The sequence below is a fragment of the Chlamydotis macqueenii genome, chromosome 4 (assembly GCF_036417535.1).
Source record: "Chlamydotis macqueenii isolate bChlMac1 chromosome 4, bChlMac1.mat, whole genome shotgun sequence".
NCBI lineage: Eukaryota > Metazoa > Chordata > Aves > Otidiformes > Otididae > Chlamydotis > Chlamydotis macqueenii.
Window position 1 is genome coordinate 27,109,515 of NC_141559.1, and position 144,179 is coordinate 27,253,693.

Sequence of the window (144,179 nt, forward strand, 5' to 3'; positions counted from 1 at the left end):
TTTCTTTTTTCCCCTTGCAGCTGGCCAGTATTTGATGTGGTATGATTAGAATCAGAAATCATTTTGTGTAGACTTTTACTGGAGGAAAAAAAAAAAAAGCAGTCAGCAGATCTGCATCTTTAGGGGTTTTGGTTTTTTTTTTTAATTTTTTTTTTTTTTTCCAGACATGACAGCATCTTTCCCATCTCTTGATGATGCAAATACCATTTTATGGGTCATGATGAAACATTTTATTGATCATCTTATGAAAAATCAATAAAAAAAATTGGCCCTGGCTGTCAATTCTGTGCTACCTACTGTATATGCAGTGACAGGTTTGACTGCTCACCGTTGTGGCTGAGAAGAGAATACCTTGGGGTGCCTAATTATAGCAGCAGTGAGAGGAAATTCAGAAGAGTAATTTTGGCTTCCTTCATTGCCTTTATGTTGGCCTCTGAACGAGCGGCCATTCCACTCCTTTCAGATTTCAGAGCAGCAAAAGCTGCTCTCTGCAATTTTGACTTCTCATGTCCATGAGATTGAATCAATGCTTTTCCTTCCACATTGAGTAAAACAATTTTCCACGCACACTGAGCAGCTTATTCTTGTCTATACCTGCTTTGAGATGGGCTAGATGAACTGGAAGATTTTATAGAAAGCTGTCTCTTTCATTCTTTCTAACCTGCCCCCCCCCCCTTTTTTTTTTTTTTTAAATAAACTGCAGGTTGACAATGGAACAATTCTCTAAAAGAGGTATTTTTAAGGCAAATATGTGGAAAAGCCAAGTGTTTTAATAGGGCTTATCCTATAAGGGGAGGAAGTTTAAAGCAGGAAAGAAGAAAGTTAACCTAAACAGAAAAAAACCAAACAGCTGAGCTCTCCCAGTTCAAGGATACATAGTTCAGGTGCTGTTACCACAGTATCTGACCACTTGAACTGCTAATGTATTTATTGCTATAACATTCCTATGTGGTTTGGACCAGACCCTTTTGCAAGGGAACTGGGACCCAGAAACCCAGTTAAGGGGCTGGGATACCTGAAGCAGGCTCAGAGCAGAGCTGAGGTGCTGAAATCCGTACCTGCGGTGGTATATCCCCTGTTTGGTCACTGCTTACCGCCGGAGGCAATGCATCTCCTGACATCTGTGAGCAGCTGGATTTTGCATTCAGACTTGCACAGGACCTCTCAGAGTGGGAGTCCCACAGCATAGCTCATAGGGAAGCGTGACCTGACCCCAAAACAAAGTGTTCTCTGCCTAAGTTCTGATCAAAGGGGATTCATTGCTCAGGGGAACCGAGCTCCCAACAAGCATCAAGCCTCTGTTTTGGCTACTTTTAAAGCGTAGCTGGGGAAGGAGAGAGCCTACTGGGGAAAGTGCTTGCCTGTGAAGAGGAAGGCAGGGGTCAAGTGCTGTCTCTGAGCACTGCCTTTTAATGTGCTGTTTAGTATTAAGATCGCATCCCTAAGCAGAAATGAGAACAGGCAGTGGGGCTCTCCATTGCCTTACTAGAAAGTCACGCTTCCCCTCAGGCATAGTTCTCTCCCTCTGGCCCAGCAGATACATTATTGTAATTTGGGTTGAGTGGCAAGAAGAATCCCCTTCCTCAAGGAGGGGCATATCTTGGACTAACGCTCTCACGCACTCCCCTGCACTGATGGTTTGAATCTCTTCTGGCAGCCGTTTAAAAATGGTGACCACGCTTCCTAACAGGAACCCAGCTGCATTTTTGGAAAATGTTTGTATGCATGGTAGGCAAGAGATATTTCCAGCCTCTGTGGCAAGAGGTCATGTGTAACGTATAATCTCTCTTCTTAACTGTAATTGATTGATCAGAGTTAACTGAACAAGCAAGAACTTTGTTTGCGCTTTACCAGGAGCTGTTTGGGAATTCTCACGAGCAGCAGGGCCCTCCATGGATCAAACAGCATCTGCTCACCGCGTTGTCTGTGCTCTAGAGGCAAGCAGGCAGACATCAAACACGCAGCAAATCTCTTTGGCTTGTTTTTATCAGCACAAGTATTATGCATAACCCCCCTGAAAGAGGGCAGTGGCTTTCCTAGTGCGATAGCCCATAAATTACGCTGTGAAGATCTACCTACAGAGAACTCTGACAGCCGTGTATAACTGCTGACTATCAACTGGCAGCACACTGCTTTCTTAGGAAGAGGAAGGAAACGGCTGCTGAGGTTCCCAGCTGGTCAAATGTCAGCTGTACCTGGCTGGATGTATCCTTAGCTGTGTAGTGGGGTAGTTCTATAGCGTTGTGTTACAAATGCATGAAAAGAGCACATAGGAATCCTTTTTGGCTCACAAACTTGTCAGGTTTTCTTCAGACTTTGTGAAGTTTTCTTCACTTAAAATGTGGGGGGGGGGTTGTGGGTCTAAGTATGTGTGAGTGAGCTGCTTGCCTGCCTTTCCCAAGGAAGCAGCTGCTGCTCTGCAGCAATAGTGAATGTGGAGGAGGAGGAGGCAGCACTGCTTTCTTCACATAACAGGCACAGCTGCAGGAGCTCTGAGACCTCATGCTACACTTGACCTGGTTTCCTTGACAAAAGCACATCTGGTTTTCAATTTGATTTAACCTGGAAACCATGCCTCTGCCTGCGCCAGGGCTAGGAATCTGAGTTGCAAATCCTTCTGTGAAACGCCTGTGTATTGCCACTGGGAAAATTACTGATGTGAAATGTTCCCCATGTCCTCTTGGTAGTCCCGTGAGAGAGGCACCTTTGTCTTGTCACCTTATGAGTTTGGGATTTGCACCTAGCAATTTGAGTGCTGTGGGAATTGTCAGACCCCCCTTTTTCTCCTTGTACTGCTTTGGTTTGGCCGGTATCGCCCCGCGGCTGGTATTTGTTGCCTGGGGTTTGGGACAGGAGGAGCCCAGGGTGCCCTCAGCGAGGCTGGTGTGTGTTGTGCCATGGCCTTGGTCCCCATCTTCCCTGGAGCGGCTCAGCTGAGGAGTGTCTGTGGCTCACCCGAGGGTGCCGCAGGAGCCTGGGCCAGGGTGGAAGCAGGCTGCTCGCTTGTTTGCATCCTGTGCCAGGGACGCAGGAGCGCTTTGGTGCAAACGAGCATTTGTTTTCATCTTAAGAGCTGGGAGAATAAATGCCTGCGAACTGCAGCCCTCTGACGAAAGGCATACTTGCTTCTGGTACGGAGAGGGTTAACAGCAGAGAGACAGGCAGAGGGGAGATTTGCCAGGGTTACTGATTAGAAGGCTGTATAAATTCTTGCAGAGCAGGCAAGCCTGAGCTTTTAAAATTCTGCCTTATACGGTCCCTTCCAATATCCTGTCCCCCTGCCTTGGGAAGGCTGTGTGGATGCTACAAAGGTGGAAATACAGATCCGATGCAGAGTCTGGATGTTTTAAACCAGGGCCAGAACTGAAGGGTGGTCATGCAAAACAAATGTGCTGAGGGTGGTGGTGGAGGAGGGAACAGCTAATAGATGTTTTCCCCTTGCTTGACATCTGTCACCTCCCCCCATGCCAACCCTTCCTCTGTTTATAGCAAACCATTTGCTCCCATTAATTAGAACTGGATTCCTGCCATCTGACCAGCTTTCTGTCTCTACAAATGTCAACAGAGCCAGGACTACACAGGTGGGGAGAAGGGCTAGGCGGAGGAGATCTGTTGCATCTGTTTGGGGAGGGATAGATGGGGGGAAAATGCCACCCCCCCCTCCTTCCAAATCAGGCACGTTGGCTACAACAGTAATTGAAATGCAGACTGGGAGCCCCAGGACGCCACTTTCCCCATCCCTTTTCAGAGCAGACTGCACTTTAAGCCATCCCCTCCAGTTAAATCTCTTTACCAAAGTGGTCTGTATGAAGGCTTACATACAAGAAGATAATAGTGCTGTCATTTTTACAAATAATCACAACAGGAGCAGAAAAATAAGAGGAAGATGATTACGCCTGAAAATCCAGTGAGGTTCCAGTTGCTAATGCGGTGGAAGCTACAAGGAAGCTGAACCTCAATCCCAAGCTGTTCCTGCCAGGCACTGGGCTGGCTTTTCTGCCGTGATTTAGGAGCGTACAGCTGTGTTGCCATGACATTAGAAAGAAATGTGCTTACCCTGGGATGGTTTTCCTTCTGTAAAATACTACAAAGGCAAAGTATTTAATGTGCTAGTTGAAGCAAATCCTGAGTGGGAGAAACAGGTTAACCTTGATTAGCTTGACTGGGTTGTAGAAGAAGAGAAAAAAAAAAAACAAAACCAAAAACAAACAAACAAAAAAACCTGCAAACCCTCTTGTGGCCTCCTCCAGCAGCCGGTGCTGTGTTTCTGCTGGGATTATGAATCAAGAAAGTGGCGCTGTTTTTATACTGAGGATTACACCCCATCTTAAAAGGAAGTGGAACAGCAGGCTCTCCCTCCCCCCACTCCTTCATATAATGAAGTGGTTTTTTGGTTGTGGTTTTTTTTTTGGTTGTTGTTTTTTTTTTTTTTTTGTGACATGGGAAGGAGGGGGGTGATGTGCCTGTGTACTCAGGGTACACCCCTGAGTATTTTAAGCCTTTTATGTCCTGTAAGATGGTGCTCTGCCTCTGTTCAGGCAAGGAGGACCTGAAGGTCACAGATGTGAGTACTCAGACCACTCAACTAATGGCAAAATGGTGAGCGGGAGAGAGTGATGCCTCCCCTGCACCTGAAAGAAACAGGTGCAGGCTCCAAACCTCGAAGGAAGGCGATTCTTTGAAGGCACGAATAAGGAGATTTTGAAAGTCTTGGTTATGTTTTTATACCATGTTGCAGGAAGTAGGTAATTCCCTTCCCTGGGGTCTGGGGATCCCTCCTTTGTGTTCCCCGGGGAGGAAAGGGGCCACCGGCACCTCGCTCTGCTGCAAGGCAGCTGCAGTGAGCATGGTGTTTGGGGTTCCAGTGCCTCATATTGCAATGTGCAAGTCAAGGACACAGCTTCAAGCCCCAGTTTTCTCTGTTGATAGGAAAGAATAGAAAAAAAGGTAGCAGTAGACCTTTAACAGACCTTTTCCTTCTTCTTTCTCACTTTCTTACCCCAGTGCAACATAAGATTGCACAGAAGGATTTTTTTTTTAAATTTTCTTTAAATCAGCAACGCTTTCTGTGCTAACTTTGTGCACATCAGTTATTCTCTTTGCTGCTCAGAAGTGAGGCAAGTAAAACATGGAGCTGACTGACTTATTTGTAAGTTTTGCAAGAATCTCTCCTAGGACAATATTTGCCCTTAACTTAAGGAATCATTTACAGGTCGAAGTAAAGGAGCCCACTTAATAAGTAAACTTTAGTTGAAAAATGAGATGTCTTACACAGAGTGATGAAGGGAGAGCTGTCACTGTAGCTCATGGGGTGGTGGGGGTGAAACCGTCAGTCCGCTGAGACAAAATGGTCATTTGCAGAGTGCCTCAGAATTACTAGTTGAGTCTGCGTTAGGTAAAGGTAGTTGAGTGTAACAGAAACCTGGCAGAGGCATGTTTTTCAGAAAAAAAAAAAGTTACTGTGTCAGTTAAATAGCAGAGTATTAATTTACTGCTGAGATGATGATATCTACCAATTCTAATCTCGGTGCTCCTGAACTATCAGCAAGCTTCACTGAGTTTGGCGTGACGCTAGTCACTCAAGTGTAGAAGTAACGGAGAGCCCTGCCCGGCAGCTCTGCAGGCGCGGTGCTGGGCTCTTCTGAACAGCCTACAGGGAAGAGAACCTGCACATCTGTAAGCTCTCTTTTACAGCACGGGTTCACACACGGTTCATGTTTAAATCCAAGGTCTTGTGCCCTTGCCCGTGCTTCGAGATTTACTTGAGTGAAAAGATTTGAGTGTGTTTAAATATTTCCTAATTTGTATTTGAAAGCAGTGGCAAAAACGTGCATGCGGAGAAAACACCATTACTCACCACTTCTTAATCCCTGCTACCTTCTGTAAGGTGTTTTACCTCTCCAAAAGAAATCCTTTTGTTTAAGTGGGTGTTTTTTACCCTTTTCCCCACTGTTCCATACTGGATGCTTTTCTGTGTCTTTGAGCACTTGTTGCTCTGAAACTTTCCTTGGGGTTTGTTCACCCTGGCTTGGCTTGTCATCACAGGCTTTTCAGTCATTCCCATAAAAAAGCTGTACTGTCCTCTGTGAGATGTCCAGAGGCAGAAAACGACAGAACAGATGGGCAAGAGGAAAGGCAAGGCAGAAGCTACCTCTGGGAGCTGGATGCTCAGCTGGGCACCCCAAGTTGTAGCTGGCTGATGAGGGCTAGCAGCCTGTTGCTTGGGTAGTGAAGCGAAGTGGTGCCTTGGTCACATCCGCCTGAGGCAGAGGAGGAAGCTGTCCTGTCTCCAGGAGAGCGTGCTTGTGGGAGGAGCGTGGTGGGCCGGGATGGTTTGACTCCCCAGTGGCCTTGGCTGGGAGCACGTTGTGCCAACGTTGGCAGCGCCTCTGAAGCGAGATCTGTCGAAGTGCACTGAAGAGAGCCACTCACATTAAAAGGCAGCTGGTGGGCATGTTCGCTAATGGCAGGTTTTTTTCCCAGGGGAGGCTGAAGGGGTGACAGACCTTTGTTGAAGCAAGCACATCTGTCGGTCCCAGCTGCCTAATGCGTTAAAGTGCACCTGCGCACAGAAAAGAGCAACAATTGGCTGCTGCAGTGTGTTAGACTGCCCCAAGTCATTCCCACTGGGGGAATATGCCGAGAGGCAGGGCTGAACATCACAGATTTTTTTGAGTTTTAAATCCCTGCTTCCTCAAGGCACTTGGCCATAGGAATGCACGGAGTAGGGGGGCTTTCCCAAGGTGTGTGGCATTGATGGATGGCGTAGCCAGGGCTGATAACCAATGACCAACTCAGGGTCTTTAAAAAGAAAGCTTGAAAAGCTTTCAAGCACCAAATGTGGCAGAAACATTTTGCAGCTGTGGAGAGAGCAATTTCTGCCTCTTTCTACAGAAGAGAATATTCCAGGATTCAGTCCTGATATCCCTTGACGTTAAAAGAAGGGACCATGAAAACAAGTTTTGTCTTGGTGCCTGCAAGAATGTATGTCCTAGGATTGATCCAGACATTCTTATTGCTTCTGCTTTTCTCTAGGTTATGTGTGATTTAGATTGTACATGAGGTTTTAGGCTTTTATAATTTTGTGGTTTTTCCTAATCATAGAATCATTTAGGTTGGAAAAGACTCTTAAGGTCATAGAGTCCAACCGTAAACCTAACACTGCCAAGTCCACCACTAAACCATCTCCCTGAGTGCCACACATCTTTTTCAATACCTCCAGGCAGGGTACTCAACCGCTTCCCCGGGCAGCCTGTTCCAGGGCTTGATAACCCTTCAGGTGAACAAATTTTTCCTAATATCCAATTTAAACCTCCTCTGGTGCAATAATACTGTCTATTGGAGCATCCCACCATTTGGAAGTAATGTGAAATCAACTGAGAAATGCATGAACAGGTAGAGATAAATACCCCAAACCAACCAGTGAACCCCTAGCGTCTCCCCCTTGCCCTGCCTCTGCCAGGTGTGCATTTGCAGCTGTTACTCGAGCAGTGAGGAAATTCCAGCAGTGAATATACCATGTTCATCTGTGTCCACAAACGCCGGTAGGAAACCAGCAGTGATGCTCTGCACCCTCTTCCCGCCCATAAAAATGCCTCCCTCCTTCACTGTAACACAGATTTTACTGAGCAGCAGCCTGGGCTAGGTAGCCAGCATCCCAGCCCGCTGGAGGCAAGAGTCAAAGCAGAACTAGGAATAAATGTGATCTCTAGATCTCCTGTTTTGAAGTCCCCAGTTATGCGTTTCATTTGAGTGTGATGCTTGAGTCAGGAAAGATGGAGGGGGGCTAAACCTGTGTGGGCGGCTGCTTCACTGAAAAGTGTGGGTTGTCCTCGTATGTCAGTCAATGCATTCAGTTTCTAAGCTGCTGAAGTATGTAACTTCCTCCGTTTGTCATAACAGAGTTTTAGATTTAATTTTTCCAGGCTAGCAGTTTCCCCAGCCTTATAACCGTTGTCCAGTTCCCCTGGGGCTCTTGACCCGTGGCTGGTACTAGGGCCTGCATTTCATTGTGCTGGTGGTGTTAGCTGACAAAAACGACGGGGAAAGACAAGTTTCTGCAAGACAGACTTAGAGTGCATTAAATAAATATAAATTTTATTAAAAACACCCACATCTCAGCGTTATCAGGAATGATATAATAATAAACAGCTTTCAAATAACCTGCATTACATTACAATACTTACAGTATTTATAACCATCCTCAGATTCTTTTTATAGACATACCAAACATTTCATGAAAATGAATGAAACTGAAGTAAAAAAAAAAAAAAAGTAGAACATAAGCATAGAAAATGCACACAGAAGTTCATTACCTTAGTGTCAAACTGCTAAAGTTTCCTACACAAGTTAACCACTAGCTTTAGAAGTGAACTTTATACCACTGTGCGTCAATCAAGATGAAAAATTCATTCAAGTAAAGTTGACACCACTCAGAAGCATCTTCAAGTATGGCTATAGTCAACCTGATAATCCTATACAAGCAATTTCATGTCTGCTTTGTCATTCGTTCCAACTGAGGCAGGGTTCTGTACACCAAAGGTATTTACAATACAAAACTGATTCACCAGCTAAGCTTCCTGCTGCCAGCAGTTTGGCAAATGACGGTGCACGGTATTAACCAAACATCTACTGTGGATTACATGATTAATACAGGACTTTAGAAAAAAAATAAAATCACCGAAAGATGAAGATTTATAATGATTTAATTAATCTGACATATAACCATCATTAATTTTTTTTTTTCAAAGGTGAAACTTTTGTTTCAATGGAGTGGGTAAAGTCACAGACTGAGAATTAAAAAAAAATAAAATTGCCTAATAAATATTTGACCATTAAACCCAAAGGCCTCCTTTGATTAACTTGGGTTAGGTTGTGATTCTGTTAAATAAAATTTCTTTTGACCAAAATTAATCTTACAGTATATTGCACAAGATATATCTGGGACATGGAGGTCTGCATGTTTAGGGAAGCCCTTGTACAGACTGTACCTTTTTATATTTTATTTTATTCATTACAGTATCCAAGAAGCCTTGTTTAGAGAGTGACTTGAACAACTCTAGCAAACAGTCACTTGCCAAACCCCTGCCTTACATTTTTCCCTTTAATCAGCTCAGTGCATTCTACTTTCTTTTTGTTTATTCATTTGAAACAGGCAAAACATTCTAAATCTCTTAAACACTTTCATTACAATAAAAAGAGCTAACAAATTTACAAAATTAGTTTTAGTTACATCAATACATGTACAAGAAAAATTAGAGAAGGGATTCAAAAGAAAAGCATTAAATCCCTGAAGAAAAAAAAAAAACAAACAAAACCAAAACAAAACCCCCAAGAATAATATACTTAACCTACAACAGCTTTACATACACACAGGTGACACGTTGGCATAGGAGAACATGAGCTGAAATATCCCTGAATTTTTAGAACCAAAAAAAAAAGTTGAAGTTCAAGTTATACTTGCTAAAATGTCAAGTATTGAGAGAGTTTTTTTTTTTGTTTTATTTTTTTGTTTGTTTTTTTCAAAGGCTATTGGGGGGAAAAGATGGTATACAATATATAAACTTTCACACTCAGTTCAATATCCTATTGCCAAACTAGTGTTGAGGTATATGACAAGTAGGAACATCACTCAAACCTTTTAATGTATTTTTAGCTCACATTATGATATATTTGTAGCAGGCTGAGTAGCACCATGATGTGAATTCAGCTCAAAACCCAAATATATATAGATTTAATATTTTTACAGTACTAAAATACTAAAGCATTGCGTTAAAAAAAGTTTTGTTTACAATTTAATTTACTATACAACTCTCCTGCTTTTTTCAATAGAAATTAATGATTTAAAACCACCACAGCAAGCCAGCTGCCTATTTTTTTTTTCTATTTAATCAACGGAATCACACAGAACTAACCCTGTTTCACTCATCTTGTGTAGGCATCGGTCTGCTCAATCTTCCTGGAAAAGAGGACGCTTGCACCGAGAAATGACTTACACCACAATGTACATAATTATCAACACAAAAGCGATCTGCCATTCAATATTTGAAGAGCATACAGATCTTTAAAAACAGCAGAAGCCCAAGCTAACTAGTTGTAGTCTGTCGCATGCTGCTAATTATTACCTGTGGTTAATATAAAATTCTTTCCTTAAAACTGTACATATTTGAGCAATGAACTTGTCATAATAATTGTAGAAAACAGTTTACAGTATAGCTGTGTGAGATGAGCACCAGAAAAACATGTGTTTTGTGTACTAAAGTATTCCCTTATATCCAGTAAGCCCCATTTTTACCATAACTGACTGTATTAAAAATGGATATGTAGCCCACTAGCAGATGCATGGCTAAAAAAAAAGTATTTAAAAGCTTTTTTAGTTTAAAAAAATTATCTTTGCATTTTAAAATCAAAGTAAACTCTTTTTTTTTTTTTAATGTCTTAGTACCTTAGCATTGTTCAAGTTGCCAAGCTTAGGTAGACAAAGTGCTTTTGAAACACTATTTAAAAAAAAATATCTCTCTCTATATTTTATTGTCCTTTTCTAGGACTTGACTGGATGAGCAAAATCCAGAGGTCTTTGTAATTCCCATATGTTAAAAAGTAAGCTTATTTTAACACCAGGTAAATTCAATACATACACGAATGAAAAGGTCCTCCCTGTTGTTGAAGAACATCTGACTACATCATTGACATTTTGTTATAAAGGCATTAACTGTTTGACTGTTAAAATAAAGACACCATTCTCTTAGATAGCACCATGGTTTTAGAATATCCAAACAAATTCAGTGTTTTGCTGTCTATTCATTGTTTTATACTTATCTACTTTGTTAAATAAAATCAAGAGACTACAGTAAAAACTGCATGTTAAAAAGCCGTAATTCCAGTATTTCAGTACATTGTAGATTCAGCACCAGATGTTATTTTAAGATTCCTGCAGTTGTAATACTACAGTATTATTTTTTTTTAGGGTTTTTTTTTTTTGCTCCTGTTCCATGACTATGCAAACTTGATGACATTAGAAGTGGCCACAGATGTGCAAAACTGTAAGAAAAAAAATATCCATTTGCAGATTATCTCTTTCAGTAAATGGAGCCAGTGTTTTCAAATGTAAATTGTGAAACACTTTTTTGTTTTGTTTTTGTTTTTGCATAGGATGCTTTGGTCTTGTTTCCTACGTGCCATCCGTGACCACTTAAAAATCAGTGGAAAATAAGTGCGCTAGTGAGATTACCTCTTTTTGCTGGTGTGCTGAGGCTTTTTCCACTGACGAGTTTTGTAAAAACACTGTTTTCTTGTCCACCTTTGCCTTCCCCAAAACCTAAAGAATTACCCTACTGACAAGGTGTTTTTTCAAATGAGGTAACCAACAAAGGTGTGAAGTTAGATATATCGGTTGTAAGGCCCTGTAACCCGTGTAAAGGCATATGGAGATGTAGTTACTGTGGAGTCTGTGGTGACCGACAGTGTCCTTTGTGCAAGAGACTTGATGAAGCGCAGGTACGTTGGCTCTGAGGGTTCATGTGGCTCAGCAGGCTCCCGCTTTGCTTTTTTGCCGTGAGATTTCTGAGGCACGTAGTCTGGACCGTACTTTTCACATTCTTCTTCTTTCTCTCTTGCCTTCTCAGCCATCTTTGCCTCCCACAGAGCCAGACCATGTTTTGGCTCATTCATACTCTTGTGCTGGTAAAAGACCAGGGATATTCTGGTGGGATGGTTCCTGTTGGGATTTTTTAAGGGGGTTGTTGCGTGGAGCTCACGTTTTGCACACTCTATGAGAATTGACCCATGAGATGGAGCAACTGCCACTCCTCCAATTTCTGGATCCAGAAAGCTCTGCTCACTATCTGACCAGACTTCATCGGGATCCTCTGCTTTTTCTGGATTCAGCGCATCAGTTTTATCTAAGCCACCCTGGGGAGTAGTCCTATCATGGTTTTGACCTGGAAGCATGTTAGACAAACCATTAACTGCATGTGAAATCATTTCACTATCCTTAGTTTGAAGATGCAGTGAATTAGGAGGACCACTAAACATGCCTGGAGCAGAATGGTAGTCGTGTGCTAAATGTGGAGGGGGTTGCACGTGATGATGTTCACTGGTTTTACTCATGGAGACATAATCCATGCTCAGATTACTGAGATTAGATTTTAACCTCGAGGCAACCTCCGTAAAATGGCTGTCAGCCTCATGGGTGGAGTAAGAGGAAAAAGAGCCTATGTGGTGGACATTTGGTCTAATGGTGCAATTACTGAAGGAGTCTACCTGCATATTTTGGTTTCCATAATTCAGGTACCTGGGACCAAAACTCTGGTTATTCTCAAACCTATGCTGGTATAATGTTTGAATGGGTGGTAGACTTAGTTTAGACATATGGTCTTGGCTCTGGCAACTATACAAGTCCATGTGCTGATGCTGGGAAGCGTAGGAGCCCAAGTAGGAGGGGCAGTTGTCCATAGGTATGTTTCCATTGCATTGGTAGGGTGGATATTGGTTATTTTGACTTAATGATCCTGAATAAGGGTTAATGGGACTGGAAGAATTCAAATAAGACCCCGCAGGCTGTGATGAGGTTGTATAGAGGTTCATGGGACTGGACCCTCCATAGAGATCTGAAGTGTATGAAGAGCTTGGATAAGCATTGGCTGGATTAGGTAACCTTACACAGAGATTTGCAGAACCTGAACCCGAGTAAGAGTTAATAGCATTTGACTGAGGGTTGTTAGGGAGAGTGCGCTGTGGATGTTGCTGCTGCTGTTGTTGTGTGGCTGGTCCTGAAAGACGTAAAAGATCTGTAGATGTGAAAAGAAAAAAAAACCAACACAAAACCAAGCTTTTTTTTTAAAAAAAAACCAAAACAACCACCAAACCATATACTTTATAGACTTCTTGTGATACATATCTATGAAATTTCTAAGAAAAGTATATCATATGATACATTAAGAGAGTTTCCCTTTCTTATCTCTCAAATACCATCCTTTAAGAAGCTGAATAAATACTAAGGCTACTCATCCTTTTTGGCATGTATCCAGTGAGATCAGATGCTAGTGGCAATGGGGAAAAGAGGACAGTGCAATCTGTTCAGAATCACATGCACAAAATCCAGAGAGCTGAATCATCATTTAAGTAGCTCATGAAATGGAGCATCAAAGTACTCCCAAACAGCCATGCACAAGGTGACCTTCTTCTCTCCCAGAATAAATAACTCCTCTCATCTATATTTATAGAACTGTCTCAAAAAAATGTCCCTAGCTTTATGTAAAAAATCTAACAATGACATTTACTGATAGAGAACAGTTCAGTAACAAGTGAGATTAACCAAAGACATAAGAGCAAAAACATCATTCATTAAAGTGAAATGGCATCGTTCAATGGTTACAACCCCAGGGTCATGGGGCAGCTGACTTCTATTGATAGGTATTTCAGTGACCTTCTGGGTGGCCTTGGATGTATGGCTTTTTTCCTCTCTGAGAAAGTTGCTGTAATAGTAAAATGGTCTTGATGAACTCCCTTGCTCAGGACTCTCAAATCTACTGATGAAACTGCCAGGGATTGTTAAGTGGATTTTCAAACTCTTACTCCGCTGTGGAGAAACCTGCTCTGCTTTTGGTCTTGAAGCAGAGTATAAATACTGGCAAAGAGGTTAGGCTTGAATCCCCTCAAATTAGGAGGTTCTCTGAAACAGTGGCAGACAGTGAGTGATGTGTAGGTCATTCTTTCTTTGGCAGCAGCATCACACACTTCTCTTCATGGCTTCTAACACTACAAGTCTTTTAAAGGTACTTTACAATACACTGGATGGCAAGCAGAGTTTGGAAAAGCACCAGATTTCTACAAGTGTTAACTATCCAACAATAAAGAATTTCTGAAACAACTTTTTTTTTTTTTGCCTCTCCAGAGTTGACCACAATTTTGTATTCTAGTATTTATAAATATACAATATTGATATTTACTATCGAGATTTCTCTTTCCTTTTTACTTTAAAATGTTCTTGGGCTGAGAATAATGGTTTTCTTGAGACTCATTATAAATGGCCTTAATTTCTAGGAAGCTTACCCCTGTTGATAAAGATCCCAATCAGATTCTTATGTTTACCTGCTAGCTGCTTTGCATGACCTGCTGCCTCAGAGTTGCCTTGCTTGTTGCGTGCTGCAGCAGACTTATCTCTTTCAGCTTTGCTAGACCCATTCTCCAAGGAGGAAAGCTTTTCTGCAGCTGCTTTCTTTGCTTCTAGCTTCCTCTGTCGGCACGTCTTAACAGGCTCTGCTAACATCCTTACTTTCCGACGAAAGGAGGTAAGGACCTGGATGCTGCCATTCCTCTTCTTCTCCTCCTGGCCCTCAGTGCTTCCGAACTCATCCACATCAGAGACTTTGTATAATGGGAGCACATGGAGCTGCTCGTCTTCTGGTGTTTGGCCAATTTCACGATTGTCTTCTCTAGTTAGTGTGCAAACCTATCAGAAAGGTGCGTTAGAGTAACTCTCTCAAACCAGTCCGAGACGAAGAGATCTGAAATACTAGCCTGTGCATTTTACCTTGCTCTGCCACTGTCAGCGCTTGCATCTGGCAAGCTATTTGTGAACTGTAATTTTATGTGCAATTTATGCATATCATTTATGCAATTTCATTTCTTCCATTTCTCTGTTGGATAGTGTTAATAGAAACAGAAGGTATTTATTTCTTGTAGTTGTGCTGAAATAAACAGTATAGTTAGGGATTACCCTAATGTGAAATAAACTGTGTGATCCATTGTACCATGCCCAGAGAGCTAAAACAGTGGAACCTGGCCTTTTACTCACCTGAAGACTTTTTCCCTATAATACATTAGCTAGCTACCTACCTATTAGAAATAGTGTGTGACATGTCGTAGTTCATACTGCGTACAACATACTGCTGTTGTATTTCACATCCCCTTACAATGGCAACTTCCAGGACTTTGCAAAGGAGTAAGTCACTGTAATGTTAATAATAAGATTTAAGGAAGTTACTGTTGTGTCACGCAGCATGCTCATTGTGTTAGCTCCAGCTAAGACAGGTATTAGGAGGATCTCAGTGGAAAAAAAAGATGCTGATACAGACATATTGTGTAGCAAAGTCATTGCACCAGCCAGTTTTAGGAAGAAAGCTAAGCTAGAAATATATATTGTAGTGTTGACTTGTCAACTAAGACTCTGGAAACAAGAAAAATTTAGTTGGTATTAAAAAAGTAGATATTCTCTTTGGTCATAATAAGAGCTGATGATGATTACTCAGAATTGAAGATTGTTCTTTTTCAGTTTACCTGTATTGTCAGAGAGAGAGTAGGCAGGGAACAGCAATAACCCAATACACATTGAAAACCAGCTTGCTTTTCTGGTATAGTCTACAGAACCTTTGCCTTGCTGTACATGCTAGAGATCAGAACTGAAGAGAGTAAAGGGCGCATGTACAATACAAAGGATGGCAAGGCTTGCACACTTTCTGCTCATCCCAAGCAGGAATGAAATCCGCAACTTCCAAAACTTTCCTGGAAAGAAGTTATTTGTTTCCATTTTATTTTATTAGACGATATAATCCAAAGTTCTTAGAAAAACAGTGCTTCAAGAGGAGAAATATAAGCCATTTTGTGCTGGGAATGCTGAAACAGGCGTTTCAGCCCTGCTGGGACCTTCTTTCCATTGTCTCTGTGGTTTCTCTTTTACCAGTTCTATATTAAGCCTTTCTTTAATACACCACAAGTCTCATTCATTTGAATGAAAATTGTGTAGGGGGTAATAAGTTAGTTCAGTTACCACTTAATGTTTCTTTTTTTAGAAGTCTGCGTTACACAAGTACAGATTTAAACAGGCAGGAGATAATTAATTAAATACATGAAATCAGTGCTGGAGTAAGGAGGCTCCATGCATCACGGACTTACCAGTGTACTCCCGTTCTGCATATTGTGCAAGTCTCTGTGAGCATGAGCACAGAAATCCAGGCAGGCAGTGACCCCTGAGAATGGGCGACCTTCTTTTAAACCCAGGCGACACTCGGGTGCTCTGTGTTCATACTCGATCTGGAAAGAGATGACAGGTATCACTGCAACCAAGCTGGATGCTCCAGTACACGGAATTACCCTGAATGCTCTGCTGTGACAACGTGCAAGTCTCCTAACATCTTGGAGGTGGCAGGCAGATCTTGAAGGCAAATAAAATCAAGCAATTTGATGGCAATTTTGTATCTGTACTTCATTCCTTGCTGTTTTGTTCCCTGTTGCCTTCCGTCTCTGGCGTGATTATGAAACTGGCCAATAATACTTCTCCTTGTGTATTACTTTTGATTCTCTGCCAGTGGTTGGTGTTTTTACATGAGAAATGCAGCGCATGGCTTCAGTGTCTGGCACTGTAAGAGTGATATGTTTGTGTAGACTGGAAATATACCAAGCTATTAAGGGAAAATGGCTTTAGAAAACTGACTTCAGAATGACTTCATGAAAAATAATAATTTGCTTTTTGATTTGTAATATTTTGGCATGCTAAATGTATTTCATTAGTTTTAATACAACTCTAACCCCTGACCAAAATGAGAGATAATTCCGTCAAGATAGTACTTTCCACCCATGCACTCATTATTAAGGAGCTTTACAAAGAGTTGATAATGCAACAATAAACCTCACACAAAAATAAAGGATTTTATAATGGAAGACTGAGCCTTCGACAAATGATGGTTTCATATTTTATTTAGAAAATTTAAAATGAAACCACATTTGTAAAATGCTTTGCTTAAATTCCTGAACCTTTGAGGTGAATGCAAAAAAAATCTACGCTTAATAGAACTTAATGGATCTCACTTTAAGTTAAGGTGAAATTACAAGTTTTGACAAGTCTTCATCTAAGATCATGAAAAAGATGTCTAGTTTGCTCATCGACCTTTATTTTTAAAATCTGGAATATTTACTTCCCTGGAATCCGAAAATAAGAGCAGAACACAACTTGAAACATGTAAACTTCTTTGGAATTACATGAGAGTGGTCTGACATGTCAGCCAGACTGTAATTGTCCGATTACAGTACACTGGTGCAACTGTTCTCTAAGATGTTCTGCTGGATCCAGTTAGAAAAACAGACCCTTTCCAACTCTAGATTTTAATCCAGCAGCAGTCCAGATTTGGATGATAATAAATCTGGGAATTTGGAATTTCTTTTCAGGATTCAAAAGGGAATTGGTTTTAGGGCTTTTTGGTTTTGGAACCCTTTACAATACTATACAAACTAGGCCACAATCATTTCTCTTTAAAGCCACTGACAGTAGCTTGATCACAGTCTCCCCACAAACACAAGGTCTGCATGAAACTCCTGAAATATGCCAAGCTATACACATGCCTTATTACACAAGGTAACTTGTAAAAGCATGTATTTTCAACAAGTGTCAGGCAGGACCATGGCTCATCTAGAGAAAAATTCTTTTGTGAATTTTTGTGGGAAAAGCAGCCCAAGCAAAGAGCCATTTTATTGTTCACCACCCCCTCATTTTTTTTTTCTTCCTCTTCCTTTCTTCTCTTGCAGAATGTCTCTCAGATATTTGGACAGATAACCGCAGCTAGTGGGCATGCGGCCAGTTTCCTCCATAATGGGTCTCCAAACATTACCTGATCAGTTAAGTGAAATTGGGTGAGTTCATACTGAATCTGCTTACCTTGTCTAGTTGCTACTAAATATGCAGTAAAGGAGGGAGTTTTACGGCAAATAAAAATGGACAGTTTTTTGTTAGTTTACTATTTCTGTACAGTTGAAAATCTGTCTTGCGCGGGTTGCTTGCTAAAGCATAAAGCTGTCATTAGGAAAGAAAGGAGATGTCATAGTTTGCAGTGATGCTGATAGTTTGGAAAACTGCTGTTTCGGTGAAAATTAAATTCATCTGCCACTTGAGAGAGCAAAACTGAAACTGTGGCTTCAGGACTCTAGTGCAATATGATACACTGCCTTCTGACACTGTTGCCAATCTCACACCACCTTCATGGATGTTTTGCTATTTTGGAATCCAGAAATCTGTGTCGTAGAGCTGAAGAGTTCTGCTCAAGTGTGAAAGTTATTGTGTTGATGTAGGTGAAAAGGTTAGTTCTATTTAGTAGACCAAATTCTGCTAGTTGTACTTTTGAAAGCATTTTAAGTGGCATTCTTCATTTCCATTCATCTTTGCCCTCATGTTAAAGGAATGGTAGGACAAAATGTACATAATGGTTTGGTGCAAGGTTGAAGCATTGGGAAATGTGGTAAAGATCAGGTTACTTGTATGACTGCTCTGATACTTCTTTTCCCCAGCATACCTGGTTGTTATATGCATCAGGTGCAAGCTTCTTGTAGGTAGGTGCCATCAGGGTTGACAGATTCTGCAAATTGGATTCTAGTTTTTCTTCCTGTTAGGAGATGAAATAGAGTTCACTGGCATTTCCATGCTGTACGTATGGGATCTAAGAAGTTAGAGTCTTTACACAGTTATGTTTACACTGATAGTTGTGTAAAGGCCCAGACCACTGTCATTCTTGTCTAGACAATAACTGCTGTGAATCTCCTTTTAATTTTATTGTTTCACAGCCTTTAAAGTAATGAAGTAGTAAAGTAGTGGAGTGCGATCCTTGCAAGAGAACTTCACATACTATAATCTTAATTTGGTTTATATTAAGAAGAATAAAATCCCTTAACATGGAGGTGTTTTGGATCCAAGTGTGATGACCCTCATTATTTTCCCTTTTGGAGTTTTGGGAAAATAAGACTCTTCAGAAAGCCTGAGAATGTCAGAATGGTCTATCAAGTAAATCTAGCTAATTTAAGGGTTTTGCACATTTCAATGACTGCACTTCAACACAGTGAAATATCTATTCATGCAGCAATTTAAAATTAATAAAATACTTCAGACTTCAAAAAGTTCCCAGTTCTTAAGCAATGAAAAATTGTGGACATGTCTAGTAGTTGGTGATATGGAGGTAGAAATGATCACACTTCTTTTTTGCTATAAGGAGAGGTACAGACTCTTAAAATGAAAGGCTCTTTAAAAATGAAGTACTTTAATAACATACTGCAAAATTGTTCCCCATCCTCTCAGGATGAGAATACCAAATTCAAAACCTCACTTATATGAGGCCTTTATTTTTAAATTCAAGTGCATAAAGAACACTGGCATACTGGAGTAGTATACTTGTTTTTAGGAGTTTGTGTACTTTAGGCATGTGTGAAAAACCTATGGGTTTTAGAGACATGCATTCAGTGCATCAAAAGTTTGTATCTCCTACTATGGGACTATATCCTAGTTTGGAACATCAAAATGACATTATGAAATTGTCAAAAATATCTTGCTGTGACCTTGTGGCTGCTGCCAGAACTTGAGAGCTTTTGTATGGCCCATAGGTTGCCATTTGAAAGCGTTACTTCTGGTTTTTATTGGCGAGGATCCTATTTGTGTTGTCTATAGACTGTGTCTATGCTATGGGACCCAGCCCCTAGATGCATGCCTTGGCTGCCCCTGACTTTGTGTGGGAACAAGACTGGAGGGTAAAACCATCTTCCCTGCCCAGCTCTGGCTTTCATGGGAAGTACAACCAGGAATTCAAGTTGGAAGAGTGCCCTGGTGGGCTCTGGCCAGGTATCCAGCTTAGAAAATTTAGGGGGTTTAGGATTGCAGGCTATGATAAAGAAGGCTTTGTGCCACAGCATGATTGAAGGAGAGCTATTCTGCAGTTCTTGGGGCTGTAGAAGAGCAGTAGGGAGGAAAAACTGTAAGTTAATTATGATGATATTCTAAATAGTGTGCTATTCTCAGCACAGGCCATAAGATGCAGAAGTGCCTGGCTCTCTGATCATGTGAAAGAAATGCTTGGAGTTGTGTAAGTCACCAGAATACAGTAAAAGCTATGTACCTATGTGTCAGTACACAAGCAAGGGACTAAATTTGCCCATGCCTGCCAGAAAACAGACTGGGCCATTGGAGCCTCCTAGACACATGACTAGCTGGAGGTGTGCATGAGTCACTGCAATCATAACTTTAAATGTACCTCATGCCCAAGCTAAGGTCAATGTTTTGTTTTTTTTTTTTTTAATTACTCTGAATCGATTTAAACAGTTGCCAGTTTGCTGTAACACAGAATCCAGTCTGGAAACATTCAGTGGGGCAGGACTGTATGTAGCATGAGTCTTCTTAGCCTCTTCTTTCTATTGTCATCTCTGAGTTTCATCATATTTGTCTCCAGGCAGTCTGCTCTGGTTCCCAGTTGCAATGTTACGTGCCTTCAGTTGGTAAATCTTCTACTCTGCCATTGGGGAATGCCCGACTGCAGGCCTAATAACAGCCACAATTATTCAGGCCATGCCCTCTTCCCTAATTGTGAAAGCCTGCAAACATGGTTTCAAGTCTCAGGGCTTTTACCAGCTGTCAGAATTTGGACAGTCAATTCAGCTGGCTCAGTGACTGGAATCAATCAGTTTTGACTGGCAGTTATTTCATTACCCTACATGTATGCCATTCAGGCAAGGCTCTGGCCCCAGGTCTCTTGTACTATATCGCTATTTGCAGAGTGACAGAAAACATTTCCTTGTGAATGAGGCCCATTTTAGAAATGGACACCAACCTCTTTTGGGTCATCCCCCATCAGCTTAAACTTTCTTGGAATCTTGCTTCTGGCGAACTTACAACCATTGTAGTACATGCTCCAGGAGCAACCAAAGGAAAATGAAGCACCACAAGTTTCAGGGTCCAGCCCTTGACATGCGCAAGTCCGTCTGAAAAATAAGAGAATACGGCTGTTAGTAGCAGGCAGGTCACCCTGAGGTGCTCCTGCAGCGGGCACTGGCATTCTGCTAGCGCTCCGTGGGATCACTGGTCTTGGATCATCTTCCATTAATAAATAATGAAGAAGGGAGGCAAACACATTATAACAGAAGAATTTATTGGCATGAATAATTTCATGGTTACAAAGCAAAGACTATGGAGTTTCTACACTTCTGTGAGAAACCTTGCTTTGCTCGAAAGAGGGTATGTTTCTGAGGTGCCTTGCTAGGTAGTGACACTCATGGTACCTGAAAGGGGCATATGCTGATGGCACTGCAAGAACGTAGGAGCCTTCTGACAAGGACTAGGCAGTAATTCCTGAACTACAACTCTACCCATGAAGCCAAAGTAACATGAGGCCCTGCTGAGATCTCTTCTTTTAAATATACTGTGATGCTTCACAGCTTTGGGAAGATATTTTTTCCCTGATTTATCAGACTGTTTACTTTGCTCTTCTCAGAAGGTTTGTGGGTTTTCAAACTGCCTGAAATAGTTAGGAAGGTTATGCATATTCCAGGGTAAAAGCATGAGCAGAGGTGCTAGGTCTGAGGCTGAAGGTGGGGTTGCAAGTTTGGTGAGCATACCCTTCGTTCCACTTACTCTTCGTTCAGAGCACACCGCCGGTTCGTGAGCGTGCCGTACTTCCTCAGGGTGTCGGTGAGTTCTGAGTAGAGCTTGTCGGCCAGGCTTGTTGGGATTCCCTCCCAAACCAGGATGAGAATCACGATCACGGCCGCCTCACACGTGTGGCCTGCTCGCTCACGTACCAAGCAGAGTAGCTTTTCCTCCTGACTGCTTCTGCGGACTACCTGCATGCACAGCAACACACACCCCCAGAGCCCCAACACAAACAATGCATTTCTTAACGTAAAGAGCAAGAGAATAGGACCTCAGCATTAGGGCGCGTGTAGGGAGGTTACTTCTACTTCTGTCTTCCTCCAACTTGGATTATTTTTCTCATTTAGTGATGCAGGCCAGGGCTACCCTTTCTGTTCAGTGAAGCAGAATCTAAGAGGCTAAGCTTGACTGAGGGCACGGAAAGCCATGGTGGTGGAAACCAGCTTTGTAGAGGTGTCCCCCCACCTCTGATTCAGCAGAATTATCCTCCTGAACCTGTGCTATGGTACAAGTGGCCCAGTTTGATTAGTGGGCAAAAGGAAGTGAGCCGTGAGATGCCTCCTTGCACAGAGCTTAGGGTAGGAGCCATATGGGGAAAGACAGGCAGCTAAGGAAGATTCTAAATAACTGGACATGGGAACTCTCTCCCTTTCCTTCCCAAACTTAAGCAGCTAAACTTGTAATCAGGCAGTCAGTTTTGTGACCTGCCCTTACATACAAACATTACAGTAATGGGAGGAAAGCAGCAAATGTTGTTCAAATTTTTAAGAGTGTCCTCATTTCTCACTGCTTGTGCTACTGTGGGTATTTCTGAATAAAAGGTGCATTCTGGCATGCATAAAGACTATAATAATGTATCAGTTTTTCCTCATCCTGTGTTTCCCCAGCCTACCCAAACCACTTGGTAATTTGTGCCAAAGTACGAAGGTGTTTGCCAAGAGGGTGTCCTAACGCTTCTCTTGAACTGGGAGTGCAGTTTAAAAACATCTCAGTGGTGCACTTACTGGGCTTATTTGTAAGTTAAAATTGAACAGCAATGAAAATGCCTAGTGTGAATCTTACGTGTAAGCAAAACTGCCTTCATTCTCAGGTTTTCATACCTTTAAGCCAAATTTTATTCTTGCTGTTCTCCATGCAGCAAGTAAATGGAGTATGACAGACAGAGGTGGGAGCAGGCTACAGGCATCCTGTGGTACTGCTGCTGTTGAGTTATTTTAAGTTTCATAGTGTCAGCTAACAGGACGTGTCACTGCCGTCTGCTTACATGAACCATCCTACTGAAGTAGCTTAGTCTTAACATTTGTATACATCACTTACCCATTTCGCAATTGGACATCCTTGAGAACTTTTGCCTTCCTTCCCAGTGTAGACAACCCTCTCAATCCTTATAGCTTTACCCTTCTGTCCAAATCTTAAACAAACAAAAATATGTACAATAAGCAGATTCATTTGGTTCTGCGTGAACACTGAAAAGATGGAGCACATTTGCCAGTCTTAACTTAAAAAATAAACACTATGAATTACAGGGAGGAATGTGCAATAAGGTTTATCTTGCTGATTTTATTACAGTGGTGAATTGATAGGTTGAGAGAGGCAAATGTCTTTAGTATCTCATGGATGAATAAAAATTATCTATATAACATTAATATTCCCAAACCCTTTAATTGTTTCCGGACAGAATTTGTTATAGATGACATTTTGAAAAGTGGACTTGAAGTATCTCTATTTTGGGGAGGAATTTTACGTTTTTCTTTAATTTCTGGGTTAAACTTGAAGTTATTACTCTGAAATTTACATTAATTAAGTTGTCATGGAACAGCTGGCATGCAGTAGTCACTATTAATTTTCTGTGCTTGTTTCTGGCTCAGATACAGTGTGAATCAGTTAAGTCATGATTAATTTGCATCCCATCTATTTCCTTTACTTTATCATCTGCTCATAAATTGTTACCTATTTACTTCTGCCTGACTTCTATACTGAATCAGGATCACAAGGTGTCCTCAAATGATGCTGTTTGTGTATGTCTTTTTCTGACTGAGGCAGGCAAGCTCGGCTGTTACTGAAGCATTTAATCAAGGTGATTATGCCATTGAGGCAGAATCTAGCCCCACATGCAAGTAGTGCTGTTACCCAGAGCAAATGGGATCCACCTTCCACATCCTCTGATGGACCAGGCAGAAATATGTGGCAAATGCTAAGTGAAGCAAATCTTGAATCAATAAAAAGCACCAGACCTATTAGGCCATCTCCAGGCATGTTCTCTGGCCAGGCCTCTCCCTGGGCTGTTGCAGCTGGGGGGTGCTCACTTGCGGAGCCCCAGAACACAGCAGATCTCAGGTGAGGCTGTGCATTAGAAACCTCAATGTCTGCAACATTACAGGTGCAGCTACCACGTTGACTCAGCTGCATTTCAGGGACTGGGCAAATGGCTCTTCCATCAATGTTTCTTGAATTCTGCCTCTCTCACTGGCATTACCTTTTTAAAAAATTTTTGTTTGTTTGTTTTAATAAAAAAATGTGTGGGGACTAAATCACTATCTCCTTGTTTTCTGCCTGTTACCTACAGAGCAGTCAAGATCACTCCTTCCTGTTACGCAGCCATTTAATGATGCCTTGAGAACTTTTGACCTTTCGTCCCTCATTTTGGCACTAAAATCTTGGTGACATATTTAAGAGCAAATATTTGTAATTAAAACTTCTGTCCTATAAAGGAAATGAAAAATGCTGATTTTCAGACGTGATCTCATTGTGAAATTTCAGTGTCACAGAAAATCATACAAATAAAATCAAGTTGTGTACTACACATGTTCTGCAGGCAACTGTTAGGTCACTTCTTCCTACTTAGGCTTGGATGTTAGTATACATTTGTTTCTTTAATTAAACACATTAAAAAAAAAACATTTTTACATCTTAACGTTTTCTATGAATTTGCTAATCTGGATTGCAGGACAATTATGCGGATGCCGCTATAGAAATATGTTGTACATTACACACTGGAAATGAAATGGACTTTGTCTCAAATCTTTTCAACTGTCACAAAGGAATTTGTGCCTGATGTTTGTTATGCTTGCTTTCAGGCCAAAGCTGATTGGCTTTAAAACTGTAGCAAAACTCACTGAGCATGAAGTAGATATTGGGAGAAGAAAGAGGTAAAATGTGTGTATTCACCATGGATTCTGCAATAAATTTGTTTCGGTATAGCTAAAATATTAACTGCAAGTCTAAATCCAAATCCTGGTTTGTTTGACAGTGCTGATACCTTGAAAGTCAATCCATGTTCATGGGAAGCCAGCTTAAAAGTGCTTCAGTTGTGATTAGTGTCACAAACTGCACACATGTGCTTGAGAGTATCTTTATAGTTAAGTGCTTTTTTACTGAGGGATACAAAATTGACTAATGGGGAGGAGTTCTGGAGTTCTTCAGTCAGGGAATCGCACAGTTCATACCATATGAACAGTTGAAAACTAGCCATTGTTCAAGTGTCTGCTGCTATACTCTGCTGAACCTGGCTGAGTAGATGCATGTTATCTATAATCTCTCAGGATTTCCTTCTGCCAACATGAAACAAAATCAAATGCAAAAAAAAAAAGAAAAAAAAAAAAAAGAAGAAAGGTGACGTCAATATTAAGGATGAAAAATTACATTCCAAAGTAAAGAAATGAAAAAAGTTTAATTTCCATTAATTGACATCATGACATGAATGACTTCCTCTTTTATTTATTATTTGTAAATACCAAAGAATTAACCAGTCAATGAGAGCTCTCAAGATAATAAATTGTAAGAAGCTTCTCAGAAGGGTCAGTGTTCACTCCCCCTTCACAGGAAGAAGCTGATTCATGTAGCTTACATGCATTTGAGCTGCTCACAAAGCTGAAAACAAGTATTGGGGCAAGCCCTGCACAAGAGTCACAGGGAAGGAGGTGCTAAGAAAGAGTAAAGACCTTACGACTTAATGATAATCCAAAGGGTTTAATATGCCCTAAGTGGCCCACGGATGTGCAGTGATGAACACAAGCTAGCAGACCTTGCTAAGAAACAGCGCTCCTTAGCTCAGATACAGCACTGCAATAATGCCCATTTGCTTCTGGTTCTGCAACTAGCTGCAGCTTCTTTGTAGTTCGGGGGTCCAGATTTTTAAGGTATTAACAAATCAAATTCCCATCCATCTCGGACTTACTAGGGAGCTTTCTGTTTGCTTGTTTGTTCAGGGGGGAACTAAATTCCCAGATACCTCTCAAAATCTGGCCATTAATGTCTATGCACGCCAAAAGCTAAAAGTAATGCAGAACTCACAGTGTAGAAGTCACTTTTGTGACAGTTTTTAATTTAAATACTTTAGAAAGGCTGGTGGGGTTTGTGCTTACACGTTTTTAAATAGCACAGATCATGTATCCATTCTGAGCTGTTCAAAATGCCTGGTTTGGTTGGCTTTGATGTAACAAATACATCATGGTATGCAACATGACAACAGAGATTGTCCACAGTCAAGATAAGGCTGATTTTGTGCAATACTCTGAGGAAGGGGGATATTTTTTCACAAAGCTACTTATCAATTCTTGGCCTGAAATCCTATCCAACAACTTTATGGTACTCCTTTGAACGTGACCGAGTTGGATTTAGTCCCTTTAGGGTTGCACTATATCCTTAGTAATTTGGGGCTGGGGGGAAGCTAATTTTGGAGTCTGGTATTCTGCTCCTCATCTTCCTTCTACCTTGGCATTCTCCTACCCAGAGGGAACACCGGGTCCATGCCTGCTTTTGCAGCCATTGCCAACCATCTTGCTTGGCAGGCTGGTGACTACTTGTTCTTGCTTGGGTTTCCTGGCATCTGTCTGAAAGTGTTCAGCCTGTGCCAGCCAGCAGACTATTAGCCCTGTCAAATATTGTGACTCTCTGGTGAATAGCACAGTGCGTAATGTTGGCAACACTGGAGTAGCTAAGCCTACAAGTAATTACTTGATTTGCAATTGTTTATTTCTTTATGTGCAAAAGCTGGAAAAATTCTGACATCCACAAAAGGATAAATGTTAATCTGCCCTGTGCCTTTGCACTAATTACCTTTCTTCCATGATTTCTCTAATAGCTGCCACATTAGGACCGGCTCCTAGATGGGTATAGAAAGGACCTTCATCTTTTTCAATAATTTGCTCTGTTTAAAACAAAATAAAGGTTATTACTTTGAAGCTTAATTCTATAATGTAAAAAGTCACATTGCAAAGCTTAGATCTAGCTCATTAGAATACTGCTGTATGGGTCTGGGGTCAGAGTTTTCAAACACACGTCTAAAGTATGCCCACACAATTTGTACAAAACATGCAAAGCATGTGGCTAATCCTGCAAATAGCCGTGATACAGACTGTGTGCGTTTTGCTAGCACAAACAGTTGTTTCACATCTCAGGCTCTACACTGAAATTCAAAAGGCATTTTCCTGTTATCACCAAACAATTGTTTCTCCTTCTCCCACTTCCTCCTTTCCCAGTATCTAGAAAGGAGGATAAATGGGATAACAATGGTAAATATTGACACTGAGCTGTACAGTACTTGTTTTTCAGCAGACATGTTACAGTGTAGGAACCTACAGCTTGAGAAAGCGGCCAGTAAAGTTACATAGAGAATTTCTGCCACCCACAGAAAGACTCTGTGAAATGAAAAAAAGCAAGTTTGCTGAAAGAAATCCTGCACAAGGCTTAGTCAAAATGCTTGTATGACAAGAATGTGGCTTCAGTTTTCTGTGTAGGTAGGACCATGTCAGCATCACAATATATGCTACATGTTCGGTTTGATACCAGGAGGCAGGCTTCAAGAGTGAGAAAGAAATGGCCAGGCTCTGCTTGGGTTCAGGAAGAGATGGTGGAGCTGTGCTGACTTGTCTGGGGGCTGACTTTATGCTTTCTGCCATGCTAACTCCAAAGGCTGGATGAGGTGAAGCTGCCTCTGGAAGCATGATGAAGGCATGCCATAAACCTGAACATGTCAATGGGAGAATGGCTTAATTTAATCCTCCTAAGGACAAGTATTGGCAGGAAAGAGCAATAAACTCTATTGATTTTGCTGTGGCACTGGGTTCTTCAAAGAGGACAGGAACTAAGTTTCATCTAGTTGAAGATGTCCCTGCTCCTTGCAGGGTGGTTGGACTAGATGACCTTTAAAGGTCCCTTCCAACCCAAACTATTCTATGCTCCTTTATTTCCTAGAGGGTCTGTTAAGACTGAAGAATTAAAATACAAATGGGGAATAAGCTGTTTTTCTTAGTTAGCAATACTGGCTAAAAAATAGTGAGAATAATTACATGATTGCCAGAAAAACTTACGCCAACTATATTGGAGAAACTGTCTTGAGAATAAAATTAAAAAAAAACAACAAAACTTCAATGTTTTCAAAAAACCTACGTTTTATAGGTTATTTCTTCTAAAACAACACGGAATAGCAAGGAACTGGCTTTGGAAATCCACTACCTCCTCTTTTTGTTCCCATGGATCATCTCTGAGAAATAGCCCCAAACATTCAGAAAGGCAGAAAGATCTATTTTGCAGTTTCAGAGGAGCATTGGTTCAACTTCCCTCTTTTATCGTTGGTACAAAATCCTAGTAAGTAAACCTATGACAAGGATTTTTTTTCTTTTTTTTTTCATTTTGATGCTGAACCTTTTGTCTCAGCCTGAATAGTTTATGCAGTAGAGTCTGAAAGTGCCTGTTAGGCCTGGCTATATGCAGTGTCAGTGCTGTATGGAGGCTCAGGCTACTGGGCTATGCCTGTCACTCTACTTTGCTTCCACCTGCTCTATTGTTCCGGCTTCTGGAGATTGGGTATGCCATGACGAAACACTGAGGGTCCCCCTTGCTGCTTTTTTGGTGCTGCTTGCGTAGCCTGTCTAAGAAACTGATCTCTTTAGCCTTGCAGGAGACAAATGTGTGAAAGGGAGGATAAACTCTTGCAGCAAATGAGGAATAATGTGTCATCCCTTTTTTGCTTAAGCTTTACTGAGGGAAACTGCAGCAATTTCAGCATTAGCGCAAAAAATGGTGTAAGGATCTCAAGTTTTGGACTCAGGACATATTCTATAAATGCTGTATCTAACCTTGATGAATAAATTAGATTATAAAGTTATGACATACTTTTTATCAGCATGTTGTCATTACATGTCTGCTGCTCAAGGAGAATGGATGTGAGGGGATACATTACTGGCCATAAGTACTCTGACTGAAAAAGCAAATAGGTGATTGCTTTACGAAATACTGAGAAAAAGCCCGTTTGTAGAATTGGATAAGTGGAGTAGGCATAAGTGTATAAAATTGCAATTTTATAAGTCTTTACTAATTACTGTTCTAAAAAAAAAAACCAACCTCAAAATTCTCATACAAAAACATCCAACTAACCCTGCGATCCCAACTTAAGGCTATTTCCTTCCTGTGAACTAGTATGTTTTTAGTACATCTCAGCACTTACCAACACAGCTGCAAGACGGGAAATCATACTGGGTTTTGGCAGGTGTGTCCAATAAATTTTTTACAGGAGTATCCAATAACTTGGAAGGTGAGTCTAAAAAATTATTGAGAACAGTTCCAGCTGTTCTTTTGGTCGGGGTTTTCTCAGCAGATGAGTTTGCTTGCTGATCTAAGATTGGGGTCTGAGTGTCAAAATCTGCAGCACCAGTATTTCTTGATAGGATGGTAATAGGGCCTGCTGTTTCAACCTTCACATGTTTAGGTGATTTGATAGTAAACGTCTTGTGATCAAACAGTGATTTGACCTGTATCTGTTTTAGCTGCTGTTCCATTGTCTCGATGATGCTCTTTTGTTGCATGTTCTCGCAGCCAAAGTGCTGATTCTCTTGTTTAATTGTTTTTTTCCACATTTTGTTTTCCAGCTGTCCAGCTGATGGACGCATACAGACATTAGACTTTGTGCCAGCCTCAATTTTTATAGGCTTGCGCACTGCACTGGGACCAATCTCGGTTTTGGGTTGCTGGTATGCTTGTTGCTCCTGTTTTTGCAAGAGATGCCACCTTAGAGCAGCATGCTTTTGAAAATCCTTAGGGGTCTGGGACTGCAAATGACAGCCTCTCTGATCTTGGGAGTGTGGGGCAGTTTGCTGGCTGTACGGTAAGTACCGCTGAGGAATCTGCGTAGCTTGTTGGCTTGGGAGATCTTGGTTCAGGCTACCACCATAGCATTGTGTTTGCTGGAGTGGTGGCAGCTGTGTAACTGAAGCTTGTTGTGTCTGTTGCTCTTGTTCTTGAAAACAGTGATTCACATCTTGCTTTGCAGTCAAGTTACTTGAAAAATACTGCGCTCGTTGCGAGTTCTGCATTTTATTGGCTCCAAAGCGTTCAGTATTTGCGGCATTTTCTTTCTTCTCAGAAATCAAGTGCACATTGTTTGGGCAGGGATGCTGCAGACTAGCGTTTGCTTTCTGAGCGTAAAGAGGAGCCTTGTGGTTCATGCTGTGTACGTGCTCTAGGCCTAGCTGAGGGTTATGCAGTGGGAATGCAGTTGATTTCATGTATTTATTCCCAGTTTGAAAACATTCATCTACTTTAAGCTGATTGAAGGATGTCCTGTCTAGCAGCTGGTCAGCATTGCTTTGGGAATGGGAAACTGTTTGGGGCAGGTCTTTACTTTTCATTTGCAAAGCCTGTTGCTGGTTTGAGGTTAGCTGTGAACTACACGGCAGTTGCACCTGCTGTGCCTGTTTTTGGAGCACCTGTTGCAAAATGTGTGAATGCAAGAATTGCTTGTTTTCCCCTGGCTGGGGATTCAAGTGCTGCTGTTTCAGCGGAGCCCCTAAAGGCTGTTCGGCTTCTTGTTCTGGTCTTTGCTGGAAATGGAGCTGCTGCGGAGGGTGTGGCTGCACTTGGGACTTGAGTAGGGAATCCATCTTCTGGAGCTGTGGCTGCGGTGAGTGTTTCTGGAACGGCAGCTGCTGGTCAGCTGTGGGAGGTGGCTGCAGCTGAGAGGTCTCACTTTTGTACAGCGAAGGAATTTGTTCCTGTTGCATTATCTTCTGGCTCTGGGGCTGTCCTGAAGGCCCCTTTAATGCATCAGGACTTCCAGCATACTGCTTTGTATAGGCTGTTTCGGCTGTGTTTGCGTGGAACTGAAGAATTGATCGTAGTAATGCTTCTCTGGGCTTTTGGGGAGGCTCTCCCTGGCGGAACTGGGTGGAAACCAGTTCTATCCAGGCTGGTTTTGAATAATGTTGAGCCTGTTGCACAGGCTCTTTCACTTGGTCCTTTTCTTTGTCGGGAGGAATCTCAGGTTCTCTCAGTCCTGGGAAATGCTGATAGTGTTGCTGCAACTCACCCTCACTTCCGCGCGCTTGTAGGTTTTGGAGGGGAGGCTTCGACGGCAGCGTCATTTCTTCTGGGTGCTGCTGAATTGAGGCGGCCATAGCAGCTTGCGGGTTGCTTTCACTGACATCTTGTTGTGATGTTTGTGCCTGCTGCGGAAGTCTCTGCTGAGGGTGAAGCTGTTGGCGGCTGAGGCTGGGACTTTCTGACATTGGTCCCTGCTGTTGCCCTTCGTTCTTTATCTCCCCAGGAAGAGTTTCATCACATCTGTGGTCACAGGAATGGTGTCCTTCTCGCACCACGGCAGACAGTGCACTGTTCATTTCTGGAGCAGGAGGAGTGGAGGAATCTTTGTGAAACGTTGAGTTCTGTTTAAAGAAAGCACCATTTTTTTCTGCTTGCTCAGAAAACCTTTCCAGTGTGGCGCTCTGAGCTTGCAGGTTACTGTTGGAACTTAGAGAGAGGTCTTGGTCGGGAACCTGCCCTACACTTCCAGGAACAGTACTGTTTCCTATAGGTAACTGGTGTGGATCATAGCCTGGAATCTGTTGCTGTAGCTGTAGTTCTGGTTTCTGAAGTGTACAGCTACCTGGCAATACAGGTGGTTTACTGGAGTCTTCTGCGTTGTAGACCTTAGTAACCACTACAGCTGGCACTTGAGGCAGCTCAGAGTTTGAGGTCTGTGGGGAAGTGATCTGCCCTGAGGTATGGGATGCATGCGTTGTCTCATAGGACAACTCATTAGTAGCCTGACTGGTAATGGCATTGATATGAGATGTGTTCTTCTGCATTGCTATGGAAACATGTTCTGGATAATATTGAGAGAGTGTTTTCTCCAGGAGTTCACCATGCATGCTTTCCATGGAAGAGGCAGAAACTGTAGCACCATTAGGCATTGGCACTGCCTTGTTCTTAAGTAGTAAGACAATGTCCCTGTTGTGGCAACGAACATTTTCCTGCTCCTGCTCATCCTGAATCAGGAGGTCATGAGGGTTTTCTGAACCACCACTGTTGTATCTTGTAGACTGTATCAAATCTGAAACTTCATTTTCTTGTCCTGTAAAACTCTCAGGTTTCTTCTCACTGTAACACTCGGAGACGCTTGGTTTTTCATTATTATCCTCTGGCTCAGCTTTTTCTCCATTTACCTCTTTGTCTTGTTTCACTTTCTTGCTCTCATGAAGTCCATACAGAGAGGGCTCACTAAAAGTGCGTTTTATCCCACCATTTTGCATATATTTGGAATATACTTTCTTTTCTTGTAAAAGGTCGGGGCTAACACGGTTGTTTGGACTTCCCTTCAGGTGGGGCACTCCATAGTTGCTTTTAACGAATAGCCGCTTGTGGTCTCCATTTACTTCAACTTCAGGCCTCTCTGTTGCTGGACTTCCATTCTGTAGCTTTACCGCAGAAGGCTCAGCCTGGCAAATGTGAGAAGATTGCGGTATTAGAAATGGACTCAATCTATTGCCGTCAACATGGTTGGTTCTGTCCTGTTCCATCTGGCCTGCTCCGGGGCCATCCACAAGGCTACCCTCTGAACGTATCTGAAAGAGAAAAGAAATGGGAGAGAATCAAAGTCAATTTTAGTTTCCAATTACCGACAATTTCTGCAGCATTCAAGCACCCATTGTCCTGACCAGCTCCCATATACAATGTGAGCTCACAGGTGCACCTGAGGGGTGTTTCACTATTCTATCACATTTTGCAGCTCCATGTCTCCCTTTTTCTTGAAGGTTTGTTCTTCAAGATGAAAAGAGAGTGAAAATACACAGTGGCTCCTTACCCCCATTTAACACACAAGCAGGTATTTAAAAAAAAAAAAAAAATCTCTCCTAATGGTGCAAAAAAAATTTCTTTGCTTTTGAATGATTTCCATAGATGACTATGTCATCACTTTTTCTCCTTGGTAAGGCAGAAAGTCATGCCAAAACCACGGTTCCCAGACTTGGTGCTAATCTCATTATTTTGTTAAGTGTGCCAAACCTCTTTTGTGTGACTTGAAGGATTATTGCCACCAAGCTTGCCAATTAGAGGGGAAAACCTCCTTTTTTCTGTCTTCAGCTGTCTGACAAGATCTTTTAAAACTGGCATTCCTAAAGACCACGCAAGTGGCACAATATACATGTGAGACAAAGCCATGCTTGACTGCTGTGCACAGGAGCTCTTACAGTTCATCAGCATCTTGGTAATGTTGACAGAAACAAACTGAGAGATTTCTGAAAGGTTTGATGGAAGTGGTATTTTTTCAGGTATTAATATCCTTTCAAATTTACTTATAAACATCAAGCATGGCTTAAACTATGCATTTGGGTTTTGAGCTGAGCCTCACAGCTGTGGAGATAAGGATTTTTTTTTTCTTAGATGGAAAATCCCATTTTCTCATATACTCTTTATATCTTATTTATAAAATGAAGTTTTTCATTGGATAAAAGTACTGACAATGTACAGTGAAAAAATTCCATATAATGACAGGCTAATCCTGTTCACATGGATCTTCCCAGGATTCAGAATCCCAGTTAACATAGATAAAGCCCTTGTTTGACCCTACTTGTAATTTATTCTTTGTTGCCTTTATGGTTCTCAACCAGTCACAAATTACAGAAGACAGACTGACAGGATCTTACAGATGTGAGATTGCACAGAGGAAATTTGGACTCATGTGTGTCTTTGTCCTGAAGCTTTTAATTTTAGTTTGCATAAAGGGGAATCTGAAGGGTCCTCCATTACCAGATCATCCTTGGTTGGACTGCAAAGTCAGGAGAAGCATTACATGTGGCTGGCATTGCCACTGCACAGGAAAAACTACTATACTGAAAGATTTCACCCATCATCGTTGCTCTGCTTACGTATTTATCCTACACTATTGTTTTTTTTTTAATGCTAAGGAACTTCTAATTTGTACAATTTTCAGTGCAGCATTGCCTTACTCAGTTGAGTAACATGATTCTAAAATGCTTTTAAAAGTAATACTAATTCATGAGATTCATTATATCCAGCAGAATCCCCTCTGCTTGCAGCTTTGTCTTGTCTCAGTATCAGGACAATTCAAACATACATTTTGACTGGCAAGCACCTATATGATGACTGGTATCCACTCCCTCCTTATACCAAACTTGGTTTTACATTTACTTTTGACCTCTTGAAGTTTTTTTTCTTTTCTTTCTGTACTCAATTTATGTTTTGTATGACAGAAGTTACTTGCAGAGAGAACAGTACTTTAAAGAGGTTTTGAAGGGAAAGTAAGAATAGGGAGATGGAAAAGAATGTTTGTCCATCTTACCTATTTTCTTGACAAGCTAAAGTAGGCTTCTTCCCTCTAGATATATTTCAGTGTATTTCCCAACCTAGCCTTAAAGTACCACAAGACACAAGCCTTTGCAGCTTTCACAGGGAGACGATATTCTACACTTAACAGAAAGCAGCGTGAAAAGGATTCCTCTGATGTGTCATTCTACAGCGGGCAGCAGAATGATGCTCCCAGAGTGTCTCAAAAATAAAATGTCAGCCTAATTTGGAAACCATTCTTTGCCTTCACACCTTTCATACCTAGAAATTGCAGCTGAACCACAACTCAGACATGAGTGTGTAGGCTGCTGTATTTTGCAAGTATGAAATTAAATAAAAGGCACCATAGTAATTAACACTGTACTTTCAAGCTGCTTCTAAAATATTTTTTTTCTTTAAAAAAAGTTTTAGTCTGTGTGACTGAGCTGTGAGAAATTTCCTCTGGCCCTCAAAGTCTGCCTTGCTGCTTGTGTTCTGGGGTACCATGTGAGTTGGAACTAAATTCCTTCTGAGAGTTCCCAGACAATCTTTTTTTTTTCTCAACTTCTTACTGACAGGTAAAAACACTGTTTTGTTTAGCAGTCAGGGCTGCCTGACTTCTCTAAACTTCGCTTGCAAAACCCTTGAAGAAGCACATCTGTGCTTTAGAAAAAAGTCTTAGGTTCATGCTGTCCTCAAAAATCGCGAGGTTATCTTCACTGTGTGACATGGATTATTCTTCACAGTATGGTCAAAGATGTCATGGTATGAGTCAACCAGTTCCCCCAAATTCTGATTACCTCCAGTGTAGAAGACACTGGTATTAGACACTGCAAAGGACACTGGAAGCGTTTGATTCTTTAAAATACAAAGTTAATTCATCAATTAAAAGTGGTAGATTTGCATTCTATGAAATGCATCTAGCATTGTGGTGATTTTGCATTATACTTTTTCTCTGTCTACACTCAGTTATTTGCAATCCTCAAGTCACACCTGAGCACAAGTCTTGCTCAGGCAGCTACAAGCCACAGCAATTATTTGTAATTTAAAACTAGCAAAGACAAATGGCAGTGATACCTTTATTACTGGTTTTAACTGGGACACCATGAAGATATTCTTGATGATACTACTAAGCAGACCTCGTTGTGCCTTACAAAGTCTCTGTGCTTTTCTTTATCATTGTTGTGGGGTGAACTGTCTACCTCTCAAAGTACATCTACCTTTCCCTAAGCATAGCAGTTAGCATTTTTTCTCTTTCCCATAACTGTATTTTATCCAGACCATTTAGTAGCTCCACACATTTTTCTTCAGCTATAATTTATTAGAAATTCAAGTCACATCAGCAGCATCTGTGAAACAATTACTGCATCTAGGACTGACTCTGCAGTCTAATCCATCATAATTATGACTGGCCTCTTTGAAGACACCACGATGCGTGACTTAAATATAGCACATTACTGTGCAAAATGGATCAGCATCTCATCCCACCAATATGCATTCAAGTTATAATTCAGCCCACCACCGTTTGACTTTTTCAGATGCAAGCAATGTATGTACATTTATTTCTTGCCACATATGGGGCATAAATTGGAAACCTGCTTGTGAAAGGGAGTTTGAGATTTTTGTTTTGTTTTACAGACAAGTTTGGCATATTCCTGCCACCTCAACCAATATGGGAATACTGAAAGACTATGGAAGGCATTGTTATGAGCACGACAAACGTTACTGCGGCAACAAAAGTACTCTTAGTTATGTAATTTTCTTTCATGGAAAATCTGTCTTTACTTTTAGCCAGCTCTAGAGGTTCATACCTTATTTTATATAGCACCCATATCTGGGGAGTTTGTGAATGCAAAGCAACTCAGATGAATGAATGAATGGACAAATGCACCCACTGCAGAGGAGTACAATCTTCTGCAAAGCTGCACAAGATTCCAACTAGAAAAAGTAGGGGGGTGGGGTGGGGATGCTGTGTTTAGACTACTCATAGCCCTAAAAGGACTGAAAGGTGAGATGACAGATGGGTTGTTTCCCCTTCTGGCGTTAGCTAGGATAGAAATATATCTCCTCAGGTTTTTTCTCTCTGGCAGAAATACACCTCCTCAGATCACAACCTCAGCTGACTTGTGCTCCAGTGATTATTAGGATGAGACTCAAGAAAGCAGAAGTTGGATACCCAGGAGCTTGCTGATGGCTCGCTGGATTTTTCCTGGAGTGCGGCCACAGCCTCCATCCTGCTGGCGCCCTTCTGCCACTGCCAGATGACACAGAGGTCTAAATTGCTCCCAGAAAAGAAACTCCTGTAGCACTTTCTAGACAGGAAATGAGTTTACCTCTAAGTCTTGCCAAACTCCAGTTTGGTAAGTTGTACTCTCTGCTTACACTCTCCTGCTCCTATCACCTGGGTACAATAGTTGGCTTCACTTCTGGCTTAATTTGCTATGTATTATTATGTACTGTTGTGCAGTTGCTCCTCTCCTCTGAAGCTTGTGCTGCTGGCAAGGAGGTCCAAATCCTGAACTTCCAGCAAGTGAAAAAGCTCCTGAAGTGAAGGAATTTTTTTTTTCCTATTTCAAGAATGAATGAAAATTTGAGAAAAGGCATGAGTAGAGTTATTCCTAGGTAAGGACACTCAAACATGGCATTATCAGAGAGCTCAATTTCTGCACTAAAATCTTAAATCTTCTGGACTTGCATAAATGCGAAATCGCTTTTTATTAACTCCGTGTCAAAGTTTTCTCTTTTTAAACTTTGGAACAAGACATGTAAGAGGTTCTAATGATGGTCAACACCATGATTTATAGCCATGTGGTTATCATGGGATGTCATTTTTCTCTGGCCTATCTAAGTAGCAGTTGTTTCAGTTCTGCCTTGGGATAACACCTGTAAGCAAGTTGCAAACGTCAGTAGAGGAGAAAAGATGTGCAGTTAACTCAGATGGCTAATGGGCAATGTAACGTATCAAAACTCCTTATTAGACAGACATTTCCGTTATTGCTGGGCTAAGATGTTGCACACGTGAAAACTGTGGTACAGTATAAGGATTTCCTATATGTTTTGCACTTAAGGCGCACTGTGTTTATACACTGAGAAACAAAGCAAACTTCCATGTATAGTGGGAGAGGCAAGACCAGGACTGTGCCTGCCCAGACTCTGGGTAGCTTGCCATTTGCAGAACAGCTTCTTCCCAAGCCAGAGATGCTGGTATTTTGTAATAAATACAATACCATCAGAAACCAAACTCTGTGTGGGCCTGCTGTTTAACTACAGGTTTAATGTGCTTTTCTGAAGCCAATGCACCCATGAGAGAGGATTTTAACCCTGTGGTCTGAAGCATATTTAAAAGAAAGATTGCATTCATGCCCAAGGTGCATTGAGGCTCTCTACCCCACAACATGCCCTAAGGATTTGCTCTGCTCCCTACCAGCATCACTGCTGCCCCACTGCAAGCATGGTGTCTGAGCAAAACACAGTGAAACTTCAAGGCAGATGTAAAGGAGGCCCCAGAAGGACAAGGACACTCCGTTGTTAGCTGGGCTCTATGGCTTACAATGGGGTCCTTTTGCACTGCATTCAGCTGTCTCTTCGTTTCGATAGTGTATTTATTCAGTGCATTAGCAATGCTTTGGAAAAAACTCACATAAGGACGCTGTGCTGTCTCTGTCCCTTGAAGTTTTTAAGTTAATGCTGTATTCCTTTCTAAAATATATGTATTCCTTACTCATTGTAGCTTTAAACAGCAGTTAAGGGGTTAATCAAGAAACTACTGGATGAGACTGTGACTGTATTCTGTAGGAGGTCATATTACATGAATATAATTGTCTTCTGTGGCATTTAGATCTAAGAATAATCTGTATCAAACAGAAAAGAAACTGTGGAATGGCTAGAATTTGTTACCTAGTTTATAGCTAATTTATCCTTAATTTACAGGGAAAATGGTGACTAGTGAATATAGATATAAGCAGACATAAGGGAATGAAAAGCATGGGATTTGTGAAATATATAGATTAATAATTAAATCTTATCCAAGCCAGAAGCCTCCTAATTCATGCATTTTTAAATCAGCTAGTGCTAAACCTCCCCAATTTATTGACACCAGTTCTTGCATTTCAGTGGTGCAATGATCTAGTTGCAAAAGCACTTGAATCAGTTTGATTTTTGACCTTAATACGGAGGGCAAGAGAGTAAAGCTAAACTGGTCTGCACAATGATTTCTGCTTGCTACATTATATAACCATCAACAAGACTGGGTAATGCATAATATCTACCCAGACATGGAAAATTGCACTATTTTAACAATTGCATAAAATCAAGGGGAGTAAAAATTAAATGCCTCTACAATACAAGTGGAAAAAAACAATTATGTGAAGGAAACGAATTCAGGAATATAAAATGCAAGTAATAGGAATTATAATGTCGCATCACACAGCTCTCCAGTTCCTAATTTTTTTGTGATTTATGTCCTATATAAACTTTGCATCTAATTGTGCCATGTAGCACTTCTAACAGAAGAAAAGAACTCTTCAAGTCGCTTGTAATGCCACCATAGTATGATGAGATTAGAAATGTCTCCTGAAAGGTCAAACTTTAGAACAAGGTTGGATTTAAGAGACAAAAGGACCTTCCCGCTGTAACAACCAGAACATTCAAGAAGAGGCTGGCTCCTATGCTTGTTCTTGCTGGTTGTAAGCTTGTTTCTGTGGTTTAGATTTGGAGTATGATGGATCCAAGTGGCTTATACTGAGGGGCCATCACACAGAGCTGAATTACTTCCCACGTTAGCCCGTTTGACACTATCTTGGGTGTTGGTATGCTGACATACTCTAAGACCAGTATTGCTCAATTTCTTGAGTACCACCTTAACTATTAATACATCTTTCACAAATATAGGGAAGCTGAACTAAAACACTTTTCGCCTTTGCTGTTTTTGAGAGTCACTGTAGTTGATAATTGTAATCAGAAGGCTGTGGGGATGGGAGTTATGGTCTTAAATGCTGGGGATGCTCAAATAAGCGTGCGCTGAGTGAGGTGGTTCTATGCCTGGGTATAATGAGAAACTTCTCTTGTGTGCCTGTGAAGTTTGGACCAGGAAAATTGTTTCAAATTGTGACCCACAAGGACATCATTTGCGTTATTCACCAGTGCCTGTGGATTCAATGTCGGGAAACATGCTGGGGTAGGAAAACAGAACCAAGCCTCTTTTTTTCTTCATCTCAGCCAATTATCATGCTAGGTTAGGTACTGAGCAAAGGCTGGCAAGGTAGGGTGGGCAGTGTTATCAGGTGCACAACTGGTGCTCTGAACTGTTTTTGATTTCTGGATAAATGGTATAATTTGATGAATGATTTTCCTCTCAGTACTTCAGCTACCCCATGTGTTAAATGGTAACGATGATACTGGCTGCTGATCAAAATCAGTCATCTGAGAGCAACAGCTAACTGCTCATGCTATTCTGACCAAGCTCTGTAGCGCAGTATGCCTCTGTGTGAGTACAGCAGAATAAGCAAGTGTTGGTGGCTGAACAGTTCTTCAAGACACACTTGATGTTATCAACTTGCCATTTAGGGAATGTTACCAAGAGGTCAGTGTCATCATTATCTTCCAGTTTCTGTGATCTTTGTCCATCTGGCTTCAGACCTGGATATAACATGCATTTCTTGGGTTGATGACTTCCTGACACCAGCTGAAGGTCGGTTATCCGTGATGATTTCATCACAGCTGTTGGCAGAGTTAAATAATTCACTATGAAGTAGTACACCCTCCTTGAGAACTACAAGCAGTGGAAGAGATTCTCTTGGCTCTCTTCACCCTGTACTACAAAGAAGAAAGGGAGGACCCAAAGGAAAAAACATTAGCAAGCTAAAAATTTCAGGGTTTCATCACGTTGGGAAGCAACGTTAGAAAAGAGGAACAAAAATGATCCTGCTTGGCATGTGGGTGGAAGAACCGATACAAGAGACTAAAACATTGTGGGCTGCAGCATCCTCAGAAAGCCTATTTTACACAGCTTTGTTTTCCATTATCCTTTGAAATTCAGATAGGAAATCCTGTTGGCCTCCCAGTTCTGGTGAAAACAGAATTTTGGATTAAATGCAGTTTTCTTAAATTTCTTCTCCAAAAATTGAAGGTGAAGGTCGTACTGAGAGGAGAGTGGGGAGAATGCAGAGACAAGGGTTGATGACTCCGAGGATTTCTCTGACTGTTGCTCCCACAAGTCCAGATGATAAAGCACAGCTTTCAGCCCCTTCACTGGCCTCACTATTGGTAGCCCTTACACCCCTATAGAGCTTCCTCCTCCATTTTTCTCAGGCCTCTGCCACATCTAGGTTGAGATGCTGTAGTGGAGTCAATTTTTGGCGACTATTCTTGGCCATTGAGAAATGAGAGGCAGCACAGAGAGACAGCTCCCACGCTACACCGTATGCACTGTGCGTGCTGGCACACCCGAGGGGCAGGTGCTGGGGATCCCTGCTGGGGGCGGTGAGCCATGAGATACCCATGTGTTCCTATCTGAGACGCTGCGTGCCACTGCAGCTTCTGTGTGGTTTCCTACATCCTTCTGGGGATTTACTTCCAGATGGTGAAGTTGGAGCAGTTGAGCCAAAACAAGAGTACTTGCTTTGGAAAGATCTTGTGCTGTTTTAATTGCTGTGTGATTTGATTTTAAAATGTGTTTTCATGCCCACTTGTGATTTTTTTTTTTCTTCTTTCCAATTTGTGCCTTGCACAACTTGCAAACCAAACCAATCACTCATAAACATATGGGAAAAATAGGTTTGTCAGGTGCCTGAGGTGATGAATGCCCTGTTCCTCGGCTCCAGGACAGCACCAGCCAGACCTGTACCAGTCCACTCCAACCTGTTTTCAATGGTCTCTAATGATGAGGGTTGCATAACAACCCACAGTTACATACCGTGCTTCATTAACCTTATGTATTAGAAAGCTTCTGCCATTTGAAACATAACCCTAGATTGTCTCTTCCCATCTACCACAGACTCGCAGAGCTATTTTTTTCTTCTGGGCTATGGCTTCTTTCTCTTCGTGTAACTGAAGACTGTTATTAATGCTCCCCTCTTAGAATAAACAACCCCGTTTGTGACATCCGATCTCCTCCCCGGGTGGATCTATATCCATACTATTTGTTCCCTGACCAAATGCACAGAGGTCACAAAGCAAATCAACAGTCTGTACTTTGGAGACCTTATGCACATGCCACATTCTGCTAGATTTTCCCCGAGTTAGAATGTTTGATATACAGGCAGCTATAATATGTGCCTATATAATATTTCAAATACCTCTATGAATTAACTTGGCTTTCCCCCTGGTAACTAAAATCAGTTCTATTCCCTCAGCCTGAGAAGGACTGTATAAATTGCATTGAAATCAACAGACTCATTACTTCTAGCAGAGCTTTATAGAGGAGGTTGTTTCCTTAAAACCTCTGACTTGAGTATGTTTAAGTCTGTGAGCTACTGGCACAAACATCTCTTCTGACTTCCACTGTTGCTGAGGCACCACAGAAGATAAGAATCTAATGCATTTTTAGAGGTTTATTAGAAGATGCTCCCTGAAGCCATGGTTGCCATTCAGCTTCTTTCTGCATTCGTGTGTGGTCTTCAGGAGCAGTTTTCATGTGGGTTACTGCAATCTACATGCAACAATGGCATGGATTATCATGCTGAAATCTACATCTGAGAAAATAGGTACAATTGCCTCTCCAGATGTACAAGAGGTGAAACACAAGGTGTTTTTGATGACCAGAGCCAGCTGACAACCTAACAGCAGTCGAGATACAACCTTGATAAAAGCATAACTCTGGGAGAGAAACAAAACATGGGAGCTGGCTGCCTTGCCACGGTTCTGAGCACACAACAGAGCTTGGCACGGTACTGTTGCCATCCCCTTCAGTTTTAGGTTGGAGACGAAGATGTAGGGCTACATTTTCATTTTGAGTTCTCAACATATGAGCTTGGAAAAAACTTGGTCATTGACTAATCTTAGATAAAATGGCCCAGGACCCAAACAATTTCTAAGTCAAGAGACACCCACTTCACATCATGCCAGCATTTATCAAGGAGTTACAGCCTAGCTTCTTAAGGCTGGCTTGAAAAACAGATTTTCTGTAGTTACCTGGCTACAGTCATTTCCCCGACTTTTTAATTTTTTATTTTTACTACTTGTCAAGAGAGTTTTTAGCTTTTTCTTTAGAAGGCCAGTATTAATCCTGTTCTGAGAATCAAGTGATGGGCTCCAGTTCATGCTTCCATGCAACTGAGGCCATTTCTGAGTTACTTATCTTGTTACATCCTTGCTTACATGGAATGCAGTTTTTATCTATAGCCATTTAAAACTTCTTAACATTTAAGCATAAATGGGCAGTTTATGGAGAGCCTTATGTATTTTGTGTCAAGAAATGTTTAGTTAGAGAGCTACTAGAGAAAAAAAGCTTATTATAGCTAGACAGGCATTTGCCTTTCTGTGGAATCTCCCTTTGGTGTTTCAGGAAAACTAGAAACCAATAAAAGGTCTAGGTTTTGTGAACAGGATGTTTTTTAAAAACACAGCTCTAACGTGAAGGTTTCTCCCTTTAACCAAATTACAAGACTGGATAAAACCTTGGGACTGCTGTGCTGAGAAAGGGTTGGGATCCCAGAATGAGCTGGCATTCCTGCTTTCCTTTAACTTCCAGTAATTCAAAGCACATTCTTTCTCCTGTTTAACTTTTCCTCTTTACAGCGAGATGCAACATGAAGAGACAGCAAATTCGCTGCCACCAAGCTAAAAGAGGTGGAGAAAAAACTGGCAGATTGTGTTTTAACTCTCACGAAGACTTTCAGACTCCCGCAGCTGACACTTGGAAGAGCCGTATTTGAGCAGTCCTGAAGGGAACTGCAACACTCCTCTCTCTATACTTCCTTTTCAAATATTTTCAAAGCTTTGAAAACAGTCGGTTGTTCTTCATTGTGGCAACTTGCCATTTGCTGCCAGCACACATCATAGTCTTCCGAGGGATCCAGTGGCCTGCATGGACTTGAGAGAGTTTGAAGCTCTAATGAAAGACCTTTGGTATTTTTGGATATTTAAGAGACATACAGAAATGGGTGAGTCAAAAAGAGCTGTTGTCAGTTCCTGCAAAGCCTGCTTCATATTCTCAGTCATGAGATACTGTTTCACTAATTGATTATTGTCTGTCCGTAACACAGTCACGCTCTTAGTGCACAAAGAAGCAGTGTGGATGAAAAACTCACCATTGTAAAGTACACACTCAACTGGATTTAGAAAGCTGGGAACGATAGACAAATGTGAGATACAGGACTACTTTGAATGAATCTCATAAATCACAGCTGAGATTTTTTTCAGCTTACGTAAACATCTTTACTACAGATGGTGAAAACTAATGGAAGCTGTTTAAATGCCTCTCTTCACTCTTCCTTGGAAGTGTGGCAGGTGAGCTCTCCTTGAAAGGGTCAGGTGACTTTTCATTATTTAAATCCACACCTCCAGCAACAAGGACCTGATCCCACAGGTCCTGCAGAACTGCTCCTAGCTGGCAAGGTTACGTGAAGTGTTTGCCAGGCTAGTTGTTCAGCCAGAAGTCTAATAGCTGCGGTGGTCTGGAGCTCAGGAATGCAGGTGAAGAGATGAGCACCTTGCATTGTGCTGGTCAAGTTCCTGTAAGCTTGTGTGTGTCCTTGTACACAAAGTGTGATGTGCAGCACAGTTGCCGCTTTCCTTGCCAACATAAACCTTCGCTCCCTCTTCCACCCGTCCTCCCCCAAAACACATCAGGGAGAGAGCAGGGTTGGGGGTAAAGCAAGGATGATAGGCATTAAGTTCTGACATATGCAACTGGTTTGGCTCAGAAGAAAATGCAATGCAGTCTGTGGTTGGTAGTATTCCCTCTATATAGCCTTTGGGGGCAATCAACAGCTGTTTTTCCTTTTAAAAAAAGAGGAGGCGGGGGTGAGTTGGGAGAAAAGAGGAGACAGCTATCAGGATACCAAATGTCTAATACAGTCATTTAAGCTAACATGCATGCCACTGTTGAATAAATACAAGGACAGTTTATTTTTGGTTTGTTAACAATTTTGAGGGTCAGCCAGGTTGATTATGAGAAAATGAGCTAATAATTTTACTGTGGGAAAGGTGGGGGGACAATGATGAATGGCAAAGTTTATCTGCTCATTACACTCCCCAGCAAACAACTCTTCCTAACAGCCTCATCTAGCTCATAAAAGCTTGCATGTAATTGATGTGTAATAAATCAGAAGCATGCCCTAGCTCTCCAAACCAAAATGATCTTAAAAGTTTATGGTAGGTATCAATGATTAGGCAAATGTTCTGAGAAGTTAGTTGCACCTAAAATTAGAACTAAAAATGAGATGGGCAGAAAAAAATATTCTGGAGTATCTGCGGTTAATCTTTAAAAAAAATGTGGAAGACTAAAGCAAATCAGTGAGCACTAGAGACTGGATATGTGTTCCCATACTGCTGTGCATCAGCTCTGCAGCATGCCACGTCCTTCGAAGAAATTATGGCATTAAGCTGTTTAGAGTCTATGCTGACACTTCCAGTCCATCCTGTTTCTGACCTTCTCCTTTCGGCACCGTGAAGGTCCTTTCACTGGCTGGTCCCAACAAAACCATGCTCCTTTCTTCAAGCCTGGCATGTGGGCTCGAGGCATGTGAGCAATACAGGGTGTGTGTCAGCACTGCCCCGCAGGGCCCCAGTTCCATCCTGGAAACGGATGGAGATCCCAGAAGCTTCCGACCTCCCCCTGCCTGAAACCCCCATCTCAGCCCTTGTTGCCAGAGGTGTGGAGGCAGCGATATCTTCAGAGCTGTCAGAAGCTTATGATCAGTACGCTGGCTACTGTGATGTTACATATTTGTTTGCTCTTCTTCCTCCTGTCCCACTTCCTCATACATCGCAACATAATCAGGCAGCATAAAGTCTTAGTTTATGTTTTCGTTTTTCTGGCTTCATTGAAAAAAATTCAATGTCTTAAAAACAGCTGCTACTACTTAATGATCTTTTGGTAACTAAGGCTGAATTCTTTTGTTATACTCTCTGAAGATTAAATTTTGCTCTGGACTCTCTTGCCTGAAGGAGACTATTGTAAAACAAGATACTCAGAAATCAGCAAAAAGATGTTAAAGCTAAAACAGAAAACCAAAACACTTTAACACTAGTGCTGCTGCTGCTGCCAATGAGTTGAAGAAAAGAACTTGAGATTATTCTAAAACCAGTCTGGTATCATGGGCTGATGACTGAGAAACTGCTTTCTAACAATGTACACAGCCTTGCAAAAGAATAAAACTTCCGTGATATGAGAGATGTTTCTTTGATGTTAGGTTTTAAATCCTGATTTGATCAAACAGGCTATCTTGCAAATAACTAGCTGCTATTAAACATTGCTATTGCTTTATATAGTGAGGAGGGAAATACAGAGCTCAAGGATTTGCAGTCCCTTTTTCAAGAGACCCGTTGGGGACAGCCTGCATCTACGGACTACTGAAAAGCTCGATCAGGGTTACAAAGGAAATTGCTACAAAAGATTAAAATATGCCGTCAGCAGTAACAACTCTCCCTCTGTTGTCTCAGATTGCATTTGTGTTCAAGGAAAGATTGGTGTACTTCAGAGAGCAGCAAGTAAGACAGAGGGAGGCTTCAACAGAGGTTTTCCATGACACGGTTAACAACAGGAAGTGGATGGGGACAGGGGAATGCGCTCCACAGAGCTGCAGGAAGTTGAAGTTCGAGGAAAGCAAATAGAGGCTAGAGCAGAAGACTTTGATGAGTACAAACACTGACAGTAGTTTTTGGAGATGAAATTACCAAGGATTGGCAACTGACCCAGTCTTCAAGTCTCCCCTTGTTGGAATGCTCCTGCAGCACCCACCGGGGTTAGCCTGTCCCCAGTAACCTTCATTACAGAAGGCTTCCCCCTTGCTCAGGTCAACTAGGAGCTTACTGCATAGTTTGCACTGACTGTGGAACTAAAATTAGCACTATTTTTATTGGTTATAAAAGGCTTTTGTCTAAAAAACCAGCAAAAGGGTACATATAGAATACCTGTGTGTGCAAAGGAGTCAGAGGAGGACTGTAATGGTTAAATACTGGCTGAAATGATTGCAGAATTTTATCTTCTGTGCTGTCTGTTTGTCTGTTGCTTAGAATTATAATGGTGATTCAAGAGCCCAAAAAGGCAGGAGAATCAAGCTAATTCCTCCAGATATGGCTGATGAGAAAAGCCTTCCTTCTTAATTGGAAGTCTAAGCTCTTGCTTTACAGCTAGAGCACTTGTTTCCAACTAACTGAAAAAAAATAATTTAATTCAAATCAGTCTTTATAGGAACTTGCCTACGTGACCCTCTCTCTCCCAGTGCAGAGCAACTCTGTATGTTTCCCTGATCCTGCCAACTTGCACTGAAATCCTCTCCTCTGATCTAGCCTGGTACCACGAGACACGCTCATTTGACCTGAGATACCAGCTGTAGGATTTATGAAGCCACTTCTTTGAGGCTAACTGTCTCTGGGGAGCCCTCCTACTCCCCGCAGCGAGCAGTGGGTTACTGAATTATACTGGGGCCTGCACATTATACCACTTAGCCTTCATTTTACATTCCAGCTGAAATAGGGCATCTTGACCAGTTATTTTTCTCATACAGGTCACCACCACAGATAGATACAGATTCACAGGGAATTACAGTAACCAGTAAATAACAACGTGCAAAGTTTAGCAAACACATTTTGTAAGCACTTTAATTACTCTCTGTTACCTCTTTCTGTTAAAGGTACAGATACATATTTATAAGATACAGAACCAGATTAATTAATGCAAGTACTGCCAACATTATCTTTTAAGACCAGATTTGCATTTCACACATGAAGACACGAAGATGGTAACTAGTGCACGTGTTATGCTGAACAGTAACTCTCCTTGAAGGATTCAGGATTGCCAGACTGACAGACATCCCAGACTGACATGACTGGGAAACCCCAGCACCTTTTCCATCCCTGGGGAATGCAGCTTGCAAAATGCTATTCCCACCTTTGCCTCCCCTTTTAGCACCTGGTAGGCACTGTGTCTGTATCTCTAAAGTGGAGAGAGATGGATTTGATAGGTGGACTGAGGAACTGGTTGGATTGTCACATCCAGAGGGTAGTGGTCAATGGCTCGATGTCTGGATGGAGAGTGGTGACAAGTGGTGGCCCTCAGGGGTCTGTATTGGGCCCAGTACTGTTTAATATCTTCATCAGTGGCATAGACAGCAGGATCAAGTTTGCAGATGACACCAAGCTGAGTGGTGCAGATGACATGCCTGAAGGATGAGATGCTATGCAGAGGGACCTTGACAAGCTCGAGAAGTGGGCCCATGTGAACCTCATGAGGTTCAACAAGGCCAAGTGCAAGGTCCTGCACCTCCATCAGGACAAGCCCCAGTTTCAATACAGGCTGGGGGATGAAGGGATTGAGAGCAGCCCTGCAGAGACTTTGGGGTACTGGTGGATGAAAAATAGGACATGAGCCATCAATGCTCGCAGCCCAGAAAGTCAACTGTATTCTCGGTTGCACAAGAAGAACTGTGGCCAGCAGGCTGAGGGAGGCGATTCTGCCTCTCTGCTCGCAACAGGCCCTGCTAAAAAGTTTGTCCCCATCTTTCTTAGAAGCCCCCTTTAGGTACTGGAATGCTGCTATAAAGTCTCCCCAGAGCCTGCTCTTCTCCAGGCGGAACAGCCCCAACTATCTCAGCCTGTGCTCCAGCCCTCTGATCATCTCCTCCGGACTTGCTCCAACTGGTCCATGTCCTTCTTATGTTGGGGGCTCCAGAACTGGATGCAGTACTTCAGGTAGGGTCTCACAAGAGTCGAGTAGAGGGGTGGAATCACCTCCCTCGACCTGCTGGCCAGGCTTCTTTTGATGCATCCCAGGATGCAACTGGCTTTCCTAGGCTGCAAGCACACATTGCCAGTTCATGTTGAGTTTCTCATCAACCATTTTATCATCATTTAGATTTAGTTTTAGGTATAACTACTTAAATAAGTACAAAGTTATTTGTTACTTTATTTACACTTTCATTTACATGTACTATACATGTAAAATAGGATCACAAACCTTGGCATCCATTGCAGTGGGCAGGAAAACTGGCATTGACTAGACCAGAGGCCAGATTTTACATAGAAATATTAGAGACTAGTAAGTTAGAAATGCTACTTTCAGTAACAGGAAAAGTAGTCAGCAGTGATATTTTTTTTTATATTGGTCATGCCCCAGTAACTCCCACAGTGCTTGTCTTTTGTAATACTGAGTCTTTCATTGCTTGACAATGTTTATTTGCATTCTTTGTATTTTTTTTTGCTCAAAGGGAAACTCTTCTGTGAGCCTTTAAAAAAAAAAACCACACTTTAATTTCGAAGTCTAGTTTCTGTATTTCTCATCTTCTCAAACAGAAAAATATAGCTTTATAATATCTGAATGAAGAAAAGAAGATGGATAATATTAAGTAACTGACACCTGCAAAGAGCATCAGCTTTTCCTTTCAGTGTTACAATTAGAAAGTGCATTTGACAAAGTTATGCTGTCAAATAGAATCATAGAATGGTTAGGGTTGGAAGGGACCTTCAAAGGTCACCTAGTCCAACCCCCCTGCAAGGAGCAGGGACATCCCCAACTAGATCAGGTTGCTCAGAGCCTCATCCAGCCTGGCCTTGAACGTTTCCAGGGATGGGGCCTCCACCACCTCTCTGGGCAACCTGTTCCAGTGTTCTAGATCATCTGCTGGGAAGATTTACACACTTGTTATCTTTTAGTCATGACACAAAGCGTAGTTAAAGTCAAGTAACAACAGATGACAATCAAGAAACTGTGTTTCTTCACTTAAAATCTTTGGTGATTTTAAAAAGCAAAAAGTAGTTGCATTAGAGTTTCCTGCCCTGTATGGTGTTGCTCCTGAATGTGTATTCCAAAATCCCATTCATCTGCATTGCTGCATTTCTGCTCATGACAATTTAGCATCTGAGCATTTCAGTCAAAGCCTAGGGAAGTCAAAATGACACCTCAGGGTCTTTAGATAACAGGGCTATTCCTAACAGACCTAGAAAGGTATGTTTTTTTCATATGCTATATGACTTTGGTCCATGGTCAGTGTCTGTCTTACAAGCAGAATTGCAAAATGCTTTACAACAGGAAACTGAATCAGTAATTGGACGGGCAGAAATCTCTTTCTTTCCTCAGTTCCACAGTCCTCACAGCTGGTTGTTTTTATTGTTTTCATTTCAACATTAGTTGTGTTTGAGAGCTGCTGAGGAAAGAAGAAAATGTCGGCAAATCTCAAGCTTATACTCTTTGTCCTACACAAAAAGTTGTGTATTCCATTTTCTTTTATTCTTCACAGTTTAGCACAGAGCTAAGATTTTTCTTGGCTATCTTTAGGGGTGAGGGAAAGGGATTATTTTTTACCTTTAAATGGAATTTTAGCAATCCAGAAAAACAAACTTCTGTCATAATGAAGAGCAGTATCTTCAGCTTGTAGTAGGCAATACAAGTGGTGTAGCAAGATTATTGTTTATGCAAGGGTAAACTCTAGTTCTGTAATTCAGACATAAAATAGGAATCTATCTAGATTAGGAGAAAAAGGAGTTACACAAATACATAATCCTTGCCACAGCTGTCCTTTTTTTCTCCTTCAGCTTATAAGTGTTTTCTCAAGAAGTAGAAATTCTTGTTCTTGCTGTGCATGGAGGAGATAAAGACAGTGTCAGAGAGGGAGGCAGTTGTGTTTTCCTAAAAGGTAAGTTACTATTTAAGGAGGGAGGGAAAGAGCAGACAGAAACTCCTTGCAGGGGAAGTTTTGCCCAGGAGAAGGAGAAAATACTTAATATTACAGCTGAGATCAATTACACTGAAAAGACTAAGAAAAAGAGATGGAGAGAGTGTAGGGGAATCTAAAGTTTGTAGAAGAAAAATGTACCCACCAGGGGTGGAGTGGCAGAGATCAGCATTCAGATTTGAAACTCTTGGGTTTTTTAGAGAAAGGAAGGATGGGATGAGGGGTTTTTTTTATTATCATCTGATGAAATGTTTATTTAATAGAAAAGAAAAGAAAAATGAAAATACAGGAAATCTTCTTGTGCCTGGGTTAAGAAAACCCTCAGAGGCACTAATGCATTGAATAAATCCTGTTTTAGGCAAGTAATGACTTGAAACTCCCCACGGAAAACAAAGGTGGTTCACAATGATGCGTGACAGATGCAGAAGCAATGTGACTGTGAGATGGCACAGTTATTCTAGTTTCAGGGACGATGGGAGTTTATCTAAGGATAAAGGAGGGAGGGATTCCCCGTGGAAGGTCAGTGTGAGGGAGAGATCCAGGGGGAGACCAGCTGTCTGTGCTTAGTAACCTCTAATCCAGGAGGACAGCTTTGTTGTGCTGCTCCAGTACAGAACAGGTTAGACTGAATGCCGATGAGGTACCAGCCATCTAGGAAGTAATTTTCTGTTTCACTGATTTTAGTTCTTGTTGTTTTGTTTTCCCCTCTCTTTGTATGTAAAACAAGTGTTCAAGGAGTTCCTGAATAGAGGTCGCCCTGCTCCTCTGTAACAGAGGCATTGCGAGCAATGCGGCTGCTGCTGGCCAAAGGGCTCGCCAGCACTTCACAAAAAGCCCCAATAGTACATAAATTCAGGTCTTCACCAGATAGATAATTTTATGTGGTCCACAGAAGAATAGGCCTTTGTCAGAATGGGATGATAGCTGACTTTGTTGGGGTGGCAAGGGAGAGCGAGGAGGGAGTTTTCTCAATTTCTATGTATTTCTATTCAGCTGCTGCAGAAACATCCCCATCTGCTTTGCATCTCCATTTTAATTCCAAACCCTAGCAAGAAATGAAGCAAGCTGGCTTGCTGTGCCCGGCAAAGTACACACATAGCAAGTTGCTGAGCTGAAAGCTATTCCAAAATCCAGGAATGTAACAAACTTTAAAGCCCAGTTACCTGGCTTTGTGCTCTGTTTAACCATATGATGATGATAACCAGAAAATTAATTTCATCAGTCTGTCCTTTAAATGTTGTCACTTACTCAAAGAGTACATGCTTTCTTTGCTATCTGCTCTGTCAGGACAATTTAGTTTAAGGAAGTGACACTATAAATAAGAAAACCCAAACCCATTTCATTTCTCTGGTGAAAGCAGGCAATAGAGCATGATTAACGGGTAGTGAAACAGAGGGTGCAAATTAAATTGTTGATTATCCTAATTTGTAACACCTATATCTGAATTAATGACATGATTTTTGCCACTAACAGCAGAATCTTACATATTATATATATATATGTATATATGAATGCTCAGGGGCTTATTTTAGCTTTATGATCTGCACAGTTTGAGTTTTTGCTTGCCTTTCCTAGTGCAGGAAATTTTATCCCTAACTGTCAACAGGTGTCAGAAACAGAAGCAGCTGGAGCCAGAGCTGAATAACATTTCTGTTCTGATCTGATAAACTTGCAAATAAACCACATGTAACTTCTGTTTTGGACGCCCAGCAAAAGCTAATCGTGACACAGACCCCAAGTTAATTTTTGTGCCTGTTTCACAAGCTGTAACAGGGGATAGTGAGTGATATACAGACTAACTCGCAGGCGGATAAGAAGCAGAACTGCCTCTTAATTTGCTTCTGCATGAAAGGAATCATAGAAATGCAAGTTATTTGCATCGCATTTTAGAGAGAGTATAATTTAAGAGAATTTTTTGTGATGGAAAGAAAACAGATGAGTGAAACCGTTGAAGCAAACTTAAGCTGTTGTGAGAAAAGACAGAAAAGAACAGAGTTTACTGTGAGCTGAAAGGGAAAAGAATTGAAAGATGCCCATTCAAATGCTTCATCTGTCTGCTAATTTTAATTAAGACTCCTCCTTTGTAACTGTGCCACAGAGCCTCAGTCTTTTTTTTTTTTTTTTTAAAAAAAAAATTGTCACTGGGCAGATTTCTGAGAGTCTCCTGATTGAATCATCATTTTTATCTCTTCACTGCCACCCTCCTCTCCTGAGCAGAAGCTACCAGCTGCACTATCTGACAATTAACGTGCTGAGAAATGCTACTGCACTCCTCAGGGAGTTTCAGCAATGCAAAACTTTGTTTTACTGTATGATAAAAACAGCAAAACTTTTAAAATATCCTGTGTTGTAAAATATCCTGTGTGGTAATATATCCTGTGTTTTCTGAAGCCTGGATGCACACCTTGTTTTCACCAGGAAAAAATACTCTTAATGAACTTTTTCTGAAGAAAAAAATATACCTTTCTTTCAATTCTTCTCCCTTCCCCCTCCAAGTTTGGAGAACTTGATAAATACAGCAGTCTTTGCAAAGAAATATCGATCAGTGACAAAAACTGCTGGCTAGGTTTGCATGTCTTTGCTCAGTGTCCTTGTACTTCCTCAGATCCTTCCTTGTTCTTGTCTTACTGCTTCACGTTTCACCCCTCTTCCCTGACAAAGCACTAGAAACAGCTTCTTCCTCTATGTCTCATGGGGTCCCAGCCTGCTCTTCTGCAGTGCCCTGCTCCAATCCCAGAGAAGCCAAGCTAGGTTTATTGAACTGGGTCACTGTTCCCAGTTAGACACCACTCACTGTACCAGTCTCCTCTCTTAGCAACACAAAAGGGAGGGGGCGGGGAAGGGAGTAAAAAAGCACACAAATCGTTTCTGCGTCTTCTCCCTCTGACACAGATCAGCGCAAGCAAGGTCTGCCCACAGGGACACGCGAATTGAGATGCTATTTGGCAGCAGACTCTGTCCTTGCACAAATGTTCACAAAAGGACTAATTAAAAACAAGCCTCTTGCCCTGCTTCCTTCCCTCGACACGTTAACATAGGCATAGGTTTTTCCTTTCATTATTTTATGGACAACAATAACGAACACGCTAAGGAAAGAGTACTTCAGGAACAGTTTTGTTTGAAGAAAATACTAAGGGTGGTTGTCCTCTTCTTCCCCCACACCCTGAAGCTGCCTGTGTTGCTGGGAAGGTACAAACCAGGAGGAAGTCGTGTAACAGAGGGTGTATGGGGAAAGGTGGGTCATTCCAGACAACTTTTAATTATAGTAAAAAAAGGGAGGAAATATGCTTAAATGTAAGAGTTCTGCTTCTGTTGTCTGAAAAGGACTTCAGGTATTTGATAGGAAAATAAACAGATTTTCTGTGAAGCCAGGAAGGTTAGGTCTCACTAAGGAAACCCTTCAGGTTCTGCTGCTCAGCTGAGCGTCTGTCCTCCCACAGCCTTGCTTGGAAACCAGAAGGTACCAAGTAGGAGTGCAGAGTGCTGCATTACTCCAGAAAGCACACATGATGCCAAATGGGCAGAGCTCTTAATTACATCATAGATAATCATGGCATAATCATGGAAACATGCAAGGAATGGGAGTAACTTTAATTCAGGAAAAATAGCTAACTGGGTTGTGTAATGGGGAAAACCGGCCAATAAAGGAGAAGAACATAATAGTGAGGTGACTGCTCCAAAGTGGGCAACAGAATGATTTCCACATTGATCGGAGATAGTGAGGCAACAGGCTGGATTTTTACGTAGCTGTTGTACGTGACTAACACAAGCTCCGTGCATAAATGAAACGCCGAGGAACTGCTTTCACTGTTACTCCACTGCATGTGTGTTCATTGTTGTCTAAACTTAGGAATAATTGCTGTGAAACTTTCAAGCATGTAAGAGTTTTCCTGTAAGCAGAGTGGACAAATCCCTAAGGGAGAAAGGAGTTGGCTCTTTGTGAGGACCTTGATCTCTAGACTTGGAGAGGAATAGCTTTGCTGTGCTGGAAAAAGCTGCATGTGCATTCACGTGCTTTGGAGGCTGCCTCCTCCCTGGGTCTGAGCCAGCTGCCTGATAGGAACATGCTGAGGAAGCAGCTCTCCGCTCCACGCGCAGCCAGGCTGCTGGTTGAGCGCCCGCAATGCCCAGGGATATGGAGGGGAAGCTGTGTTTATTCCTGGTGAGACTAGGAAAGGATGACACTGTGGCACAGGGCCCAACCTCCAGGTGGCTGGTGGACGTTGCTCTTCCCAGCAACTGCTCGGGAAACCTTAACAGAACCTGAGTATGAGACTGATGAAATGAGCAAAAGGTGCGCCAAAAACGTGCAATGGTGTTTAAGCACATAGACATGCAGATGGGCACCTCCTGGGGATTTACAAAATAATTTTAATAGTTAACATAATTAGAAACTTCATGGGAATTACAGAAGTACCTATCTGACTCTCTAGATATCTAAATGCCTCTGGAGAAATGGTCCTTAGGGCCTGTTTTACCAGAAGTCAGGTATGCAGTTTGGTGACCACATTACACACGGATCAGATGCTCGTGCACACAGCTCTCCTGCAAGGTACCTGAGCTCTGCTGTGTACTGCTGGTGTTTTGGTAGCCAGCGCTCCGAAACGCCTGCCTTTGGCATTCAATCAGCAGTCCCGTACAGAGTTTGTGGAACTGCCATTGACCTCCATGAGATCCTGTCAACATGTGGACTGTCACCAGAATCAGCCTTATCAAGCTGAGGTCATAGTATTATGCAAAAAAAGAAAAGTGCAGTAGCAATTCCAGCTTGAGCTGTGATGCTGGACCTCCCTTGCTAAGCAGGTAAATTAACTTATTTACAAGGAAAAGCCAAATGCTGCAGCAAGTAGGCCTCATATTTCCATATTTAAAACTACCTTCCCCTTATGTTAGCACCAAACCCTCAACACAAAGACAAAGCAGCTTGATTTACAGGCACAAAAATCTGTCTTTTGCTGAAACAGGTAACTACATTTTTTCTCCGAGTAAAGAGAAGGCAGGGAATAAAAGGAGTGATCTTTACATGCTGAGTTTTTATTTATGTAAACTATACAAAACACCTTGACAATCTTTGGGATAGACAGAGCTATATATAGAAATGTGAGTAACTGTATTAGTGAGCATGACGCTAAGTGCAAGCCAGAATATTCCTGAGTGTTTTCAGCCACGTGCTGCTTTCCTTCCCCCTCTAGCCTTGCATAGGTTGTTCTAAATCACTGTAGCATTACCCAAAATAAATTGTTCTTGCCTTTTACAGTAGTAAAATATTTTTGTATGAATACTATGTAGTTTAAGTCTTCCTCAAAACTTCCCAGTTTGTCTTGCAGTTTCTACTTCTACCTTTATTAGGATCCTGTAAAGCTCCACCTCTATCCCATTGGAGGAAGTTATGATGCAGTAAGCAGGTTACAAAAAATAAAAAACAAACAACTTATTGCTGGAGAAGTAGAAGTGCTATGACATGAGAGCCAGTAGATCAATAACCCCAACAGGCTGATGATTCCTCCAGAACTGGTACAGATCTATAGTTATCCTGAAATACTTACAGAGCTTTTCAGACCCAAACACTAACTTAAAAAATAACATATTTCCAGGCCATGCAATCACACATGGCGTTTCCGTACTGTTACTTGTATTTTGAGGTTTAAGAACACAATGCTGTGAACTAGTATTTGTTACTCCTGAGCTGAAATGCAAATGCTAAACGATTCTGACTGGAGTGAGGACTATTCCTGATTTGGGACCCATGTCATGATTTCCAAGCAGGTAGTTCTGGGAGCAGGAAGCCTCAGGAAGACTGGCAGTCCCATGGGTTTGCTTTTCTTGGGTAACTGTGAGTTTCAGCAGAAGCTTTTCCTGTGGCTGGAACATGTATAAGATCTCTCTCTCTCCCATGAGGGTTCTCTGGTGTTTAATAACGTGCAAAGTTATGTATTTGTTGTTCCCTCACTTGGGATGATTACAGGGTTTTTCTCCTTTACCCAGCTTCTGATCTTCACAACAGCTGGAGCACTAAATCTATCACACATGGCTGAAACCAGCCAGTTGACTCAGACTCTGTGGGGGTTGGACAGGCGCATATGCATGGTATCATCACATATTCTGCATTTTGCTGGGAAACTAGTTTAATATCTATTTTTCTAGTCACAAGGGGGACATACGATGGCAGTAGCTTGTGGTAGTGAGCAGAATGGTCACTGGTATTAACGGGCAAGGGAAATCTGTTCAAACCAAAGAGCAGAAAGCTGTCAGACCACCTTAACCACACACAAGTCAGAAGACACCAGGGAACGCTATCTGTAAGAACTGTAAGTGAAGAGGAGACAACAGAGAAAGGTAACTTTTCAACAAGCCTGGACAATAGTTGACTTCTGGACCCTGCAAGGTCAGCGGGGATTATGTGAGGAGCTCCTCTGGAGGCAATTGGAATGGGTTCATGGAAGACACTCACTGGGTTCACAGAAAGAGGTGAGACGGTAAGAAGTAAAACCAAGCAAGCCTTTTTCAAGCAACAGACTGATTGCAATTTGGGACTGGCTAGAGGACAGTACTTTGGATTGACAGCTTTTTGTCTTCTATGGAGGGAAACTTGGTGTTTTGGGGAAAGCAAATCAGAAGCGTTTGACAGTGCACCCAGAGCAGTGCTTCAGAAAGGGGCAGAGCAAAGAGGCAGTGCAGTTTAGAGAAATTCTGGGTTGTTTTAAGGCATGTTAAGTCACGCAACTGCAGGGTAGAAATATTGTGCCAGTCAACAAGCTTTCCCAGAGAACAATTTCACACACGTTAAAGTGACACACATGTGAAAGGCTGGAAAGCCTCAGAACCAAAAGGAATGGAAGCTGCAAGTGCACTAGATAAAGTCTCCTCCTAATTTTTAATTTATGAAGGGAACTCTTTTGAAAACAATTGAAGGTAGTTGCAAAGTTTGCTGGCAGAAACTGAAGAAAAAAATTTGAAGGATGTGAAGGGAAGCAGAGTAGTCACACAAGCAGAAAATGTGTAGGTGCTTTGGGAGCAAGCAGGCTGCAAAGAATTAAGTAGAGAGTGCTGTAGATATCCAGATACAGATGCAGACCTTGGTTAGATTAGAGAAATCAGATGTCTGACCTTCTTTGGGCATGGGGAAAAAAACAGTGAGATAAAAGGAAGGATCTTAAAGGAGGGCAAGAACAGATGAGTGAGAATGTGAAATGGGGAAGGCTAGATATGAAAAAAAAAGAGGTTCTGGATACAGTGGAAGAAAAAGCTTACGAAACCAAGTTTTGAAATAAAGCAGTGACACTTTTCAGGTTGTAGAAAGTGAACCAAGCAAGCAAAAGGTGAAACAAAGTTTATATAGCCAAGAAAGGAGACAATAAAGAAATAAGACTTTCTGTTTTCTTCCTTTTAAAGCCATGCCACTAACAAAATCGCAAAGTTTGACTTTCTGTGAATGAAGATTGTTGCTCTTACCTACTTCTAGAGCTAGTATGGTGTGACCAAATGGTAATAGTGATGGGCATGATGACAGAAAGGTCTCTAGTGACTACACAGGCAAAAATACATGTGAGGATGAGTTTAGCCATCTAGCTAGTTCATAATAGCTGCTATGAACGTCCCATTCAAAACGATCAAATGGCTTATACGATATCTTTCCTGTGACCCGTGGAACTGAATCTGTGTCATGGAGTAAGGTCACTACACTGTCAGCTGGGTGACAAACCTAGCTTGAGCATTGACTTGGGATTGCAGGCCATGGGCCTTGGGCCAAGGGATGTCGAGCGTGCCACAGAGGTGACGCTCGTAGTCCCCAGCGGAAGGCTTCCAGCCGATCGGCATGCCGCCACGCCATCCCCGCGCCAATTCATGGAAAGGCAACCAGGCCACCTCTGAAGGGAGCGACTCGTCCGGTTGTCCAGATGGATGTGGTGCTGTGCTGGCAGCAGTGAAAACCTTGCAGAGAGGAGGAAGGGAGTCTCTTGGGTGTTTGTTGGCTATTCATGACCAGCTTTCTAAGGAGACTGAACACTTGCTGAAGAAGTCCTCTTTGCTTTGGCCAAAAAAATCTGATAATTGTGCAAGAAATGGAGGAGACAAGGACAGATGTCATGCTGCTGTAGATCAGGGTAGCTCCACTGATTTCAGCAGAGCCATACTAGTTGAGTTTTGGCTCAGGGTCTGAACAATAAAATTAGTACAATGAGACTGTTACCTGTACTACTGTGAAATGGTACTGTTGCAAGTATTTCTGGTATAACATAGATGTAAGCCTGTCCCCTCGTGTGTTATTCTAAGATACACTGGTGCTGAGAGTTTGTTTGGGGTTTCTGTGTTGGTTTGAACAAGTAACAACCTCATTGCTGCAGTTTAATCCTTCAAACAGTGCCATGACAACTGTACCACACGGTGCCTGCCAGGTTCAAGCAAGGACATAGTGGAGTGCAAGTCAACAGCGGAGCTGCAAATGAGGTAATGTGTTATCAGCAGACAGGTCAGGGCTCTATGTATCAACTCCTGGAGCACAGAGTGACTAAAAATAACTATTCCAAGTACCCCTTTCCCGAAGAAGGAAATGCCCTTGTTTAACACCTTCCACCCCAAACAAGCCAGGAATGACTTATCGCAGTTCCTGCATTGCTTGATATTCTAGTGGTCTAGCTGTATGACTGGCTCATGTGCTCTGCTTTCAGCTCCAGAAGGTAACCAGAAGTCAGGAGTAATATAAAGACCTGAGCAATCCCAGCCACATCTCCATCACCTGATCATCACCATGGATAATATTACACTTACGCACCAGCCTCTCTTTCAGGAATGTGAGGGTTTGGAGCAAGTGTGGGACTGAACTACTCCTTGTGCCTTTTGAGGCACACATCATCAGATCAGGATCTAGACTACTAAATAACCTCACACGTCAACTTCCCACTTGGGTCTGACCTGTGAACAGAGAAGCCTTTGGCTTCTGTTATTAAGCTAGACTTTACACCTGCACACAGACACCAGAGAGATTCCAAGCAAATAATATTTCAGTTCTTAAAAAATAATAATTTTAAAACCCCTAAAAATCAGTGTTTATTTGTAGTTTATAGTTTGCCCTAAGAGGTTTCTTTTATCCACTGAACCGTAGTGGATGTTTTGGGCCTTGCCATGTATGAAGAGGTCTACAGCACAACACTGCAAAGGGTGTGAATCTATTCTCCCTGGCACTGTGGGTTCAAGTCAAGGGGAGAACCGAGTGAGGTCCATTTTCTCATGAACATCAGGGAAAAAAAAAGTTTCAAACTTAGGTACTCTAATTGTATTTATGCACCTTAACAAAAAACGTTTATCTGATTTCTGTTGGCAGCATGTTTCACTACCTTGTCCAACAGCTCTGATGCTTTTACTACTGGTCAGGCAATTTCTCTTCCCCCTGCCCTCCTAATTATTACTTTTCCAGATATTTATATTAGTAAGTTGTGGAGTATGCTAATCCTGTATAATGAGAGTGGCAGCTTTACAATTGTGCTACTACAGGCCAATGCAATCTTCTGAAGATATTGCTGCTTTGAGAACTCACAATTGAGGGCAAAAATCCACAATAAATAAATAAAGCAAGCCTCAAATGCTACTTGCATTTAATAAAGGGGAGGGATCCTCTTCAACAAAAAAGCAAAAGCATTTTGAAAAGACACGTACTAATAGATACACCAGAAACAAGCTTTTTCTGAAGTAAATAATCCATGGCACATCTCCTAGTGACTGAAACCATAGGAGTTTTATTAACACATATAAGCAACAAGCTTAAGCAGGGCCATTGGATTAGGCAGGCCAGAACTCCTCTGCATTTGCATTAGTTGACTCAGGACTGTTTTTTTTTGTTTGTTTGTTTGTTTTTCCCTTTACTACAGACAGTGCAATCAGTATAAAAAGGACAATTAAGCACCACTGCTGAGCATGTCTCTTCTTCCCATGTTGCACACCCTGGCAAAAAATCAATTTTGTCTTTTGCTGTGAGACTTTCTCTCTCTCTCTCGCTCTCTCTCTCTGCTGGCTCAAAATAACTCTCCCACAATCCTCTAGAGCAACTTTTTTTCCCCTCTACAGTTCATCCTGCCAGTTGCCACTTTAGTAAATAGCATATAGCAAGCAATAACTTTATTTTTTCCATTCCCTTTAAAGGTTAACTATACGTGAATGTTTTATTCTTCATAACAAGTAATTGACATGCATGAGCCAACTTTCAGTTTAGAACATAATTTGTATTCTTGAGAGATCTGTGCGTATTCTTGTTCATATTGCTTCTTCCCTGAAGGGATCTGGGAGGGGGAGGAGGAGAAGCTTTTAAAGTTTGGCTCACAAAAGTTACAGAGAAAGATCTAGGCTTTCAGCTCCATCAGATAAATGGTAATGTAACTGCACAATGTACAGTACAGTGGCACGTACTCATAGGAAAAGAACAGTAAATAAGGGGGAGGGAGAAGGGGGAGAAGGGAAGTCAGCAGGCAAAGAAAAGAGAATGCTCTGTGTCCAGGCAAGCTTGCTGCTAAAATGTTAATAATCAGAAACTTTGATCCCTAAGGTTGGTGGGCTCATTAGAAATACAATTCAGGTGGGACTTTAATGGGAGATTTCTAATGAAAAGCCAATGCAGTTCTTCATATCCATACACTTGGGTCGCATTTGCTTAATCAAACTTAATGATTTGATCCCAAGGTCACTGAAATCAGATTTGTTTCAGTCACTTCAGTGGGTTTAGGACTAAGTTTGAAAAAGCACCATTTTTATGGTGGTGCAGTGGGGGCATTTAAGGAGCACTTTTTAAAAAAAAAAAAAGTAAATCAAGACTCTTCTCATGTGGTTACATCTTCTTGTGAGAAGATGTATAAATTTCAGAATTTATGTATAAAAAGAGTGTCAGTACATAGGCAATGCCTGTAATTTAGAACATAGCTCATGTGTTGTGGTCTCCTCGTTCAGGCTGGGAGGTGTGGTGAGTACCGCTGCGTAACCCTTGCGATGCCATAATCTGTCAGCTGCCACTTCAGGCTTTTAATTTTACCACATAATGGTGAATTTTTATTTTGTAGTATCTTCAGCCCCCTTGCATATAGTTTTTTTCAAAATAAAAAAAAACTTAAGATCCCCTTTAGCAAATACAGAAGGTATTGCAAAGTGAACGTGAAATTGCATTTAAAGACTTAATAAGCACACTTTCACCTATGAGGGTAGGTCCTGCCTATGAGAAGTAACAAGAAGCTAACAAGAAAGTTAGCTTGTAACATTCAAATTTGTGGTTTTAGAAGAGTGAACAGTGTTTTTTAACTCAAAAAAATATAATTTACAGACAGAACTGGGACAGGATTATGTATTAGTTGCCTATTATTGTGGCGACTTATGACACTTAGCTAGTGGAGAGTCTTCACGTTACTTAGGTTAAAGTATCCTCTTGTAGCCCCTTACTTGCAGCTGCCTGCTGCACCCACTAACAAGCACTCCCCACACACAGATCTCAGTTGTCTAATAAAAAATTTACTCTAAATACTATGACAATTTACACAGACACAGCCACCTATCTTTTACAATGAAAGCCTTAAAGAGCACCACAAGGTTATTCTTTCCACTCACACTTTATTTCAAACAGGTGTGCAAAGGGAACATATCAGAGAGATTTAAATAGAAGGTTAAGCAGACTGTAAATTTCCATCTACACTTGGTCTAATTAAAGCTATGAACATACTTGAGACTGAGAATTTTGTTTAGAGTAATCCCCTTATCAAAATTATCATATGCCAGGAAATGTTAGAAGCAGAGTTTCTTATTCCCCATGTGCTTAAGCTACTGTGTCTGCCATTTAAATATCAACATTTCTCAACAGCTTTCAGTTTAACCCACAGAGGTTTCCCACAGTAACTACTGGCTGACTTATGAGCCCCTTACTCATACTGGTGATGAGTTAATTCCACAAATAGCTCCACTGACTGCAACAGGATCACATTTAATTATGACTGCATCAACATAAAATATTTCCAGCCCTTTAGGACTGGTGCAGATAGTGCTATGAGATAATCACAACAGCAGTACTCCCAGAGGTTGTGATCACCAGACTTTTTTGCCGCTTCTGCTCATGTGAACGATAAGCCACTGCAACACAGACAAGTGGCAAAATGTCACTATTGCAAGCTGTGCTAAACCTGTGCTTGTTTTTTTTCCGTTGTTACCTTCCTACAAAGAACTCTCTGCCTCTTCTCACTCTTGTATTCTACCATAAAAGCAGCTTTAAGGCGCAAGGATTTTCTCAACTTTTCACGGTCTCACTTGATGGGGTCCTGAGTTTTGCACCTCTACCCAATATTTGCACTTACAAATAATTAAGAGATTATACAGAAAAAATATTTATGTGCTATTTATGTACCACAGCAATGTCTTCAGGCCTCAGCTGAACTAGGGGCCTCCTTCTGTTTGACATGGTGAGGATATATAATGTGCTTTTGATTTTTCTCGCTGTTATGTGTTTCTTCCCAAAGGGAAAGAAACTGTGAGTTTCTTACATGGATGCACTTAAAACCACATGTGATCTCACTGCAATCAATGACATTATTTGTGAGATTAACTAATCATCACTGTGGAAAAGCACTCATGTTTAGATCTATAGTTAATGAAGGGAAAAGGGGAAAAAAGCTTTTCAGTGCAGGGACTACAATCCTACACAGAGCAGCAGTTAAAGGCTAGGACTGGAAACAAGTGCTCATGCATGAAGCAAGCCCTCCTGAGGCCACCGAGTAGGTCCAGGGCTAAATCTACACACAGACCACAGGGATACTCTTTCCTTTTGCTGGTGACCCAGGGACAGATTTCCCTGCATGCTACAAAGCTTTCTTTTTTTAAGAACTGCTATGTAATAACCTAAAATAGCCTGCCCCATCCATCCAAAGTGCAGCTGGGCAGAGTTGCTCCATAATATCTGTCATGCCTAAAAATATTTCTGTTATGAAAATAGAGACAGAGATACTATGTCTGTTTTTGTGTGCTGTACCTGTGTGTTTAGTGTACATGTAAGTGCATGTAGACTAAGTCTGAAGGTAAGCCTCCTCATCCATGGAGCATGCATGCTGTACTGAAGAATTACCTAAAACACTGAGCTTCGTGAATAAGAGCTTGATATTTGTTTCAGAATATTTATCTATAGCTTTACTGCTGCACTGTAAATACACCTAAACCAAAGCAGACAATATGAAAAGCAGGGCAGGGAATACCTCTGACCTAGACCTGCTAAACTTGTAAAGCTGTGGGCAGTGCTGCTCACAGTAACACTTTGCAAAGGTGAGAGAAAAATACAACCAGGACTGAGGCAGGCTAAGCCTCACGAGTGAGGTATAATATTTGAATGTTTCCAAGGAAAGAAACTAAAGGACAGTGCAAAGTAGGCAAAATGTACTTTGACTGGTGTGTAGAGGATGATAGTGGTGAGGACCATAGTGACAATGCAGAAAGGTGGAGAGGGTTTTAGATCATATGTGGTTTTCCTCCTCTGAAGTTTTAAGTCATAGAAAAAACCCGTAGAGGAATCAGATATGACCATACAGAAACAGGAACTGATGAAACAAGTTAAGTCTCAGGGTAGAGGAAAATCCTGTTAGTTGAGTGTTTCTCACAGCTTTTTTCCCTTCTTTCTTTTTATTTAAATGATGATGTGTTCAGCTTCATAAAAGAGGCAAACCCTGCAACTGTGTCTGCCCAAGTCAGGTGTTTTAAAGTGCAAAGGGAAGCAAAAACATGCAAGCACAAACACCTCCTGAGTTCAGGAGAACAGAAAGAAACAAAAGAAAGGATGAAGCAAAGAAAATGCCCAGGTTCTCTCCAGTTCTCTCTGAGCCTAGTCCAAGTCACCACTGTTGCTAGCTATACTGCAAGATATGAGTTCCAGCAGGATGCCCAGATTTTATAAAAGGATGAGTATTTCTCACAAACACTATCTTTACATCAGGTTACTGTTGCTTTGAAACTTTCTTTGTTTCATAGTTTCTACAGTTCAACAACCAATACCTCCATATACTCATCCTTTGTGACTGCTGAAAACTACTTCATTCCCTGGAGGAAGAGACACAAGCAGATGAGGCAGCACTTTCCTGCCCAGTTCTGCACAGGAGAACCTGTAACCCTTCTGAAAGGACTGCCATTTACCCCCCTGAATATCCTGACTTCAAGTGAAGACTCATATTCATGTATATAATTAACATTTTTAAAGGATTTCTAAAGTCTTTTTCAGAGCCTATAAAATTCTTTGGCACATGCAGAAGAATTTAGGTACTTTCAGGTTGAATCAGTTTTGGCAGAATAAAGAAAACTAGAAGCAGTAATAAAAAGCCCAAATCCCTGAAAGTACATGATGTGTCCTTCCCAATGCATTAGGCTGCAACAAGTGTGTTGACAGGCAATGTTAGATATGCAAGGATGAAGTAAACAAAAAGCCTGAGGATTGCAAAGTAAATATTTGCGTATATTAGCTAACTGTTTGTGGGTGTTTTGTGCTTTTGAATTTGTTTGTATTAATGTTTGAGTCCAACTCACCTTCCAAAAAAAGATAACTGAAATTATCTGTCTCCTACTCACAGTCATCTCCTCCATCAATATTTTTGCTTATCTTTCTTCTCATGTTTCATGCTGTTTCAAGCAGCTCTTTAGCAAGCCACAAAAATGTTAGCTATCCAGCTAGGTTTAAGTGGACCTCAGCTGAAGTAAATACTCCATGCAGGCATACTATCTTCCTTTTCCATTTCTTGGTTAGTCCTTGCTGGGTCTGCTACGTGTAGATCAAGAGTCTTTAAAATGTTTAGTGAAGAGACCACACATTACAGAAACTATTTCTTTCACAGTGCTGTGTTTCTATAGTAACCACCTTACTAAAGCACTGTAGCCATCTGCTTTAAATGTTAACTTCACAAGACCATCAGGACTAGCTTAAAACAATATCACATGTTCATTAAATATTAAAACTAGAAACAAAAGGAGAGAACTACAGGAGAGAGCTTTTTGCTGTTCCTACAATCTAATCTTTAAAAAAAAAAAACCTCAACACTGGTTTGCTCTCTTTTGATAATTTAACAATACATGCTACTGCTTTAGAAAGAACTGTGTAAGTGACCACACTAGCTGTAGGTAGCATAAACTACAACTTTCTGGGTGTTGCAAAAACAAACAAATGAAGAAAACAGCTTCCTGGGATAGGTGGTCACTTTTTATGTGTTCCTCCTAAAACCAGATTTTCTTCACCCTGCTTTCACTGAGCAGTACTCTCAGATGTACTGTGGCAAAGTCTTTAGAGGTGGGAGCACACAGGAAAACAGCCAGCAGCAGCTGAGAAGTGCCACACTGGAGCAAACAACTGTGTTTTTATCCTAGTCTGCCAAAGGGCAGATGCCTTAGAGAAAGGTATAAATACTCAGTAATGTATTCAGCCAACCTCCAGCTTACAGTCAAAACTATGAGACTTAAAACCCCCTATAGATGGTATCCTAAGGAGCAGGAGTCTAGACATTGTGCTAATTCACAGCAATGCCTACTACTTACAAAAGAACCTGCATCAGCGACAAGTTGTGACAGCAAGGTCCTTCCATTAAGCACACCAAATTATATTTGTTTCCTTTCAGCAATTTGAAATATGTTGGTTGTTACTTCTTCAAATGCTGTCTTTCTTCAAACTGTGCTAGAGAGCTCTCCTTAGAGCCCTTCTCTGCCTTTAACGTATGGTATCTATAAGCTCACTCCAACGTTATCTTCACTGTGCTCTGCTTCCTGCTCCCTTGTTCTGTGCTGCCCATTTTGAGGCCCTGACCCAGCACAGGCTATTGTATTTGGACTCAGAATACATAGGAAAGCTTATAGTTTGCAAATTTAATCTGAAAATTTCACTGGAACAGGAGGAGAATTCAGCTCTTCCCATGGCAAAACCACACATCTCTGGCACTACAGCTCAAGATAAATCTTTTCTAGTTTTGGGTTCTCTGAAACACATTTCTATCTCCATCCACTACAGCTTAACAAAAACTTACATACTACTAAGATTAAGTACTGTATTGCATCTGTTCTTCCCACTTCTCTTTACTGCCACATTGAGCAAGTGCCTACACTAAGCTGTTTACGATATCATCAAAATCTTCTGTGGGAGACAACTCTGCATTATGTATGGAATAGCAGCAGTATACCCAGGTTACACAGACGTGGTCCTTGTCCAAGAAATTCACAGTCTAATGGATGATAGGTCCCTCACAAAAATGCGCAATTACTTATTTTAATATTCCTCCAGTGTGCATTTCCTCCTCCTTGATGACTCCAGCTTCTCTGTTTTTACACACTAGCTTTTTTCTGAAGTTCTTCTGGGGTTTGTCGTATTGGTAACCCAAGGGCAATGTCTCAAAAGGCAGGAACAATCATAAGCACCAACACTGAATGAGGAACAGCAGTTCCTGGAGTTACAGTGACTATCAACTTGAACAGTTGATGTCAATCCTTTTGAGAAAAAAAAAAAAAAAGCAATTTTTACACAGGCTACAGTCTTATTTGTGTGGCTTTGTCAGGCATTAAGTTACCTTTCTTCTCAGCCTTGGGAAGGCCTCAGCTGGAATGCTGTATCTATCCAAAAGGAAAAAGTTGATCAAAATGAGAAAACTTGGAAGAATACAGAATCTCCCCTAGCAGAGGTCTTCTACAGCAGATTATCTAAGTATTTGTCAAAAGTGACAGTTCTGATTTATCTGGCTTGGGAGAACAAGATGGATTAAATTGTCTCTTCCATGGCTATTTAGCACAACTTTTAGAAACAACTTTTCCATCTTTCTCACTGCTGTGCACTGGTACAAGGAAACTCCATTTAGTACATCCTGGTGAAAATTTTCCTGGACAAGGGTACAAGCAAATTTGCACAAGCCATAAGGGGCTCACAAAGGGAAGATGCTGACCACTCTTACCCCAAAAATTAAATAAACCCCAGTTTTCCACATCAAAACTCTATGCTGGAGCACAACACTCTTTTACATGGAGTTTCATTATATTTGCTGTGCTCAGGACACCCATACTCTCCACACTCATGGACCTACAGCAAGGAAAATAATTAGAAGAAAAAAAAAAAAAAAAGCTGCCAGAATAGTGGAAGAGAAGGCCTGATTTTGCTACTTCTGATGTGTCTCTACTGAATTAATAAATCAGGGTTTCTGCTGTGTGTTACATAATAAAGGCTGTTTTCTTTCATTGACGTATAATTTGGCTTCTAGAAATGGGGGTTTCATCATATTTTGAAGCTTTGGAGTTTGGCCCTGGCCAAAGGCAGGCTGGTGGGCAAAGCACAGTAGTGTTTCTTGTAGTACTGAAAGACATGGGAAAAAAAATCAGCACCTCGCTGGTTTAATGCTGTGAACATGAAGAAGAACCATTGCTGGCACGGCTCAGCCAACTTTTATTGTTTTAAACTTACTCTATAATGTGGGATTTTCTTGCTTTCCTAAGAACATTTCTGGGCATTTTTCCCCATATGTTCCCCAGTATCGTAAAAATCTAGAATGTTCCCTGTTCTTTTCACATTTTTTTTTCTCTTTTGCCATACATTGCAGTTCTTGTGACTCTTGAATTAACAGGACTTGTTTTAAGTAGGGTGCTGGGAAGCATTTTCTGCTTGTGGTTTGTGCTGTGCTGAGCAGATATTCTGCAGGCCTGTTGCATGTTCCTACCTAGCCTTTGAGTGCTGTAGTCAGTTGTTAACTTAAGGTCCAGTAGGTTTTCTGTATGTTTTCTTCTCTGTGCACAAAAAGAATATGCAGCTGGTCAGTTAAGGAACTGTGTTCTGCTGAGAAAGCAATGAGTAAGAGAGAGGAACAATGTGGTCCCTGTCTGTCTACCTCCCAGGCCAGGGAGTCCTCCCGCTGCCTCATTCAGTGCTGCAAATTTTGGTAGCACAATTCAGATCTCACCCAAGATTCCCAGCTCCAAGACACATCAGTGAAAAAATCTTTCAGATAAATACCACAGGCACTGTTTCATCTCTTCTCCATCTCCCCTGGCTTTTTTGGTAGATTGGCTTTTGGAGGGAGCGGCTGGGAGAAGGGAATTGGCAGAAAATTATACATTGGTGAATAATCTCTCCCTCTCTCTCACATCACATGTGGTGGAGACAGCTATGACTGGGGATAGTTGTGTATTATGGCAAGAGATTCTTTTCCCCAAACTATACACTGACATGATTATTGATCAGCATATGTTCTAAGTACATAAAAGATCAAAAGTCCCAAGACTGTTCTCTGTTAGTTGGGTAAAACTCTTGAGAAAGAATTGCACCCATGCATCTGAAGACATAATTAAACTTTAGGTGTGCCTTTCACTGAACTTGTTAAACAAGATTTCTATTACTTTTTTACCTAGAGGAGAAACCCATGACAGAGTCTGTATTTATTCTGAGATACTCATCTAAACTGACACAGTGGCGTTATTCACCCTTTAGCATACAATGGTAATCTTACACTATTCGCTTACATCCTGCCCCCAGCTAAAGGCACTGGACAAAATAAGCACCATTTCTTTCCTTATATTCTCTGCACTGGGCAACTAAAAGAACCTCTTCATATAATGTAAGAAAATATCATAAATGGCAACAAAATTCTCTGAGTCAAAGATGCACCAGACATCATTTGTGTATCTGTATAGATCTTGCACTGGTTAAGTGAATGTACTGGTAAAGCCCACAGACGTCGTAAATACTAATAAACCAGTCCTTGTAAACCTCACTACTTTCTGATTCAGAACATGTTAAAAAGCATCTCAGAGCTTCTGGAGGAGGACTCCAAAAGATGTACGGTGATGGACCCAGGAAAAAAGCTATAAAGAATCACAGAATGGTTAGAGTTGGAAGGGACCTTCAAAGGTATATACATTTAGAGAAGATTTTATAGTAAGGCTCTAGTCCTCCTTTCTCTGAGTCTATCCCTACTTGTACAGTTTCACAGTAAAGTGGACTTGCTTTTCTCAGGCAGGAGAAATGCCACAAAGAACTCTTAAAATAGGAACATAGTAGTGACCTATTTTCAGTAATTCCATTCTTATTTCTAGGTCTATTATATACAGTGTGATAAACATTGAGCAGTGAAAACACATCAATAACCAATGCAAGCACATTTGCTCACATTCCAAATGCAACATTAAAAATCACCTAGGAAACTGGACAAAACAAGCGATGAGTCAGGGGCTGACCTGTGGAGCACTTCACCTGCTCAGGTTAGAGCTATCTGACCAGATGAAATGAGTTAGTGACCAGGCCAGAATGGATATGTGTTGGCCTCTGGTATTTTATTTTGTTTACATAGTGAAAACACTCTGCAGGAGCTTTTACAACTCTAATGCAGAGCTGCCATGGGTATGGATGGAAAAGGTGAAAATTGGACTAGCTTTATACTTAGAAAGTTTTACTCAGTAACAGCATTGTGTCGCATTGGAGAAGAGGCACAAAGGTCATAGTATATCTTTCCTAAGGGCTTTGTCATTATGATATTTACAAACACTGAGATGTATCATCATAACTAATGTAAAGTAGAACTACCATCTTTCTACCGTCTCGTCTGCTTCTGAAAGGTTAATCTTTCTTTGTGAGGAAAAAAAAAATCCTTCACTATTTATTAGGCTTTTGAAAAGCTGGGATTAAATTATCTGATTCCAAAAGTAAAAACTGGAAGTGATTTATTAACAAGCATGGGTTATTTTTGCTAGTTTAGCAGCTTTTTCAAGAAAGCTCTGTTTATCTTTGGCAAACAGTCACAGTTATATAGCCTGTCTTCCTCCACATACATGTATTTCTGAGAAAACTTGAACAACACTAGAAGCTGTCAAAAACTAATCATCTGACCACGTACTTCCATTTTACAATAAACTGCTAACTTCTAGGAAGGAAACTGCTTTAGAGTAATTTGGCATACAATACAAACTTCTTTGAAGAAATTCAAGAGTAAGGAAGGGACACTTTCCTTAGTGAACATAGATATAACATGGACATTTGACAGTTCAGCATACAATGCCTGGTTTGCTAAAGGAGCATTTCAGCTATGTGGTTTTTTCTTAAGGCCCATGTCAAAAAAAACCAAGTCCACTGTATAGTGGTATTCTTATTTTGTAGATGCAGGTATGTCATTCGAAACTACTAAGGCATCTTTTTCCTAAATGGATGGTCACTACCTGACTACAAAGCATTCATTAGCGTCTGAGTGCAAGTGTTAATAAAGGAATAAAAAAGGAACTGTCAATCAGGAACCATGCAACCACGCAGTGTTCTTTTCTTTTAGTTAAAGTAAGCCAGCTTTGCAGTTCCTTCCTGCTTTGAAAATTTTATGTACTTTCTGAGTCAGTTAAACGCAGAAACAGACTGATGGTGCTGAAGAACACAGTCACTTCTATCCCTGAACTGCTGAATCACTTACCCGCTGCTCCTGCTAGTTAATAGTAACTATTTTTAGTTTACGGTGGAAAACTCTCTCATGGTGGCAATGATATTTCAAAACAGTTTGAGAGCAAAATCATCTGTCCTGAATGTCTGATGTGCTTTCAGAGCCTGCGTTCGGTACGAGTGCCTCGCTATTCACTCCCAGCACTGGCGATCTAGGTCACCCTTGCGCATGGGATGCGGCATTCGCTGGCTCTTTCATAACTGCCCGTAAGAGCTCTGGGGTCATGTTTGTAAACACTGCTGCCATGTGCGCGTAAGCACGTGGCGAGACACTAGCATGACCTGGAGCGCCAAGCAGAGAGGTAAACCTTGGCGCCAGCGTCAATGTCGCTAAGCCAACTAGCGCCAACTCTCTCATTGGCGCGCGCCCCTCACAATCCTGTGAAACACTGTGGCGGGTAATTTGAAGGGCAGATGGGAACCTTTTTCCTGTATGTGGCACATGTGGACGTGTGCTGATGTTGATTGTGTCCAGCAAGGTTCCTTCTCTCAGCTGTAAGCAAATGGCAGCGCTGCATTGTTCTCAGGAAAAATAAAACTAATTTCTGCCCTAAGTCACTGAAATCAGAGCCAGCATGGTCCCACAACACAATGCAAAACTATGGCTATTAGGAAAAAGAATTGTATAAGGGCATGTTGCCAAAGTTTCCAAAATTACTTCAGAGACAGATAACCGAGACTTAGTGTCTGTAATAGTTTTTTGCTGGCTTTGCACTAATGAAATTAAGACCATGTTTCAGGCATTTGAGGAAGTAACTCCTAAATTATTTCTGTTTATCAGTAGAGGTTGCATGAAGCTAGATATGGCCAGTACAAACAAAAGTCACAAGTCTTTCATTTCCTCTTAACGAGAAATTAGCAGATACAGCCACCCTACAGAAAGTTTCATCTCACCCTGGCCACACACTTTATACACTCCAAGAAAAAAATGTGCGGGAGCCACGGAACAGTCTATGGTTGCTGTCCCTCCCTCCTATACCAGCTCGTTTTCAAGTGCAGCTGTAAGTCTCATTTGCTGTGACCTTTGCTGGGAAAGCTGAGAATAGGACAAAGAGTTAAACTGTTACCAGTCCCTGCTGAGTCTGCACTTCTCTGCCGGCTGGAAGAGGGTGTGCATGCAGCAGAGGGTAAGCGGGAGGGGGTGCTGGGAGGGAGAGTAAAACAAAAGGAGAAAAATAAACAGTGCACACCCCGAAAAAAAACAGGGGAACAAGTACAGAAAAATGTTCGTCTTTGAAGAACACAAACTTTTCTATTTGTTTCCCTCCATGTAGCTTTATCTTGTTATCTGAACTCAAGGTACAGTAGATATATGAGTCCCTGAACTCTGAACTTGTGAGGAGAGCAGCAAAAAGTAAGTCAATACGATTTTAGCTGAGTGGCTGGAAAGAAGCATGCTTTGTCTTTTTGTGCCTCAGCTATGGGAGGCCATTTAATGCAGCAAGCCACAGCTGTTCAAACCTCTTTCTTGTTGTATGCCAATGGCCTGCCAAAACAAAGCAAAGCCAAGGCAGTCTTCTCTGAGTGAAAATGCAACTGTGGTCTCAAAGACTAGCTGCTCCAAGCTACTTATGTTTCGTCAAGACTCATCTCTTAAACCTGGACAAAAAGCGGTTCCCGGTTTGTAAGCAGGAAATAAAAAAAAAAAGCAACCATTCATTTCCACAGGCTTTCTGAAATCTTGCCCTACTGTAAATGTTACCCAATTCCCTAACAGCGTCTCTGGAAAGCGGAAAAGTACGTTCCTCGCTGTTGCGTGTACATCTAGCTAGCACTCTCCAGCGCTACTACTCTATCGAGCAATAAAGTTTCTATTTTTTACTCACCATGGACGACCTTGTTCTAACTCCCTGGCCTGAATATTGCTTAAATGTAAAACGAGCAAACCGAAACGAACTAGCAGACGCAGCCCTGCCTTTGGCCACAATTGCTACAAGCAGCAATGGACGCACGTGAGAAACGGGCTCTCTCAAGCCTTGCAAGGAGCTCAGCCCCGCAGCATAGCACCCTCTTGCCTGTTACCGGGTTGCCTCAAGATGCCTGGGAGGGTGTTTGTAAACAGCGTGGCCACGTGCACATGAGCCACGTGGGGGCTCAGCTGACTGAACCTCCAAACTGCCATGGGGAGAGGACTGGGGGAAGTGAAGAGGCAAGTCCCAATGCTCTTGCTCCATCTTTTCCAAAATAGTTTGCAGCACTACCAGATCTCTAAACATGGCAGAGAAAAATCCATCTGTCCTTCACGGTCAACTGCCTCTGTCAGCATCCAGAGACGCTGCCTGAGCTAAATTACCCATCGGATTTTATTTCCAAATGCATTTCATCATGGATTGTATCACGAGTGTGTGAATGTGCTGAAGTTACTTAGGATAGGCTCTCGGTTAAATGCACTATGTACCAAACCAGGCAGGCTGAGCTATGACTGCCCACAGCAAAGGAACTCCAAAAGATCGGAGACAGACAACATTAAAATTTACCATCTCCGATTCAGGTCTAGGAGATAACAGGTGATTGTTGCACAGAAAACTATAAATGCTGCATGGGTTTGTGCATCCTGTCTGCAGCAGAGAGATTTGTGACAGCAAATTAAAGTTTGTTTTGTTTTGGTTTTTTTTCCCCTTTGACTTCTGCTACCAAGTATGATGCTAGTGTGAGGTTTTGTGAACCCTGATGAACGTTTAATTGATAAAACAGATCAAAACGAGAGTTGTGTGGTAGGTTGGAGCTGATGTACAGGAACAGTTTGTAGACTGTGGGAAATCTTGCCTGAATTAATAGGAGGATCAAGGGTATTAAAGGTTAATGGGAGTTACTGGAGTACCTACTCATTGAAATGACATTACACAACTCTGTTTCACACTGCAATTAACTGACACAACACACTATTTTTAATTATAATTAGTTCATTGTGAGATTTCGCTTACTCGTTTGGAGGTGCATGGAGACATCTGCAGTGCCAGTGAAACTGAGATAACATCCTTTCCTGCACCCTTTCTCGCTTGAAGTGGAGGGTTTCAACAGTGCTGCAGTCAAAGCAGTGCGCAAAAAAGCTGTCCTCTTCACTGAGGAGATACATAAGAGTATTTTATTTGCTAGGTTGTTTTGGATGAGCACTGCGGGTTTAAAGGTCCAAAGGCTTGTGCAGCAAAAAAAAAGAACATGTTGTCAATCAACAGAAAACGCTACCGAAAACCAACTTCTGAAAAAAAAGTGAAAAGCTACATGTTTCTGAGTCTAGTTTCTGTTTCTTAAAATTGATACTTCTGTTATCTTAGTAAGCAGAGAAAAGTATCTATAAACCTCTGAATGAGCAGGAAGGAGGGTATCATGGGTAAAGCACTGGGGCTTAGGAGATATGGGTTCAGTTCCCAGCTATACCACAGCTTTCCTGTATGTCTTTTAGGGTTAAAAAAAAAAAAAAGTGGGGGAGGGGGAAAAAAAAAAAAAAGCAGCACTGAAAAGACTGGCTCCAGCAGGGTTTGTACCACGTTGTGTGATCTGTCTGTGCTTTGGCTCTCAGTTGTTGCTTATTAATTTTGTACCCTCTCTTACTCGTTGCATGTTTTGCCTGCTCATTAATATTAGCACCCTAGGAAAAAGACTGCAGCAGTCCTAGTAAGGAACTCCTCTTAACACACACACACACACACAGCAGGGCAGGTAGCAATAGCAGCTTTGCTTTCTTTACTGCAAATATTTAGTTTTTTGGAAGGGTGCTGCCTGCCTCTGCTTTGCATTATAAACAAAAGTTACTAACACCCTGGCCCCTTGTGCGCTGCCAGAGTTCTTCTCTCCATCTCCTTTACTGAACAGCAAAACGGAACAAAAATGGCTTATGTTTGTACAGCCCCAAGCACAGTGGGATTCTGTTTTGCGGCTAGGATATGAGGTGCCTCCTAAAGTGCAATAATTAATTTCACTCTATCCACTCTCCTTATATTTAGCAGCATCAGAGATGCCATCCTGAATTAAACTCATGCTCCAGCTTGTCCAACAAAATATTTCCAACCAGCTAGTAGCAGTTGTTTCAAGAAAAAGCAGCTATTCAGTAGGTAGTTACAGACTCACTCTTCCAGAGGCAAAACTTCCTTCCAATCTATCACCTACAGTTTATATTTTATAGCAAAAAACATGTTAACTTGCAAGTGCTTTGAAAAGTTGGTTGATTTTTTTTTTAAATTAAAAATTAGTTTTTAACTTCTACACCTGCCTCTAAGTCTTTCCATCCATTCCCTCTCCCCTCAAAGAAGGAAAAATACCCCTAAAACTACTTTTCTTTTTTTTCATTTGCTACAAAGTATGTGAACTGACTAGGTACCTCACTCCTACAAGTAGGCAGACTGTTACAGCTCTGGGAGCCCAAGGAAAATGAATAGGGCTTTGTGAAAATGGCAGGGGCTGCCATAATTTTTCAGGATCACAAGTCAGCTGACAGCACTGGGAGGGAAAAAAGCAACCACCTATACCTAACATATTGTCAACTGCACAACATAGGCACAGTGCAAAAATACACAGAAATCTGTTTTCCTACCTGCTGACTTCTCAGGCACTACACATAAAGACAGAAAATAGATCAGCGCAATTCTTATTTTTCCTACTACTTTCTCACACCTACAAAAGCTTCTTCTCCGCATTAAGGATTACAGGGAAGCAGAAAAGTACAGGTCCAAACTTATTTAAAGAGGACAAATGTCCTGTGGAAAGTATGGAGAGCACCATAGAGACAACTGAAAGGCTGTGTTTTTCTGGTTTGTGCAATATTCATGTTTATAAATATCAAGAGTGCTTTTCCCTATTTGGTCAGTATTTTCATTTGCTCCTGGGTATGAGATGTGTACACTCACAAAGTGACTGTGTGCGGTATGGAGACTCACTACCATAGGTTTTCTTTCCCCAAAAATGTCTACTGGTTATATGAATTAAATAAGTGTTAAATCTGACCCATTTCAGTTGTTCAGCTTTCATGGTTTTGATTTTTACTGTTGCAATTTTAGTAATACTTCAGACCTTTTTGAGCAGACAAACTTCAAATCAAACAGACAAGCAAGCAAAGGCATGCAGCTGGAACAAGAAGTTGGTCATTTGAAAAGAAAATATGTTAAAGGTCTGTAATACATACACATACACACACTCCCACTTCTCCAAATCCCAGGGAGAGGTGAGTCCAATGTATTTTCCAGCTTTCATATGTTCTCTTTTGGGGATAACTTGCATTCCTTTTATTAAGCTATACATGCACTTTAAGCTTCAAGGAAATATCTCACTTCTGTGAACTTTAGTAACTTTGGGGGAAGGGAAGCAACTCCTCCTTTACTGCAGCAATTCATTTTCCTCATTTTAGCGTGAGCAAGAGAGTAATGCTACTTGCACACAAGAGGAAATATGCAATCATTCTTTTCTTCTTTTTGCTTATATAAGAGCTGAAAGAGTTGTGTGTCCTTTGGCAAGTATAAAAATTGTATAACTTCAAAGTATGTGACTTCAAACACAAGTGAAGTAGCACTGAAAGAACAAACAGATAAAACAAAGATGAAAAAAGCATCAGGGACATGAAATGAGGGCGAGTGCTGCATGAACAGCTGTTGTCTCTCATGCTAAGGGACAAATACGGAAAGTTATTAGAGGACACCAAAGTTGAGGGCAAAACTCTCCTGTCAGCAGCAGGCGCAGAGTTAACATTTACCCTTTGATCTCTCCAGCAGCACTAAAAGCAGCAGGAGAAGGAACAAATAGTCAGTGCAAACTCAAAAATGCCTTTGTCACCTTTTCTCTCATATATTCTTTATTCTTGCTTGCTACCTTCTGCTACCCAGCTGCTGCAAGAGTAATGGGAACTGTGGGTCAAAAAGAAGTCAGAAAAGAAAACCAAAGGAGGTGAAGAGCTTAGTGAAACAGAAGCAGGTTCTGGATGTGACCCAAATAATTGTGTCTTGCAAATGAGAAGACAGCTGAGAAAGAAACCACTGGAGTGTAATAACAAAAATACAGTGATTGTAAGAGACGTTAACATAAAATGGAAGCAGCCCATGTGAACATACAACTAATAGCAGAAGTCATGTGCATAGCAAGGTCTGCAGACGGCCCTTTGTACTCAGTTGTATGATGGTGAATACCATGACTCATCTAGACAAATTCAGAATATGGAAGAGACACTTGTACCAACTGCTTCCTCCCTACAAGGAAAAAAACAGTTCTTAGGATCCATTTTGTAAAGCAAGTGATATGCTCTCCACACCGTCCCGAGTGTTTGCTGTAAGACTGCATGAGAAAGTTTGGAAAATGTGCATGGGACTGGAGAACGACGTTTCTGGATGAGGAGCAGAACCTGTGCTAATAAGATCGCACAGTGCATGCATGGCATAGGCTTCAGGTGTTTCTGGGGACCAGAACTTGTCTGACAGCTTTCATTTAGATCCACAGGGGAGGGCATGAAACACATTGTCAGTTGGGTGCTTCTGATTAGCTACGATGTATTTTCATCTGTGCTTCCTGAAACCATCTTGGCAAGGCAACCCCGGTAATTACCACAACTTCTCTCCACTCCTTTTTCTTTTAAGCAGATTGGTGGCATTATTCGTTTGGTTGAGTAAATGCAGGAATCTCCACCAAGCTTATGTCTAATGGAAATCCAAAACTTGCCTTGCAGTGGTATTAGCTTTCGTAACAGCAACGCCTCTTTGTGTCAACATGTCTCATTAAGTAATAAAGACTTTCAGCTATTTGATTTTACGTATAAAGTTAGTAGGATTCATTATTTCTTTTTTTTTTGCACTTTAAAAAGGGAATTGTTCTGGTATTCTAACAGGCAGTGAGTCATGCCTAATTAAGGAAAAAAAATATATAACCATTTACAGGGGGATTCTTGTATTGCAAAGAGCTGTTTTGTTATGAAAGTTTTCAGGGATTTAATTCCTTATAATTTTATTTAAAGGGGGCAGAAAAATAATTTGAAACCTTTCCAACAATTCCCTTAACCTCCATCTCATACTTAGGGTCAGCCTGTTCCAGGCAAATGTGTCCACACAGCCCAGATTGTGCTCGAGTTGGCAGAAAACAAACAAACAAACAAACAGCAGAATCTGTTGAAGGAACCAACGATCTAGAATGCAACACAGATGCAAAGACCTCAGCCAAAACCAAAACTACTATATGTTTTCTTGAACTCTACATTTTTATTTATTTCCTCCCTCTTCTGCCACCCGTGAGGACCAGGGACATTCCTAGAACTCTGTCCTTTTTGGCTCCATCAAGGCAGCTGCTGAGGATGCTGAGACGGTGTTTGTAAACACTCTAACCATGTGCGTGCAACCACATGGAGAGTCATCATCCTGACCTAAACATCGACCCGCTTGGTAAGCTGGGGTATTACTGCAATGGAGCCAAGTCCTTTTCCTATATGAGGTGACTTAAAGCAGCTCACACCAGAACACTGGAAGTCAATGCTTGGACTGTTTATGCCTTACTAGAAGGGAGATTAAGCAGAGAAGTTGTTTAAATTTTAGTCACTGAACTGCAAGCTTAAGGATAGAGTAGCTCATGTAGAGTAAAGAATGTAGAAGTCATTATCCCCTTTATATGTCTGTGAAAAGTTCAACTTAAACCTGGAATCTTCAACTCCCCCATGCATACACCTGGTGAAACCAGTATTCATATGCTGGGAACCCACATGGAATATATTTGAGGTTAGAGATAATACTGTAGAACACGTGAAGATATTTCATGTTGTCTAAATTGCATCATAGTAACTAATCGGAAGTGCCAAGGCTACTGCCCTGTACCCGTAGAAGATAGTTCCAAGGGCAACTTGGTTATTTAGCTATTTATTCCTGGTTATCTGAGCTATCTAACCACTCACTTGCTCACTTCTCTGCTACTTCTTTGAAACTGTCTTAAAAGACATGCTCTACTTGATTAGGATTAAAATGCTGAAATTTCCTTTCTTGCTGAACTTAAGCATAGAACAAGCCTATTCCTTTGGATGCTCAATAGAAATGCTGCCTTTATTTTATTTTTCTTTTTTAATAAAAGCAAAAAACCACACAGACCAAGAATTAGATCAAACTGAAGTCTCAATACTGCAAGCCTTTATTTATTTGTAAGGATAATCCTACTGGGGTTTCTTGCCATATGTATGCTAAAAGGCAACAACATTCCAACTTGGAATACACACCTCCATAGAAAACTTTGTTTTTGAAGGGCAGCCTGAATTTTGTTTAGGTTGCTAAGATGATTCAGCTTTCTGGAAGAGATGAACAAACCTGCTTGAAAAGATAGACAGGATTCTAAATCTTTACATCTTTTAATGGTTAAAGTGTTTTTTAAAGCACAGCAACTTTCTTTAAGTTGTCCCCAGATTTAAAATCCTTTACTAGGAACAACTGGTAGAACAATTTTCCTCTCAGAAAAAGAAAAAAAAAACAAACCAAAAAACAGTGTGAGATACATGGGTGAAATTAGCTATTCCTCCTATTTCTCAAACCTTGTTTTTCTCAACCTTCCTTCTGTTACTACATACTATGTAACATGAGGCACATTCACAATATTTTAATCCAAACAACCTTTTTGGGTCAGTGATCAGTTGTCTTTGGGATTAGTCCAGCTGATGCTGGAGGTTCACAATTTTATTCCCTATCCCCACCACCTCTGCCTCCACCCACTGAGCAATTCCTTGGGAAAACTGGCGATTTTTAAGAGATTTGTATACCCTAAGGGAAGGCAGAAGTGACTTCTTTTCAGTGGGTGACTGAGAAGATGATTACTCATGGTACTTTCCATTTGTAACATTTTATTATCTAGGATATTGGGACAAGCTATGCAAATTCAACATGCAAACAGTGACGACCTGAAAGTGTAACAACCGGAACTATGGCAACTTGTTCCTAGTTACTTGTTCAGTGTTCAAAGGGTACTTTTCCTGTAGAATATCATTAAATGAGTAAGAAGGTATTCACTGCCTTATGGAGTATGAGATCGGCTAATGCTACAAGTGTGCTTGATTCATATAATTCCCTTTTTGGCTTTCAGCCATGATGCAGTCATATGCTTTATCTCTGTTCAGACTACACTTTTTTTTTTTAAATAATGAATCATAGTACATCCCACTCCATTTCAGAAACAGCACACTGCCTTTCAAAATGATGTCACAACACTTACTGCTGCTGGCTGACCGCCTTAACAGCAATCGGAGAGCTGGACTAAATAAATACTGTATATTATTTGGCAAAATCATTTGTGGTTGTGTTCTCCAGCACAGTTTCCAAGATAACCACCAACTCTACTTGAAACTTGGCAACTTTGTTCTACCACTTTCAGGCTCTAGTTGTGAAGCTGGCTTACAGATGCTGCTACCACGCTTCAAGCTACTGTGTGGCAGTCAAGTGAGAGAGGTAGAAGGGTCACTTGCTGTGACAAGCCAAATTTGACAGCTCATCCAAAATTCCACCTCGAAAAATGGTCAGTTTTTAAAAAAGCACTTTATTTGGCTCCTGTAGAAACACAAGACATAGCTAGCTTCCACTCAGAACGAAACAGAGCAAGGAATTCAAAGTCACTGCTTAGGCACACTCCAAGAACACCACTCTACTGCCCATCCAACTAACTTGAAAGTGAAGCACTCCCTGTAGTCCCAAACAGGATTGGTAACATTAGTCCAACACAAACTTCATGTTTTTCTCCACCTGAGCAGCAGATTTGTTCCAAAACATGGTAAAGTTTTTATTTATTCCTCCCTCCCCATCCCCCCACTCCCCTCTTTAGGGCTGTCTGGCTCTTTCTAGTATTTAAATGAACCGTATGGGAGATGGAGTCCCAGCAGCATCTGAAATGCTCGGGGCAAGAGGGAACAGTCACTTCCAACTCCGGCAGCTGAAAAGCCCATTCCAGCAGCAACTACAGGGTCTCCCGATTCTGCACAGTGAAACCAAAACATTTACAGCCTCCTATTTCTGTTACCCTGTGCAGCACTGGTGCCAACAAGAGACCTTGGAAATCTGTCCGTCATAATAACCCCTCAGCGGGCACACGTTTCTTGTTCTTTAAACAATGTTGACATGCCAAAGTCTAGAACCATGCGCACTATATCAAAACAATACCAGCTTCCCTGGCTAAAAGCCAGGAATCAGCACAATGCCAAAGTCCTCGTTAAAAGCCTTACTAAGAACAGTGATAGTTTGTCAAATTTGGGAGCCTCAGTGTCTCCCATTCAACCTTTTCTTCTTTTGAAATTTATTAATAATTACTTATTAAATGGACAATACAAAACCATTTTCTGAGGTTCCCTGGATACACTCACAAAGTTTTTTTTATGTGGCTTCCCAAAATGAAACAACTATTTCCACAGAAAGATGACTTTTGAGTTCTTCATTTCATGTAAACAGCAGTTTAGTCCCCTCACCTAAGCACTGTCATTTATCACATCCTTTTTTTTCCTCCTCCCTACACCCTGGTTGCTAGATTTAAATGTTTTCTGACTTCACTGGCAGGGTTCACACTACATCTTTCCGTGACATTGAGGAACAGAGACAAAACACTGCCCAACAGTGAATTATTTACAATTATTCCAAATTGTTGTTTTTCTGCAGGATAAAATCCAAGATGTGTACATTCTTTCAAAGTGTTAACAGCAGTAGATCTAGCAGACCAAAGTTCTTGACTTGCTAGATTTACCAGTGTTTTCAAGACACAACAGACTCAAATAAAACTGGACACAAACACTGATACTATTTTGCTGCATCTGCATTAAGACAGTTTTGTATATTTCTTTTTCTGCTCCTAAATTATCTTCTATTATATTTGAGTCTTTTGAAAAAATCAGATATTTAGCAACTGAGAACTGAAGTGTCAAAGTACAGCACTAACCAAAGTGCCATGTGCTTGAGAAAGAAAAAGCTAAAAGAAGTGGTGTTTCTGGATGACAATCCATTGAAAACTGTTACCTGACCATTGTTAGCCATGACCCTTTAGCTATGATATACAAATGGTAATCTATATAGAAACTGCAGAGGCTTATCTTTATTTGGAGGGGTGCAAGAAATTAACTGTGACATGACGAGGAAAAGAAAAAACCCATCAAGAATGAAAGAAGTTTTGGGAAATGTAATGGTAGTTTAAGGGCAAGCAGCCCTAAGGGGCTCAAAGAAACATGGTCGTTTTCCGTGGCTACTGGTAAAAGAAGCCAATAGGTTCATCACACACCATTTAAACAAATTTGTCTAACTCCAAAAAGATAAGAGAAGGAATGATTTATAATCATCAGTCAGCCATGCCGAGGGCTGTCCTCTTAAAAGGACACTGCATGTACCACAGTATTGGATTTGTCACTTTTTATTCAGTCAGATCTCCCTTTAACTCGAGCTTATGCACGGCTCTTGACCCTTAATGTCTCCCTGTTTAATATCTCCAGCAATCACGTCCTGTTTTGCACTTTACAACCTTCAGAGAAAGTGCCGTAGTGCAATACACATGCAGATACACAAGTTGAATATACATGTTACTACACTCACCCCCTGCTGCAGTAAGTCAACCTGCCATTAACATGCAAATAGAACGGTCTCATCAGCCGACAAACAACACCCACTGACCTGCTTTCACTAGAGACAATATCTCCTCATTTCTGAAACTCCTAAACTTCACACTCAAAAAAAGAAAAAAAAAAAAAAGGAAGAAAAAAAACCTGCTGAACTGATAGTCAGAGCTGCTGATCACCGCTCAAAGCCTGCACATTTGCATGCTCCTCATCATGGAAAACAAATCTTGTGATGAGATCTTTGGTTGCAACATTTCGATGGAAGCACGCTAGACCACATAACTTCTCCCTTCACCTCACTCTCTGAAAAGGAAAATTACTTAGCAGAAGAGGGTTTGCTAAATTTCCAAGACTCAAACCGCGAGCCGAAAAGCCTCCTTTTAACTAAGGGCATGAAAATGACTGCTAGTGTCTAAGGGGGTGATTTAACGCCAATAAACGCCACGATGCGAGCGTACAGTGCCGCGCGTCCGACTTACAAACGTGGTAAGGTTGTTGCTCTTGTCTGTCATCTGGCGGGGAACAAGTATGACCTCGCCGAAAGCCTTATTTTAGGGGGAACGTATACGAGAAAGTATTTTTTTTTCTCCCCGTGGCCACATTGTGCAAGTGGCCCCGACGGCAGGATTTAGCAACGCGGACAGAACGCGCGTGTAGATTGCACAGAAAAAGGAAGGCCTCGCAACGAGCCCCCCCCCTCCACCCGCACTCACTTCTCCCTCGCCCCCCAAGACCGGGTTTCGTTTCGTTCCCCCTCCCCCCCCTCTCCCGCTTTCCCTGGGGCTGCGCCCGCCTTTGTGTCCACCCGGGGCCGGGGAGCGGCACAAAGCCGGGGCCCGCGGCCGCTCCGGTCCCCCTGCCGCGCTCCGCGAGAGGCGACCCCAGGCAGCCGGGGGGCGTGAAGGCCGGTCCCCGAGGGCCGCGGAGGAAGGGAAAGAAGAGCAGGGCAGCCCCGCGGCGGGGAGCCGCCGGCCGGGTCTCCGGGGCGGCGGGAGGCCCCCCGCCGCCCTCCCCGGCCCCCCGCCGCCGCCGCGCAGACAAAGGCGCGGGGAGGGGCGGCGAGGCAAAGTTGGGGGCCGGCCCCGCGGGGAGGGGGTGGCGGGGGCCCGCGCGCCCCCCGCTGCCCCTGTCAGTCAGCCATGTTGGGGGAGCCGCGGCGGCGCCCACCCCTCTCGCCGGCACCCTACGGCGCGGCGCGACCCCGCGACACCCCCGGGGGATGGGGGGGAAGGCGGCCGGCGCGGGGGGCCCGCTCTGACCTCTGCCGCGTCCCTCAGCCTTGCCGACATCCAGCACGCACAGCCGGGCGCCGCGCTCCCCGCTCCTACAGGGCCGCCATCTTGCTTCTTTCTGCTCCTTGACGAAAGCGGCCGGGCCCCCGCATCAATATGCACGCGGCGCCCTGACGTCGGCGCCCGCCCCGCGCGCCGCACCGCCCCGCGCGCGCAGCACACTCCCCCCCACCGCCACCCCCCACGCGGCGCCGTGCGCCCCCGTGCAGCGGGCGCACGCGGGCGCCCCCGTCATCACGCTGATCCCCGACCGCGCCGGGGCTTTTTTTTTTTCCGGCTGCTGACGCTTTTTGACCTTTTCGGGTCCCCCCCCGCTCCCCCCCCCCTCTTCTTTTCACCTCTTCCCCCCACTTCCTCGCTTATTTCGGCTTTCGAGTTTTGCCCCCCGCGGGAGCTGGTGGGTCCGTGGGGCCAGTGCAGCCCCCGCCATCCGCCGCACCCCCCTCCCCTCTTTCCCACGGCGGCGGGAGCCCGCCTGACCCCCCGCCCCCCACCGCCCCCCGGGCCGGGCGGCTGTGGGAGCCACCGCCCACCGGCTCCGGCTGGGGGTTTGGAGAGCCCCAGGTGACCTCGCGCGGTAGCTGGGTGGAAGCGTGAAAGAAAAGCCAAAAAAAAAACCAAACCCAAACCCTCAGCGCCAAAATCTCCCCAGCTTTCCCCAAAAGTGAGTCCTGGGCCCGCGTGCTTGGCGTGGAGCCAACCGGGCACCGGACCGAGCGAGCGCCCGCTCCCACGTGCCCGCAAACCCTGCAGCCTCGCGGCGCGGGTGCGTGACTCCTCGCCTGTCCCAAGCGAGCGGGGCCGATGGCACCGCTCCCAAAACCTCCCGTTTCACTGCCTCTCCGGAGGAGAAACCGTTGCGTGTCCGCCACAGTGGGGACCACAGAAGGAGGTCTGGCTGCCGGTCTCAGCCCCACGGCCCCCCGGGCAGTGGGGTCCGGTGCCCCCCTCCCGGCCTGACAGCCCTGGCCAGCGGGTCACCGGTGGCGTCCCCTCCGTACGCCGCCCGGCTCCCGCGCCTCCGCTGAAGGAGCTGCAGCCGGGCGGCTGCGGAGAGCAGAAGTAAGAGTATGCAAAGCCACCTCTGCGGGAACCGCGCGCGGGGGTGTCACACCGCCGAAACGCCGCCCCGCAGTCCTGAGCGCCGGACTTACCCCGCGGCCTCCCCTCCACTGCGCTGCGGCTGCGGGCTGCTCTACTCCGGGCCGGGGGCGGGTGGGGGGGTGGGGGGGGGGTCGGAGAGCGTTAGCCTCCCCACCAGACCCTCTCCGGTCTGTGGATGTGTCCTTCACCCCAAGGGCGGCAGGAGGGGGTCTGCAGGCACTGTGCTCATCAGCGGTGCCCAGCAGAAGCTGAATGACCCCCCAGCTGTCCCCCTGCCCGGGGGAAGGCAGGCTGGGGAAAAAGGGCTTTAGCAAGATGCCAACGCTGCTGTGCTCGACACGGATCGGAGTGATTTCTAGGAAGTTTGGGTCATCGCTGAGTAATTTGTTTTTCACATCACAGGTTGTTCTCTGGGTTTTGGTTTTGCTTTAATTTCTGTGAAACATTTCAGAAGCAGACTGGAGGCAAAACGTTGCCCTTACAACTTGTTAAAATAGCAAGTGACGGCAGAGCGTCACTCCCGTACCCGTGCCGGGCAGCCCTCGGAAAGGGGCTGGCCTGGCCAGCCCTGTCCTGTAGGAAAATACGTGGGGTTTCTAGACAAAGGTCTTTGTGTTTCCTTCCGTGGAACTGACTTCAGCAGCGTCTCGTGCAGTCTAATCCCATGCAAATAGGCTCAGTCTCTGTCTCTTTTTGGAAGAGTAAATGACGCAAAGAACGGTCAAGGTCTGTCTCAATTTTGCCAGATTTTTTTTTGTGCTCTCACAGCACTCACTTGATTTCCAGCAGGCTTTAATCAGTATTTCAAACTCCTTTAAGCCTGTGTATTTCCTAAAGCCTGGGGTTGCTTTCTCCCCTGGTGTGGCACATCTGGCTGGCATCACCAGGAACGAGCACGCTCGAGCTCAGAGCGGGTGCACAGTGCTGTCTCCTTCCCAAGCTGCTCTTGGAGCCCCCACAGAGACACCTCTCTCCCCTGCTCCTTCTTCTTCTGCCTCACCAGGGCACCACATTGCCAAGGTTGGGCCGAGCCTCTCTCCTCTCTCTCGTGTGCTTTTCTCTGGTATTTGCGTGGCAGTGGGTGAGATGACCCTCCGTTGCGTGGCTCAGGTCCCTCCCGTGCCCGTGCGCCCTTCACGGCTGGAAAAAGCAGGTGGCCGGTTTTGGCTGCCCCGCCAGCTCCCGGTTTCAGTAGGAGCGCAGCCCTCTCCTCCCTTTGCATGAGCAAGCAGCTGCAAACCTGGCTAACTGGGTGGGTAAAATGAAAAAAGAAAGAAAGAAGAAAAAAACCCAAACCAAACAACCCCAGAGCCACAAGCAAGAGTTTTACACTGAGCTGGGATTCTTTTCCGACTGTGCTTCTGTGCCGAAGATGAGAAAGAGACACCTCATTCATATCTGACCTGCGCGTACGAATGTGAGAGAAGCATGCATTTTTAAGATGCTTCCTGTCATAGGTGTGGTTCACTTCTCTATTCTTTTCTTTCTCTCTCTTTTTTTTTTTTTTTTTTAAACTTCACTGCCCTAATGACAGCCTGTTGTAATCACCAGGCTCAATAAACTCGGGAGCAGTCCTGCTGAACCAGCAGTACTGTCTTCCCTCCCGGAGCACATGGCACGTTTACGGGAGCCTCCCCTGCTTGGCTGGGTTGTGCTCAGCTGTCTTGACCTACAAGCCTCCTAATTGACCCGGTGCCCTCCCTTAGTCCTGCCACATTTTGACAGACCGCAGGATCTTTTGGCTTCCAAATCAACCGCTTTCTGTGACGCATGCCTCTGTCAAATGCAGCTTGCTCTACAATGCACGTTTCTCGGCATCCGTCAGCAGCCTAGTGAGAGGGACATGGATCTAATTTCTCTCTTGGAATAGCTCTGTTGGCTTCAAGGTATTTCTTGACTGAGAAAATTTAACTCACTTTGCTTTGCCATATTGCTACCTATCGAATGGGAAGAAAAAATGCCTGAACTTGCCCATAGCCATGAGCCACTTAAAAACCCTCACACCCTCTCACTCTTAAAGAATTGGGGGGGAAAAAAGCCTTTTACCTCTCGAACATGCTGAAGTTGCGTGCGTTTTCCGAAAGAGGTATCCACTGTAAAGAATGGATACGCAGCTTCTTTGGAAATGCACTTAGCTCAAGCAGTATTTTGGAGCTGTTTCTAGGGCTATCCCAGCCTCACTGGTTTTCTTCTCAGTTGGTCTTTGCATCTGTAAGCAATGAAAAGAAAAAAAAAAACCCAACAAAAGTACATTTCAACTGATTAAATGCATTGAGAATCCTACCATAACCCTTTCTCTAGACTGAGTGTGTAGAAGGGAAAAGGCCTTGCCATTGACTTGGCCAAGACAAGGATATGGGCTACTTCTTGCAGTGCAGCCTATGATTTCCTGGCAGGTGTGAAAGCTGGCTCCTAAGAAAGTCCTGCAAAGGGAAAAGCACTGGGGGAAAACCAGCAGGGGCTGACAAAACAACTGAAGTGGGTGACACTGGGCTGCGATACAGCAAATGCCGGCACTCGGAAGGAGCCTTAGCTGTGCACCCGGGCAGGAGCTGGGAAAGGCAGATGGTTGTGTGGTTCATAAGGAGCTTTACCTTTTAATTTTTAATCATCGTTTGCCTTTTTAACAAGCTCAATGGGACTTGGCTTGTTGATATCCCTTCTCCCAGCGCATCTGGATGAGAAGCCCAAACCTAATCACGGGGTTGCCATCACCCCCGTAATTTGGAAAATCTCAGCCCCTGAACAGAAGTGACTGTATCACGTTTGTTCATACCTTTAGTACAGGCACAACTATATTGAGTTAAATTCTGCTTAAATCAATTTTGCCCTATAAATAAAAGCTACGTGCAATGATAACTGCTTTGTAGCGTGCATTTAAGCAGCTAAATGGTGTTGAAAAGCAATGTAAATGCTCGCGTACCGGTGATCTCGTTAGTGCAGGTTTTCTAATCCAGCAGCAATGTATAAAGAAGATAAATGTTATAGCTGTCTTTGTCTCTTTTGATTTCCTTCTCTGGCAGAGCAGTTCATCTTTGGTCCTAGCTGAGCTATCAGCTTGCTTTGATTTTTTCCTTGCCTGCCTGCTACTGTTGGAGGCAGGGAGTCGGCACTGTAGTTTCTCGGGGGCAAGAGGTCTGGGTTTGGACACAACCCGCAACAGCCTCTGGATGTTACACATGGTCTTCCTTCCTCTCTTCTTCAAAAAGCTGTAGAAAGGCTCTACTGAAAGACTCAGACATCCATCAGACACACAGTCACCACATTATATGTATTAAAAGGCACGGTTTTGTCTGAGGATTTGAAGAACAAGAAGAATAGACTGGCAAGGCTCTACAGCTACGAGGCACCAGCAGAAGTCCTTGTTGCTCTGAACAACTTTTAAAAAACCCCCACATTCTGAGTTTGGACAGTGGGGAAAAACTGGCTGTCTTTCATAACTCACTGGTGCAGCTTACACTCTTGCCAAATCTGTGGGCAAAATCTACCATCCTGTGCCCCTTTTCAGCAATGGGGGTGGCAGGGCGATGCGGCAGGAGGTGGGACTCGCTTTCCGTCACTGATGTTGGTGGGTGCCTTGGGGCAAGGCTAGGGGCTGGCGGCCAAAGTGTGGCCGGTGGTCAGCCTTAAACCGGTGCTGTGCACCTTTCCATGCAGCCGATGCCTCCAATGTAATATGCCTCTGGCTGTCAAAATGAAAAATAACTGTAGTGCTGCTCCGCAGTGACAACCTGCCCTGTCTTCTCCTTCCCTTAATGGGGTGTTGAGAGACAAGGAAAAAATGATTTTATGAAGCTGGTAAAAATGTAAAAAAAAATAATTGTAGCTGCTGGGACAATCTCTGCCTTGCTAATTCCGTCTCTGAAAAATTAGAAGTTGTATTAAAAAGTGATTGCTGTAAGAGAAGGAGATTGTCTCTGCTACGGACTCTGATTGTCACATAGTCTGTAAGGTATTTATTTTATTTCCATCCAGGAAAAAGCTGTGGATGAGCTCCCCACCTGTGTGACAGTTTCCTCAGTTTTCTGCAGTGCCAAGCAAGTGGGGGTGCCACCGACCAGAGGTCCCTAAACTGAAGCAACTTAAGGGGCACAAGTTTTAGAAGATAGTTATTTGACATTTTCAAAAATTTCAGCTGCCGGATGCTTTTAGAGCATCTCAAATTAGGGACCTGCTTTATGAAATTTTTACTTTCAGTCTCACTCTGCCTTGCTTTTCCATTTGTAAATAAGACCTCTAATACCCTTATCAGCAGAGGGATTTAGCAATGATAAACAGATTTGTTTTTAATTCCTTCAGAAATCATGCCAGAAGTACAGAAAATAAACAGGAAGTATTTGGACACAGTACAGAAGCAAACCAGGATTTAATAGGCATGACGGAGACTGTGGGGGACAGAGCACAGCTTGGAAAGACAGACAGGGAAGGGCACGGCTGATTTAGGAAAACTAAGCAGAGAAAACAGGGGTTAAATTTTGCAGCGAATACCAAGAAAGGCTGTTCTTCATCTGACGTTTGGGAAGAAGCAAGAGGAAGATTTATTGAATGAGTTTGGGGACAGATAAAGAGGGAAAAGAAGAGGGTGTCAAGAGGAGGGTTATTACAGCCCACTTGGTCAGAGGGAGGCATTTGGGAAGGTACTGTGTAAGGAGCTGCTCAGCAGTCACCCACTGGCAATGAAGGACTTCACCTACCCCCTGTCCACGGAGGGACAGTCCCCAAGAGGGGCACAAGCTCGATGTACCAGGGGACACCAGGGACCTACAGCAGAGAAGGCTCCACAGGCACCAGTGGGTGCTGCTCTGGAGCCAGCAGCTGGGTGGTGCTGTCCAAGGGCAAACTGCGCCCTGAGGTGTACTTGCCAGGGGGAGGTATCCTCTGTTGTTCACAGCTTGGTGAACCTTGCAATGGAGAAACGCAGACTGCTGGAGAGCTGCGCTTTCGGTAATGCATGAGGCAAGGGAGCCCAGAGATGGTCTGTAGGAGTGACAGCTTACACAGCAAGGTTCTCCCCCAAGCAGAAGGGTATGGGACTGCTGAATCTGGATTTTGGCAGGTGAGAGGATGTGGTACATAGTCTGCTCCGTGTTAAAATCTGTTAAAACATTGAGCATCACGTGCCCTTCACATCCACTGGAAATAAAGCAAGGAAAACCTGGGGTAACTGGCGGCAAGGCACATCCACAGCTGCTGTGCCAAGACAATAATTTCTGTCTGTAAAGATAGTTCTGTGCTGAAACAAGTTGCCTAGAGAAGATTCTGCATGGGAGTCTCAGCAGGGCAGAGCCTGTCAGGATACGTCCACCCACGCAGGCCAAGGGTGGACCAGGAAACCACCTGCAATCCCTCTCAGACCCGCATTTCCATCACACTGTGAAAATGACGGTCGTTTTTAAGAGTCTCAGGAAGAACTGTCAGCCTCACAACGGCATGCCAGTTGGAGAACATACAGAAAATAAACTCTGCATACTGAGAGTAAGATAAATAGTGATGTGCCATTTGCTGGGGTACCTGTGCTCATAGAGTTACAGGCCACATCGTCACAGGTGAAGGAAGGGGCACAATTTACATTACTTTTTTTTTTCTGGGGTGCTAGAGAGTGGACTGAACTTGAAATATTGAAATATGTGTTGAAAAAGTATGGCTAGCTGTAAACTGAGTAGTGACTTGAATGGAAAATGTTCTTTGATTTATAGAGATAGCAGTTCAACAAGGGCCAGCTTCAGAAGTATTTTATATGACTTCACTATTTAAAATAGGTAAATGTGAAGTTAAATTAAGAAAATAAAATTCTAATGGGGAATAGGTAGGGAAGCAGGGACATTCAAAGTAATTACTGGAAGGCTATACCTGTTTGGGGGCAGGAGGCACACACCTAAATGATGCTAACAGGTTGGAAAGCGTTTGGAGAGGACTTGCCAGCCAGCTTGCCATCAGTTCCTGACCTTTTTTTCTGGGGTCAGAAAAACATGTCTCCCTCTGAGAAACACAAAGAAGTTCAACCTATTTACTTTAAGAAATGCAAAGTTAAGATCACAGTCCTCAAAAATCTACAAAGGGAAACGGTCTTGGTAGCTGCAAGTCCTTTAATTGGGCAAAGACAAAACAAAACACAGTTAAAGCTAGACAAATTCAGCCTGAAAGGTTCTTGTTTTTAAGAGTATGCAGCATTTTTTTCCTAAACTGTGGAATGATTTAGCAGAGGAAGTGGCAGAGCCTTTCCATCAAGGGTTGGTCTAAAAGACAGGTGATGCTTTAGCTGGTTACCTAAAGGCTGTGCCGAATGAAAGGTCAGGCGAGTTGAGTGTGTGGTCCCATCTAGTCCATGGATCACGATTTTATGTCGTTTCTGCTGTTGCTGTGATTAAAGCGCGACAGGAGCGGTTAACCTGAAGATATCTGCTCTGTCACTGGAAGTCTATCCAGTGAGAAGATGTCTGACATTCAAGAGCAAAAGGGTAAAGTGCAAGATGCTCCACGCAAAATAATTGTAACGATATTAATTGCACAGTGCTTCCAGGGCTTTTGAAGCCAGTGATTGCCAAAGGAGTGAAGAGGGGCGGCTGCTAGCTCCCTAGTGAGCCTGTGAAGCTCCCACCCATGTCTTCCTTGGTAAAAGAAACTCTCTGGTCTGTGGGGCTCCTGTGGCTTTGACCATTTCAACTGAGTGTCCCTCCCTGTCAGAGCTCTTAATTTTCAAGCAACAAAAAACCAGTTGCTCCACCTGAGGGAGGTCAAGAGAGCAACAAGTTTATGAAAAAGGGCAGGACTCAAATTAATAAATGTGGGTGGGACAGAGATGGTGAGGTGCATTTGTCTTTCACATCTAGTCACCCATGTTAATCTGTTCTAATTGCATTAGAGGGAATGAACGGGCAACAGAGCTGATGTTTGCTGAGGCCAGTGCTTCTGGCAGCTCCAAGCATCTGCTGGGAGATTTCACCAGGTCAGCTGCACTGAAGGCAAAGATGCCTCTCTCAAGCGAAAGTAGACACCGTATATGTACATATGTGTCTGTATTAGATTAGTGGCAGGATATGTACATATATATATGTACACATAAATGCTCTCAGGAGCAACATCTTAGCTTAAAAGTTTGCAGTTGATGAACATAATACCCCTTCACTCCAAACTTAGGTGAGATCCACACTTCCCATATTGAAAAACAAGCCCTTAATTTCTGATTTGCTCCTCTTGCATTTTGAATGCATTTTCCCAGCAGATAACATTCATCACGTCTCCCATAATGTGCTAGCTCTTTCATACTGATCTTCTCCAGCAAAGCTCTTCAGCAACAAGTTGTGTCTTGGCAATGGGGGCTTCAGTATAGGTCGGAGTCTGTGGGTCTCACTGAGGAGGGCTTTGCCAAGGCAAGGAGGGCAGGATCTGGTCTTGGAGATGAACATCATCTAGAATTGATGGGGTTTTATGTTTCAGTCTATTTAAACATGTTGATATTTTTCTCCCAGCTCTATGATTTTGCTACATGCAAATCAGCAGCAATGGGGAGGTAAAAAGCCCTGTCTGAAGCCTCCTCATGCCACTGCTGTACCTTACGTACATTGCCTGGAGTCCGGAGGGAACAGCCCAGTTTAATGACATCCCCATCCCCTTTTGGCTTGTGCACATCTGCAGTGGTAACTGTGGGTAGAGAGGAGTGGAGAAAAGCAACATCAAAGCACAGAGACCTTGTGTACGTGTCTTTCCATCCAACAGCTGCAAGGAACTTGCATTTTTTAGCTGATTCTGTCATTACCTCCAGTCTTGCTTCCCCGACATTTTCAATTCCAAGGTAGGGCAGCATCGAAGGCAGTGAGCTGCCCATTGGCAGAGCACTGAGAGGTGGATGGGAGGGTGATGCTGCGCTCAGGGACGCAGCCCCAGCTCTCAACTCGTACCCTTCAGGTGTGGTGCTGGCTCAGGATACAAGGTAGCACTGGACAGAAAGCCAAACAGCAAACACTTGCCTGACAGAGCGAGAGGGGTGGGCCACCGTGGGAAATCACGCAGGTACAGCTTGCTTCTGTTTAGTTTTTGCAGGCAATTTGAAGGGGAGCATCAGCAGTCTCCTCATCCCTGTGGGCCTGGCAGAAGCATTTTCCTGCTGCGGGAGGTTCGCCCATCCTTTCCACAGATGGTCTGCTGCCCCATGGGCTGCTCTTCTAAGTGCTCCTGGTGGGATCGCCCCTGGCAGAGGCCAGCGGGGCTAGAGCCCAGTGGCTGCCTGGAGCATGATGTATCTGCTCTGGGAGATTTTTGCGCAGATATGTCGAACAGAGTGTTTTTTCCTCCCGGCTGTGATGAATTGCAGTGGAGGAATGTGCAAGAGTGCTGTCAGGTATTAAAAAAACTGCACCCATCTCCTTTTCCCCATGCTCTAAACCCAGCCCTCTTTTAAGGGCTGCCAAATTCTGGCTGGCCTGAGCGTAGGGCAAGTAGGATGGTGTTGGTGCTACCACACAGTGAGGGGAGGAGAAGCAAACCAGGTGCCCTGGGCAGGCTGCTGAAGGCTCCCGAGGGGCCGGGGCTGTCCCTCCTAATGGATTTTCTGCTTGTCATGTTGTTTTCCAGGTTGCTGGGTTTAAAATGTTCTTTTTTTCCCCCTTTTCCTCACTAACTTTTGGGCTTTCCTTTTGCCAGTGGATTTTGAAAATATACTTGCAGCATGCCAGGCCTCATCCCAAGGGAAGCATTAAATGGGAATTAACAATTAACATCTATTTCCGAGCACCTGAAAAAAAGCGTTGACACTCTTCCTGCTGTTAGGCTCTGAGCTGTCATTACTTACCTCACACATGCTAATTAGTCTCATACGTGTGGCTGGGAGTGTACACACATGGGGTGGCCATCCCCACGTGCCCACTCTGTTTGGTGCTGCCTCTCCCGAGGTGAAGGGTTGGGGACCTCTTTCCAAAGTGCCTCTGTGCCAGTAAAGGATGAACCGTAAGGGCAGAGCATCCTTCAGGCTGGGTGTCCTGAAGGCGACGGGCGCTGACTGGTGCAGCTCAGTGAGCAGCAAAACTCACATTCCAAGCACGGAGACAAGCTTTTAATTTAAATACACAGGCTCTTTAAAGTCAGAGGAGAAACCTCAGAGAGTAACAGTGTGGCCCAGCCTGCCTGGTCTTTAATTTAAGAGGGCAGCACAGCTCACCATTGCATGAGGGGAATTTAGAGAGGGATTTCCTCACGGAGAGAGGTAGCCCTGGGCAGCAGAAACCTCTTCTCTCCTTTTGGTGCTTTTTCCTGGATTTCAATGGCACTAAATCCTACTGAGTCCTGCACACATATTTTGTCTCCCAAGGTAATGCTGCTGGGTAGGAAATTGCTTATAAAATGCCCATCCCTTGAGTGCACAATCTGGGGACTTGATTTTTTTTTTTTTGGCAGGGGGATGTTCATTTCCTCAACAGGTTTATTTAACATTAGGGTGTTGGAAATATATATTTATGAGAAAGCAACCATCACATAGTCAGTAAAATCCCCGATGGTCTCTCTCAGTTTTAAACAGAAAACATTTCTCTCTGCATATCGAAGCCAACACAAATCAGCGCAAACAATCGTTAAGTCATTAGGGAGGCTGCGAATGCCAGTAGTCCTAATATTAAGCCTTCTGGTGCTCTCCCTGGAATCGTCTGACTTGATTGCATCCTGTTACATGTACAATCTGCTTTCTGCTATCGGCAGACAGGCTGGCAGCCGTTTAAATTCTAATTTAGAAAAATCTGAGAGTGCTCGGATTGGGACTTTTTTTCTTTTCTGGCTTTTTTTTCCTGCTCCGATGATAATATCACCATTCCCAGAGGACAGCCTGGGGAAGGGCTTGATCTCCTGTGGGGCCAAGCACTGGCAGCCCGATTTTGGGCTGGTGTAGCCCAGAGCAAGGGCAGCCAGGAGAGAGGGTGAGCCTTGCTGTGCGTGGGGGCCATCAGCCTGCTGCTCCCCCATGCCTCCTCATCCTCATCCTCTGTCCTTGTCCCTTATCGGGTTTGTTTTCCATGGAGACGTGGGAGAAGGTGATGCCAGCATTCCTGCAGCCCATGGAGGGACAAGCCTTTTTTGGGGGGTTTTCTGGACTAAGGAGGCAGGATGAAGGACATAGTGGGAGCTGGGACTTCGGTCAGGCACAAGGATAAACTTTATCTTTCTGGGGAAAGAAAGGTGAAGAGAAGGTGGTGTTCTAACATGAATGGGAAGGTTGTTCCCCCTCAAACTCTTCCACTCATCTGGTCGACATAAAACAAGGGGGAGCAAGGAGAGCCCCCTCTTCCCGGCAGCCCCTCCTGCAGCCTCTTGTGCAACCCTGGCCCTTGGTGGCACATCCCACCACTGCGGTGAGTCGCTAGCTGAGCAGATGGGGCTCCTCCTGAGCCTTGCACTCTCCTCCCTGTCCTCTCGGGCTTGTGAGGGCAACCCAGACAAAATGCTGTTTGCTGAAGATGCCTTGCAGCACCGACCCCCAGAGCCGCCATTCAGCCTCATGAAAGATTTCCCTTTGCAAACCTCCTCTGGCCACCCAAGGTGTGAAGTCACTGGCTGCTGCTGGTGCTGCTTGGCACCTGCCATTTCATCTTCCACGGGCATGAAACACCACCAAGAGTGCCAGCTACCGATACAGCCTGCGGTAGCATTAAGCATTAATTCATTTATGCTGTTTAACTATAGGCAAGGCAGTTTAAAAGGTTTTAAAATGCACAGGGATGTAAATTCCCCTGACTGATGCTTATGTATAAGTCTCTCTCATTTGCAAAGCTATGAAGATGTCAGGAGTTTTCCTGTAGGATTTGTCTGGGATGCTGGCCCGAGGCCAGCTTTTGCATCCTTAGGGCTACTTTGTAGAAGGGATCTGCAGATGCGGGCAACCTTCATACAAATGCCATCTCCCCGGGTCCTACTTTTGGGAAACCTTGTCCTGAGAGAATATTTTCTGATTTTTGGTCATGGCTCCATGACATGGTGAATTGTAACCACCTCCTCTGAAAATACGTTGTCAGCGTGGAAACCCTGGCATAACTGTCTATATACAGATCATTAACTGAGTGCGAGGGAAGTAATTTGCCCTGCAAAATTTAGCTCCTTGGTGTTACTTTACACAACAAAATCTATATAAGCAAATAAAACCTGACAACCCCACTTTTGTTTGCAATGAGCCACAGCAGTCTATTGACTGCCTCCTGAGAGAGGCTACACGCATCTCTAGTTGAGAAGAGCCATCAGATGTGCCTGACTCCTGCTCCAGGACTCACGGGACACTGGTGAGCACGTTTTATCCATGGAAGACACTTGTTTTTTGGAGGGGTCTGGGAAGCCATGAGAGGCAGACACACTCCCAAGTGGTAGAGCATCCTTTGGCCAGCTTCCCACCAACGCAGGCAAACCGTCCGCCCCGACTCCTTCAGCTCTGTGCAGCAGGGGTGGACCTGGCCTGGGGGCTGGCACCCACATACATGGTGGGATGGAGAACTACTGGGAGATTTGGAGGCAGTTTGGTTTAATCTCTTATGCCAAAAGTAGTCTCGAGGGAGGCTGGGGGAGCAAACAAACACTGAGTTTGCCTAATGGCTGTACTCCCAGGGAGACACTCACTAAAAATGAGGATGTAGGAAGCCTAGGAGAACTGAAGGGTGTTTCGGTAGATGCTCTGAGATGCTCCAGGAGCAAAGTCAGGACCAGTGGTTGAACACCAGGCTGATGACTTCAAAACACAGCCTCAACTTGCTGTTCCTCAATCAGCCTACAAATCTCCTGCAGGGTAAGCCTTCTCATCCCTCTATTATGCAGAAACACGAGAAGTAGGTTTGATCTTTCAGCTCATGAAAAATCAGTCGAGGTGGCAGGCAACAGAAAGTCTGGTCCCCCCTGGAAGAAGCAGCAACTCCTCCATCTTCACACAGGTGGGACTACATCGCTTTTGCCCACAGCAGAAGCTGGTGTGAAATGCTGGCATCCCTTGCCCTGTGTGCTGTCATACCAACAAGCCACGTCGAGGAACAAATGCCTGCTATTTTTAGGAAGGCTGTTATTTTCATCGTAGGGAGAGGAAACTGGAAAGGAAAAGGAAAAGCTGCAGAAGTTAGGCGACTTTCCTCCAGGAAAGCAGGAAAGAACAACAAGACCTGGCAAAGAGGCAGCAAAACTCCCTTTGCTGTCAGGACTGCATTGTCCCAGTGCCAGCAGGAGAGGTGTGGGCATGGGGATGTGCTCCAGGGAGCGAGCGGCTCCTTTTCCTTGCTCACACTCCTGCTCAGATTTTGTACCCCCTTGCTCGAGGACACCAGCAGTGACACCAGCACCTGCTTCTCCTCCCTGCAGCAGCTCTTTTGGGAGTAGAAGGAGGTGACGGAGGCATTTGGAGGAAAGTGTTGCGTGCCTGGGGCCGTGGCAATGGGGAACCTGAAGGTAGCTCAAGAAGGAACGGTGTATATATGGCTGCATATAAAAATATGAGTGTGTATATATGTGCAGGATTTTAGCCAGAACAATGAGTCTGAGGGTTTGCCACCTGGAGCCCCCCTCAGTGTTTTCCTTTCCCTGCTCCCTGGGCTTGCTCCCCCTGCCCTGCAAGGGACCGGACCAAAATGGCAGCTCCTGCACCTCTCCCCCCTCTCCTTTCTCATCACCTTGTGCTTTTGCTGGTGGGAGAGGGGTGCTGGCAGTGCCCTCCCCGCCACAGCTGAGTCTCCAGCTGCATGGGCAGGTGCAGGGGCTTCACAGCTGCAGCTGTTCCTCGAGGCCGGGTTTGTTCCTCGCAGCATCTGTTTGGGCTCCTGCCACAGAAGGGGGCCTGCCTCCCAGGGGGAAGGGGCTTTACCTCGCTGCCAGCTCCCCTCCGGGGAAGCAAGACCTCCAGAGCACCACAAAACTCTGCCAAGGAAATGAAGCCCCTGTGGTGGAGACAGGGTAGGGGAGGGCGGCTGGACCAAGCCCTCCTGGGAAGGCAGGGGATGGAGAGGGGCTGGCATGGGCATGGGGCACAAGTGGCCCTTTGCTCAGGGCCCGCTGATGACAACACATGAGTTTGGGTCATTTTGTGGTATTCCTTTTTTGGTAAAGATGTTAATTTTACTGGAGAAAAATTATTTCCTGGAGAAAAGTTATTTCCAGGGTGAGTACCCCATTGTCACCACATGCAGTTAAGGTCTAGTCCTGTACTTCTGCTGACAGCCACCAGATCTTCATCCGAGCTTGGAGAGCAGCCTACAGCCACTTACCTGCCCCAAGGGGAAACCCCTCTCCCTCCTCTGAGTGACAGGTTTGTGACATGTGCCTTGAGGACATTCAGTTTCTCAGAAGTCACAAAGGGCACTCAGTGCCAATAGCTGCCAGATCATGCATGCTTTCTGTGGGTATGCGTATGACTCTATAGGCAGTCACACAAACATATATATAGATATACACACACATACGTGTATACAGCCTGTGCACCCAAAAACATTTATGGGCAAACAGGGTCTGACTCAGTCACACAGAGATGAAGCGGACCACGTCCCCTACTCTCTCTGTCTCCATCCCTCCCTCCCTCCCCGGGCAGTTTAAGGTGGTCTCCTCCGGTGTGTGAGTGCAGGGGCTGGGCAGCGCAGACGTTAGCACTGGCTGCTTCCCGTGGTGTGCGGCTGCTGCTTCTGTGAGTCAGTGCAGGTGGCAGATGTTTCACCTCCAGTGTCAGTACAATGCTCATCTGCACAGTCTCAGGTTAGATGTTTTTTTTTTTTCCTATTTTTATGTTTTTTTCAACGCTCAGATGATTCACCTCCTCGTGCCAGTGCTTCAAAAGCTTCAGTCCCAGGGGCACTGTCTTCTGTGGTCGGTCTTCTAGGAAAATCGTGCCACCACTTCCCTCCCTCCCTGCTGAGCAGTGCCGTCTGGGCTTTTTGCACTCTTTGCCTTCTTTTGACTTACGGTTGGGTTTATGTGGGATCTGGTTAGCATTAGCTATTTGGGAGCGACAATTTTCCTTGCCATCTCATCCCTAATATTTTAGGAGGAAAGTGATTACCACAGCATCTTCCAGTCTCACTCCTGCAGGACTTAGCAGAAGTTGGTGACGTGGTTTGGCTGAAAATATTTCACACTACCAGAAGAGTCTCCCCAAACACCTCTCCCTGGGGCAAGGGGGCGTGTCACACCTGAAGGAAACAAAAATGTATGCCCGGAGTGACAAAGCACATACTCAGTTTTTACGCGCGCTGAGGTGAAACCCTTTCAGCTGCCAGCAGTAAAACTAGTTAGATATTGGTCCTCTGCTGTACCTGTTGGCCCATGGGGTGTTGAGAAAGAGCTGCTGGAGATAACGAGGGTGGAGGGCATGAGGGCTTTAAACTGGGTGTTCACAAGCACCAGATGGAGATGGAGATGATGGGAGATGACAGGAGATGATGGGACATGATGGGACATGGGCAAGTGGACATCAAAGAGCCATGAAATCAGTCCAGAGAGCAAGAAATATCCAGCAAATATCCTTCATTCCAGGAAGGATATATCCCCACAGATGCGAGGAATGGGGACAACAAGGGAGAAGGGGGAAAGTCTGTCCCCCAGCATGGATGTGGCAGAGAGACCACGTGGGTTTGTGGCTTAGATTTTGACTTTAGCATTTCTTGAAAAACAGTAATAGTTTCTCAGAATACTCCAGCAGACGTGAAACGTGCTTGCTGTGGATATGTTTTCACTGCTTGTGGATGTCCTCTGAAAAGAAGAGAGCTGTAAAAAGCCTGCCTTTCTAATTGAATGTGTGTGTACATGGAGAAGGTGCAATCTAAGATAATTAATGCTAATTAATTATTACATGGTCAAATGAGCAGGAAACACATGTGGAAACTCAAAAAAAAATTAATTATATGAAAATAGGATAATCACTTGTGTGTTCAGATACACATTTATCTGAGCAAGCCTATACTCAGCATTTTAAAAAGGGTTACTATAGAAAAAAAAAAGCTGTGAAGAGAAAACATTTCCTAAAATACTCCCTACTGCATATTAAAAAAAAACCGAAGCTAGCAAAAAATAGATGAAGTTGAGAAAAAGAGGCTAGTTTCAGTATCACTTGCCTTCAAAGGGGAAAATACTGACATTGCACAGCCTACTGCACTCTCGCCATGCAAATACGCTTGGCCTGTGAATTTAATCACTGTTAAAAAAAAATAGAAAGGGCTAAATTTCGCTCATTGTCCTCAGGGTGTGTAATGTTTTGTTTTGTAAGCCATTGCAGCGAGGCTGGAGAAAACAAAGTGAGAAGGCTGGCGGGTGAATGACTGAAACCCGTGGGATGGGAAAGCGGAGAGGCAAACTGATGGGTTTTGTGTCTGCCACAACTTGGGCTGAATAACCATTACAGCTGTGTGCAGACAGAAGCCAGTTTCCTTACAAATATAAAAATACTTGCTTAGAAAGTCTCCAGAGCTATCAGGATCCAGGTTTTCTTCCCATATGGCTTTTTCCCTGTCAGCTCCCCGGCCATAGTCCGTGATGAAACGCTTCTCCTCCGCAGCTGAGGCAGCTGGTGGAGGCAGGAGGAGAGGGCAGCTGCAGCCTGGGAAACTGGGGTTCCTCAAGCCAACCAGCCCGTGGGGTTCACCTCCCTGATCTCCACACGTTGCCATGCGTCAGGCGTACAGCATTACATTGCTAAGGAGATACACCACCTCCTTCAAGCACCACCTCCTTCAAGCACCACCTCCAGGGTTACTGGGGGGATGTGTGGGACAGTCCATGATGGAAAATGCAGAAATATGTCTGTCCAGGAAGCCTGAGATGGGGGAGGCAGTGGGACCAGAGAAATAAAAGTCAGCTCCTGTGAGAGTTAAAATACGGAACTTTATCATCAAAATTTCCCCCTTTCTCCCTCCTCCTCATCCAAGGATTCTGATTTTAGGTGTTTTAATGAAAAAGCAAGCTTGCCAAATGTTTGCAAAAAAAAATTGCTAAGTGGAAAATCTAATTTTATTCTAAAACATTGTTTGATTCAGAAATTCATCCTAATCCTTGTCTGAAGACTTGCAGTGCCAAGACACATAGGTTTATCTGCTTACACCCTTCCTCTGAGGAGCAAGTGCGAGGAAGATGAACAGAGCTTGGACCTTTCTCCAAGGAAGAGCACCACAGCTTGCTGTGGATGCGCCTCAGTACAGACTTTCTATCACCTTTGGGGGAAAAGGAAGAAAGAAGGAGGAGCTGTCCTTGGAAAGAGGTAATGATCTGAGCGCTTCCTGGGACCTGCCCTTGCACAGAGGGCTGGAGGACGCACTCAGGGCTGCACCTAAAGACATAATCAAGTCCTCAGAAATATGTAACAACTAAATTCTAGTCCCTGAAACTCAGCAGCAACACTGATTTGGGGTTCATTGAATATTTTATCCAGGCACAGGCAACAGGTCAATCTCCAGGAAGCAGGTGGATGAAAGTGTGAGCAGGAGTGTGTGATTTGTGTTAAATTAGAAATAATCAGTTAAGCCAACAGTGGTTCCAGGGAGCCACAGCAGATCATTTCAGTAATTGATTTTTTGGGAGCTGTGCGGATAGAGCTTTTCTTTTTTTTTTTTTTTTGTATAATGGATCTGTCCCCCAGTGATTAACTAAGTAATTCCTCTAGCAATTACATCCTCTCCAAAATTACAGTTCTGTGGCTTAGAAGTTACTGGGAGCAGCTCTGATCCCCATGCCCACATGGTTTACCCCCATCCCACTCAGACCCGGCTGTCCCCCATGCTCTAGCCCCGTGATCCATCCTCCGAGCTGCCTGCTTGCATGTGAGAACCTGGTTGCAACATCTGTAAATGCGATATAAAGACAGGGCAAACGGCTCACACCCTGGCCCCGGCACAAGGGCCGTGCCTGGTCTCTCACTGGCTCCTAAGCCCGTGGGGCAGGGAGGGAAGTGTCAGCAGATGCGGAGTTGGCCACTGGGCGCAGGATTTGGGACACAGGCATCTCGTTTCTCACCCAGGATCTCAATGTTTGCTAATGCTGGGGATCCAGCAATGCTGTGTGGTAGCTCAGGCAGGAGCAGCTTGTCTTCTCTCAGTAGCTGTGGAGTCGTGTGTGTTTGTGGTTGGAGGTGCAACAACTCACGGAGGAAGGATCTCTGACTGCATATGGGTGCAGGTGTGACACAAATGGGTCGTCTGGGTGCCAATGTTGTGTGCTGTCTGTCCTGCTCTGTTTCCAGATGCATTTTGGGCATACCTAGGAGATAGCAGACAGACTTCTTCTATTAACTTTAAAATTGCCACCTTAACTCCAACACAGTTAGCAGAGCATGATTAATCACTTTCATCCCTGAGTGGGAGCTGCACAGGCACAGCTTTTCCCAGAAGAAAACTAAACTTGAGAGTGTATGATGGAGGCAAGTCCTTACGGCCACTGGCCAATGGCAAATGATTACAAACTAGCAGGGGCACCTGCTTCCTTCAGCTTTGAATAATCCCGATAATTAACCTTTGATGCTGGTATCATCAATGTGGCATTGGCTTGTCAAGTTGGCAGGAGCCCGTGCAGTCTTAGCAACAAGAAATTTCTTCTGTGAATGCTTAAAACTTTAATATTTTTTTACTGAATAGGTAGGATGGGAGTCAGGCCACAGCAGAAACCCGAGGAGTTTCCCAGGAGACCTTCCAAAGTCTTTGAGATACTAGCAGGTCCACCTGTAAAGTTATTAAAAGCAAAGAAAATCTTCTCTAAAGAGCTTTTGGCTATTTTTATTGCTTTCTTTCCCTCCCTCATTTACCTGGCCAAATCTCTTCAATCTGCCTTTATTTAGTAAAGTTAAGGAAAATATTTTCTTTTATAAACTGAATCCTTCCTGAGTGATCTTGGCAGAAGAGATAGAAAAAAAGAATACAAATCACAGCACCAAATTTATTCCTAACAATGAGAGCTGTTGCTGCTAGTCCTGAGACAAACAGATAAGTCCAGTAATTATAGATAAGTGCTTTTGTTTGATCTGTATAACAATTTCTGCATTTTCAGGTAATTTCCCTTAGGCGTTCACAAGCAAGTGGGAAGCTGTTCTTATACAGACTGTATTTTAATCTATTTTCAATTGACTTCTTGATGAGCAAACAAACAACTTTCTTCCATTTTTAGGACTAAACCTTTTCCTGAGACTTGATATGAGCTGAGGTTATGATTGGTTTTTAATATTATACTTTCTGACTTCTGCCCTTTCCCCCAAGTAAGGCAGTAAATAATATAAAATATCCCATTGCTTCATTCTTGGTTTTCCCCAGTAAAAATAACTTCAAAATGCCCTAGCATCTTGAGAGGCCTTATTACAACTTGGGAGCCAAAAGCCCCAGCCAAGATTTGTTCTAACTCTGCTAGATGCTATACAAACTTCTCCAGAGAAGTGAGAATAATGTGTGAATAACTCAAACCTTCATTTTCCCATGAAAAATGGGAAAAATTCAGATTCCTATGAAAGCCCAGTGAGATGTTTTCCAGAGGTACAAACAGAGACACAGATGCCTTGCTAAACCCCATGCACCCCACACTCTCAGCAAGCTAACACGCAACCAGGACTTGCAGGCTGCTCACAGGAACATTCCCCTGGCCAGGATGTTCGAAAGTGGACATGAGCTGAAGCGAGCTCCGTAACTAAGTGATGAAGTCAAGCTTTTGATATCCCAGCTTCAGCTCCCTGAAACAAAGTCAAAATCACGTGGCAGGTTGGCACGTTAGCAGTATGGCCCGGACAGTTGTTCAGAAAACACTCCTCTGGCTGAAATCTCCCCACGGTATTGGTGTTTGTATGTGGCTGTAAGAAATTTCAGAGGTTTCTCCTAAAGAAGGATATATTTTTTGATGTGCCAAGTGAGCACAATATAGGCTGCTTGTCTGCTTGGTTGGAAATGGTTCTTTTAGTGGCAAGAGAGGAGCTATTTGAGAAGGCCTAAAGCAAACCAGGTATGTTGAGCTTTGCATTTTGCTCTTCCTCCTTTTCTCTACTCTTTCTGGTCCCAAAGGCAGTAGCATTGCTCCAGAACAGCAGCATTCACTGCTCCTACCTCCAGGTTCAGTTTGGCCCTGATGGTGACCCCGAAAGGAGTGGCCAGTCAGTCTGGCTGAAGATGAGGGTGGGTGGGTGGTTTACCTTTTTTTTTGGGGGGGTGCTGATGCTGGGGGTAAGGATGGACGGAATGGTGGCCGAGAGAGGCAATGAGAGCATGGCCCATGAAATTAGGTTGCTCTGAGCTGTTTTTGGTGGCCCGGCAGCTGTTGCTCTTTGACAAGGGGCTGTTACCCTTTGGCAATGCAAAACCTCATGTGGTCCAAAGAAACCTCAGTCTTGGCAGTGTTGTGACCAAAAGCCATGTCTGAACTGGTTGCAGCTCTACTTCTTGCAATGAAGCTTCAAGGATGTTCCCATGAAGTTTCTAGGGCCTGGTGAGCCCTAGAGTTAAAGTATCTCAGCTGTGTTTGGGTTACTGATACCACCTTAATGAAAAAAATGATGAACTGGATGAAGGAAGGTCGGTATAAGAAAAAATTGCTGCATTTGTTGCCATTCTCCTGGTCGGACAGTGGAGGGCTAGCCAAGAGGAGGTTTCTCAGCTGCTGGGAGGTGGGGACAGGAGCAGAGACAGTTGCTCCTGGGAGGGGCACCCCATGCTGGCTGAGAGCAGGGGGGCCGTGAAGGATAGTCACCACAGCGTGACAAGGATATGTGCACCACATAGCCAACTGCTCCCCGACAGTGTTGAACTGTGATGAGCTTCCTGAGTGCAATCCGCGTTTGTGCCCACCTGTGCTCCTCGAGATGGTGCCTGAGGAGGAGGCGGCCATGCTGTCTGGTGAGAAGGAGAGCTCAGCTTGTGTATCTATGAGCATCTGCCCTTTGCCATCAACCCTTCCCTTTACTAGACGGGACATTGCCTCAACGTCTCCTCGAGAACAAGGTGTACCAGAAACCTCCAACCCAATGAAGGTGATTCCACTCTTTGTCACTTTTGACACTGACCTTTCACTGATGATTTCAGCTACCTCTGGGCATACCTAAGCCAATTTGACCACTTCCCATCAAGCTTTCCCTGATTTTCTTCTTTCTTGGACAGTTTTCTCCATTCAGACAAATGGAAGATGACACGTCTCCCACTTAGGAGAAAGGAATAGCTAGTGGGATCGTGTTTGATGAAGTGATTGTGCCTGGCAGTGAGGGAGCACTAGTGTTTAATTGTGGGCCATGTTAGTGTCAGCTAGGTGTAAAGGGAACGAGTGTCTAATAAGTATTTGACACAGTTCATTATCAGTCATGGTAGATTAAATAACACAACATACATTAACTCATTTAATAATTAGCTACCATCATATCATCTTGATAAAAGAGTACTATTAAGTAAGTCCGACATTGTATTAATACAGTCTTTAATTTTTAACATGGAAGATTAAGATAAAGCAACTGCCAAGTATCGCATTGTAACACCTTTTCCAGATACCTTGGGCTAAACATCTTTTTGACAGCGTTAAAGCTTGCTGGGAGCAGTTAATGTTAACTCCTGTGTCTGAGATTTTTCTGAAACCTTGAGTATTTGTATTAATTGCTCACTTGCCTCCCATTCCTTTGGGAAAGAGCAAACTGGGAATAGACACCTGACACAGCAGAGCTAGTTTCAGAGAAGGAAAGGCAAGGATGCAGTGAAACCACACAGAGCTGGGACCATCCCAGGCAGGGGAGGACAGGGAGGAAAGATGGCCAGAGGAGCCGGCTCAGGTCTGTTGCAGGCTTCTTCCATGGTGCTTGAGCTCTTCCTTCACCTCTTTTTGCATCACTTTCTTATCTGTGAAAAAATAGGAATATTATTCTTCTTTTTTCCATGTCATTTCGTTTGCTCTGTCACTGCTAGCCTTGCCATACTACATGTAGGGTTAACCACATTTCCTGGGCTGGTTCGGGAGGTACTGAGACCGTAATAGCTGCTGTGTGTGCTACCCTGTAAGTGTTTCTGTTGACTATGTGGAAAGCCCGGGTTTATGCTAACGCAGCAACAAAAGTGATGTGTGATTTGCAAGTGGCTTAAGCTGATTACATCTAGGAGATATCCTCCTCATAGTGAAACACTAGTAAGAAGTGGGATGAGAAACACTGTTGTTGGAGTTACGATGCATAAATTTGCTGCATTGTTTCCATTGTTGCTGACATGCTTTGTTCTAGCGGTGCTTTTTTGAGCCACTTGGGTAGGACGTTCAGCAGGACTTTTGATCTCTTGCCTGTGCTTCTAGGTTTAAAAACACATAGGAGAAGGCCCGCTGGTGGGAATCACACACAGATCCGGCTGGGGCACTGGTGGGTGCCCAGGGGAACGCAGAGCTACAGTGGGGTTTCACAGCAAGAGCTTCCCCAGCTAAAGCCACTGTGTAACAGTGCTGGAGTGATTTCTCTTATAGGTGTTCTCCGGATCCTTTTTCAAACCTCTGTAAGCTTTTGGCACCCAAAGAGACATGCTGACAGGTTTGGCCAGCCGCCCTGCAGGTAAGCATCTTTCCCATTTTCAACACACTGCCTGCTAGTTCCTTTCCATGCCCACTTAGCTCCTCTGTTAAAGTGAGAGTGAACAACCCTCTCCTGTTGATGTCTACCAGCTCATTGCCTTTCCTGTGTCACTGGGCAAGTTGTTGCATATTAATGTGGGGTTTTGGGGACGTTTAATTTCAGTTTAACTTCAAAAGCTAGATTTAAGTTATTTCTGGGGAAAAAAACTGCTAGAAGATAAGTATTTGATTTGCAAATATATATTAACTAAGATGAATATGAATTTCTGTTATTTATTGCTGTGCTGACATGAAAGACTAAGTGACCATGCCATAGAGAGATTGCAGAGGTCTTCATGACAGGAGCTTAAATACTGTTAGACTGGTACATTCCTTGTTAAATACTGCAGTAATGCCAATGCCCAATATTACAAAATAATGGTAGGCTCAGGAAAAAAAAAAAAAAACAACCAGAAATCAACTTAAAACCAAAAGAATGAAAGGAATATATCTATCTATCTTTTTTGGTTTTTTTTACCTTCTGGTTTTTGAGAATGCTGTTTATGCTTGCAAGGGCTTTTCTTACACTCATATGCTGTATTGACACTTTTTTATTATATTGAAAACCAGGCTCCCATGACATTACTCAGCTGAAGGGCTAGGGCTTTACGAAAAGCAAATATGACAAGATACTTGAAAAAAAATCATGGAAGATGGCAAGCTGTGGCTGCTTAAAGCATCTTTCCTGGTGAAACAAGTTGACTAGGCAGCTGGGGGTGGGAATAGATAGATTTATTCTGAAAATCACATTAACAGTGTTCATGCAGGAAAATTATCTCCTGATGGGAGGTGCTAATTGTTATTAATTAGGCAACTTACAGATTAAATGATTAGTATTGACCCACAATATTAAAACAGTAAATTACTTATAGAGTGGGCAAGATGACAATACAGGAAATTGAATAAGTTAATAAATCAAAATTAATGTGAGTCTGGAACAATTATAGTCATTAGTGGAACTACAGTCACTTTAAATATGTAACAGGAAGGCCATAAAAGCTAGTAACATTACCATGGAAAGGGATTTCTTGGGACAAACAGAGATACAGACTACCTCCGAACCCTCGTGAGGTGCTGAATGGGGGCATTGAATGTGGGTGCACCTGCGGACAGGAGAAGCATTTCTTCTCTGTGGCTTTCATTGAGGGGGCTCGGAGAAACTGCTTCCAAGCTGTGTGCAATATGCACCTCTCCACTGAAGCCAATGAAAATTAAAGACTATAAATACCTCTTAAGATCAGGCTTTGATGTAATGTCCTCCCAGAGATTAACAAAAAATAAACGGCACTTAATTTAATAAGCCCAAATCCCGCTCCACACTCATAAGGGCCTTTTAAAGTGCCTTGAAACTCGGATATCACTAATGGTTCAGAAGAAAAATCACTGCTCAGGGGCTGCTGGGACCCTCGGCTGCCTGTTGCTCACATTGCTTTTGCTTTCTTATCAGACTGCGTCGGTACGGCCGCTTTGCTCCTGCTGAGAGCTGGGGCCTCGGTCCATAAGCTTTCCCTCTCTCTCCCTCTGGGCACAGGGACAGTCTGCCTGGAGAAACAATCGTTTCCCACACTGTGGAAATATTTTGCTGCCTATCACAAGAGGGGCCTCTCCCAGCAGTCATGATCTGGGAGAGGGTTGCAATGTGTGTGAAGCCATTGGCTACAGCTGAAAGACAAGCTCGGATACCTGCCCACAGCTGGTGTCTATGGAAGCCCGTGCAGGTTGTGTCATCTGCTACACAAAATGAGCATGTACATCGGCAAGGTGGTTCCTGCAAACCTCCCTTTTGAAAGTATAGTCGCAGTTACTCAGTGCATTGAACATCACACACAGCAGGGCATGTTCCCCAGCCCTTCTTGCCACAGCCTAAAACAGAAGGGAAGGAACTAAGTTCAATGGCAAAGCCTTCATTGACTTGAGTAGATGACACGCTTGGTCTCAAACGATGAAATCTCACATGTACCTGTGAGGTTTCCACCCATGAAAGGGAAAAAGGCTTGCACTTTAGGGATGAGCTATTTCTACCACTAAGGATGCAGGACCTTGTGTTCAAAGAAGACGATCTTCTTGCTCTTCAATGTGAAGATGCAGGTCCTGGTCACCTCTGGAAACCATGGCCAAACTGGATTCTGATGCGTGGCAACATGCAGACTCTTACACAGGGCTACATTTGAGAAGAGAGAGACAAAAACACACTCTAGATAGACAACAGGCCAAAGGAGGTAGCATGCTATAGATCTGATCTCCTTTATTCATGTTAGCTTATGAGAAAATGCAGCAAAGCCTCAACACCCAGTCACCAGGAAACTGAAGATCTCCAGTCATTTTGCATCCAGAAGCAGAGTTGTACTCTGTTACTGAGGCAGATTTAATCAACAGGAACCAGTGCTGGAGGGCAGTAACAGATAAGCAGAGAAATTAGTCCCACAGTCATTATAATTAAAAACATCTGGGTGATGTCAGCCTGCCTAAAAGGCCATTTTCATGGAGAGTTTGTGAGCACTCCTAAAATTGGCAAGAGCAAGCCCTTGCATTACATGCCACACTTTTTCTGTGTGCATGCGTGCGTGTCTGTGCAATATTTATGGGTTTGGATATTCCCACAAATACTGTTTCCTTTTTTTCAATGTTGGAAAACCAATGCCACTTAGGAATTTACAAGGACAAATCGATGGCCAGACTCCTCAGCAGATGGAAATGTTTAACAGCTTTCTGTATCCAATGGAGAGACATACCACAGATGTATCTCACTGAGAGACTTCAGCCAAGTCTTTATTTGTACACGGGGAAATGTTCTTTTTTTTTTATATGAGACTTTTCTTTTCACTGACACTGAGCAGAAGCAAAGAAGCTGTACCTCTCATCCTTGCCTCCAGCGCAGCAGAGTTGGCTCTGATGAAGGCAATTCAGATGGAAAATGGGCAGTTTAACTTTCCTTCCTGGGATGTATGGCAAGACTTTCAATATCAGTACCCTTCAACTGCAGAATATACCCTTCACCTTATTATTAAATAAGGTGAAGATAAATAGGCTACCTCAGGGCCAATGCTGGAGAAGAAGTGAGTTTTCCACTGGGACACCCGGGAGGGTTGAGCTGGGCAGTGGGCACAGGAAGGAACGTTGAGCCAGCGCCGATGGGAACTGAGTGCTGCTCTGCTTTTCTCTGGGATGGGAAAGAAAGGGGTGGCCAAACTCTGCACCCTCCCTGCCTCTCTCCTGCGTCCAAATCCCGGTCTGTCAGCCTGAGGGGATGAATGTAATGCGGTCTTCTGCATTTCTTGCTTTGCGGCTTTATTCCTCACCTCTGCCTGTGTCTTCGGGTGGCACTAAAAATCCCTTCTGCGTGCCCTTGGGTTGAAGGTGCAGACAGGGTGGGGATGCTCTCATCAAGCTGCCTTGGTGAACAGGGAGCGTGGCTTACTGCAAGCAGGCGCCCGTGCTGCCCTTTCAGGGACAGGCAGCTTAGGGACGTGCCCGGGACTTTCCTGCTAGAGAAATAGGCCAGAGCAGGTATAGCCACAGGATGTTTTCCCTTTCCAAAGGTCAGTAAGATTTTCTGATGAGGAAGGACTAATATCTGTAATGGCCAAAAGGGCTTTTAAAAAATTATTATTATTATTATTAAGTGTAATTGACAACGACCCTGATTTTTATTGGTTGTAGAACTTGTGTTGCCCCTGCCAATAGCTGAACTTCACAGTTTATTGGTTTGTTTTACAGTCTGAGCGAGTCATCCTCATTAATGTTAATGTAAGACTGTCAAATTATAGAGAGCTCAGGCCTTTTTCAGATGCTCTCCTTGTTATTTTATGGGATATGATGCGGAGGAATGGATGCTTTAACACAAACTTGCTGCTGCTCCAGTGGCTGGTGGGAGAGGGTGCAGTGAGGGTTGCTGTGAGTTATGGGAAGACGCGCTGTACAGTAAAACGTCACCAACATCCTCATTAATGGATTGCTGCAGGAAATTTTAACTGCACTAAAATTAACCTGGGTTATTGTTCAAGCGTTTTATCAGACTGATCTAATTGGCTTTTCCAGGTGTTTATACCATAATGGCAATGGTGGTATTTACACATCCTATGAAACTCTCTAAAACCCTGCAAAAGTGCTATGCTAGAAATTGAGTTTTCTCTGTGTAAAAGTCTCTCTGGGGCGGAGAGGGCTTGCCCTGTCTTTGCTATACAAAAAGTATAATATTTTTTTTTTTAGGGTGAGGCCACTGTAACGTATCCGAAGCTCGTTGCAACTGACTTTATGGTTCTCAGCAACGGAGAATGTCATCCCTTTGGCCCCACACTTTCAGGAGCAGCCTCTGAGACACAGTACCGCATGCATTGAGGATGGTCGTTCCAGCGCTGGTGTGCAGAGGTGTGGAGCTGCGATTGCCCTGGGCCCTTGATGGGATCCTCTGCAGCTCTGAAACAAGCCTGCTGGCTGAGCATGCCACAACTGACGCATGAAGAAAACAACAGCCACTTTGTTGATGTTTTAGACAAAATGGAAGAAAAAAAGCCATGTACTCTGACCTCTTTGCTGCAATGTGCTCACCATATTGTTTTTCCTAGCCCAAAGGAAGTTCTATTTTATAAAGTGCACAAATAGTGCTCCCAGTAGCTGGGGCTATTTTGAAGATGCCTTTTTTTTTTTTTTCCTAGCACATAGTGTCTTGAAAATATTTTAAGTTCTTGCTAAATAGAAAATAGGTTTTCTTTAAGAGATCTGTATTGTAGGAATATGCACAGAGGCAAACCTTGCCAGGCATTAAAAATACTCAACTGAACAACTTCAGTTTGTATCAAAGTGCCATCACCAATACCACAAAAGCAAGGGACTGTGTTTGGGCAATGTCAGACATGCTGCATTTTAACCAAGCTTCAAGAAAAGCCATGTGGTGGCAAAGTTGACCTACACAAACTCTTAAAAGCAGAGAAATGGCCAGTCAGAGGGAGGCTTGCTGTGAGCCCTGCTGCCTGGTCCTGCTCTTCCTTCCCCTGCAGCCCCTGAAAGCCTCCTCTGTAGATGGGGTGAGGGTGTCCTGCTGGCAATGCCGCACGGCTGGGAAGGAGAAGGGTTATTGTCTGCCCTGCCCTCCCAGAGCTAATTCCCACTGTGGGTCCCCAGGCTGATTGCGATGCCTCCCGAAAAACTGAGAAAGACAAAGGATGCCCTTAGGACAGGCGGAGAGGGCTTGCCTGGCTGCGTTTGCTGCTTCGCTCCCTCCCAAGGCAGCAGTGGATGAGAGGCACAGGCGCCTGACTTCTGTCCGGCTCCGAAGCCTTGTAAAACATGATAGACCAGATCAAAGGCTTTGGCAGCTTAATAGCTACTTCCCTCCTTCCCTGCTAGCTTTTTGCTAAGGCGGTACTGGGAGCGCAAACCTGAACCAACAGGTCAAGTGCAAAATCACATGTTTTCACAGGAAATCACATTTGCGCTTCAAGAACAGGGAGAAAAAAGCCCGAGACCCACAATTCGCTGAGCTGGTTATTAGGCATGTACAAACCTGAGGAAATGGCTGCTCCTGCAGCCTCGCACTTGGCTGGAAGTGGGCAGCGGAGGTGGCGAGGCTTTCACCATCCTTTTCATCATTCGTTGGCCTCAACTCTCCCTGCTTCAGTGGTGCAAACCAGTGATACTTGCTCCCGTGGGATTCGCGATCCACTGTTTCTAGCAGCAAAGTGCGACGGGGGCTGATGGTGATGCACTGGAGGAAGAAGAGAGAAAACCACACATTCTCATCGCCAGGATTAATTGTAAGTATCTGTGCTGGTGCGTGTGAGGCAGGGGATCTCTAACAGGCATATCGCTTGATGAAGTGCTGCCGTTACCACACGGCGTGGCTCCCAGGAGTGACACTTATCTCACGCTTTACCGTTTTCCCTGCTCCCACGCTCCATAGATTTACTTCTGAATAACCCAGCCCCAGGGTGAGTCGATTGCCAAGCAGCTTGTTGATCATACCGGCTGATGCAGATGCTGTTGAAAATTAAAAGTTTTAAACTTTGAAATGTCGCCATTTTCCAGTTTTCTTGTCAGGCTGGGCTGCATTGGAAACAACGAGTGAAACTCTTAAGAAATTACTTAATTCTCACTGAAAATAAAAGTGTGGGGCAGCATAGTCCTTGCTATCTGCAGTGCAAGGTGACAAATCACCATCAGATGAACAAGATCAGGATTTACACAAAGACTTACTCCATAGCAAGCAGGTGTATATTCATGAATATTCATTCTCATTTTAAAAGCGACTTTACATCCATGCCAGGGTAGTTGGTGTCTCTGGAGAAAGTTACTCACTTACAGATCCTGGCTAATTCATAGACCTTGAATTTGCTAAAAGCAAAGCCCCTCAGCAGCATATTTTCCAAGTAAGCCTTTTTTTTTTTTACAGAGATGGGAATGGTGAACAGTGCCTGGGCAGCCCATAGAGCAAAAAGCAGGGGAGGATCCCATCGGTTGCAATAGCCCTTGGCTATTTTGGCAGCGTTGGTCCTGAGTTTGATCCTCAGATGTACAGCTGGGGTAAATGCTGAGGTTGCTGCTGTGATCTCTTGCCTTCCCTTTGGCCTCCCTCTGCCTACATACCTATACGCGCACACACCCACCTACAGACCACCACAAGTGCAAGCTCCGGCAAAGTGCAGGTAGGTTCAGAAGTACTATTTCGTGGCTGGGTCTGTGGGGGAGTTTCACACAGGGTCAAGGGGCCGACACCAGCAAGCAAGATCATAGAATGGTTTGGGTTGGAAGGGACCTTTAAAGGTCATTCAGTCCAACCCCCCTGCAGGGAGCAGGGACATCTCCAACCAGATCAAGTTGCTCAGAGCCCCGTCCAACCTGGCCTTGAAAGTTTCCAGGGGTGAGGATTCTATGATTCTATGAATATGGACATCAGAGTTTAGACTGGTAACAGTGCTGAATTAGGGCACTGTCCAAATATTGTGCTCAAGCTGAATAACACCCCTTGGCTAGGCCGTGGGCTTGCTCCCGATATCCAGGAATGTTGCAGAAACGGGAACCCACAACACAGATGAAGTGGCTGTCTTGGGAGGAGGCTGGTTGCCAGCATGCAGATGCCCAGATCCAGCCTGTGTGTGCTGTAGGAAGGATGTCTCTGTCACTCCAGAAAAGCTGGAGATCTTTAAAAGCTAGAGGTACTGACCATCCTCCAGAGGCCCCACCTGGCTCCCCTCCCCACTCCCCACTCCCCGCCAGCTGCCTGACTGGCGGTGACAGCTCTGGCAGCCGCTGGGAATATACTGGATCTAAACACTTCCAAGCTGCTGTTTAGATGGTTGAGAGTCTGCTTGCATTAGGACGGGGGGAAAAGGGCCAGGCAGCAAACAAAAGAGGTCCTGCAAAGCTTCCAGTGCTCTCCAGCTTGGCTGCAGGTGGACCAGTTGCAGAAATTGCCTCCAACAGTTTCTGAGGCACCTTCAGGAGTCAGCATTGATGAGCTGTTTCTTCTTCCATCCCATGAAACCAGGGGCAGCTCATCAGTGAGGCCCAAGCCCTCTCCCAGTGTTCTGGTTTTGTTTAGTGAGGGGGGGCCTAAGGTGGTTGCTTCTGTAGGAAACTGCTAGAAGTTGCTCCCCTTTGTTCAGTGGACTCAGCCGGGCCTAGGGTGGACCTGCTGCTGGCCAAGGCTGAGTCAATTGGTAGCAGAATGTCCCATGATAAATAACAGCTCTGCGATAACGTATTTAAGAAGGGAAAAACAGGGAGAAAAAAAAAAAAAAAAGAAGGAGAAGATGTGAAGCAGCTAAGCGGGGGCAGAGAGGGGGAGGCGTGAGCCTTGTGGGCCTTGCAGGCCTCACCCTCTGGCCTCCCACCGGGCAGCCGACTGGGCCCAACTCGGCCCAGGCCAGCTGCAAGAAGTGGAGAGGAGATGAGAAGCAAATGATATGTAAAAAGGATCCTGAGAGGCGTCTGCCAGTCTGTTGTGAGGAACGGCTGCAGACGCTAAGGTCAGTGAAAAAGGAGGGGGAGGAGTAATGCGGCTCCTGGCCAAGATTCCCCTGCAGCCTGTGGTGACAAGCATGGTGGAGCAGGTTGTCCCCCTGCAGCCCATGGAGGTCCATGGAGGAGCAGAGATCCACCTGCAGCCCGTGGAGGACCCCACGCCGGAGCAGGTGGATGCCTGAAGGAGGCTGTGGCCCGTGGAGGGCCTGCTGGGACAGCTGTTCTGGAGGGACTGCACCCCGTGGAAGAGATGACCCACGCCAGAGCAGTTTCATGAAGGACTGTGGCCTGTGGGAGGGACCCCACGATGGAGCAGAGGAGGAACGCAAGGAGTTCTTCCCCCAACGATGAAGCAGCGGCATGAAACAACGCGTGATGAACTGACCGCGACCCCCATTTCCCTCTTCCTCCCTGTGCCGCTCGGCAGGGGGAAAGGTAATAGAGATAATGTTAAACTCGGGAAGAGGGAGCGGTGGGGGAAGGTTATCTTGTTCCCTGTCTCATTCTCCTGTTAGTTTTAGAAATAAATGAGTATTTTTCCCCAAGTCGAGTCTGTTTTGCCCACGATGGTAACTTTAAGGATTTCTCCCCGTCCTTATCTCAAACCTCGAGCCATTTTTCCTTATATCATCTCCCCCTATTCTCTCAGAGGGTGGGGGGACCGAGAGAGAGACTGCGTAGTCAGGTCCCGATCAGGGGTGAACTACAACACCCAGTTAACTCCACTGCAAAGCAGCTATCTCACCTGCTCTTCTGATATGTTATGTGTAGGGGCTCTGCGCAGCGGAGCAACCTGCCCCGAACGGGCCCTTATGCCAGCCCTTCACACCCTCCTGCATTGCTCTCAATGCCAGTGAAAGCCAAAAATTCCATGTCCCCCGCCCGCAGTTTTGCAGCGGCACCCTGCTGCTGGATGCTGCAAGGATGCTGCTCCTGGGGCAGATCCCTGCGCTCTGGCTGCTGCTCCCACTCCCTCTCTGGGCTCCACAGTGCTCCACAGAGGCAGTTGGAGAGAGAGGAGGCTGAATTGCTGTAGTTTTGCCTTTGGGGAGGGAAATGGGTTGCTTGGGTGAGCACGCTTGTTCTAGGTTTTGCTGCCCTAGTTGGAGATGTCCCTGGTCCTTGCAGGGAGGTTGGACTAGATGACCTTTAAAGGTCCCTTCCAACCCCAACCATTCTATGACTCTACGATTCTATGCCTACACACAATGCAGTCAGCTAGGACAAAATCCAGCACAGCTTACCAGCAACAGGCACGTGCCTCTAGAAATGACACCTCGTTCCCTTGCTCACAGGGTCGGAGGAGGGACTGGCCACAGCCACACACGTTGAACCGTGGGTGACTAAAAGCATGGGGCAGCCCCTGCTTGTGTGCCGGGGACGTGAAAGGGGTCTGTGGGAGCTGCCAGCCCTGCAAGCATCTCTCAGGTTGGTTATTTGCATTGCAATTTTTTTTTTATGTTTTGTAAACATAAAACATTAACAAAGAACATTTTGAGGGCTCAGCTTTTAAAAGAAAACCAAAGCAACTTTGCAGGGTGTTGCCAGCCCTACCCGCTTGACTACTTTTAGCTTTAAAAGCCCTTATCAGGTTGAACACAACTGACAGGTCATATTTCGAGGAAGTGAGCCAAAAATGTTTTGACTATTTAGTTGGGCAAATCTGAGCGTCGAGCAGTTTAACCCCCAAAGCACCCTGCTCATCTGCTCCCTGTGTGCCTTTTAAAATCGGTTTTGTATAGGACAAAACATAGCTTGGCTATTTGTGCACTGGAACACAAGTAAAACGCTGTGTTTTCCACCGCTTTATAAATAGATGGAAGATCATTTGGTAAAAGGTAACTGGGGGGGGAGAGGGGAAGAAAACCGCCAGAGGTGATTTCCATCAGTGTTTTCAGGCTCCACTTCCAGTGTCGTGCAATTAAGTCCAATTCAGTTGATACATTGGTAATCCAAAATGGAAAACCAGAAGCTTTATATTGCATTCCATTATTATGGGGATGACGAGAGTACCCCAGGCCCCCATCCCTGATAGAGACCTCAATTGTCTGCAACACAAAGCTGAGTAATAAACACAGTCCCCGGGGGAGATTCTCAGCTGGTGTAAATTATCACAGCAATTAATGTGCTGTTTTGTACGTACAACAATTTACACCAGATGATAATCTTCCTCCTGGCCTGGAAGAATTACTGATTTTAGCACATGATTCGATAAAGCCAGCTAGAATTGCAAACCGCTGTGATTTACGTGCTCTGCTAAAAACCTTCTTCTCTGCCACATTCTTCTGAATTAAGAGGATCAAGGGTTCTCCCTCTTCCACCTGTTGAGCACCCACCTTCCAGGTGCAGCCAGCAGTTTTTAGGCATTCCTCTTCTGTTAGAGAGCTTCCTCAGCACCTCCCGAATGCAGCCTGACTGTGCCCTGGAGACCTCATTCTCCTGCTGCTGCCTCAGTGCCTGGTGTTGGGGGGGTCTGTTGCTCTGGAGGTGTGGGGTTTTCCGGTTGCTGCCTTGAGGAGTCTCTGAAATTATTTTTGGGAAATGGGATGGGAATGCAGGTTTTGTGAAGCAGTAGGCAAAGGTGGTGTGTTTTTGCAACTGTGTTGTGGCCTGAAGGATGAGGAATTGATGATCTTAGTGGGAAACCCTTCCTGAGCTGTAAACTTTTTAAAAAGAGATGCATGTAGATTTTCCACAACATCTAAAGGAGGCATTTCAGGATCTTGCTGTGGCTTTAGGCACCTAAATTGACTAAAACCCTCTCTAGTGAAGCGGTTGCGTTCTTCCTTTGCATGGGTGGGCTGCTATTATTCCTTTTTCATACACATATCTTTAAATGAATTACACTATGAAAGCTCACAAATGAGGACTGTGCACATGTACATCTAGCACAAATATGCAGTAGGTTGAATCCTGGCCTGATTTTTAGCCTGGAGATGTTCCAGATGCCACTGCCATTACACATGCCCAATAGACGTGGGATTTCTTTAGCTGGTTAAGCACTTTTGGATCTTGCAGGATGTAGAAATTGCTATTACAATAATGGTTATGGTAATTTCCAAGGTAGGTGATAAATCTATCCCTTAATTCATCTCTTCCTTAATTAGACAGCAAGCGTAACATTACTATCTGGAAAAGAAGGAGACTCAAGTGAGATCAGTGTTTGAAATCTAAAATTCAAATTATCCTTTTCTTTGTGAAGATGGGAAGGGGGAACTGTTTAAAAACAAACTGCAGTGATTTATGTAGGATCTTCTTGTCTTATCATAAAAACACAGATTCAAATTGCAGAAGCTTTAGTGGACCCAGTGGAGAAAAGTCTTAAGTTTAATCCTACCAGGCGTTTTGAAACCATGAGACGACACAGAGCACAGATTTTAAAAGGCAAAATGAAGTGCTTAATCTTCATCAGTTAAAAAAAAGGCCACTCCAATAACACAGGGGATTATGCAACTTTGAGGAGAGAGTTTAAGTGGTTACTGCAACCTAACTAAACTAGGATGGTGAGAGCTGAGAACAGGAGATGTGAGCAGGGGTTTTGGAATTGACTCAATTTTGCAGAGGTGGGGGGGCGGTGGCGGAAGGGGTGGGGGAGTGTCAGTGCAAGCAAAATCCAGACCTGAACATGTAAGTTGAGATCGTGGGACATCCAGGGCCATCTTATGCGGGAATGGCCCAAAGTACTTCAATAACTCAACAGGAGCAGGATGAGCTGTGCACATCCCCGTGATGCTGAAGTAGGTGCCAAAGCGGTGTAGGGAGGTGGCTTGGCTGGTACGGCTTGTATGGTGATGAATTGCCAGCCACGCTCTGTGTTTTCTGTCATATTACCTTCATTTTAACTTGCTGGAAGAGGTTCTTTTGTAAAGGTTTTGCAGCTAATTTTTATGGTTTAAGAAGCCTTGCAGGTGCTGGCTTAGAGGTTTCCTGCCAAGGAGCTGGGGCCCTTGTAAAGAGCTCTGCAGCCTTGCCGATGGCTTCTGGATTAGTAGTAGCAGTATTATTACTGTGCACTTGGCATCAAACCCACATGAGGTGCTTTCTCAGAAGGGCTTAGAATAGAGAACAAATTACAGTTTTTGCAGGAAAAAAAATAGCAAGTCAATCAGTTTAAAATATCACCCAGCGCTAGCTTGCAGACACTCTGCTGGTGCTGTGTAACTTTTTATTCCACAAACTTTTAACAAGAGGTGTTTGAAGTTGGGCTGTGGCTGCAATTCATCCTTTCCTCTCTTAGTTTTCACTGCTGTAAACTTTGTCATCAAAGTGCTTTCTTACACCCAAATCAGAGTGTTAGATTCTGAGTGCCTCTGATGCAACAGGTGGTTTTAAGAAGAAAGAAGTTTGCTTTTAGGGTATTTTTAGTTGATTTGCAACATATCAAGCAGCTTATGTCTGTGGCCTTAAATGTGAGTGGCAGGGGCTTGTCACTCATAAAGCCTTATCTGATGCAGAAGATTTCCTCCATCTAGAGCTTCTCTGTTCTGACAACTTCTACCCTACTGCAGAGAAGCTGTAAGGGTTGAATCAATTAATTAATAATATCCTAAGGATATTGTCTTAAGCCAGCGTAGTAAAACAAAACACTGATTTATTGAGTTGTTTCTTTTTCCTGCTTTAAAAGACTTAAAAAAACTCACACACACACACACAAAAAAAACCCCAAACCAAAAAGCTTGTTCTAGTGGTAAAATCTAGACATAGTGAAACTGCTGCATGTGCTGGAGGGTGGAGGAAGGGGGGAAAACCCCTCTTGCTTCCCCCTCTGCCAGGAACAGAGTGCATGTGAAACAGCTAAGCTTGTTTACAAAAAACCCTGCAAACCGGGCAGAAAGCAGCATGCAGCAGCTCTAGGGACGTCCTGTGCGGCCTTGGTGGGCCTGGCTGGGATGGACGCGTCCAGCTACGGTCAGTCTCTGCAGAAGCACTTCTTTCAGAGGAGGTGTGCAGGTTAATACCAGCCACGGACCTCCCCACCAGCCACCACTTATTTTTTTTAAGGGAGCTATTTTTAATTTATATTGACTTAACTCAGATCAAAATCGGGACCAGCATGTCAATAAGCCCATGGACCACTCTGCTGATGGAGTATGAATTGGTGCCCTTTTACTTAGACCCGCTTGCATTCATTTCATATACCAACATAATCACCTGGCATTAGCATCCAGATGAGAGTATTAAAAGAGGAAAATTAACATGACGTATCAGAGGTGACATTCAAATATAAAGTCCCCACCATTTTCTTGACTCAAATTCTGCAATTACAAAAAAACCCAAGCCCATTACGTACTGGGGGTCCTTTGAAGCTGTAGGGCAGCCTTGCAGGTGGGGAGCGTGGTGACAACACAAGCCGCGCTTTGTGTTCAAACAGTGTTTGACAGCGTTAAATATAACATAGGCTCATCTAACCTTCACGTCTCCATTCAGGTGCCTGACAACAGCAGCAGCGTTGTTTTATTATAGATTGAAGTGCATTTTCCTTTTTCTTTGACTGGCGGCTTTTCTTTCCCCTACAGAGCACACCGGAGAGATCTATACATGGGTTTTTTTTGGTGTATTGAGACAGCTAAGGGTATTTTCTTATCGCTCTTGTCTTTCCCACGGTGTGGGCTGACCCCTGCAGCCAGCTGCAGGGGCTCAGCATCCCTGTGGCCCAGTCAGGGGCTGAGCCCCCTGCTCCCATTGAGTATTTGGTGAGTAGTGAAAGGCTGTTTGGAGGGGATGAGAAAGGAAGGTGCAACAGATCTGCCACGGTGCTGCTATTTGACTTTTCGCGCAACCAGCAGCAGCGCAAAGGGGAGGAAGGAGAGGATCCAGGGGGTTGATCTGGCTGCGGGTTAATCTAATCTGACAGCGGAGCTGTCAAGGTATCTTTGCTTAATGGGACCCGGAGATAATTGGATTTAGCAGCCAGGGCCAAGCTGTGAACCCTGGAGCGAAGGGGCTGGTAATTGGGATTTTCCCCCCATGGCAGGGTTGAGGTGTATGCCTGGCTGGGAGGCGGTTGGGGCGAAGTCCTTGCTGCAGCCCCTCTGCTTTTTGCATAGAGCGTGGGGAAATGAGCCAGAACCCGCAACAACCTTCTCAGGGTGAAATCCCTTTTGGCATCACCTTCTTCTGCTTCCCCTCCTCTCAGGTGACTTCTTCCCCCTCCCGCTCCCCCCCCCCCCGCCCTTGCCCCCAATGGTTAATCTCAAAGGAATATTTTAAGAAAAAAAATCATATTGATATATATTTTTTTCTTTTTTTAAATTGTACTCTTATACAGAGTTTCAAACCATCCTTAGGAAATAATAATAATAATAAAAGTTACAGAAGTCAGAGTGAAAAGAAAGATGAAACACAATTATACCAAAAAGTAATTTAAAATGCAAATTTGCTGGAGAAACTGCAGACTCCTAATTGCTGTGTTCTCTCTTATCGTTGCTTCAAAAGCCCTGCGTGCTACCTTCCTCCCTCTGGGAAGGGCCTCAGCCGCAGCTGTGCTGCCACACTCCGACCTCGCCAGTGAAATACGGCTGACCCAAAACAAAACCAGGAGGAGAGAGGGGACGGAGGGGGTCGGGGTGCCTTCACCCCCTGAAATGTGGTGATCAGCGGCTGGAGCTCAGGCAAGGGTGCCAGCCTCAGCCACAGGGGTGGGAGCGATGCTTTGCAGGGCAAAGGCTGTGAATGCGTAGGTCTGGAGAACGCTAACCTGCTGCGTGTGCTTTCATAGAGGTGGCAAAAACCCCTCTTTAAGAAACTTTAGCTGAGAAATTTGAAGAGACTCCAGCTATTGAAGCAGCTTTGCACAGAGCCTGCTAAGCGAAGACCTAACACTATATTTAGCTGTCAAGCAAAACATTTGTAGCTCTGGAAAGTCATCCTCGGGGGCTGAAATTCCCAGTTGGGCTGTGTAGTGGGCAGCACTGATGTGCTGCATGGACCACCATGGCCTCCTGGCCAGCACCTCTCACCTCTGCTCAGGATGACGGATGGCAGAGGGGCCTTTCTGCTGTCCTCCCCGCCAGCTCGATGCACAGCCGCTGTCGAGAGTTACAGTGGAGGTGCCGGTCTTTCCCAGCTGGCACATGGACCTGTGGCCACTGCCTGCCCATCGAAGGTGGCCCCCAGGATGTCATGGAGGCAGTTGCACCTCATGGTCTCAGGCAGGCTGGCCTTACGTGAACATGTCTAAGTGCTTTCTGAAGACATTTATACTTTAACCTTTGCAATAACTCCGTGCAGTTATTCACTGTTGATTTACTCTGATTTCTTGCGTGGCCTTGGAGGGTCCTGGGTCAGGCTTTGGGTTCAGCACTTCACAGGGAATTCAGAGGAACCAAGTATTTCTAACCTGTTCAGCGATACTGTGGCCTTTTCTGCTTGTGGTCTGGGCCACTTTTAATTTAATTAAGCTTTATGTACAAACTTGAGGTGCCCTGAGGCTTTCTGATTACCGAAAGGCAGTGGAGTTGTCTCGGAAGTACTGAGCACCGTGGGAGGAACTGACACCTCTGTTTTCACTGCTCAGTCTGCCCAGGGCGGTGGCAGCCAGTGGCGTGGCACAAATCACCCAGTGTGTCCCTGCCTGCCACGGGAGCGCGGGAGGAAACAGCAATTGCAGGTCTCCTCTCAAAGGCTCCAAGCAGTTGGAGACCTCTGGCCAAAATCACAGAATCACGGATGGGATTTGCTGGCCTCCTGCTCACTGCAGTTGCAGGACCCGTACGTTTCCCTTTCCAGGCCCCCCTACGCTGTAAGGTGCTGTATCTTTGTCTGAAATGTTGGTGATGCACTGGCTTTGTCTTTTCCTCGGCAAGGCTTCACAGAGGCCAGGATGCATCTGGGATAACAGGCAGGATGTCTCTCTGCTGCTTGCTGGCGTCTGGAGCTGTGGTAAGACTGAGGGTGCTGCGGTGGGAGGGTTTTCTTGTGCCTCTAACCCAGCCAGGCACTAATGCAAGTGCTGCATTAAAGCCATGCCAGGGTATCACCTTTTTAGAAGTTCTAGCCTGGAAAGGAGAAGGTGGAAAAGGGGATGAAGGCAGGCATAGACACCATTTCCACTTGCACAAAGAGCCCAGAAAACAGTCAAAAGGGTTGTGCTGGTTCAGACACTCACAGAGTCCTGCTCTCTGTGTTGCCCCTCTTTCCCATTGCCGCCAAATCAGCCCACTTGGTGACTCGCAGCTTGGTTTAAATCCACCTCCATCAGTAATGCAGACTCAGGTCCTCACACTGAAGTGCCTGAGCTGTGTCCTGCTGTGCTGGCATCCAGGGTGGGAACTGCAGGACAACAAGGGTTTGTGTGACCAGCTTCTGGGCACCCGTGTGTAGGATCTGCTGTTGCAGTGGCTGCTGATCACTGCCTCATTCTGCTTGTCATCACTCTGCCTTTCACAGGCTCTCATCTGCTTTTGAGGGTGGCATCCTGCACAGCCGCTCTTCAGCCACATGGGACTGAGTTCCCTCCATGATTCCCTACCAAAGGCAGACCTGAGCACAACGAGTTCTTCACAACCTCTATGCTAGCTCTTACAGGATAGATTCATCACTAGAAGGCACTGGGATGCTCTCAAACAGTGAGGAAAGAGTTTCCTTAGGGTGTCTACTGACATTTCCTATGGGCTTGCATATGCTGAGGAACACTTGTGGCACAGCCAGTCCCACTCCACTTCCATCCGTCTGTAGCAGAGAGGGGACAGGGCTTTGCAGGCAGGCTGGCATGTGTATTGCTATCCAGGCTGGTTTTGGTAAAATGACTATCTCTTGGCACATCCAGCTTCGTTTAACTGCATGAACAGTTTGTTCGGCAGGTACAGCGCCAGCTGGACACATGGTCCCAAACGTCAGTACTAAGGAAGCGGCGCTCGCATAATCCCAGTGTCAAAACCTGTCTCATAAAGGCTGGAGTGTGTTGTTTTTCTTAAGCTGAGATACACATCAGGATCTTGAATTATTAACACAGCCTTATGCTGGAGATAAGTATTAGATGTGGGAATGTTTGGTGTTACCACCTGTTGGTGACCTTTTTGAGTTAGAACCATAGAATGATTTGAATTGGAAGGAACATTTAAAGGTCATCTAGTCCAACCCCCTGCAAGGAGCAGGGACATCTCCAACCAGATCAGGTTGCTCAGAGCCCTGTCCAACCTGGCCTTGAATGTTTCCAGGGATGGGGCATCCACCACCTCTCTGGGCAACCTGTTCCAATGTTCCACTACCCTTGTTGTAAACATCTTTTTCCTTATGTCTAGTCTGAATCTACCTCCCTCTATTTTAAAACCATTACCCCTTGCCCTATCATAACAGGCCCTGCTGAAGAGTTTCTCCCCATCTTTTCTGTAGCCTCCCCTTTAGGTACTGGAAGGCTGCTATAAGGTCTCACCAGAGCCTTCTCTTCTCCAGGCTGAACAGCCCCAACTCTCTCAGCCTGTCCTCATACGACAGGTGCCCCAGCCCTCTGATCATCTTTGTGGCCCTCCTCTGGACTCGCTCCAACAGGTCCATGTCCTTCTCATGTTGGGGGCTCCAGAGCTGGAGTTGGATGTTGCCAATCTCACTGAGTTGATCAATACTTTATTGGACAAAGTCTCACATTTTCTCTGGAAATACTTACACAGCACTACTGACCTTGTGACCTAATGACACATTTTAATCTGGCATGTCGTTATTACTGCTACTGTTACTGTCCCCGTAAAGCACTGTGGCTTTGCCCGGAGTCCTCTCCATGCAAGGGCTGGCTAGGAGGGCAGCAGCAGCTAGCTTAAGGAGTTAAAACAGCAAATTAAGTTTCAAAATGAGCTTCCAAATGTTATTCCTGCCCCGAGCCTGGGTTGGATGTTGTCCTCATTCAAATACAGGCATCACCTCAGTCCTGAAAGCTTCTAATGGCTTTCATCCAAAAGTCTCAGAAAGCTAACCACAGTGCACAAACACTAGTTAAAAAGCTGCTTAAAAGGCAAAACATGGGGCATCCTTAGAATCATAGAATCATGGAGTGGTTAGGGTTGGAAGGGATCTTCAAAGGTCATCTAGTCCAACCCCTCTGCAAGGAGCAGGGACATCTTCAACCAGATGAGGTTGCTCAGAGCCCTGTCCAACCTGGCCTTGAATGTTTCCAGGGATGGGGCATCCACCACGTCTCTGGGCAACCTGTTCCAGTGTTCTACCACTCTCATTGTAAAAATTTTTTTCCTAATATCCAATCTAAGTCTACCTCCCTCTATTTTAAAACCATTACCCCTTGTCCTATCACAACAGGTCCTACTGAACAGCCTCTCCCCATCTTTCTTGTAGGCCCGCTTGAAGTACTGGAAGACCGCTATCAGGTCTCCCCGGAGCCTCCTCTTCTCCAGGCTGAACAGCCCCAACTCTCTCAGCCTGTCCTCATGGGAAAGGTGCTCCAGCCCTCTTATCATCTTCGTGGCCCTCCTCTGGACCTTCTCCAACTGGTCCATGTCCTTCTTGTGTTGGGGGCTCCAGAACTGGACACAGTACTCCAGGTGGGGTCTCATCAGGGCAGAGTAGAGGGGGAGAATCACCTCCCTCGACCTGCTGGCCACGCTTCTTTTGTTGCAGCCCAGGATGCGGTTGGCCTTCTGGGCCGCAAGGGCGCATTGCCGGCTCACGTTGAGCTTCTCGTCCACCACCTCCCAAGTCCTTCTCCTCAGGGCTCATCTCGATCCATTCTCTACCCAGCCTGTATTTGTGCCTGGGATTGCCATGACCCATGTGCAGGACCTTGCACTTGGCCTGGTTGAACTTCATGAGGTTGGCACGGGCCCAGATGGGTGAAGGCAGCAGGCACTCGCTCTAGTGCTAGCTGCAACATGACTCTCAAATTTGGGAGCTGAAGGCTGGGTGCTTGCATGCAGGCAAGGGAGCTGCAGCCGCTGCTTGTGGCTTGACAGCAGCAGAGCTGAGCAGATTATTTATTTCCATGTAGCAGATCCATAATGAAAAACTTCTTGCCTCAGACAGGCGTGGTGCTCACCTGGCTCCTTCTGTGCTGATGGATGGGAAAGTGAATGAGGTTTTACTTGCCTGTGGAAAAAAAAATCCAAAAGGAAGCCAGACTGAGCTCACCTCCTTGGAAGGGCTGCCTGGGACTTTTAAAGCCATTTTGGGGGGTAGGGCAGTAGCTAAGTAATTATTATCTGAACACATGCACACAGTAAAATGGGTATGTTTTCTAAATGGTCTCTTTTAAAGCAAAACTGAGTAGTAAGTAGGAATGCTTCCCTGCAGGCTGGCAGAAGGACACAGTTGGTATCCCACATTTTAGCAGCTGGCATGTTAATGAGGCCATTTTTATTGAAATGAGCTAAATACTATTAACATTTGTGGACTCCCAACTGATTTCTGAAGCATTTATTGAACTTCAAAAAGTGCTTCAAGAATCAATTAAAAATAATTTTTTAGATTTGATAGAAAGACCAAAGAAAATTATGCCGTTACGTTTATGTTTATCTGAACAGATCTTACCTTTGTGTTGCTGACTTGAAAGTTTCCTTTCTTTTTTCCTTTCTGTGCTCTAAATAACACTGAAAAATATCTCTTTTGAGAAAGCGATAAGGTAATTTGTAGCCGAGATGATTTTGTTGGTGCAGGTTCTCTCCTGCATGGGAAGATGGTCGGTGGGTGGTTGAAAGTGCATATATGGCTCCATTATTATGACTCCATTATTATGGCTGCAGTGATTGCACTTGGCCACTTTTACCAGTGAACTTCAAGTGTATTTAAATTATTAATTAAATTATTCATTAAAATGTTTAAAAGTTTTAGAAAGGAAGAAAACAATTAAGAGCTGCCTGGTTTTGCGTTGCAGGAGGGGTGGATGGCAAATGGTGCTTCCCATTTCTCTTCTCCCCAGGCAGATTTAGGGGAAACCCTTGAGCTTTGATGGTTTTTGGGAAGCCTGAGCAGCCAGGTCGGGGAGCATGGTGAGGAGCTGCTTACCATGCCAGTGGTCCATGCGGTTCAGCACACCCAACCACACCATGGCACAGGGAGGTGAGGCGCTGCTGATTCCTCACCTGCTTCCCTCAGCTATGTGAGAGCTGCAGCCAGCCAATATTTAAAGCATTCTGACAAGCTCTGCTATCTTCAAGACAGAGCCAATTATTCGGTGCTAAGGTGAGGGGCTTGTTGGTAAAGACAAATGTTTAAAGGAAAAATCAAGCCACGTTCTTGAAAGCGACATTAATCTAAGCAGCGTGTCAGCCTGCAGATGCCAGTGGAGTCATTATCCCAAGCTGAAACAACAACCCATGCAATTTTATTTCCCTTGTTTTGTATTTTTTGTCACAGCAGGTATTCGTTGCCAGCAAATACATGCAACGTTCATCAAAGACAGTCAAAGGTTGCCCTGAGCCTTGATGGCACATTAGGGTGGCAGGAGCCAGGCATGCCATGGCGGCCAAGAGCACCCTCCAAGCAATGGGCTAACAGCATCCTGGGCAGCTGCTGCAGGTGGGGGCAAATTCAGAAAATGGGATGACTGACTGTTTTTTTGAAATAAATCAGAATAAGGATGGCCGGGCCACCCTCTGGCCTCCCCTGGGGGTTGCAGGGACATAGGTGCTTGCTACCAGACAGGCTTTATGGCCAGAGCAGAAAACCTACTCATCAGCAAGGCTCCCAGGAAAGCAAGTTTGTGCATCGAACGCTGTTGGAGAGACTGACACAAAAAAATAACTGCAGTGGGAATTTTAGTCCTACCCCAAGTGCATCTTGCTTATTTACTAACTAATCCAGCCTGCGGCAGAGAAACACTGCTGGCTTCATTTAGCAGCTCTGGAGAGGAAGGCAGAGCATTAGAGTGTGATCTACGGCTATGTACAAAAAATATGGGCTGCTAGGTCTGCGTGCAGCCTGCAACACCACAACGTGCCACAAATGTGCAACCGTGCAGCAGCTAAAATGAGCAGTGTTTCTGTTTCTGTACCTGTTCCAAAAAGTTGTATCATTGCTTCTAGTTTTATCTCATACCTAACCTGACAATTACTGGCCACTGAGGATGACGATTTTTCCATTGGTTTCCTTTGAAAGAAAGAAAAGACAACAAAACAAATGCTCAAAACAAGCAAAAGGACCCCATGATGAAAACATAGTACATGCAAAAAATAAACCAGTAGGAAAAAAAAAAAAAAAGACTACTTATTGTATAAATATGCCTAGAAGTGCTTAGTTTTTTTTCACATTCAACTTGAATCCTTTCCCAAACTTTAAAAATAGCCTGGACGGAAGGAAGAAGAAGGGAACCAGAAGAAACAGCCTGCCACTCCAGTGCTTTTAATAGCAAACCTGTGCTTCCCCAAGCTGTCAGGCAGCCACCCAGCCAGCATTTACATGCTGGGAGTGTGACACGCAAGCGAAGGAGGCCAGAGCTTGCTAGGTGCTGGAGGAAGGAGCTTCTCCCACCTTTAAGTGCTGGAGATGAGACACATAAGCCTGGCAAGCCGGGACGGCGTGGAAGGGAGGAGAAGAGGAGGCGAGTGGCTGGGACAGCGGCGCAGGGAGGTGCAGGCTCATCCCGCTAGCAGAGAATCATGTCCCCCACCTGCTTCCTCCACCCTTCCTTGCTGAGGGCGTCCCCTTGTGTGCTCGTGCTTCTGGCCATCACGGTAATGGCATGATGCTAGAACAGGCTTGGTGAACTCTGCAGGGAGGTTTTGGGGACCTAGATCACAGCTGACAAAGTCAGCAAACTATAGCTGATGTAGGAGAAATTACTCTGTTTGCATTTCTTCGCCCTTCTGAGTCCAGTTTTGGCACATGAAAAAGAAACATGGATGATGCAGTTGCCTAAGTTAATTGCTAAACATCTTCATTATTTAGCCCTCTGGCAAAATCTAGTTTACCTGCTAGCTGTGTCTGAGGCTACACAGTTGCTTCATCCAGGGAGGACTTTATCCTTTAGCCATTATGAAAATGGTGGACTGTTGCTCAACATGTGACACAGTGTCCTCGATGAAGTACATTTCCTGTTGGGCACACTTATGAGCACATATGAGCACCCAAGGCACACTTCAATGTCTCACTCTGGTACCCGCTCTGTGAATGATCTCTCTATTTGTATTTTGCATTTATTTAAAGAGTCCAGGCTTAGTGTTCTGGCTGGCTTAACTGGACCTCTTTTCATTAATATCGGTGTTATTCTGATGATATAGCATGGCTATATCATCAGGGTCTTAATCATTCTATTCACAATACAGATACAAAATAATCTTAAAATCATTTGCAAGTACTTTCTGAGCAAGCAGAAACCCTCTTCCAACTTCTTTTTGCTGAGGTTCACATTACTCACTCAATTTGCAGGTCAAGGGCAGCACACAGGTAAGCTTGCTAAATGAGGGCCACGAGCATCACCATGGCAGAAATCAATCCAAGATGTGCCTGTGGCTCTGCCGCAATTTCAAAGCACAAGTGATTAACATGTTTAAATAAAAAGCCCAGCCGAGGTGTTTGGTGATAAAGGCGACAACATTCAAAAGCTCCATAAATTAATCCCTGGGTAGGGCTGGGGCTTCCCGAGCCGAGGGGCTGGAGGCTGGGCAGGGGTAAGGGCTGGCTCCAGTCCCAGCATCGTGCAGCCGGGCACAAATCCAGCGGGTTATTGTTTGTTGGTTTTAATATTGCTTAGATGACTTGCCTAGGTCTTTTTAGATGCTGAATGGTTTTATGGCAGCTGCTGCCTGGAAAGCTTCATGTGCCAGGGCCCTAATCCTGCAGTAGTCATTTAGGTGATAACTCTTACTAAGATTAATAGCTCCATTTGACTGGGATGGGGCTGTTCCCAGTAGCTGACTGCACAAGAGTTTGCCGGAGGATGATGCAGCTGAAGATCTGAAGTCAGCAAGAGGATGTGATAACTGATAGGCGTTGGAGGAGGCAGAAAGCATAACAGAGACCACGGCATTAGTGAGACAAGATTTCCATTTAATTTTTCTTACTGCCATACAGTTTCCCTCCTATGGTTTATTCTTAGTCCTGTTTCTGTTTTTTTTTCTTTCTACAAGGTCTCCCTTTTCACCTGTTATTGCTCAGGGGAATCCACCTCATCCAGCCCCTGGCTGTCTTGTGCCTTTGCTGCTGCAGGGAGGTCCCTGCTCCTCTGCCCAATTTGGCCATGAGGAATGCTGGCAGTGCCTCTGTGGGAAGCTTTGCAGTTTGGATGCCGTTTCTCTTATTTTTAATTTTTGAAATGAGAATATGTACTAGTGGCAGGGACCTTGCCCACAGCATGCCAGTATGCCAAAATGAACGGAGCCAAGCGGCGTTGGTTGCAGCTCACTGTCCATACCATGCTGCCTAAATCCAAGCAGTGCTTGCTGAAGCTGGGCGAGCACGGGGTGGGATTGCTGATTCTTATATGACATAGTGAGAAATGTTAAAAAACGAGGCTGGCTCTTGCCTACAGAGAAAGTATGTGGCTGCTGATGAGCAGCAAAAAAAAATGATTGCCATTTACTGCCTCAGAGGGCAAATAGCTGCTTTTTTTTTTCTGGCAAATGAGAGCTTAGAGTAGGCACAGGTAAAGATTATCTTTCCCTGCTGCCTCTCATGTGTAAGAGTGTCCTGAGGTGAAGGTCGGGGAGCAGAGGGTTTGCTAAGTGGGACTTGAGAGGGGAGATCCCAGAAGAAACACCAGGATGGGGCTCATGGACAAAACTCTCTCCTCTGGGCTTGGCTTTGCCTCCTCGTTTGCTGGGAAGGCATCTCTTTCTGAGACAGACAGTCCTCATTTTGTACGTGCAACAAGGAAGGGCTGCGAAGAGCTACTGAGATGAGTGAGCTCCCTGAAAGTAAAAATGAAAAATGAGTTCAGATGAGAGCTGGCATCTCCTTTATCGCTCACTGGGTGACAGCACCAAACTTGGCTGCTGTACAAAACCCAGAGGCTTTAACTCATAGAATCATAGAATGGTTTGGGTTGGAAGGGACCTTAAAGATCCAGTTCTAACTCCCCAGTCCTGGGCAGAGATACCTACCACTAGACCAGTTGGCTTAAAGCCCGATCCAACTTGGCCTGAAACACTTCCAGGGATGGGGCATCTATCACCTCTCTGGGCAACCTCTTCCGGTGCCTCACCACTCTCACAGTGAAGAATTTCTTCCTTACGTCTAATCTAAACCTACCCTCTTCCAGTTTAAAGCCCTTGTCCTATCACTACATGCCCTTGTCAAAAGTCCCTCTCCAGCTTTCTTATAAGCCCCCTTTAGGCACTGGAAGGCTGCTATAAGGTCTCACCAGAGCCTTCTCTTCTCCAGGCTGAACAGCCCCAATTCTCTCAGCCTGTCCTCATAGGAAAGATGCTCCAGCCCTCTGATCGTCTTCATGGCCCTCCTCTGGACTTGCTCCAACTGGTCCATGTCCTTCTTATGTTGGGGGCTCCAGAGGTGGACGCAGTAATGCAGGTGGGGTCTCATGAGAGTGGAGTATAGGAGCAGAAGCACCTCCCTCAACCTGCCGGACATGGCTTTTTTGATACAACCCAGGATGCGGTTGGGTTTCTGGGCTGCAAGCGCACATTGATGGCTCATGTTGAGCTTCTTGTCCACCAGTACTCCCAAGACCATCTCCTCAAGGCTGCTCTCAATCCATTCTTTGCCCAGCCTGTATTTGTGCCTGGGATTGCCACGACCCACATGCAGGACCTTGCACTTGACCTGGTTGAACTTCATGAGGTTTGCATGTGCACACCTCTCCAGCCTGTCAAGGTCCCTCTGGATGGCATCCCTCCCCTCCAGCGTGTTGCTGCACCACAGAGCTTGGTGTCATCTGCGAACTTCCTGAGGTGCACTCTATCCCACAGTCCATATTGCCAACAAAGATGTTAAACTCAAGGTGACTTATTCAGGAAATAACATTTTCCCTCCTCTTCCTCCAACCATTCCTCTCTTCCAGAGTACTCGTGCCCTCTTGGTCTGCTCGGCCCTTCCCCAGCCCAGCAGATAGGAACACCAGCACCCTTAGCTTGTCTCCCTGTCCATGCTTGCTAGTGGCTCACCCCGGGCAGCAGCAAAGGAACGGGGGGCTTCTCTGCAGACATGCAAGGGAGGCAGCAGTCATTTCAGGAAGACTCACCAGAAAACAAGCAGCCTTCTCAGTATGATGCTGCCAGAGTCAGCGTCACCCCAGAGTCGATGTCACCCCGCACCTGGCCATGCTCATAGTGCCGCACCGAGTCCCTGCTTTTTCCAGGCGCTCTCAGTCCTGTTCACGAGATGCCTCTCTGCCTTCCTAGAAGAAACTAAAAAAAAACAAAACAAAAGAACCACAGTGAAATGGAGAAAGGGCATTTCAACAAAATGAGTCAAATGAAAGCATTTTCATCTGAGCTCTGCTCTCTAATGTTACAGTGTGGTCAAAACGAAGAAACAAAAGGTCAGATGCTTTTAGGGCTTAAATAACTAATTTTAGTGCAAACAAGGCATAAGGGCTGACATGGGACCAGGCCTAATGCTGCCTAAGTAGCAGCGGGTACCAAGAGATGTGTAAAACCAGGTAAACAGGGACTCTCCAAGGAGCCAGTAATGGTCTGTTCATGGTGAAGCAGAATTTTATTCTCTGACTCCATGTTACACAGGGTGATTTCCTCAGATAGGGAATAGATGCATCTTGTCGTCAATAAAGGGCTAATTTTGTGCTCCAGTGCTAACCCCATGGCCAGGGACACGGCTCTGCTCTGTCAGGCTGAGCGCACAGTCAGTGTTTGGATGCAAAATCAGGCCAATTAGTAAAAATGACTCATCACTCCCCCCCCCACCTTGTAATGAAGAATACAAGGGGTCTTCTTCTGAATTACCTGACTCTGTTTCATATACATCTAAACACCTTGAAATCATGTGATGGTGCCGTAGCGTTCTCAAGAAAAATGCTGCTTTAAACAGAAATCTCTTTGCCTGTAGAACTATAAAAAATGTATGACTCTGTAAACATGAACTAAAAGGGCTGAATTTATCCTTCCTGTAACTTTGATAAAGCTGATGCCATGCTCTGTGTCTGTACAAATGAAGTCAGCCTGAACAGCAAGGGAGCTGACTTTATACCAGATTATTGCAAATGTTTGCAGAAACTACGTTGTGCTACCAGAAGCGCATTGCTGTCATGCAAACTTTAAGTACTGTGTATCACACAAAATCAGAAATAGGAAGCTCTGTTTTGTTAAATAACTGCATATTAAGAATTTATTATAAATATTTGGTTTTGGAAACTGCTATGACATTTTGAGAGTTCACTTGCAGACCAGCAGTTTCTAGGAAAACAGAGTTTGAACCTTGATTTTGCAATGGGGAGGTTTAAATGGTTAGCTTTGGTGAATTTTTGCTGCTCTGGATTTTAAGCAAAGTTATTGTTCTGCTGCTGTCTCTTCAGGAATGGTGCTGCTATTTTTTACTTCCCTGTGAATGGCAAAAACATAAAGCAAGCTGGCATCAAGGAGTGTGCTTTATAAGAAAAGAAAGAGGAAAGATAAAACGGCTACATATGGCAATATGGACAGTTTCCAGCTTAAAGGAAATAAAAGAGTCCGATTTTTGCAGCATATACCGAGAACTGAACTGTATTTTTATGCAAATGCTATAGAAAATGCAGCTCAGCAAAAGCTGTTTTCCCAACGTTGGCTGGAAAGCATTTTGAGTGCCTAAAGACTTACATTTTGCATGAGAACTTGGTGAGAAAGAATATAAAGAAGTAATAGAGCATCTAAAAACATTATGCCTACCACAGTTTTATTTTTTGTTTTAAATCCAAGCTTCATCTCAAGAATCAGCTAAGAGGAGGAAATACTACTGAGCCCTTGACAAGCCTAAATAGTGACTCTGCCTTGCTATTTTGATTTTTAAAAGAAAAATGCAGGTCAAGAGCAATTTGTTTGTGGAGTAAAACACCAGAAAAAATAGTGTACGTCTGCGCACAACACGATCCAGCCCTGAGGGCAGCCATCGGAGGTACGTTAGGTGCAATACAGCTTTGACAGCATGGAGCTTTATGGTATCAGAGGGGAAAGGCAAAGTGTAGCAGCACAGCAGTGATGGGCAGTGCTAATCCATCTCTACCACTGAGAGGACCCAGCCTCGTCCAGGTCCCTCTGCACTGAATGACACTCTGCCATGTGTCCATGCTTAGTTGCTGAAAAACTCATTGCATGTGTTGTATCAGATGGCACCACTATCAGAGAGAGCCCCATCACCTAGAAGAACTTTTGGGACAGCGTAATTGGGACACACCTTGGGGTGTGGAAGAGCACGGCTCAGAATGAGGGTGCTCCTTAGAGCAAGAGGTGAGGGACCCAAGCCTCTTTACCAGCATGGCTGGGATGGGCTGACTTCCTATTTGTTCTGTTAACAAGAAAATAAATCACGTGGTGTTAAGCCTGGGAGTCTGCACAGGGTATTCCAGGGAGTCTATCCAAGAAAAATTTCTAGAATAACTCTGAAGGAAATGAACTTGCTGTTACGGTGTCCCAGAAAGGAGAGATAAGGAGTTTTAGGCTGTCTGCCTGTCACATAACTTCTCAATATACCTGTTTGCTATTAGAGTTAATTGTGACAGAAGGAGATGGTCTCCTGCTGACAGGCAGAAAGTGGCAATATACAAGTGTAAACTGGACCAAAGAGCAGCACGCTAGAGACCTGCCATGGAGGAGGAGTCGATAGGTAAAATGCAGAGCTGTGTTTACGGGCAGACGTTTGTACTACAAGCAGCACAACAGGAAGGCTAGAGAGAGCGGGTGATGCCATTTCTCAATTTGTGCAGGCGAGGCTGGTGCCATTTGTGCACAGGAGGGCAGCTGCGGAGGAGCAGTGGGATGGATCGGAGAAGCAGTGGGATGGGTATAATATACCCGTCAGAGGCAGGGTATAATTTCAGCTGTGGAAGCCAAGGCAAGGGCTGTACCAGCCCTAGGTGCTCCCAAAATGCACGACAGGGTAAGCATTAGTGGGTACTATAAAGTCACCATAAATCCCTGGCCGTGAGTGGATCAATACCCAATTCCTACATTGTGAGATTTATTCACAAAAGTTTTGAGGAGGGAATTCACATTTCCAGGTGGGTCCCAGGTCTTCCAAAAGGATATGATGGTGAACACACCCAAGGGGCTGCTTATGAACATGACATGAATCCTCAGAGTGACCAATCCATATGCCACAGGATGCGGAGGTAAGAGTTGCTATCTGGTTTTTTTGGATAATGTATTAATGAAGGGGATGAGCTCAGAAGAACACTTACAAAAGCTGGAGGAGACCCTAAAGAGATTGCAAATATCCAGCCTTGCTATTAGCAGAAGTAAGCACATTTGGCTTCACAGGCTTACATGGAGCATTGCATAGATGCAGAAGCAAGCCACTTACTAAAAGGTAAAACGAAAATGACTGAGAACGTACCAGTACCACAGAATACTGCTTCTGCTCATGTTAAGCTGTAATGATTTAAAAGTTTGCTCCAAATATACTAGCTTCGATCAGCTCCACGTCTGGCTTGTTTAAAAAAAAAAAAAAGCTTAGTTCAGAAGAATGAAATTAGGTATTTTAACAATCAAATAGCTTGAGCCTTTCGATACCTGTTAATCTTTAGCATTAACGTTAATATCTCTACTGGAAGGGCTGGTTTCCGTAATTTGAAATTAAGAGATGACTAAAAAACCCCACATCATTATCTTACTGAACATTTTCAAAACCGGTCAGCATTCACTTAAATAATACTGCTTTGCTTGCCTCCTTTCACCACAAAAATCTTTTGTCCGTCACTTGTGGAAAAATGCTAAAATGACCTGTTGGGATGAAAATACTGTCCTCATCACGGATCCAAAACTTCTGTTAGAAGCATTGAGTCTGAGAATAGGCATTTCTCTGCTGGCAGAAGCCAGACAGCAGACATTGAGTGTTGTTAGAAAATAATTTTACCAAAATAGTTTTTAGAATAGACTCTCAAAAATGCTTTTTTGTACTCATGGCGGGGGGGGGAGGGAAAGGAAAGCAGTTCAGTGTATATTTTCTGTTCTACTGACTTTTTCTTAGTAGTTCTAAAGAAATTGTTCTGGAAACAAAAAATAACTCCATTTTGGTTATTGTTGTACACCCTGGACTTTAGGGATGGCCACATTACATCACTGGTGGCCAGCTTAAGCCAGAGTGCTTTTAGAAAATCAATGCTTTCCTTGGTTCTTTGCCAGGGAGAATACTAGGGACAACAAAAATGCTTACAAAGAGGCACACTGGTGTAAATATCTGAGTCCAGCAACAGAAAATCCCCTGTATGGGTTCCTACTTCCCCATGTAACACCCTAAGTTTCTACTCGGGGCCGACAGTACCAATATGCAATTGGATGGGACAGGGAAATTTGGGAAAAGGCATGGTAAAACAGATTTTGGTGCCAGTGACTTATTAAGTAGAGGTTAAAGGAGATGCAATGAAGAGACATACTGATTGATTGTCTAGAGAAAAGCTTAGAGCAGATGTAATATGTGGCTCCAGAAGTTAATAAAAATGGCTTCATCTTTACAGATTTTTGTTGTGTCAGAAAGTGATAGCCAAGGAAAGGAAAGGATGGAAAGAGGTGCCAGGTTCCAGAAGAAATGAAGAACAAGAGAAAAAACAGACGTTGGGTTCTCTCCCTGATGCTCAGCACTGTGAATTCAGAGACCTCCACCAAGGTAAGGCTTGTGATTCATCTTTCTATTGGGGACGTCACTCAGGTAACGTTCAAGGGAGAAGAGTGCTGCATTGACAAGCTGTGCTGATGCTTTAAAGCTCACAGCACTGCTGATTTCCAGCCTGCTGGGCAAAAAAGCACCTGAGATTTTGTTCTTTGTTTCATTTGTGATTATGGCACAGTGGGGGCTGATGGTCTTTCTGTGGACGCTTCCTCGCAAGAGTTACTGGTTTTTAACTTCTTCATGTATTTCAGCTCCCTAACTGTTTGGAAACAGCTTATAGAAATGAATATGAAAGATAACTGCAGTGATCTAAAAAGAACTGGGTAGAAATTAATTGAAAAAGTGAACTGTAATAATCTCCTTTAGATCTTTGCAATGGGCAGAACAAATTACTTAAAACTGATTAATGTTCATCAGAGAGACAGTACCTCACCCACTCAGAAAACCAACACCCACATGTCTGTAGGAGGCAGGTCCCTAACGGACCATGAGCCCCCATCCTTCCCCACAGCATAACCCCTCGCTTGGGCACGGGCCATGGTTTGGTCCAGGTAAAGGGATGCTAGCCAGCTGCTGGCCCAAGGGGAACCTGGCCAGATGCTGACTCTGTTGGTTTGTGGACCCCCAGGGTAAGGCAGGAGAGAGTCTCTGTCAGCTCCTCGGTGCTCCAGGCTTGGTGCATGAGCAGAGGGCTGGGAGTGCCCCTTCCCCAAAGGCAAAAGGGTGGCCCTGGACAGCCCTTTGCCTCTCTCTTTAAAAAGCAAGATGTTTGATGTTTATACTCCAACTGCCTGCTTTTACAGTCCGCCACATTTTTCTCCAACGTGATTCAAAAAGGAGAAAAAATGTCAGATTGCGATGCTCAGCTCACTCTTCCTAGAGGGATGAAAATTTGCTCCTTTGGTGGCCATTAGCATTGCCAAAGATTACTATTTAAACGCTTATCTCTTGTGGACTGTCCCTGTAAGACTCAGAGCTGTTTGCACCTTTACCACTGCCAAATCACAAGCTCAAGGGGAGAGAGAGCTTTCCTTGAAGCTCCAGCTCTGGGATCCATGTGATTAAGCCAGATTCTCATTTTCCATTGAAAAAGTAAGTTGCCAGCTGCTGTGATTGCAAAGAAAAGGTTGAAAGTGTAAGCCCTAAGTACGCAGAGCAACAGAAGCAAATATGAAGAATATAAGGGGTTTTTCATTTAGTCCTGTTTTGAACTACTCCTCCTTTCTCCAGGAGGCTGATTCATTCTTTCAAATGGATTGTGCTGGCAATACTCTCTTTTTTTTTGTTCCCCAAGGGATAACTTCAGAGCTTTTCTTTCAAAACCACTCTGCCCAGTTTAGACATCCCTTAGAAAAACTAAATGAGAAGGAATTTGTAAGAAAAATTAATGATCTGCTACATAAATTTTTCACAACTTCCTACACGGATGGGGTGGGTTTGTAAAATTACAGAATGGCAGTGACTAATAATAGTAATAAAGTGTCTGATTGTATTATGTGGTTAAAGATAGTCATAATACTGTCATTGTCTTTGCCGTTTTCCCACTCCTTGCTGTGACATCAGCCCATCCGAGAGCATCACATCCTGTTCATGGCTGTGCCTTTGTTGATAAATAATGAGTCATTATACGCTCTACTCTATGACTCCTACAGCTGTACTGCCCAATTTCCTTCTCTCCAGAATGAATCCCTCTTTAGCAAGGACTTAGTATGCCTTTAAAAACAGCAAAGTTTATCTGCTGACAAACGTGCACTTCAGCAGAAGGAGGAATGGATGAAATTAGGTTCCTTCCAAGCGTTTTGTACCTGGAGTTGGCTCACCTACAGAAAATGATGTATTTTTATTAACGACAAAACACCACCGCCACTTTGCACTGATGGTACAACCCACCGCATACCGAAGCCATGATTTCCATGGATTGCCCCTGCAGGGCACATTCAGTCCAAAGATCCAAAGAGCCCTGCTGCCACACAGGCATCAAAACTCTGCAGGAAATATTTGGATGCTTACATGTAAACAGATACACACGGAAGTTACATGTTTTCTCCACAAACACAAATCTGATGTAGCAATACTGAAATCAAAACTTCTTGCTCTCTGGCATGCAGCTACCTACACAGCATACTCAGGAAGCTCTCCTGAAAAAAACAGATACCAAAATGTACTAAAAAGTGCAAGAAATAATTGTAATGTTTTCCAAAAAGACAAAAACAATTACGCACCCTTTGCTCTGACACCGAGAACATTGAAGAAGTACGGTGAGCAGCCTGGCACTCTAAATAGCTGATTTGCATAGCTGGGGGGTAGCTGTTTTCTTTCATTTTAATTTAAAAGTACGATCGAGCATGTGGCATAGCAAACTTCCAGCTCTGCAGACCTGCTGAACTAATATGAATTTCTTATCAACAGCCACTGTGCAATCCAGTATGCCTACTTCATGCAGATGAGGTGGGGTGGGAGGACATCCAAAGGTATAACAGATCCTCAGCGAGGCAGGACAGCTAATGCGTTCAGTTTTTCTTCCTCCATTTTAACCAGTCATTTTGCAACTCATCCTCGCAAAGTGTGAGATTAGATGGCCCAGGGAGGGGCAGCAAGTGTTGATGGGTAAAGGAGGAACAGCTAAAAACAAGAACAAAACATGTGGTCCCTGGGGCTGCCTTCTGGATGGATGGATGGATGGATGGACGGCTGGCTGGCCGGCCTTCAACCCCTGCTCACATCTCTATCACCGTGCCCTCCCTTTGCTTTCTCTAGATCAAGGACCCCAAACGTAAGATGGTCACGGGTGTGCTGCTAGCAAGCGATATCTACGCTTGGAAGATGCTGCATGCTGGTGTTCAGCGGTGGTTGAGTGGGGGTGGTTTATTGGTGCCCGTCACCTTGCTAGCAGAGCCTGCGTGTTGTGTTGAGCATGCCCTTTCTCTGGCCCGCAGAGCCTCCTCGCGCGCATCCCTTCTCTACTTGACCCGAAGTGATCTAGGAAAGCCCCATCTTGACTCTCTCCCAGAGCGATTCTGAATGACGTGTTCTCACCCCTGCCCGTTTGCCGTGAGCTGGCCTGGGGTGGGTGTCAGAATGCCGCTCTCACCTTGCCAATGAACCTCCTGCAGAAATTCAGGTGTTTCAACCACAATGAACCAACGTTATTTCACAGCGAAACAACTCTGTGAACTGCCTTGTGTGCCTGTTGCTTTCTTCACCATATCATGGTCTCGTCCTTCAGGTTTCTGGTGGCTGGGGAGCACCCATAAAGCCCTGCCTGTGGTGCACCAGGGATGGCAAACCTACGGAACAGCACCCCCTGTTCCTTAGCCCCAAGTAAGAGCCTTTCTTGTGCGGAGGAGGGACTGGGTTTGGGCAAACAGAAAGGTGCCCCTGCAGCAGTGCATGGGAGATGAGTCAATAGCCCATTCGCTGCCTCTTTCTCTCTCCTGTTCCTTCTGATGTATTTTTTTGGGTGGAGGGATCGCAAATTTGATTTGTTAAACAGGTTTAAAAAAATGTAAATGATAATTATAAAATTCCATGAGTCTTTTTTTTTCCACGATAAATTTTATGTAGCTGGCAGTTAAAATAAGTGATTACCCCATAAATATAGTTTTAATAGCCTAGTCAAAGGTGTAGTCTCTGCTGTTCTGAGATTTTTATCTCAGAAAAGGGAGGAAAAAATCCTTTCCTGTGGATTTATATTGCTGCAGCGGCTGCTGCTGTTGCTCGTTACTTGCCGAGTAATTTGGGGGGACCATATTCCTCTAATGCAGGCAACCACAGAGGAGCGAGCCTCGATGCTGGTGGGGGGCTGGCCACTCTGTGCCTGCGCAGCTGGCTGTGCCCTGGCCAGTGGTGGCCCCAGGCCAGCACATCGAGTGCTCCATGTGATGCTTTTGGGAAAACAAGCTCATGGTTTCTAAAGCCAGTTGTTCCTGCACACAAGCACCGTCTGCCTCCAGCAGCGATGGCCGGGCAGGCCAGGACCCTGACAGCATTCTTGTCCCTGTGTTGGAGAAAGATGGGCCTGGCAGATGGACTATCTGATGGACAAGGAACTGGCTGGATGGCTGCATCCAGAGACTTGCCAAGCGGTGCAGTTGATTTCCTTGGGGCGAGAGATGCCATCCACAGGGACGTTGACAGGTGTGGATCTCAGGAAGTCCAACAAAGCAAAGGGAAACCTTATTGCGGCCTTTTGCTATGTAAAGGGGGCTTCTAAGGAGATAGAGAGACTTTTTACCAAGGCCTGTAGTGACAGGACAAGGGGAAATGGTTTTAAACTGGAAGAGGGTAGATTAGGAAGACATTCTTCACTGTGAGGGTGGTGGGGCACTGGAACAGGTTGCCCGGAGAGGTGGATGCCCCATCCCTGGAAGTGTTCCAGGCCAGGTTGGATGGGGCTCTGAGCAACCACTGAGTGGAAGCTGTCCCTGCCCAGAGCAGGGGGGTTGGAACTGGATGATCTGCAAGGTCCGTTCCAACCCAAACCATTCTGTGATGGGGGCCTGAGGTGCTCTCGGATTTCAACTAAAAAAATCGTTTGAAACCAAAACAAACACCCCGGTCAGCCCCTCCGATTTCCCAGGAAGGGCCCGCGGCAGCTGTCCCCGCAGCCAACCCGCCTCCCCGCCGCGACCGCGACCGCGGGGGGCCCGGCCCTGCCGCCGGCGCTCACCAGGCCCGAGGCCCCCTTCCCGCTCCCCCTGTCCGGGCTCCCCGCGGCGGCGGCCGCCGCCCCTGCGCCGGGGCGCGCCCGGTAGCGGGGCCGCCGGGGCGCTGCGGGAGGGGCGGCGGCAGGGGGCGCTGCGGCCCCGCCGTTGCGGCGGCGGCGGCGCGGGGGCGGCGGGAGCGTTGATCCTAATTGGAGCCGACGCGCGGCTCCTCCATAATCCTCCGACGTCCCCCCCTCGCCGGCTCGTAATTCCTGGGCGGGCGCTGCCGCCGGCTCCGCGGGGGAGCCGCCGCCGGCGCAGCCGGGGCAGGTGTTGCCGCCGGGCGGGTCGCGCCGCCCCGCAGCCGCGCTGCCTCCCCGCCGCGGGGGGCCCGGCGGCCATGTTGTCCCCTGGTGCGGCGGCACTGGCGCGGCCGGCGGGTGGCGGCTGTGACGGCCGTGCTCCCCCGCGGCGTGACGAAGCAGAAGGGTGCCGGGAAGACACCCGCCGCCCCCGGGAGGTTAATAATTAAGCCTTAAAAGTCTTTTATATCTTTAATTGGCGCACGTTGCCTAGGTGTCGCGCGTGCGAGGGTTGCTGTTGCTCCCGTACAGGCGGGAGATGGCGGAGCTGCCAGGCAGGGAGCTTCCCCCCCACTCCATCCGTGACAAAGGCTGCCCTCCGCGGATAGGCCTGCGCCTACCCGCATTTCCCCCCCGGGCCCGGCCGCTTCCCCCAGAGGCGAGGGCGGGCAGCCCCTCACACGGCATGGCGCTGCCCTCCCAGGGAGCTGGCCCTTGCCCTCAGCGAGGGGCTGTGGCACCCGGTCGCTGGACTCGAGGCACCACAGGAGCCATCCTTAAATAAACTGAAGGCTGGTCACACCTTGCTCGGTGCCTTGTAGGCCAGTTGTGCTCCTATGCTGTTCCAAGGTCAGTATTTTGCTGGAGAGACTGTCTAGTGGCTGAGTCATATTTTGAGGGAAAAGTACCAAGCACCTGGGTCAGGGCCTAAACTAGTGTTTGCGTAGGTACCAGTACTTCCAGTAATAATGCAAGTGACTTTTCAGGTTCCACCGAAGCTCTTCCTTTGGCATAGGCGAGGAGTTACAGAGTTCAGCATGTCTGCTGGTCAGCAGGAGAAGCCGCCAAGTGCCCACTCTTCTCTCCCACTGCGTTCGTCTGAGGGGCTGGATGAGAGGTAGAGATTTTTGCTCTATGCACACCCTGAGCGAGGGGTATACATTGATTTTGCTCCTGGGCTGTGCAGAGCCCCTAGACCTTGCACAGCTCATGTGCCAGGGCCAATGCAATGTGTGCGTATATTTGGGGGGACGAGACAGAGATACTACAGGCTACCGGCTCCCAGTCTTGCTGTTCCAGATTGGTATTACCAGATTAGCACTATCTGTCTCTCTATTTGTCTAGATACTCATTTTTTTCTCTCCATATGAGCACACAAATTAGTCTTGCAAGGGACTGCATGCTTCTACAGGTTTGCCAGAAGTGGAAATATGAATTGTTCAAGCTCAGTCTAAAAGGTTTGGACTCTGAGGTTGTTTCCGCCCTTGTTTTAAACAGATGTAGATCTAGAGTTAACTCTGCTGAAGGAAGAGTTACACAGCACAAAGCCATTGTGCCTGTCTATGAACAGATACAGCTGACTGTCAGAGAAATAAAAATAATGAAGTAGCGGTGAATAAGCCAGGCACCTTACTTTCAGCCATAATAAGCAGAGTTTCTGAGAAGCAGATACTCTTCTCCCTCTTGCAAGTGGTGGTCTCTAGCTGAACATGGCTGAGAAGGCAGTGAGGTCCTCTGAAACCTGTGTGAGGCATGAATGTATATGCAGGCTTTAATGATATCTTAGATACAGAATCCCTACAGTCTGATTTTTACACGCAGAATAACAACATTATATACCCTGCCAGACATGTTATAGACATGGATTGGCTTTACAGGGATCTTAGCTTTGCATGTCTCCTCTTCTGCGCCACAAGCTATTAAAGCAAGATGTATTATCCATTAATGGATGTATTCTTCTGCAGCTTTGTTCTCTTGGGGCAGATTTGTATCCCTAGGTGGGTCCTATAAGCACTGATACCGTACATTACACCTCCTGCTGATTGCTAGTGCCGTAAAGGGCTCTTTGAGTCCTTTACAACAGGTAGTAGTGCCATTTTTGACAAGACTGGGCAGCTCTACTGCCCAGGGCGTTGTTGTGTATTAGAGGGATTGATGAAAGTTTCTCCTGTCCTTTCACTTTAACATGCTCCCTGATCCCAGAAAATAACTGTGTACTGAACTGGGACAATGCTGCTCTGACCTTTACATGAGCCCAGAACAAGCATGAGGAGAAACTCTTTATCTAGTCTGCTGCTCTGTTGTTTCTGCACTTGGACTTGAGGTAAAGCATCTAAGAACACTCCGTTCTCAAATGCTTCCGTTTTTCTTCTTGTGGCCACCTAGAAAAGACTGCTTATCTTATGCTTTAAAGGAGTTTCTAACTGTTTTCTGTATTTAAATAGCTTTTTGGTTTCTTTGCATTTACTTTCTTCCCCATATAACATCTATGTGCTTTCTTCTCTGGTATCTCACAGTCACCTAGAATGGAAAGCAAGATGTATTTATTTTTGCTGTTACACTGTCAAAGAACATCCCGCATACCCCAACAATAATTTTATTTTCCCTTTTTGTTTGTTTACTATTGGATCTTCACTTGTGCTCCCAGCCCCTGCACATTTTAATTCATTTTTAGCTATTCTGTTTTCAAAATCCATCAAGTTTTTGTTTCCTCCCCCCTAGCCCCCACCTTTACCTTCTAGAGTTCTTTTTTAATTTCTTCTTTTTTGTTCTGTGGCTGTTTGAAGTCCTGGTTCTGCTTTGTCATGGTGTCTTCCAGCTTCTTCATGTTGGCTGTCAGGTTCCTCTTCTCATCTTCACTTTTTAGCCATTCCCCTCCTGTGCGAAGCTGCTGGTAAACTTTGAAAGAGCTTGCTGTGTCTTCTAGTTGTGCTTCTAGGGTATTTAGTTTGCCTGTGCCCTATAGCCGTTTCAGTTTGGAGCTGAGTATTACCTGGAGTTGGTCACTGCAACGTGAAAGGTTTTTTATTCTTCTTTTGAATGTTTGCACTTGCAAATGCTGAACAAGCCGAGTGTCATCCTGGGACTGGTATATCTTCTGTAGTGTTGCTGCTCATGGGTATGGGCTTGTACTCCTCTAACACATATGCAGGTGCTGCACTGGTTTCTGTATTCAGTAATTGTGTATTCTGTAGCTTTAATAATTTGTCCCTTAAAGCCTTGGCTGTCTAGGGAAGGTCTGTGAAGATGGGTTAATAAACAACGGTTTGCATTGTGGTCTTGTGATCCAAGGCAGCAAACTAATTTGTGGATACTAGTTGGTAGAATATAGCATAAATATTGACCAGTGCCTTATTCTGCATGTAACATGGGTCTGGAGGAAAGAAGTTTAAACAAGCATTTACCCATCTCCTAGTGTCTTCAACAGTGGCTTACGTAAAGTCTGGGGGACTGGATTTTATGCTTTGGGATTGACATGGACACTTCTGAATCCTTCCCACTTTTGTCATTCTGAGCAAATTTTGTTCCAGTTTTGGCATATATACATTTACATACCCGTTTCCTCTAATAAGTGGTATTGCTCGTATTTACAAGCGGCAGTGCTACAGACGCTTTAATTTTTTTTCCTTTTTATCTTTCTGAACAAATTTCATTGCAATTTTGATGTATGTATTTATGTAGTAGAGGGTATCTCTTCATATTTACCAAAGGCAGTTCAGCTGCAGAAGTTCCTGAACCCAATTTAGCTCATTCTGTGGAAAAAAAGGAGTCAGCTACCAACCCAACCAGTCCTCATAGAACTGTAGGATAACTGATAACCAGAGTGGTTTCCAGGCATGTTCACTGCTAGCCATGCATGTAAGTAACAAGCGACACAAGCTTGTGGGAGTGTGCCGGTGGTGTTGTCTGGACTTCACTGGCACCAGTGGAATCCATCTGTACCTTTCATTGCATATACGCACTGCAGCAGGAGCGAAAAAAAAAGGAAAAATCAGCTTCTGAGTGAAGACCTGTGGCTGTGGTTTTACATAGAGGAGAACAAAACAAAACAAAGGGGTTAGTACTTAGGGTGAGTGAGGCTGCTAGTCTGTCCTTTGAAGGATGGCGTTTGGTGCTCTTCTCCCTTCATGGGAAAAAAAAATCGGGCAATCACATTTTTGATCCATAGTGATTGAGTAG

At 44.3% G+C, this 144,179-nt stretch overlaps 1 protein-coding gene across 1 annotated transcript; it reads right to left on the reverse strand.

Annotated features, from left to right (window-relative positions):
- Positions 1–8,076: 8,076 nt before the first annotated feature.
- On the reverse strand, positions 8,077–83,081 carry TET2 (tet methylcytosine dioxygenase 2). Its single transcript, XM_086746267.1, has 10 exons — positions 83,003–83,081; positions 28,842–32,232; positions 26,453–26,543; positions 22,712–22,805; positions 21,377–21,585; positions 20,577–20,727; positions 18,282–18,371; positions 15,895–16,032; positions 14,092–14,452; positions 8,077–12,788 (listed from the first exon to the last, which is right to left on the reverse strand). The coding sequence occupies exons 1-10, from the start codon at positions 83,030–83,032 to the stop codon at positions 11,380–11,382; spliced, it is 5,964 nt and encodes a 1,987-aa protein (XP_086602393.1). The 5' UTR covers positions 83,033–83,081; the 3' UTR covers positions 8,077–11,379.
- Between the last annotated feature and the right edge of the window lie 61,098 nt (positions 83,082–144,179).

Excerpts from the sequence above, each read along its gene's own strand:
- TET2 (XM_086746267.1), bottom strand. The coding sequence starts at position 83,032 with ATGTCGGCAAGGCTGAGGGACGCGGCAGAG. Across the intron at positions 20,728-21,376 it reads CGGTGTGCTCTGAACGAAGA|ACGGACTTGCGCATGTCAAG; the intron begins GTAAGTGGAACG and ends CTTATTTTTCAG. Across the intron at positions 14,453-15,894 it reads TGCAGAACGGGAGTACACTG|GTTTGCACACTAACTAGAGA; the intron begins GTAAGTCCGTGA and ends CCTTTCTGATAG.